Below are 144,179 nucleotides of genomic sequence, written 5' to 3'. Positions count from 1 at the left end.
AGGATGTGCTCAATTGGAAAAATCATAAAAAAATAAATACTCAACAAAAAATTACAAACAAATACACATCTTCTAATTCTCACTCTTAACTATCTTTCTGCCAAAGGATTTGTCAAAATACTAAATCTAACTATGACTTTTTTGATGTGCATGTCAGACACTATGTTATGTTTTTCAAAAAAAAATAGGGTTAGTTTTTTGTGCGCGAAGGATTTCACCCCCTTAATCTTATCCAATTTTGAAAAAGTTTACCAGTTTGGAAACTAGATTCAGAGTACTACAATATTTGTTCTATGATTATCTTCATATCTTGAGTGGATGACTTTCAAATTTTGCCTCTAAGTTCAGGTTCACCTGATTTCAGAAAAAAAGTGTCCACTTATACCCCCCTTTTTGACCACCATCTTTGTGCACTTACCCAAGTGTTCATGCTTAACCCTAACAAACATTGGGTTATTGATCCCCAAGAGCTAGATATGGATTATAAGAAAAATGAGCTTTTGTATAGAACAAGGTTGGCATCATTCAGGCATGTACACATAAAGGGAGATGATAGAAAGTTGACATCAAATCAGATTGCCCCTTACAACATAGACCTATTTATCAATTACTTTTTGGATACATACTATGCTTTATGTAAATTTTGTGTTGCAGATGCAAGGGACCTAATTCCAAACTGGATGTTGATGTTTGTATGCATATCCAAAGTAGGGATATCAATAGGCCTTTCGACTATGCTTATATGGTAGCTCAAGGTTTTCATAATGCCTTGTGTGATTTCAAAATGGGCAAATAAAAAAATTTCAGTTATTACTCTCTCCTGATGCATATACTTTTGTTCAAAGGTCTTAAGGTATGGCATCCTAATTTGCAGATTGTAACCACAACTAAAAGAGAGTCGCTTCCTATTCAAGAGTGGACCTATATTTGGGACTCGCATAAGAATGAGTCAAAATATTTGGTTTTTGAAAACTTCTTTGTGAGAAAGCTTTTGAGTCTTTTGCAAAAGGAAGTTAGGTGGTGTCTAAGCCTAAAGGCTAAGGAATTTCTTAGACCCAAAGGCCTTAAGCTTGAGTTAGGTATCACCCACAATTGGGGATCTTGGTTTTACTTTAAGGACCACACAATCATAAGGGTTTTTGGTAGTCCTGTTACTCCTAAGATTTTGCCTATTATTGTTCAGGATAGGGTGGCCTTTTTACAAATCATGCACCAATTAAATGAGGTTGATAAGTCTTTGATGGGAGGGTCACACAACAAAGGATCAATGATCCCATCACAAGTTGTGATTGGGATGTATCACTTTATAAATAGGAAAGCATATGATATCTTGGATTTTATGTTGAACAAGTATAGACTTCCCCGAGCTAGATATAAGTTTTATGACTCTAAATGGTTTGTCAAAAAGCTTGGGAAGGATAAAACACTAGAGCATCAATGAGATGAAGAAGATGATAAAGATCTCATAAGGAATGCAGAAAACTGTAAGGAAGTATTGAAAAGAAAGGAAAGGTGGTATAAAATCCAATATGAGGAAAATAGAAGAAAGAAGGAGGACAATTCTTACTCTCCAGCATGGGAGATGCAACTAATCCCAGAAGCAAGGATGGGAGAAATTTTTGCTACTTATATAGATGTTGATAGAATTCCCTTGCCTCGTGAGAGACCTCGCTTGGATGTTATACCCCCAGTGCAAGTAGTAGAGGAGGAAAGGCCATAATCTCCTTAGTCAATTGGCTCTCCCATTGGCCCTGCTTCCCCTCCCTCAAGCCCTCAAGAACCTCCATCCAAATCTACTCTTGATCCAAAATCATCACACCCTTTGGACCCCTCACAAGTATTGCTTGCAGAAGCTGCCATGAAGAGGCCCATGACTGCACCATCTTTGAGTGGTTATGTTTTTCAAGTCCCAGAGAGCCCTAGGGTTGTCACTTCCTTTCATATATTGTCTCTGGGAAGAGAAATCCCTTTCCAATCATATCAAGGTTTTGAATTTCAAGCGGATGAGGACTTACTCCCTCACAGATTTGATACAAGGATAGGGGTTACCATTCAAAATCCTCCTAAGGAGTGGGGCCTTGATTCTTTTAAACTTGGGGGAGATCTTAGTGAAGATGTGAGATTGAATGCTTGTGAACAATTCATGAGCGATGATGATTTCATAAATACTAGGGAATTCAAGCATTTTGTTATAAGAAATTTGACACATGAAATGGAAAAGAGCAGAGGTATTAACTTTGATAATTTGGAGAATGAAGAAAGATATAGAATGAAAGATGAGGTCCTAAGAGCTGCAAAGGAACAATTTGTTGCTATGACCCCAGAGATAGGAAGGCATATTGTAAAGAGGAGCGGGGTACTCTTTTTGGAAGGATGGGACATCTCTTCCGTTATTATTTTTGATGAATTAAGAAGGATTCATGACATAGATCTAGAATCAATGGATCCAATGCAGAGAGAGGAAGTACTTTCAGGAGCACTATTTGATGATCATCTTGATTAACTAGTTATTTGGTGTCTTCATAGAGTCACAAAAAGGCCTAGTATGAGCTATGAAGTTGATCAATTATTTAGGGTTCTATTAATCAAAAGAGTGGTTGACACTTCCATTACATAAGCAACAGGTTTCAATCTAAATGTGGCAAAATTTACTCATAAGGTGGCTTCGAAGACAAACGAAGAGATCACAATTTTGAGAGAGAAGGTGACTACTCTGGAAGAACAGTTCAGAGAAGGACCAACATACACACCTATGGGTAGGATTGAGCATACATCTAATGAAGATATGGGATTGAGGAATGATTTGGCTCAAGCTAGATTGGAGATAGTCAATTTGAGAAATGAAAGAGATGCACTAAAGATGGATGCTTTACAGATGGAGAGAAGAATAAAGATAGACATGGAAAAATCATTGTTGGAATCAAAGATCAATTAAATTTTGGACCATGCTAATGTAGCATGGGACGAGCACGTGGAGTTGCTGAGTTTTTCTCAAGACTATTTGATATGGCAATATTTCATGGCTTTCTCATTATCTCATATGAGCAAGACAATTGCAGTGTTGGAGATTTCATTGAATAAGCCTCTCCCAAGTTTCTTACATGACATGATTGAAAGTTTTAAAACCAAGTTTGAGATGTTAAAGCAGCTCTTTGTTATTCACATGATGTATACATAGAAAATTAATGGTGAACTCAAAGGATTTTAGTGTTTAGTCCCCAGCCTCATGACTACTTTGTTTGATAGAAAAAGAAGCACAACAAAAGGAGAAAGGGTCCTAAAATCCAAATCATATTGGAAAGCTGATATCAAAACAATTGAGGATCAAATGCTGCTAGATATAATGTCAGATGATACACAATTCATTAAGAATTTAGAATACTACATGGATGCACTCTCAAGGTTCAACAGTGATATGACCAGAATAAAGGTGATCAGGCCAGAAATTGAAGATGACAACTATCAGCAGCATCTCAAGTCTCTTCATGACCTCAAACAATATGGATTTGAAGACTTCTAAATATTTATTCTCTCTTTTCTATGTTTCTTCTACTTTTGATTTGATCACTTCTGATCCTTTTTCCTCTCTTTCCCTTAGTTTTCAAATTTTGATATTGTAAAAGGCCCGAAGCTTGTTGCATCCTCAATTTTTCTATAAGAGGATAATCAAGGCCTTGTTTTTCCCTCTCTTTCAACTTCGACTTCTACATATACTAAAAAAGTCTAATAGAAGCAGATATACTAATTCACCAAGGGTGAATAATATACAAAAAGACCATGGTTGTTATCCAGAATCTTATATGAATCAATGAAATTGAGGATTTTTTGGTTGAGGTTCATATGTCTACACTGTGTTGTTGAGTTTCAATGGGCTTCAGCTTCTTCTATAGTAGAAGACTAAAATTGCTTACTCTATTCAAAGGGATTCTATGTAGAGAACAAGTAGTAAGTTGTAATTGGGAAAATTCATCTCATGCTATGGTCAATATCAAATATTAATCATATTTTTTGATACCAATGCGATTAATTGTCTCCATGATCATGATGTAATTACTAATGCAACACTACACTTTTTTGATACTTGAATGTTGAATCAAAATTATCAAATAAATAAATACTAATGCAACCTTGTTCTTGAACACTGAAAAATAGTAGTACGTTAATTTATTAACTTGTGAATAGGAATTTGAAAAATGCAATTGCATGTCAAAATTAAATGAAATTGATAGAAACATAAAATATCATGAAGCACAATTAGGATTTTGTAATGTGACAGATGAAATACATTGTGCAATATGAAACCAAAAGTTTAATAAATACCTAGTAACTGCTAGCACTAAATTTGCCAAAACATCTCATCATCCTGATAATCAAATTGAGAGATTCCTTGATTATTGTCTTTGTTTTCTTCAATCTACATACCTTCACTTGAATGAATCTCAAAACTAGTAGTACATGTGTCACTACCGCAGGCATTCATTCTATCACTGTCAGTTGTCCCACCTTGGTTTGAAGTGTTCCACAACCCTCTTCTTTCAGTTTTGGACTTCTAGATTCCCAATGCCCTTTCATAAGGAAAACTTTGGACATTATACCTTGATGTATACAACCGCAAACAATTTTCCAAATTCTTGTCTAGTTTGTTCCTTAACTTTGATTTCAAGAACCCTAAAGAACTCAAAACTCTCTCATCCTCCATCGAACCCAATATCATGTTTTGACATAAATTAGCAAGTTTGAGATACTCTGATAATGAATCAACCAATTGTACGCTCTAACTTATCTTTGTCCAAATCTATTTTATTGATCTCTCCTCCATGGGGTTCTCTTCTTTTTTCGATTCATCAAAATGATGTCTCATAGTTAATGCAAAATGGGTTGATTGCTCTCTAAGAATTTTTTTTTTTTAAATTCCTTCTATAGTTTGTCAATTGATTTTTACAAATTTGCAAAAATGGTTAATCAAAGTCATTATCCTACGATGAAAATTAGTTGGATTGTTGAGTTCCCAATATTGATGAAACACAATAGACATGGCTTCAAGTAAATCATCATGAGGGAATCATTTTCTAATTTCTAAGGAAACAGAAGAGACGATTTTCTTCAAAACTAGTAGTCACAAAATCAACAATCTTGCTCACTTACTTCTTTCTTCTTAGACCACTTTCCTGGTTTTGTGATCATGGCAAGGTGGTGCATTGGTATCTCAAATCCACGTACACTAACACATAACTCCTCGTTTGCATTAAACTGAAAAAAATTGTTAGGATTGTTCAAATTTGTCAATGTATGTCAGCTAGCAAATTTTAAATCAACAAATGTTTGTTCTAATTGATAGAGATTATTGAGGGTCATGCATGTCATTTTATGTAGCTTAGCATATTCAGCAATATACATAGCTCTTTCTTGGGCTTTTTTCACAAGATGGTTCATTTCCTCTAGCATGGGGAGAAGACCTGCTAAAGTTGGGATTGTCTTTATATCACATAACCTACAAAGTAGGTCAAGAGCTTTGTCTAATGTGTGGCGATGTTCGTACATTACTCCAATCAAGGATCGATATTCTAAACAAACTCGATGTGTTGGACCACGCAAGGAGATCCATCTAGTATCAACATCCTTCAGAAGTTTGTTCCCATCGGTTATTCCATCGGTAAAAATTTAAAATTCCAAAAACCATTTGGGACTTCGACAGAAATATGAGTAGAGCTCTCTGATTAAATCTTCAACATTTGTTACTACAGGATACTTGCTCACAATTTTAAAAGCTAGACTACATGGCATTCATGTAGGGCGAACAAGAAGTTTGTAGCTTTATGCAAAGACCATTCTTATGACCTTGCATTACTGAAGCTCCATCCACTCCTACACATACCAACTTTTTTGCAATTGTCAAGTCATCCATACCTCCATATTCAATTAATAAATTCATAACTAGTTGAAACAGATTTTTCGTTGTCGCACTCTCCTTCAATTTAGAAACACATAGTAGATGAGGTTGGTGGACATGATTCTTTATGATATAAACATGCATACATACCCAAGACATTTATCTATTGTCGTAACTTCATCCAAAGACAATGCAATAAAGTTTGACTCTCTAATTATTTCCTTTATATCTTGTTTTTCAACCTCAGCAAGACAACTTGCCCAATCCCAACCACTGTTTATTGACCAGTGACTGTTAGGAAAGTTTGGAACTCCCAAAAAGGATAACAGAGTACTATTTTTTGGGTAGCCTGTCATAGGACACCCTCTGGTCAAAATATGAAAAACAACACTTAACTGAACAGTTTTTCCCAATTGTGTGACTACCATTGCCTTTCCAAAAACACCTTCAAGAGAACCTCCAGATTCAGCAATCTTTGCTTGTCTTTTCAAATGCGCATTATATTCCTTGGCACACTTAACATACTAACATTTCTCCTTTGTTTTCCATCTTATCACTGATTTTCCAATTCCATCTATGATTTTCTTTTCGTAAACTTTGCCGATATACTTTTCAATGGTGTAAAGATTTAGTTGCAACCTCTTATCCTTTTTATATTTCCAACTACAAATCTTACACCTGCATTCTATTGGAGGGTCACCTTTGTTTGGATTCTCCATTGGTTCAATGAATGGATAATTTGACACCCAATCAGTTTGAAAATACCTCACCATATCCCACTCCCGACCCATTTTTTATTTGGATTTTCTTTTCCCCTTGCCTACATCATCATTATCTACAGCATTGTCAACCAAGTTGATTATCACATTCCCGCTACCCTGGGTATCTACCAAATCTTCTTCTTCTTTGTCATCTGAGATATCACATTCGCTACCTTCTTCAATATTTGGTGTAAGTTGTGAATGTGGTAGTTGTGACGTTGTACCTTCATGATCATCTTTTTTACCACAAACATTGTTAAAGTATGAATTTAAGGTTCTATGTTTTATTGACCTCTCCCACATTCAGGAATCTTACCCTTCTTCCTATTTGACATCTCCGATGAAATAACGGTTGCAAGTGCAAAAAACTATTTACTTCTTTAAGAAGCAATAATAGACTATAAGATTCATTGCCCCTAGGGCCTAGAATCTAGATGTCTAAGGTCTCCCTACTCAATAAGAATGATCTAAAAGTTGCTAATAGATTGATATGAATAGTATTATAACACTTCAAAGAAACGATCACTTACCTTTAGATTCTCGGAGACTAGCACAGAGCAGTAGTAGACGGCAATGCAACAATGGTTGTTCATGTCTGTAACTTGGCTATTGATCTGAATTGAGAGCTCTGAACCGACCAAATTGTGTAAATAAAAATTTGATCTTTCATAGAATCTTATACCAATCCATATTTGGTGAATATTGCAGGAATTTTAAATGGTATACCAGAAATTTGGCGAATCCCACTTAATTCTAACACGTCTTATGGAAACATTGGACGAATGAAACATTGACAAAACATATACATTGTAATTTACTAGGCGAGTATGGACCATCCATTGGGATGGACTTATAATAAAATTGGTGAAATCAATCCTCTCCCAACATTAAATGATTAATGGTATTGGCGAATATTGGGGAGAATTAAGACACTCTTCCGAAAAATGTCGAGCGAATTGGGTCCTCATGCAAATTGAACTATTGATGGCTATTGGTGAATTACGTCGATGCATTGAGGCACACTTCTGAAAACTCAAGCGAAAATATTAAATAGACCATTTTGAGAATATTATCGGAATTTTATAAAGTCGGGGAAATCCGGCCACCTAGATTGTTCCAACTTATTCGTCATTTTTTAAATGCCTGAGACAAAATATTCGCCAATTGGCAAATATTTGCCACTATAGTTTTCTTTGGTTGAAAATGATGTATCTAAACAATTTTCTCAAGCATTAATCCTAGCTCCTAGTAATAGACAGCATGATCCATCATTAGAGCATGGTCCTTGTTTGGAACTTGTGATAGCTCCATCTACTGTGCTCAACGTCACTCCTCTTGCATATTATCCACCTTCCCAAAACAATGTTCAACAAGATAGGGAGGTAGATGACTTGCTTGATTAGCTTCATTTTTGTCATAAATTCTCTCTCTCTCTCTCTCTCTCTCTCTCTCTCTCTCTCTCTCTCTCTCTCTCTCTCTTTGGCTTGTTCATAACCTTCCTCTATTTGTTTCTCAATTCTTCTATTTGTTGTCCCTAGTGTTGTCTACTTGCTCAGACGATGCAAAGCATTGAGATCTCTTTTGGTCTCTCCCATGTTGACTCAAAATACACATGCCCTTCTTCCATATCGGTTCTAATTTCTTTGGGGATGAGGAAAATTCAATGAAAATACATACATGATATACATTATTTATCATAATAGCATATTAACCCCAGAGTTAAGTGGAACCCCTATGTGTTTTGTGTTTTGTGATCATTATCCTTTGATGTATCCATCTTGGGGGCATGTCATTGTAATATCTTTTGCATAAATGTGTACTACCTTAAAGAAATTGCTCCTGATTGGGTGTGTGCAATCGCTTTAATGTGGGGGCATACACTCCGCTCAATGTTTCTCTCTTTGTGCATCTTGATACTCAAGTTACTTAGCAAGCTTAGCAATTTGCTTTGTAATTTTGGTATTTTTCTTTTTATGACTCATGGTGAGTGATCCTTACTAGGCTTGAAATCATGGTTCTCTTTCTCTTTCTTATGATGTCTCTTTTATCTTGATCTTGAGGTCATAAGATGCCTAAAGTCCACTGGGGGGCTTGGCATGTCTTTTCTCCTTAGCATCTTGATGAAAGCCTTTCAATGTGAACCTTTGTACTTTACTGAGAGTATGCGTAGTCTCATACTCCCGCTAAAGTGGGGGGCTAAATGTAGAGTCCTAAATTGTACTCCCTTATAATTTTGTCTGCATTTGAGCCCTCACCTTGGCATTCATGCTCCGAAGCCTGAATAGGACCTAATTATGCTCTTACTATGCAAATCTATCATCATTTTCACTTTGTACATCATCTTGCCCCTTGATTTTGGTATCTGATTGGGCAAGACTAGGGCGTGGCACCTTAATCCTCCCAATTAGGACCCAAATTTGGCCCTCTTAACGGTCATGTGATTTGAGTGGGAATTAAGGCTTTGCGTGCGCTCATGTCAAAAAATTAATTAGTTTTTTTACAGGCAAGCATAAAAAGAGATCTACCCCTCTCATTGGATCATCCACACACATGAAATTCAATTTGACATCAAGCATTCAAGTTCAAGCAAGCAAGCAATCGGTCTTCCTTCAAGAATTAGAGCAAAGATAAAGTGTCAAGATTCAAGCATTGGAGTTGACATTCATGTTCTATGTTATTGAAGACTTCATAAAACCATAATTATGTGTGGAGACAAACAAAACTTCACAAGGAGGTATATTATTTGTGATTTCAGGTATAGATTGACAGTTTCTTAATCAAAATTCGAGCAACTAGTTTTTTGGGATTTTTTCTTGAGCACATGTTTTTCAAGGAAATATTTGTAGGTCATCAAAAAATATGAGCACTTTGAGGTGAAACAAATCTCTCCATTGCATCCACAACAAAAAAAACCCTAAGATTGCTTGTCATTTCGTCTAAATTCACATCGATGAAATATTCGACGTTTTTTGGGGGATATGAATTTGGGAAACGATTTTCACATTGATCTGTACATATATGTACGACCTATGAATTGTACATTCATCACTGACATCAACATCTAGTCATCATTAACATTAGTGTCTAGTCATTTTTCACATAAACATCTAGTCAATTGCCACATCAACAACACATCATCCACCACACCAATAGTTTGCTATGTTATTTGCCACATCATCTACCACATCAACAATTCTCTGCCATCTTCCATGTCAACATGATACCATGTTTGTGTCATTTGTTCAAATGCCACATCATTGCCCAAGTTTCCCTTCAAACCATTTTGACTTGCCTTTGGTTTTTTCGCCATAACTTGAGCATACAGACTCAAAATCATGCCAACAAGATATTTTTCTAGATTTTACTCCAATTTTTGTACTAGGCCTCCAAATTCAAATTTGCATTTTTGCACTTTCGAGACTGTATCTTCAATGTTCAAACTCCATTTTTTGCAAACTGGATATAGTTAGAAAGCTAGATGAGTTCTCTACCTAGATCTCATATCTGTTATTCTAGATTTACATTTTATTCAATTTTTTGTGTTTCCACTATTTGGTCAATTGCTTTGATATTTTGGCACCTACAATGGATTTGTTTGTTGGAGAGGGTTGTATTTGATCCATCTTACATGTGTTAAGATGTTTAGGATCTGATTATTTCATTTGAGGAGGTATTATGGGCTTTTTTGTTCATCTTTTTATCATCATCTTGACAAAGCACAATTATGAATCTTGGTGATATGACATCCTGACACATCTCAAGTGGCTAGATATTTTATCTTATTTGTATCAACTCATACTTGAACCAGTCACTCTAGGAGGTATATCATCTTAAGGTAATATGATAGACCATGTTGTAGAAGTGATTTGTTTTAGTGTTGATCATGACACTATGTGTGGTATATCAAACCTTGAGTGTCCTTCTATACCTTGGACTAGACTTTGGGAGATGTATGGAGACCCTCATATCTCTCCATTCCTAGAGAATCTTACAACCCCCCTTGCACATGTAGATTGTATGCCCTTGGATAATGACATAAAGGAGCTTGAGTACATCATTGGTCTTGCATGTTCAATGAATCAGAGGCATGTATTCATGTTCCTTCTCCTCACATTGAGATCCCATCTCAATCATCTTCATTTTCTATTATACCTTATGACCTTAGCATTTGCACATGCATGGCCCCCATTGATTCAATGCAACAAGATATTGTTCTTCCAAAGACAACTACTTGGGATTTGTATCTTACAAACATATCATCATTATTTGTGGAGTATCATATTGTAGATCTAGAGGATTGGATTGAGAACATTGATCTCTTATTTGTTGACATCCTCATTAGTGTTGTCAACCCATCTTCATCACCCATGGAGCTCAATCTTCTTCAGTTTTTGTAGAAATCTTGATTTGTTGTCTCCTGCATTGATTGGGCATGTACCTAATTGGTTTGTGGCATCATCATCTTTCATGGACAAAGCAACATTTGAGAAATTTTCAAAGGAATGTAGTATTTGTATTTGGATTCCTACTTCTTCCAATTTATGAAATTTGATTCTCATACCTCCAATGGACTTATTTCTTCCTAAGCGGAGAAATCTTTTTTGTAAGTAGTGGGTCATGTTTTGTCTTCAAACGTTTATCATTGGCACATGAAAAGGGAAGATGAAGAATTTGAGCAACTTGAAGCCATATTTGCTAAAAGAGTACCTAAAGAACCGATAGGAAGTAAGTATGAAGGAAAATCACCTTTTAAATGTTTTGCATGTAATAAGATAGGTCATTTTGCATCTAGATGTCCTGAAAAGAATTCAAGATTTGAAAGAAGAGCTAGAAGATATTTTAAGCCTAACCCTAGATATCAGAACAATTAAAAGTATAGGAAAAACAGAGATAAATCATGCTACTTTATGGATGAGGAAGGTGTGACTGATTCTTATGATGAATCAGCACAAGACACTTCTAGTGGTTCTAGCAATGGAAAGGAATGTGTGTTCCTGGCTATCAAGGAAGATGTTCCAGCACTAGAAGAGAATGTACCTAAAGAGAAGGCTCTTGCTACTAAAATTAAAGATAAGGATGAATGGGTAATTGACACTAGATGTTCAAATCATATGACTGGAGATAAAAGGAAGTTTCTATCTTTCCCAGAATTTGATGGCGGTCTGGTTAGATTTGGAGATGACAAAGCATGTATGATCAAAGGAAATGGAACTATATCATTAGATGGTAAGCACAATACTGATAATTTTTACTATGTTGAAGGTTTAAGGCATAATATTTTCAGTGTAGGACAATTGGTAGATAAGGGATTTCAATTACATTTCAAATATGAAAAATACAAGATCATTAATAGATCTGGATTGGAGATTGCAACCAATACTCAGACAAAAGGTAATATATTTCATTTGAATTTCGGTGAGAAGACATGTTTGACTGCACAAATTAATGAGAGTTGGCTATGGCATAAAAAGCTATGTCATGTGAATTTTGATAGCATGGTAAAGATCAATTCAACTAAGGTAGTTAGAGATATACCTAAGATTGTGAAGCCCTATAATCCAGTATGTAAAGAATGTCAAATGGGAAAACAAATCAAAACCTCTTTTAAGAGTATACAAGACAAATCTGATGATGTTCTTGATCTTATTCATACTAGTTTGTGTTGTCCTTCTAGAATTAAAAGTTTTTAAGGTGATAGATATTTTATGTTAATCATTGATGATTATTCTAGAATGATGTGGGTTACTTTTCTAAGGGAGAAATTTGAGGCTTTTGAGAATTTTAAAATCTTTAAAGCTAAGGTTGAAACTGAGACAAGATTGAAGATTAAGTGCTTAAGGTCAGATCATGGTGGAGAATTCACATCTGGTGAGTTTAATAACTTTTGTGAGAAGCATGGCATAAGGAGACAATTTTCTACTCCCCGGACACCTCAGCAGAATGGAGTTGTGGAAAGGAAGAATAAAACTATCTTGGATGTTGCTAGAACCATGATGATCGAAGCTAATCTACCTCATATCTACTGGAGATAAGCAGTGAGCATGGTAGTTTATACATTCAACAGAGTTCATATCAAAGGAGAAACTGATAAGACACCTTATGAATTATGGTTTGGCAATACACCTACAGTTAAGTATTTCATAATCTTTGGTAGTAAATGCTATATCAAGAGAGATGATGTCATTGGCAAGTTTGATCCTAGATGTGATGAAGAAATATTTCTTGGTTATTCTAATGAAATCAAAGCATATAGATGTTATAACAAGAGATTACAGAGAACTGTGCAGAGCGCTAATGTCAAGGTGGATGAGCAAAATAGAAGTCAAAAAAGAATTTATGAGCAAGAACCGGCAGTGGAAATGATCATAACTGAACCGGTAACACCTTTACCAGAACAGAATGTTGAACCAGTTACTGAAGATCAGGGAAGAGGAATAGAAAATCAAAAGACTCCTAGGTATGTAAGGTTGAATCATTCTGAAGACCAAATCATTGGGGATAAAAACAAAGGAGTGATGACAAGAAGAAGATTGGCAGCTAATGAGGTATGTTTAATTTCTCAAGTTGAACTGGTATCAGTAACCGAAGCATGTAAAGATGAATATTGGATGAAAGCTATGGAAGAAGAATCAGACAAATTGAAAAGAATAACACATGGATTTTAATTCTCCGACATAAAAATAAGAATGTTATTGGAACTAAATGGATTTTTAGGAATAAATTAAATGAAGATGGACAAGTTGTGAAAAATAAAACTAGATTGGTTTGTAAAGGATATCATCAGAAGGAAGGAATTGATTATGGTGAAACTTTTACACTCGTAGCTAGGACTAAAGTTTTAAGATTATGTCTTGCCTATGATGCACATAAAAACTACAAGGTTTATCATATGGATGTTAAGTGTGCTTTTCTGAATGGGGATCTTGATGAGGAAGTTTATATTAAGCAACCTGATGGTTTTTCACTTTCAGATGATAAAAACATGGTTTGCAGGTTAAAGAAAGCTTTATGTGGATAGCTTGGTATGCAAGGTTGGAAAAATATCTTTTAAAGCTTGGTTTCACTAAAGGTAATGCTGACAGTATTCTATATTATAAAGTCACTGATGATGATATACTGATTATTGAGGTCTTTTTGATGACATCATTTTTGGAGGTAAAGAAAGTTGTGCAAGGAATTTTCTAAAAATCTGGAGAAAGAATTTGAAATGTCTATGATTGGGGAAATAAAAAATTTCTTAGGTTTGCAAATTACTCAGACTGATAAAGGTATTTTCATCTATCAAACTAAGTATGTTAGGGAGATGTTGAAGAAATTTGGTATGGAAAATTCTAAACCGGTTAGTACTCCTATGGTTACAAGTGAAAATTTGACAAAGAAAGATGAATCAGCAAGAGTAAATCCTACAAGATACAAGTCTATGATTGGAGGTCTGCTTTATTTGACTCGGACTAGACCAGATATAATGAATGCAGTTTGCATTGCATCAAGATATCAAAGTGATCCTAGAGAAAATCATGAGAGTGAGTGAAAAGGATTTTTAGATACTTACAAGGAACATCTGAATATGGTTTGTGGTACCCTAAAGATGATGACTTTACTTTATGTGCATAGACAGATGCAGATTGGGCAAGTGATGTTGATGATCGTAAAAGTAATTCTGGTGGAGCTTTCTTTCTTGGAAAGAAACTTATTTCATGGATCAGCAAGAAACAATCATGTACTTCTTTATCTACTATTGAAGTTGAGTATGTTGTTGCTGCTACTAACTGTACACAAGTTCTATGGATGAAGAAATGTTGAAGGACATTAAAGTGCATTGCAATGGACCAGTAGTTATTCACTATGATAACTCTATTGCTATAGACATATCAAAGAATCTGGTATTTCACTCTAAGACAAAGCACATATCTATCAAGTATAACTTTTTGAAGGAGAAGCTGGAAGAAAATGAAGTAATATTGGTTTATATGAACACTAAAGAGCAGATTGCAGACATTTTCACTAAACCTTTGCCTAAAAATTCATTTGAGTACCTTAGAGACAGATTAGGGGTTTCTGCCCCTCCGACAGAAAATTGATTGATGCTTTTTGGCATCAGTTCGGTATGCATTATCAGAGCTATTATTCATTCTGGATTGATGTGGTGATGCTACTACTGAGAGGGAGTAGCTAGTATTGTGATTCAGTGGTTTATGATTTTGCTTTGATATTTATGTCAGATTTCTGGTATTGATGTCAAATGGGGAGAGATATTCATGTGAAAAACTTAAGGGTTATATACATTAGGGGGATAATTTTGTAGACCTTAATTGTGATATCATCTACAAAAAGAGTATGGATCAGAACTTCATTGTTATATTCTTATGTGGGAGATTTGTTTGGCATTTCTTGGCACTTGGATGTTTTTCACATCTAGTGTTGTCATCAATGCCAAAGGGGGAGATTGTTGGCCATTTGGAGGAATTGATTATGTGTTGCATTGATGTTTCATCATTGATGTCAACACTAGTTGCTTTGGCTGTTTTACCGATATCCTTTTGGTCCCAGTAGGTTGTTTGGTTTCTGGTTGGCTAGATTATTATGATCTGGTATACTTCGGTATGCTTTGGTTTATGGAATTGGCTTAGATATGCTATTCTTGCTACTCAGATATATGTTCAGTCAGTTGGTATTGATTTGGTGATCGGATGCTATCTTATGTGTTGGTAATCCGATGAGGGTTTCACCGGCAGAGCTTTGATGAAGATCTTTTGATGTTATGCATAAGTGGTGTTGGTGTGGCTTCTAGTATGGTTTCAGGATGTTGATGGTTATCATGTTCGTGTTCTAGTTGATCGGTGGTGTTGCATTTAGTACCAGACCTATTTTGTACTATCTAGGTTATGGACCGGCTTATTGTAACTATGGCCAACATGTTTTGTATTTATGTACTTGGTTTATTGTCTAGTGGTTGACCTTATTGTTTATGGTTTAGAGTTTCTATATATGTGTGTATGATCTCATTGTAGATCATGGTATGGTATGGGTATGCAAGTGAATAATGTAATAATATTCATGCAGAGGATTTGGTCGATCATTGGTGATTGAGTTGGGTTTATGTAAGAGGATTAATTCCTTCGGTATTGAGCTTAACTGGAACTGTACTCAGGCATAGGAGATGTTATTATTGTAGTCCATTCTTCCTTATGGATTGTAGTCTTGATTTTTATGTAGTCAGTGAGACTCCTTTTGTAATGAGCAGTGTGCTCTAGGCTGTTGGCCTTCCTGCAAGTGCAGACCCCTCAATTTGTAATCACATACTTACTGCAGAAGTATTGTCTAAGTGTGGGTAGGCTTCCCGTCGTGGTTTTTCCCTTTACCGGATTTTCCACGTACAAATCTTAGTGTCATGTAGATGGTATTTATTCTCTAATTGTTGCTTGTGGTTAATTGATATATCTGCTATTTCATTAATTGGTTTATGCATTCCGGTATTGATCTTATGTGTTCCGGTATTAAAGTTTTAATTTCTTAAGATTCTGATAATCTGGTGACAACTGATTCATCCCCCCCCCCTCTCAGTTGTCTTCTAGGGACCCATTCATGTTTGCATTCACGCATTCATAATTAGCTCTTTAGTGTATCCCTAAGTTAATCTTAAGGGGGGTGTTAGAGTAATTAGGACAATTATCTAATTATTTAATTAATTTGGTCTTTTGATTAATTTATTCACTTAAACTAAAATTAGGTGCTTTTTCTTGTTATTTAATTAGGCTAGTAATAGTTTAAGTTGTCTCATTCATTATGATTGTGACACTTGACATTAGCCAATTTAATATAGCTTTAGGGTTTTTCATCTAGGGTTTCATTCATCATTTTTTAAGTATTCATTCATCCATTTTAATCATATTCTTTTATACTTGATCAATACAAAATTCTCATGTTGTGTTGAGCTTATTGTTCTCTTTTGATCTCTCTTGTGTGATAAGTCTTTCACTTGTAGATGATTCTTGGCTCCTATGGTTGTATCATCAACTTCTACAACAAAGTGGTAGTTTGACTAGGGCAAACCCCTATACAACCACTCAATATATTTCGTTGGTCTTCTATGTGTAGGTGCAAGTGAAGGAGCTACTTAGAGGAAGTCTATGAGCTTTTCTGACATTTCTGGTGATATTTAAACTCTCCTTTTTCATTTCATTTCATTTTTTGTCACTTCAATTTTGTTTAGTCATATTTTATAGCTCTTCACATTATGAATGTTTTATAGATCATTTTGAGTTTCTTTGTGACAATTCATGTTCTTTGACTAGATAGGATGTTAGTGTGTTGTGTTATCATTTGTGTGTCATGTGTTCATCCTAGAAAAAGAGATTGTCAAGTTATCCATGAGACCTTTGTGGTCTGTGCTTCTAATTTCTAAAGTCCCAAGAACTTGAATGATTTTGTTCATAGTTAAAACATACATTTAGTTAATTAGAAGGTAAACCTGAAAGTCATATTTACTTGAGGCCTTATCTAAGTGGAGGGTTGGAACTTGAATAATTGAAGGGTTTTTTTATCCTTCATAGTGGTTCACTTTTAATACTCTATATTTTGGTGAACTTAATGTGAACTTGTCTTTACTCGAAAAAATTCAAAAAAAAACAGTTTCTTTAAACACTAAAACAAGAAGCGTTTTTCCTCAAATTATGTTATCATGATTTCTGATGTTTGCAATATTGCATATTGTGACAGTCTTCCATGAGATTCACAAACTAGTCTACAACTTCTAAAAATGTAATTAGAAGAAGCCTAAGAACTAACATACCTCAAACCAAACATTGTCCTACTAGACCCGGTCTAATGTTCTCTCTCCTAATTTTCATCTAGTCTTTGAAAATTCTTCAGAATAAAACTCTTAGACAAATTCTCCCCTAAGTCTCCTCCTCATGTGGACCATGAGTCTTCTCTTAAGGTCCCCTTTTGACGAGGTGCAATCCCTAGAGGAGAACTTAAGGGACTTTGAAAACTTTTTTAATCATACTAATGTGTTCACTCAAGCCACCCCTATTTTGATAATCTAAGAAACTTGTTCATCTTAGATTATAAGGTCCTTGAGTTTCTTTGTGCATTAACTAACATTGTTAAGACGTACATTATTATACCTTTGTTTTATCTCGCCCTCAAGATACTAATTTGGATATGATTGGTCCCCAATTGAATCTCCCAATGCCTAAGGTGTTGGTGCATATGGTTGACTCAAATCCTATCACAAGCCCTATAAACAAGCATTGTGTTTGTGAATCTGATTACACCTGGAATAATGTGTCTCAAATTCCTTTGGGGTATAACATCCTTCCTCCTATTAGCTCTATCAATCTCTGCTTCCACAATCAATTCTTCCATTTCTAATTTTTTTGCCACAATGGCTAATCCGCCTCCACCTCCCCCATCATCTAATCCCATTCTAAACACCTTGTTGCAAAAAATGGGCCAAATGTAGTCTCATTTTTCTAACCTAACCAATGTTGGTACACAATCCACACTGACACCTTAGTATCATCATGACCCTCTTGCTTTGACCATCCTAAATGCACCAATGCCTTAATGGATCAAGACTCTGAATTTTGAGAAGTGCAATGGTAAGGAGATCCATAGATACATGTTAATTCTTTCAATACACTTTGTAGTGATTTTTTGCATCAAGACCATTTGTTAGCTAAGTTATTCCCACATTCCCTTAAAGAGACCACATTAGAATGGTTTCTCTAATTTCTTGATAACTATATTTTTTTGTTTGATCAGCACATTAATCAATTCTTGCAACAGTTTTAGGCAAACATTGGCTCCAAGGTCACCATTGCTAATCTTGTCCACTATATGAAACAACCTAATGTGAAGCTAACTAATTTTATTTCTCATTATCAATCTATATCTGCCCTACCTAATCATGACATTCAAAGGATATTCATGGGAAGTTTGCAATTGGTGTCGAGGGAACAAGTGTATTTGATGAAATATCCTTCTTTTCCGCATTTGTGTACTGCATTGTGACATTATTAGCAGATGTTAACTTAGTATGGGTCTTTTGTCTCATCCTCTTGTCCTGATAATGTTGGAGTTGTGTCTTCCTTTGGAGGGTCAAAGAAGAATAAAGAAAAAACTAATGTAACTACAATTCCTCAAGCAATTAAGAAATGCAGACTTGAATCTCAATGAAATTAGATCTTTCAAAAGTTATTTAATTATTACTTGAATGTGCTCCAAAAATTGCTAAAGTACAATTTGATTACCCTCTCTGAGATTAGACCACTTTTGATAAAAAGCCAAACCTCAATTGGTATGATGTTTCTAAATTTTGTCAATATCATCGAGTGTCTAGGCATGACAGTGAACATTGCATGTGCCTAACACATGTAGTCCAATGCCACATAGATAGCTATACCATTTGGCTTGGTGATAAGAAATAGAATTTGTACAAATCTATTGCTAAATAAAATAGTCAACTACAGATATATATAAATCCTTTTCCATGGGTCATTCTTCTAGCTTCATCACCACTTCTACTTCTTCTCTTTCTAGTAGCTTTGAGTATGTGAACATGGTGAATATTACTCTGATCTCACCTTCAAGTTAGAAGGTTAAGATACCTAATATATCTTTCACACCTAGTGACTTGTCAGTCAATTGAGAGCCTGCTCCTCTATACATTCATGCTCAAGTTAATGCTAATATCACTACTAGCATTATGGTTGACCCACCTACCGAGTCAATGACATAACATAGGAAACCTTTTATTAATGGTCTACATAGGGCAAGGTATGACAAGTATAAGGCCACCATCCATACTCATGATGGTCTTTCTCTTCCTCCTTTGGGATTTATTTATTTGTCAATCTTTGAAGGACCTAAAGTTGTCTCTACAACATCTGTCATGATTCCATAATCTGAATTATTTAGCTCGTAGAACTAGGCATTCCCTAGTTGGTTTCCATGGATGTTGTCAATCATGTTGTCCAGAAATGTTTAAATTTTCCTCATGGTGGCACTATGCAAACTATCCAATACATTAGATATAAACCACTAGTGTTGTGTGGGGGCTTTTCTCTTGACTACTTTTGGCCTACTTTAGTGGGACCCATGTTGCCCCGTGACAATTTATTACATAAAGCATATTATAAGTATAATATCAAGGAAACAACATTTGAGTCAATCCTACCTCCTTCTGTAGCTTCTCATTTCCAATCTACTCCTTAACAACAACATGCCTCATCCTCTACCTCGTTTTCATCAATGACTAAGGACAAGACTACCCCCTCAAGTAAAACTCCTCATTCTTCTAAGAGCTCACAAACTCCAATGGTGCATAGGAGAAGTAAAGGCACCCATGTTGTCAAAGTCTAAATCATATATTTATGAGCTCCCCATTCTCCCTGATATTCGTCACCCTACTTTTTATGGAAGGGTAAGTGTGCTTCTTTTTTTGGTCCTTCACATGTGGCACCTACATCTTGAATTTCAAGGGAACGTCATGTTCCTCTACCTACTCCCAAAGAAAAAGGATGAAAATCGCACATGAATGAGGCTAAGGTCCCTATGTCTATAGCACCTCTTGTTTCATTTGTGGAGACTCCCCTTCTACTAGTGATAGCTGTAAATATGGCTTCACCAATGGAGCACAATGTTACAGATTCTTTTCAGGCTTCTATTCATGGACCCCATCTGCATCAAAGTATAAGAGGCATTGACATGCCATGACTAGGGAACATGATGTCATGCAAAAGGCCACAAATGAGTCTTCTATCCTTATTACAATTTATGCTTCTTGTCCTTTGGTCTATATTCTTGTTTTTGCTTCTACTTTTGCCTTGCTTTCAGCTTCTTCGAGAGACATTGATGAATCTCACCCCAAAAGGATGCAAGTATTCATTTCTCTCCCTTTGGAGCCACGTCTTATCACCTCTTTGCTTGATATTTCTCCATTTGTGTAACCCATAGACATGATTCATATGAAGGTTGTGTCTAGTATGAATCTATTTGCTCTTGCTTCTTAGCATCTCTATTCTAGCTTCCTCAAGGTCCTTCAACTTGCCACGATTAATGTGAAGATTTTATATCAACCGCCTAAGCATAAGTTTGAGTAGGGACCCATTCTTGAGATTCATCATAATAGTTTTTCTCTTTCAGCTCCCCTTTCTTCTATTTTGGTAGTTGAGAAGGCTTTTCTTTCTTCAAAGTTCATCACTACCCCTCTCTCGAGGGTTTGCATTGTGACTCTTGTTTCGCAACCTTTATTTGAGCCACCTCAGTCCTTTTCCAAGAAGTGTTTGTTTGACTCTCTGGAGGATATTCTAGCATTGTCAACCATATTCATAAGACTGTTGACATGACTCATAAGAACTAGTATGGAAATGTTGAGGCAAACTCATCCCCAGGTGTTGTTGTGGGTGAGAGACTTGGCATGCCACCTTAGTTATTGTCCCTTTGAGAGATTGTCCTCCTTCCCCCTATGATCAAGGTTGAGAGGAGGCCAATGTTTTTTTGGAGGTAATTGACTAGAGAAGTTCTTCTTCATGTCTTTAGATTAGAGTGTATTTGTTTGTGCCCCCTCATACTTGTTTGCATATATTTGTTCTTTCTCTTGGAGACTTGGATATAGGAGAGAAAATATGTCTTACTCTTCCTCTATTCATATCATCATTCTTCTCTGTCTTACTTTGATTTTTGACATTCGAAGATGATGGAAAGTGTGAAATGTATTGTGAGAGAATAAGGAAGTGTGATATGCATGTGTGTGTGTGCGCGCGCGCAAGAAGAGGCAAGAAGAGGCTAATATCATCATTCTACTTCTTGTTTGTGTGATTTATACCCTTAGATCCCAATAAAGGTGAGAAGAGACCACATGATGGTCAAGACCAAGTGATTCTAGCGATCTTTAAGGATTATAGAACAAAGAGAATGAAGAAGAAGATTATGAGAAATATTTGAGGAAAATCTAGTTGGACAATCAGACAGCCCATTCATACAACCAACGTCGAACAAGGAGTATGAAGAGGAAATATTAAACTCACAGACATTCTATTGACTATCCATCTTAGGAGAACCAAAAATTGGAGGATTTGAATCGCTAACCCTCAAACGGAAGGAGCACAAGGATGAGTCAGAGCCTGGAAGTACCCAGAGTGTTGGGGATGCTAAAGGTGGTCGCGTAGAGGACACACGTGTGGTCAAGAGTGAAAGGAAAGAACCAGAACATAGTGGTTGAAATAATCCACCTAGGTCGATGCACAAGCGAGTAAGAAGGTGAGAAAGATGGTGACTTCTCTAACAAGTCCCAATGTGCAGAAATTGTCTAAGTTCACAAGGGATGGATCAAAGGACTTCGTACACCATTGCAAGACTTGCATAAAATTATGGAAGGTGAATGGTCGTGATGACCATGATTACTAGTTGAAGGCATTTCCCACCACACTATGGGAAATTGCTATCGATTGGCATACAGAAATAGCGAATCAACACAAAGCATCATAAAATGAACTTAAGAAGGTATTCCACTAAGAGTTTAAACTATTGAGAGAGGACAATGAGATTGTTGCAGAGATCTACAACACTGGGCAAGTAAAGAATGAGATCATAAAAGCATACAATTGTAGTCTCAAATAATTGCTAAACAAGATGGAGAACGAACCGGCTGATGGGTTGAAGAAGTCATGATTTGTCAAGGGATTAATATTGGCCATTTGGAGGAATTGATTATGTGTTGCATTGATGTTTTTTCATTGATGTCAACACTAGTTGTTTTGGTTGCTTTATTGTTATCCTTCTAGTCCCGGTAGGCTGTTTGGTTTCTAGTTGGATTAGATCATGATGATCTGGTATGCTTCGGTATGTTTTGGCTTATGGAGTTGGCTTAGATATGCTATTCATACTACTTAGATTCATGTTCAGACAATTAGTTTTGATTTGGTGATCGAATGCTATTCTGTATGCTGGTAAGCTTGGTTGTTCATTCAATGAGGGTTTCACCAGCAGAGCTTTGATGAAGATATTTTGATATTATGCATAAGTGATGTTGGTGCGGCTTCTAGTGGAGTTTCAGGATGCTGATTGTGACCATGTTCGAGACTTGGTTGATTGGGATCATTGCATTTGGTACCGGACCCATTCGAGTTTGTCTAGGTTATGGATCGGCTTAATGTAACGTGTTGTTTGGACTTCTCAATGAATTTCCAAGATGTCTTATGGGATGGATATTATTTGTTTGGTCTCAAGCCGACATGTTTTGTAATTATGTAATTGTTTTATCATCTGGTGGCCGACCTTATTGTTTATGGTCGAGTGTTTGTATATATATGATGTAAGATCTCATTATAGATCATATGAAGGGATGTTTGGATATGTAAGGAGCAAATAATGTAATTATCATTCATGCAAAGGATTTGGTCGATCATTGGTGATCGAGTTGGGTTTATGTAAGAGGATTTAGTCCTCTGGTATTGAGCTTAACCGGAACTATACTCAAGCATAGGAAATGCTATCTTTGTAGTTCATTCTCTGTTCCGGATTGTAGTCTAGATTTCTATGTAGTCAGTGATACTCCTTTTGTAATGAGCAGTGTGCTTTAGGTTGTTGGTCTTCCTACAAGTGCAGGCCCCTCAATTTGTAATCACATACTTACTACAGAAGTATTATCTGATTGTGGGTAGGCTTCCCACCATGGTTTTCCCCTTTACCGGATTTTCCACGCACAAATCTTGGTGTCATGTGGATGGTATTTATTCTCTAATTATTTCTTGTGCTTAATTGGTATATCTTCTATTTCGGTAATTCGTTTATGCATTCCGGTATTGATCTTTTGGGTTTCGGTGTTAAAGTTTTAATTGCTTAAGGTTCTGGTAATCTGGTGACAACTGATTCACCCCCACCCCCCTCTCAGTTGTCTTCCAATTATTTGAACTGTCTAACAATTGGTATCAGAGCTCTGGTCCTCTCGATAGAAGCTTAACCGCTTAAGGAAGATCCTATGGTGACTAATAGTTCAAGTTCATCTGTTACTATCTTTCAGAGAGAAATTCCTAGGCTTGATGGAACAAGTTACAGAGTATGGAAGATTCGGATGGAGACTCATCTGACATGTCTCAGTAAGGAAATTTGGGAAATCGTAGAGAATGGTGTAACACCTTTTAATCTGGCATCTGGCAATCCTCCTCTGGCAAACTTGGATAAGGAGCTTGAAAATGATTGTAGAGTAAGAGAGGCCCTCTCTTGTGCACTTTCTAATCAGCAAATAATGGGATTAATTGACAAATCAACAACAAAAACTATATGGGACAAGCTGGAGACTCTTAGTGAAGGTGACCCTACTTTTAAGATTGCTAAACTTGATGGTTATCGGGTGAGATATGAAAACTTGAAGACGGAAGAAGATGAAAGGATTACTGCATTCATGGAAAGGCTAAATGAAATTGTTATGGGAATTCAATGTTGTGGTGGATCTTTGAGTGAAGATGATATAGTTTCTAAAATTCTGAGAGCTTTTCCACTGGCTTATAAGATGAAGGCTACTACAATTAATGAATTGAGAACAATGGATAATACTTCTATCAATAGAGATACCTTGGTTGGGAAATTATCTGCTTTTGAGCTTGAAGAATTTCGACCTTTTGGAGATGTGAAGTATGAACCTGCTTTTCATGCATTTACATCATCAACCCGCAAACAAGATTGGAAAGCTTTGTATGCAAAAGAATTGGATGATATGAAGAGAGAAGATGAAGAATTTAACAACTTGAAGCCCTATTTGCAAGAAGAGTACCTAAAGGACTGGTAGGAAGTAAGTATGAAGGAAAAGAACCTTTTAAATGTTTTGCATGTAATAAGATAGGTCATTTGGCATCTAGATGTCCTGAAAGGAATTCAAGATTTGAAGAAAGAGATAGAAGATCTTTTAAGCCAAACCTTGGAGATCAGAACAAGTATAAGTACAGGAAAAACATAGATGGATCATGCTACATCGCGGATGAGGAAGGTGTGACTAACTCTGATGATGAATCGGCAAAAGACTCTGCTAGTGGTTCCAGGAATGGAAAGGAATGGACGTTTCTGGCTATCAAGGAAGATGTTCTGGCACTAGAAGAGAATGTACCTGAAGAGAAGGCTCTTGTTGCTAAAATTGAAGATAAGGATGAATGGGCAATTGACAGTGTATGTTCACATCATATGACTGGAGACAAAAGGAAGTTTCTATCTTTGCAAGAATTTGATCAGAGTCTGGTTAGATTTGGAGATGACAAAGCATGTATGATCAAAGGAAAAGGAACTATATCATTGGATGGTAAGCACAGTACTGATAATGTTTATTATGTTGAAGGTTTAAGGAATAATCTTTTGAGTGCAGGACAATTAGTGGATAAGGGATTTCAATTACAATTCAAAGATGGAAAATGCAAAATCATTAATAGATCTGAATTGGAGATTGTAGTCGGTACTCAAACAAAAGGTAATATATTTCATTTGAATTCTGGTGAGAAGACATGTTTGATCGCACAAATAGATGAGAATTGGCTATGGCATAAAAGGCTATTTCATGTGAATTTTGATTGCATGGTAAAGATCAACTCAACTAAGGCAGTTAGAGATATACCTAAGATTGTGAAGCCCTATAATCTAGTATGTAAAGAATATCAAATGGGAAAACAGGTTAGAACCTCTTTTAAGAGTATACAAGACAAATCTGATGATGTTCTTGATCTTATTCATACTAGTTTGTGTTGTCCTTCTAGAATTAAAAGTTTTTAAGGTGATAGATATTTTATGTTAATCATTGATGATTATTCTAGAATGATGTGGGTTACTTTTCTAAGGGAGAAATCTGAGGCTTTTGAAAAGTTTAAAATCTTTAAAGCTAAGGTTGAAACTGAGACAAGATTGAAGATTAAGTGTTTAAAGTCATATCATGGTGGAGAATTCACATTTGGTGAGTTTAATAACTTTTGTGAGAAGCATCGCATAAGGAGACAATTTTCTACTCCCCAGACACCTCAGCAAAATGGAGTTGTGGAAAGGAAGAATAGAACTATCTTGGATGTTGCTAGAACCATGATGATGGAAGCTAATCTACCTCATATCTACTGGAGATAAGCAGTGAGCATGGTAGTTTATACATTCAACAGAGTTCGTATCAAAGGAGAAACTGATAAGACACCTTATGAATTATGGTTTGGCAATACACCTACAGTTAAGTATTTCAGAATCTTTGGTAGTAAATGCTATATCAAGAGAGATGATTTCATTGGCAAGTTTGATCCTAGATGTGATGAAGGAATATTTCTTGGTTATTCTAATGAAAGAAAAGCATATAGATGTTATAACAAGAGATTACAGAGAACTGTGCAGAGCGCTAATGTCAAGGTGGATGAGAAAAATAGAAATCAAAACAGAATTTATGAGCAAGAACCGGCAGTGGAAATGATCATAACTGAACCAGTAACACCTTTACTGGAACAGAATGTTGAACTAGTTACTGAAGATCAAGGAAGAGGAATAGAAAATCAAAAGACTCCTAGGTATGTAAGGTTGAATCATTCAGAAGATCAGATCATTGGGGATAAAAAAAAAGGAGTGATGACAAGAAGAAGATTGGCAGCTAATGAGGTATGTTTAATTTCTCAAGTTGAACCGGTATCAGTAACCAAAGCATGTAAAGATGAATATTGGATGAAAGTTATGGAAGAAGAATTAGATCAGATTGAAAAGAATAACAGATGGATTTTAATTCTCCGACATAAAAATAAGAATGTTATTGGAACTAAATGGATTTTTAGGAATAAATTAAATGAAGATGGACAAGTTGTGAGAAATAAAGCTAGATTGGTTTGTAAAGGATATCCTCAGAAGGAAGGAATTGATTATGGTGAAACTTTTGCACATGTAGCTAGGATTGAAGTTTTAAGATTATGTCTTGCCTATGATGCACATAAAAACAACAAGGTTCAATCAGTTGGTTTTGATTTGGTGATTGAATTCTATCTTGTATGCTAGTAAACTTGGTTGTTCATCAGGTGAGGGTTTCACCGACAGAGATTTGATGAAGACATTTTGATAGTATGCATAAGTGGTGTTGGTGCAGCTTCTAGTGGAGTTTCATGATGTTGATGGTGATCGTGTTCGAGACTTGGTTAATTGGGATCATTGCATTTGGTACTGGACCCATTCGGGTTTGTCTAGGTTATGGAGCAGCTTAATGTAACGTGTTGTTTGGACTTTTCGATGTGTTTCCAGGATGTCTTATGGGTTGGATATTATTTGTTTGGTCTCAAGCCAACATGTTTTGTAATTATGTAATTGTTTTATTGTTTGGTGTCCGACCTTATTGTTTGTGGTCGAGGCTTTGTATATATATGATGCAAGATCTCATTGTAGATCATATGAAGGGATGTATGGATATGTAAGGAGCGAATAATGTAGTTATCATTCATGCAGAGGATTTGGTCGAGCATTGGTGATTGAGTTGGGTTTATGTAAGAGGATTTAATCCTCCGGTATTGAGCTTAATCGGAACTGTACTCAGGCATAGGAGATGCTATCTTTGCAATTCATTCTCGCTTCCGGATTGTAGTCTGGATTTTTATGTAGTCAGTGAGACTCATTTTGTAATGAGTAGTGTGCTCTAGGCCATTGGCCTTCTTGCAAGTGCAACCCCTCAATTTCTAATCACATACTTACTGCAGAAGTATTATTTGATTGTGGGTAGGCTTTCCACCATGGTTTTTCCCTTTACCAGATTTTCCACGTACAAATCTTGGTGTCATGTGGATGGTGTTTATTCTCTAATTGTTGCTTATGCTTAGTTGGTATATCTGCTATTTCGGTAATTGGTTTATGTATTCCAGTATTGATCTTTTGGGTTCTGATATTAAAGTTTTAATTTCTTAAGGTTCCGGTAATCTAGTGACAACTAATTCCCCCCCACCTCTCTCAGTTGTCTTCCGGTTATTTGAACTGTTTAACAATTAATTCCCTCCTTGAGGAGAAAAATGAAGGTAGTGCCTTCATCCTCATACACCGATGCTTACAATTGGGAGATGGACATCGAGAGTGAAAACAAAACATCCTCCTAAGGGAAGAGGAAGACTAATGATGATGAAGCACCAACGACAACAGTGATGAAGAATCCATAACAGTTCAGGTCCTACAATGAGATATGATGAGAGAATTGAAGGCAGAGAAAGGAACCTATAAAGAAAGTAATGAACTATGGTGTACTAAATTCCAAAGTGAGGGGCACACGAAAGGTAATTGTTTTAGAAATATGTTTAGTGAGATTTGCCAAGTGTTGGGTCATTCAATCAAGGAGTGCCCATACAATTTGAAGATGAGAAGTACACAAGTACTCTTCACACAGGGAGAGTCCACTCCATCAAAACTACATAATGTTTCGCCAGATATTTATCAAAACCAATGAGAGCGAAATCAAATACAATATGACTCAAAGAATTCCTATCATACAGTGCAAACAATGTGGCGAATGGGGACATTTTGCAAGACTACCAAAATAAGAAAGACGACATACAATTATTGTCCAAATGGTGTGGACTAGGTGACCATGAAGACACCAATTGCCTAAAGAAAAAAGGTGTTAATATGTTGGATGTGGAGAAACAGGACGAGGCAATTCTGGCAATCACGAGAGCACAAACAAAGAAGACAGTGTACTCGGACCCATGAACAAAGAAGGAACAACTCTGAGAAGCCAATGTAGAAGTAGAACAAGTGCTAGCAAAGGAACAAACAACCTCCATCAGAATTACAAGTATGTCATTGTGATCGGAGTCAAAGAAGAACATAGTTTGAGAGGTGTTACTAAAAACCATACCTATCAAGGTGATAGACCTTCTTCAAACCATGTCACAACTGAGAATGGCAATTACCAGCACAGTTGGTGAGGACAACTCTAGTTATCAAAAACAAAACAAACCATAAGAGAAACGAATAGAGAAACTGTCATGTGAAGGGGAGGGGGCAAGTGACTAGATGTTGCTAACGATGAGCATTGGAAAGAAGCCATATGTCATGGAGATGGAAATTATGGGAATGAAATTAACAAACACCATTGTTGACTGAGGTTTAGGAGTCAATGTACTACCGGAGGAAACTTGGAAGAGCCTTGGAAAACCTACTATGCCTGCCACCCTTCAACTATGTGGGGACCAACTAGCATGGCATTGAGCCATTAGGGAATTTGATGGGACAAAAGATAACAATTGGCACACAACTCTTCATCTTGGATTTAGTCATCATCCCATTATAGAATAAAGTGTGTGATGCTCTCCTAGGGAGAGGGTGGTTAATCACTATGAAGGAAAGTCAAAATTGGAAGCAAAACACACTCTCCATCGAGAGTTAGGGAAGTAAGTACGTCATCGACCTGAGGACTCGGGTGGTGAGTGAAGAATTGGCATCTTCAAACTCAGAGTTCGAAAGAGAGTTAAGTACAAAGGAAGGAAAGAAGAGGATGGAACCAAATGACAAAGGGGTACTAGAATTGGAAGATTAATTAGAGGATGAACCTAGTTCTCTAAATGGACTATTCCACTGGCAAATAGAGGACGAGGAGGCATTTTTGCCAATGTGTAATATTCTTGAAGCTACAAATCTTGCTAAAGGGAAACCAAAACCGTGTAAAGTTATGGGCGATATATCTAACAGTACGAAGATGAAAAATGGATGAAAAAGAAAAAGATTGAAGAAAATTAATAACTTAAGAAGGCAAAATATGGAGTTGTACCAATAAGAAAAAATTTAAAATTGGAGGTATTGAATCAGAATGACACTCAACACTTGTACAGTGACAAAAACTTGGGAGTGTACCACATCGACCTTCTTGGCACACCATACGATGGGGCTCCATCTAGACGTCATGACGGAATTCCGTATGATGCCCTTGGCACCATGCATGACAACTTGTTATCACTTGTTAGGAAATAATGCTTTAAACCCACATTCTAATTATCCATTTCCTACATAACTCATGAGAGAAAAGCATGCATACAATCTGATGAAATCACCATTATGCAAAGATCGAAGTAGACAAACCATGAGATAATACAAGATATATCTTGGCAAAACCCTCATGAGGGAAAAACCCAACTCCAAAAGCATCCATACTCCATTCTATTAATCAATTATAAAGCAATATAGAGTTACAATGAATACCTTCGAACCATCAAGCCCTCCAATGCATTCCCATGTGTCCAAGCATGAATCCACACATCTCGTGCCATGCTTCACAAATGCAATCCTCCAAAAAATTCAATACAATGACAGCCCAAAACCACCAACCAACCTTAACCAATAAACATGTACTTGCTTTTATAAACCCAAGTTCACACAAAAACAACTAGTGGTAAAGTAAAATCATGTGCTAACTAACCCCTTGACCCCACATTTAATATTGGGCACTAAGTTTTCTCTTTTTAATATCTTTCCCCAATATTCAATAATTACAATATAATAATCCCAATGTTACAATACAACTCATCAGTGGCCTCGAGAATATTCTTGAGGAATCTCTACATGTTACACGTCCATGTGCAATATCAAATAAATATATATTGCATTACATGTCCATTGAAAACATAATAAATAATTATTACAATTGTAACATTATTATGCAAGGTGTACAACACCTATTTCCCAATATCACTCTCATACAACTTGCCACCACATCTGTACAACACCCTTGTTTTCTATTCGTACGACATCCTTATTTTTATCTTATGGCAATTTTCTTCTAATCCCATATGGTGGAATTTCATTACCTTTAAATGAAAATTTATTGCTACTTCCATACAAGGAGATCTTGGCACTCTCGTATGACTTCTTTAGCAACGTATGACATCAACCTCTGCTTGTGGCATGACATTTCACGCTCACACTGCTTGGCACATTTTTCAAGGTCCCACCACGTACAACCTAGCATCTACCATGTACGGAAATCTCTCATACGACATCCACTTCCTTATCTCGTACGACATCTCATTTCCATTCAGCATGTATGACGTCGTTGTCCTCTTCAAAAAGTACAGTGGTGTTGGCAATTCGAGTTCACCATACAACACTACTTGATCGTATGATAACCTTATTGTACCATATAGGTATGGGTCATAGGAAGGCTCTTCTACACCATACGGGTACATCTTCCTAGCTCATGGTTTGGCAATGTACGTTTTCTTGGTTCGTGGCATATTGTACGATGTCTTGAAAAGCAAGCCATACATTCTCATTTGCATCGTATGACTTCTTAGGTATTCAATACAACAACAACAGGTGGTAGGATTGATATGGCAATCTTATGCAAGTTTTGTACGTCAACTTTTAGTACAGCCATCAATTCTAAAGTGGAGAGTATGACTTGATCAAAAATTTAACATCATATGTTGGTTAAAAACTGTGAAATCTCCAGTTTTTGGCTTCATCAACATTGCTTCTAACGTCTTAAAAAATCAAAAAATTGAAGCACATCATGGAGTCCTATGTGATTTTGAAGGTCTAAATTTGGCATTGCCCCTCAGCCCCGCTATGTATCACGACTATAATAATGATTCAATGTTTTGTAAATATAAACATTGATCCCTCAAATCTATGCACTCTTTTCAAAACCTTTAGAAAAGTTGGAATCAAAAATCTCTCATATTATTGTGTTATATTCAATAGTACTAAATTCATTTTAGTGGCACCTAAACCAAAGTGGTGTTAACGAAAAGACCCACAAGAAAGGTTTTTAAGATACTTCAAGATATAATGAGTTTCATGTTATAATTATAAAATGTAAATATTGTTTATTATATGATATCAAATTTAGATGTTTTCATATACTGTAATCTTGACATCAAATGCATTTGCTCATGGTCAATTTTATTAAAGTTGTTTTACCATTTCATGTCTTTTAATTGAAATCTAGGATTTCTTAACAAATATCATGTTGTGCCATTTGAGTCAAAAATCACGATAATAGTAGAAGGCTTTGGCTATTAGGAATGAAAAATAGTTTTACGAAAATTAACCAATTTTGTTTTATTGCAAAGTCAATGATCTATTAACCATTTTCCATCAATTACCTCAATGCTTTGAGGGTAATAACTTCTATAAATAAAGGCATGAATTGGGAGTCTCCAACTTTTATGTTTTTAATATTGAAAGCAGCCAAAACTAGGGGTTTAACCCAAATATAGGCATAGTAACAGCAGAAGAACAAACTGTTAGCAGACTTGTACAACATAGACACGGCCTCCTAAAACTTTCCTCTATCAAAAACTTTAAACATACTAGCCATATTAACAAAGTTTAACAGAGTCATAATAAACAGTAAGATATGCCACGCAGGGCTAAAGATGACTGAGTCAGAGATGAACCAGCAAAGATTATAACTATGTTCATAACTAAAAATACTAAGGCCACAAAGCTCATCCAAAAAGCCAAAAAACCACCAAGTCGCAACCATCCTTATTTCTTTTTGCCATGACTGAGCTTGGGTAGGAGCCTCCTAGCCCATTCTTTGGTGAGAAATTTAAAGAGGTCTTTGTAGTCCTCTTCCTCCTTCCATTTTTCTTTATAGGTGTTCTCCTACAAAAGACAAAAGGTCGTCGCAGAGCTCTCAGCGCGAACCCAATGATCTCTTGGAGCCTCTTTTCAGTGATCTCTGCTCTGCTGACAATTTCTTACATTTTCTCATTCAGGGCGTCCACTTTCTTTTCCATTTCCAGCAGCTTGTCGTTCGCTTCCTCCTTGATACTGCTAGCTTCCTCCACAATAACCATTTTCTCAATCCTAAGGGTAGGGGACAAAGAATTGGCCCGAGAAATGGGGTCAACAGTCGGGTTCACAGAGTTGTTAGGGCTTTCAGAGACATGGGTAGAAGTTTCAGGATGGGGGGGTGAGGTGGAGTGAGACAGGGCCATTTTGCCAAGGGGGTTGGTATCATCTCTCGCATTCTTAGAATCACCTGTGTCATGGGATGAGGAGGGGTTCTTCAAGGATTTATCTTTTTCAGGGGCTTTGGACGCTAGTGTCACAGAGCGGCGAGGTGTGTTAGCTTCATCAGTAATCTCCACATCAGAGTCAATTTGTTGAATCTTCACTTTCTTGGGCTCAAAGGGTTTAGAGTCCTCTGAGTGGCAGGCATGTTTTCTTCTTTTCTTCTTAAGAGTAGAGACCTACAGAGGGTAGACATTGGAGGGGCCAGGTTCAAGCATAAGAGTAGGGTTTTTTTAAGGATTAGCAGTGGCCATGGGTGGGCACTAACTTTCAAGCACATTTTGAACAAATATCGTGCAGGGAGGGCAAAGAGCCAGGTGGAAATTATACAGGCGAAGGATGAGACTTTGATGGAGAATAGTATAATCCTTTTTTTTCTTCGCTTCAACAACATCTTTGAAATTAGCAACCATAAAATGTAGTAAAAAGAACAGAATAGAAATAAAAACCCTATTTCTAAGATGATTGAGGAATGGAAGATGGTAGTAATAGAAAACCCCATACCACCCTTCGAGGGTAAAATATTTCATGATGATGTAGCACACCTCATCCCACGATGGCGGAAGCTCCTCACGATTGAACCCACCAGTCCATTACACAGGGTTCTCACCATCGTGAAAGAATTGATTCAGACTAGTGGTGTTCGAGATACGGCTCTGCTTTTTCTATTTTCGGCCCTCCATGGAAAGGTTTGTCGCCTGTGCTATAACCTCCTCATTCACTTCAAATGAAATGCCACCCATAGTGACCCTTCTATCAACCCAAGAAGCCACAAACTGTTTAGAGAACCTCACATCATTGCCCTTCATATTCTCCATGAATTTATCTATCCCTCCTTCCGTGCACACAAACCAAACCATCGGCTTGGCTTTGAAATCATCTATCTTATCCGTTTCAAGTCTCAGTTTGTCACCCCCCATATCCACTTCCTCCAACTTAATGGTAGTAGTGAGAAGCAAGGAATTAGAAATACAGAGCCGCTCAAGAGCAAATGAAGAGTCCAAAAACAACCCCCCAAATTCTATAATAAGGCAGTGCAATAATCATCGTGATTATTGCAAATCGTGTTTAAAAAAACCCACAAAGCCTGAGATCTATTCCACTCGTGTGAACCTTCAATCTGCCCAGTGTTGCTTAAGCGAGACAGGTTGTTGCCTTCATCACCACTAATGTCATTCATTCGGATGATTAAAAAAATACTACCTTTCCCAATATCGGTACTCTGCAAGGAAATAAAATCATTATCCAACCACCTTGAGTAATTTTGGGAAAAATGACTAGGCCATATGCCGCCACGTGGGATGTCCATCCAACAATTGTTGGGCTCCAACTTTAAGTTCAAAAATTGAAAATTTATAATCATTATCAGATTACAAATGGTTAAGAGGTAAAGCAGAGGGAGATTAAACATTGTTAGCACTTATTCTTTCTCTCTCAAGGATCTCCTTGGTGGCCACTTGCAACGGATGAAAATTCCTCCAACACCATAAGCCATCTTGCAACATGTCGAAAGCAGCCATGGAGTCAGCAGCCGCATTCCCTTCTCTATAAATATGGCAGATACTGAAACTATCAAGGTTAGCTAAGAGCATTCTAACATCCCTCAATAGCACTTCCACTTTCCTTCCCAGCACACTTCCACTGACAGCCTCCACAATTATTTTTGAATCACCTTCAATTTCAAGTTGTTTGATACCTATAGCAATGGCGAACTTCATTCCCCATAAAAGGGCCATTCCCTCATCTTGGTTGACAATATGGTTCCACAAGCTTCCAGTGTAGGCGGCGATAAGATCTCCCCGATGGTCTCTTATGACACCACCTCTAGCTTGCTAATTATTGTGGGTCGCCCCATCAAAGTTTAATTTGTGCCATGAGGGACTTGGGGCTTTCCATTTGGTCTTTTTTCTATAGATCTTTTGAGTGTTGTTGAACAATTTAAACTCTGGGGGGAGTTTCCAATGTTCAGCAACCCTCCAGTCAGTCGGGTTAGGCGGATTGGAGGGGGTTTTCCATCTAGTCACCAAGATATTGTCCATGATCATCTTGAAGCAGCTATTAAAAACATTGTCAAGGGAGCTTTCAGCATCTCTCAAGATTCTATTATTTCTTTCTTTTCAAACACTCCAGCATATTTGAAGAGGAATTTGTTTCCACAGTTGTATAACCAGGGGGTGGTGAGAAGGTGATGACCATCCTTCCACAAACTGGTGTATGTCACCATGGAAAACCCATTGGAGGCCACATTTTTCAATGATAATGGTCCATAAGTGTCTAACGAAGGGGCAGTAAATAAAAAGATGGTTGATAGATTCCTCCTCAGATTTACAGAGGATACACCTGTTAGGCAATTGGAAGCCCCTTCTCCTTAAGTTATCCTAACTCGGCACTTTTCCATGCATGAGAATCCACCAGAAAAAATTAATCTTTGGTATAAGTTGCAAGTTCCAAAAAAAATTTCAACATTTTGTATACCCATTGAATCTCAAAAGTTGTTTGTAAGCAGACTTGACCAAGAAATCCCCAGACTGAGTCCCCTTCCAGATGAATTTATCCTCATAGAGAGATAGAGGTATCCTCGTCATGTGCATGAGGGCCTGAAGGTCCAGAGCTTTAGGCAAGAGGTTAGGCCAACCAATGAAGATCAAAGAGATATTTTTCCACTTTCCTCTTCTCGACACAATGTAATCAACAACATAATCACCAAATTGGTCCTTTAGGATGTTCATTAATTGGCATAAGTGGATTTCAGCCAAAGGTTTATCTTCCAGCCACGTATCCTCCCAAAATTTGTTCTTTCTTCCATTTCCAAGTTGCCACATCAGTGCCTCACTGATAATAGGTCTAAGCTTGAGTATGTTGTTCCATAATTTAGACCCAAGAGGTTAGCCAAAGGAATTCAAGTTAAAACAGAATTGTTCTCTTTCCAAGTACTTAGCCCTGATAATTTTACAACAATTTGCCTCCCCTTTAGCCAAGTTCCAACCCACTTTAGCAATTAAGACTTTGTTCAAGGTATTTATCTTTCTGATACCTAGACCACCCATAGTCTTAAGCAAGCTAACAGTATCCCAATTAACCAATGAGAGGTGTTTCTTTTCTTCCATACCAGTCCAGAGGAAGGTTCTTTGAATTTTCTCAAGCTTCTCCCCCATAGAGCTCGAGATTTTGAATAGGGAAAGGAAATAAACAGAGATACCCTGGAGAGAGGCAACAAGAAGTTGGAGCTTCCCCGCACTACTAAGGAATTTACCCTTCCAGCCCGCGAGATTCTTCTATATTTTTTCAAGGATAGTATTCTAGAAAGCCGAAGTCACCTCTTTGACTGTAAGAGGGAGACCCAAGTAAGTCCTAGGTAAATTCACAGATTGGCACCCAAGAATATTAGGAATTCTGGTCTACAAGTCAATAGGGGTGTTTTAAAAGTAAAGATTACTTTTATTATAGTTAATGCATTGATCTGAAGCAGGGGCATATTCCAGTAAGCAGGTTATTCCAGTGTTTAGCTTCTATCACAGAGGATTTACCAAACAAGGTGTCATCCACAAATTGTTGAATCACAGAAGGGGGAATAGTAGAAGCAACTATGATTCCCGATATTCTCCCATTGACCACCAGATTCAGAAAAATTTTGCCCAAAACCTCGGCAATCATAATAAAAAGATAGGGGGGAAGTGAGTCCCCTTGCCTGATACCTTTTTCAACTTTGAAGCAGCCCCAAGGAACCCCATTAACCAAGACAGAAAATTGAACCGTAGACACACACACTACCGGATCATATCAACAATTTTGGGATTAAAGCCAAGTTTTGAGAGAATTTTAAACAGGAAACACCAATTGACTTTATCATAGGCTTTTGAGATGTCTAGTTTAAAAGACATACCTGAGGTTCTGCTATTGTCCATGAAATGAATAATTTCATGAGTGGCAATGGTCGCATCCAAGATTTGACGACCCGGGACAAAGCCTTTTTGAGAAGGGCTGATAAACTTGGGAAGTAACAGTTTGATTCTGTTCACTAAGACCTTAGAGATGATCTTATAAATAGTATTGTAGAGACTTATAGGCCAAAAATTCATCATGCAATTAGGGTCCTGAGACTTGGGAACAAGAACAATGTAGGTTTTGTTCATCTTTTTCAATAATTTACCAGTCCTGAAGAAATCCTTCATAGCTCTAGTGACATCAAACCTGACAATGTCCCAAAATTCTTGGAAAAAGGCAAGGGTGAAACCATCCGAACCCGGGGTCTTGTAGGTGCCCATAGCAAAGAAAGCAACATGGACCTCCTCCATAGAAATAGGTGATAGAAGCTGGTTATTGTCCTCTTCACCAATTGTTGTAGGTAGTTTACTCAAAAGACTGCTTTGGAGTGCATCACTTCTTCCCCCAATCTCAATATACATACGGATGAAGAAGTAGCAGTTTGACCAATTTGGGTCTCGATCATGATCTCCTGTCCATTGTTATCCCTTAGACTTTTGATCGTGTTTCTCCTTTTGTGAATACTACTTGAGCGGTGGAAGAAGGCAGAATTTGTGTCTCCCTCCTTCAGCCATTGGATTCTAGATCTTTGCTTCCAATAGATCTCCTCCTTAGTTAGATTGTCCTTCCATTTCTTTATGCAGTCCTCTTCTTCATGAAGGAGGGAGTGGGGAGAATCACTAGTAGCCATAATGCTTTGAATTTGCTCCAATCTGAAGCACAGATCCTTCTTCTTCTTGAATATGTCACCAAAAGTTGCTTTATTCCAACCTTTCACTTCCCGACGGATGAGATTCAGCTTCTCAAATATCCTGAACATAGTCATCCCTTGGACAGGGGAGGCCCACCACCTCCCAACCAATTCTCTGAAATCCGGGTGGGAGGCCCACATAATCTCATATCGAAAAGGAGGAGGTTCCAAGGGGGGTTTGTCAGCCTAGTGGAGGAGAGGGCTATGGTCAAAGGCAGTTCTTGAGAGGGTCATTAGAGACGAGTTGTGACCAATATCCCATTTAGCAGAGACTAAAAATTTGTCTAGTCTAACCTGCATAAGGTGGTTCCCTTTCCTATTATTAGACCAAGTGAAGGAGATACCCTAAAGATCTAAATCAAAGAGACTAGTAACATTTATGAGATTGGCCAGATTCCCCATATTATCAGAATAATCCATAAGATTGTCACATTTCTCAAAAGGGTAGAGAGGCGTGTTGAAGTCGCCAGCCAACATGAAGTGAGTATTTTGGTCCTCAAGGATGCAATCAGCAATTTCCTCCCAAACCAGACACCTTCCCATCCTAGAATTGGGGGCATATATATTGAACATGTGCCAACAGAATTCACCAAGTTGGAAGGTCACTGCCAGATAGTTTTGTGAGAGCACATGTATAGTAGCTTGAAGCTTGCAGGGGTTCCAAAGGGTAGCAATTCCACCAGATGCCCCCAAAGCCTCCACATATAGAAACGTAGCACCCGACCAAAGTTTGTTAACAGTCATTGCAAAAGTTTGGTAAGACATTTTGACTTTTTGCAGTAAACAGATATCAATCTTCATATCTAAGATATATTGCTTTATAGCAAATTGCTTTTGGGGGTTGTTGAGTCCCCTTATGTTCTAGGAGAGAAACTTCATTTCTTAGTTTTGTTATTTCCATCCAAGGTCATTTGTCACCCCCTTGCAATATCCCTCGCCATAGCTTTCTACCTTAGCACTCTCAATTGCTCTTCCAACTTTGTTGTCAGTGCCCACATCCGCCTTCTTTGTCCTAGTTTTTTTCTTATGTGTCAGTCATTCTTCATTATCCATAGAAGAAACACAAGGGGGGAGGTATTTGCATTAGAGGTCAACAGGATCGACCTAGACAACTCCTCCAAGGTTAGAGGATTGCTAGGAGACTGAGGTGGAGATGTGAGAATTGGTTGTTTTGGTCTCCCCTGAGTAGATTTCTCATCACAGGTTTTTTTGGTGTTTTGGTGGTACATGGGGTTGGCTTCACCATTGGGAAGGAGGGTATGGTGATTTTTATCCTTACCCATTGAGGGGGCGGTAGAAGGATTGGGGGATAAATGCATATTGATCACCGGGGGGATTTCCCCATCTTCAAGAGTCTCAACTGGTCTCATTTTCTTCACAGAATCAACAGGGCTTTTGATTATTATTATTTCAAGGATCTTGTCTGTGTGGGGATAGTCTTCAGTCACCCCACAGGGGTCAGCATGTCCCTTAGGGCCTGAAGATGAAGGGGCACTTGGGCTTATAGGATCATCATTAACAATAATTTTCTCTTTAAGCTTGGGTTCACTAGCAGTCGGGGCTTTGCAGTCAGCAATAGTGTATCCTTGTTGGTGCAGAAGCACCCAAGACAAGATTGGACACCATGAGGCCATAATGAATATTTATGAGATATTAAGTCTATAAAGTTATAATTACCACTTGATATTTTAAACATAGATAATAATGCCATTTGGAGACATCAAACTCATGTAATGAGTCATTTTGTTATAAGTTGTCAAAATTGCCATGTTGGGCAAATAATGTCAAAATGAGTAATGTAATGGGGTTCAATGGGTAGAATAGGTTTTTAATGAGCATTTTAAGTTTCATAAGCTCTTGTGTGACCATATTAATGTAATAAAGTTGATTAGAAAGTGCCAAGATGCAAAAAGGTTAGAAACTTGTCAATTGACAACTAAAAGTGTCAATTTGACAATAAATTAAAATTGTAAACACCCAAAAGTGGTTGTATGGGTGATTAAGAGTTGGTTTTCAGTTTCCATGAAGGGAAGAGGTTTAAATATGTTTGTTTTGATCCAAAATGAAGAGGTAGAGAGTCAGATTTGCTAAGCATTGTAAGAGTTTGGAGTTTGGCAATAAAAATACAAGGTTTTCCTTGCAATTTTGGTCTAAAATTTACACTTTATTGGTCTGAAACTACTCTTCTTTGTTTCATTTTTTATTGAAAATGGATTTGGAAATGTAGAGGAGTGTTTTTAATATCATTTGATACTGTTATTGAAGGTGTTACATTCAAATCTGATACACTTCTATTTGCTATCCTAAAATCTGTTGTAGGTGATTGTTTTTGGGAAGTTTTGAAAGTCACAATGCAAATGTGACCCATTCCACTTTATGTGGTGGTTGTTTCTTGTGGAATGGGTCAAGGTTATTGTATTATATGTGTCTCTAATCTTACATGTGCAGGGAATAATGTGGAGATGAAGTGTTGATACCCTAGGCTAAGAGATTGAGTGAGAAAAAGCATGAAAATGGAGGCATGAGTATAGCAGCAGAAGATCTACCTTAAGGAGGTAGTGTTTTTATGTGAAACAGTTTTAGGGGATAATAAATTCATGGTAAATACCAAGTTTCAAGATCTGGAAGTGAGTTTTGGGGTTTGAACAAGGAGGTTCTAGTTTTCTAGGCTTAAAAAGGGGGGTTTAGTATTTAACCTATCAAATGATTGTGTATTTCCTTGAAACATGGAAAATCTATGGTTTTGGAACATTTGTTAAGACTATTTTTTGGTTTGGAGTTGTGGTCATACCATTTGTTGGTACTTGCTTTGGAAAAGAGGGCTAATTGGGCCTAGTTAGTGTGTAACAGGGTGTTGGCCTGAGTATTTTGTCCAAAATACCCATAGTTTATTTTCACATATGTTGTGTAACTTCCAAAAGGGTATCCAGATATGTAATTTATTTTTCAAGTGTTTTGGGATTCTTTTGAGTAAAGGTTAGATTACTCGCCGAGCAGGGCTACTAGGGAATTGGCCTATTTAGGGACTCGGGTAAGAGTTTGTGAGATAACCAGTTGATAGGGTGAGTGAATCCTATTGGATAAAGTGGAATAGGGTATGTAGAGGCCTTAGGAAGTGTTGGAACAAGTTGGTGAGGTTGAGAGTTCTATTTGGGCATCTTGGTGAAGCCTAGTGAAGGAAGGTGAAACAAGAAGAGTTGAGTTTTTTAAGAAGAAAGAATGATAAATTGCAATGTGATTGTGGGAGGGTCCATTATGCTCTGCATCATAGTGGTATCAGAGCAAGGCAGTAGGTCCTTGCAGATTGCACATTGAAGACTGAGAGATAAGAGAGGAAACCATCATGGAAGAAGATGAAGAAATGTGGGCAAGGTATGCTCAGGGGCAGTCTATATTCCGGACACAATGCAAATTCAGGGGTAAGGTATGCAAAGTTGTTGTTAGCAGTGGTTCTTTTAAAAATATAGTCTCAATAGAGATGGTTGAGAAGTTGAACTTGCCAAGGAAACCTCTTGAGTCACCTTACAGAGCATATGGGGTAAGCAATGATCAATGGGTTGATGTTAAAGAGAAAGCATATGTTTCTTTCAGTATTGGTTCATGTTATGATACTATTCTATGTGATATTATGCCTTTGAGTGATTGTCATATGATCTTGGGTAGAGTATGGCAATTTTTTGTTAAAGTCCTACATGATGGTAGAGAAAATTCATATGTTATTAGCAAGGATGGGAAAAAGTTTGTGATGACATCATTGCAGGATGACAAGGTAGCATGGGGAATGTCAAGGATAAGGTTGATTGAAAGAAGAGAGTTCCTAAGGCATGAGGAACATAAGGATGGAGAAAAGACAGAGATAGAAGACACTTCTAGGCTTGAAGAAGACAAGGTAGAGTTGAAGTTGCAAGAAGAAGATGCAAAGAGCAGGTATGAGGTGAAGGAGAACAAAGAGCAGCAAGTAGCATGTGAAGAGGAAGATGAACCTAATGGCAAAGAGGTTCAAAGAGTTGAGACAGAGGTAGATGATAAAGATGCTGGTGATGACGGCAAGGGTTCAAGTCTTGAAGGGCTTGAGTACGAAAAAGTGATTTTGATTGGGACAATGGAATGTCCTTTGGATGGAGTAAAGGGTATAGTGCAGCAAAGTACCCCTATGATAGTGAATTGTGAGGCTAATGATGTAGCCTTGAAGTTGGATAGAGAGTTGGTATGCCAAGAAGAATGGCATGAGATAAGGAATGAGTTGTTAAAGGAAGTTGAGTTGGTTGATAAGATGATGATGGGCCATGAGAAGGCTAGTGAAAGTGTGAGTTCTCTTAGCATGGAGATGAAATATGTTGATGATAAGACTATGAGTTGTCTTTGGGTGGTAAGTCTGATTGCTTTGCAAATGTATGTTGTTGTGACAGAGATTCCAAACATGGTGAAGATGATGGATGTTGGTAGAAGTCAGATGGTGGAAGGGGCATGCTATTGCTTCTTGATTTTGTTGATATTTATAATGAATAGAAAACCAAGAGTGAAGATGAAGGGAAAGAGTCAGAGTATCAAATGTTTTGACATGTGTGAAGATTCAAGTCAGATAGAGAGCAGATGGGAGCAGCCTAATCAGAGCATGGAGGAGAAGATTCAAGTAGAAAAAGCAACAATGAGGGTTACAAGAGACAAAGCATGGATGGGAAGTCAAGAGAATGGCAAATACAAACCCAAGGTGAAGATGAGAACACTAAAATGGATAGATGGTGCAGGTTTTATGTTTGTTTGTTTTTGCAGGAGCACCCAAGACAAGATTGGACACCATGAGGCCATAATGAAGATTTATGAGATATTAAGTCTATAAGGTTATAATTACCACTTGATATTTTAAACATGGATAATAATGTCATTTGGAGACATCAAACTCATGTAATGAGTCATTTTGTTATAAGTTGTCAAAATTGCCATGTTGGGCAAATAATGTTGAAATGAGTAATGTAATGGGGTTCGATGGGTAGAATAGGTTATTAATGGGCATTTTAAGTTTCATAAGGTCTTGTGTGACCATATTAATGTAATAAAGTTGATTAGAAAGTGTCAAGATGCAAAAAGGTTAGAAACTTGTCAATTGACAACTAAAAGTGTCAATTTGACAATAAATTAAAATTGTAAACACCCAAAAGTGGTTGTATGGGTGGTTAAGAGTTGGTTTTCAGTTTCCATGAAGGGAAGAGGTTTAAATATATTTGTTTTGATCCAAAATGAAGAGGTAGAGGGTCAGATTTGGTGGGCATTGTAAGAGTTTGGAGTTTGGCAATAAAAATACAAGGTTTTCCTTGCAATTTTGGTCTAAAATCTGCACTTTATTGGTCTGAAACTCTTCTTCTTTGTTTCATTTTTTATTGGAAATGGATTTGGAAATGTAGAGGAGTGTTTTTAATATCATTTGATACTATTATTGAAGGTGTTACATTCAAATCTGATACACTTCTATCTACTGTCCTAAAATCTGTTGTAGGTGATTGTTTTTGGGAAGTTTTGAAAGTCATAATGCAAATGTGACCCATTCCACTTTATGTGGTGGTTGTTTCTTGTGGAATGGGTCGGGAATATTGTATTATATGTGTCTCTAACCTTACATGTGCAGGGAATAATGTGGAGATGAAGTGTTGATACCCTAGGCTAAGAGATTGAGTGAGAAAAAGCATGAAAATGGAGGCATGAGTATAGCAGCAAAAGATCTACCTTAAGGAGGTAGTGTTTTTATGTGAAACAGTTTTAGGGGATGATAAATTCATGGTAAATACCAAGTTTCAAGATCTGGAAGTGAGTTTTGGGGTTTGAACAAGGAGGTTCTAGTTTTCTAGGCTTAAAAAGGGGGGTTTAGTATCTAACCTATCAAATGATTGTGTATTGCCTTGAAACATGGAAAATCTATGGTTTTGGAACATTTGTCAAGACTGTTTTTTGGTTTGGAGTTGTGGTCATACCGTTTGTTGGTACTTGCTTTGGAAAAGAGGGCTAATTGGGCCTAGTTGGTGTGTAGCAGGGTGCTGGTCTGAGTATTTCGTTCAAAATACCCATAGTTTGTTTTCACATATGTTGTGTAACTTCCCAAAGGGTATTCAGATATGTAATTTATTTTTCAAGTGTTTTGGGATTCTTTTGAGTAAAGGTTAGATTACCCGCTGAGTAGGGCTACTAGGGAATTGGCCTATTTAGGGACTCGGGTAAGGGTTTGTGAGATAACCAATTGATAGGGTGAGTGAATCCTATTGGATAAAGTGGAATAGGGTATGCAAAGGCCCTAGGAAGTGTTGGAACAAGTTGGTGAGGTTGAGAGTTCTATTTGAGCATCTTGGTGAAGCCTAATGAAGGAAGGTGAAACAAGAAGAGTTGAGTTTTTGAAGAAGAAAGAATGATAAGTTGCAATGTGATTTTGGGAGGGTCCATTATGCTCTGCATCATAGTGGTATCAGAGCAAAGCAGTAGGTCCTTGCAGATTGCACATTGAAGACAGAGGGGTCAAACCCAGGCTTCCATTTGGAGAGTGTTATAACATGCTTGCCATAAGCCCAAGAGCCCAAAAGGACAAAGATCAAGTCCTCATCCGCAATAAACTTGAAAAGGAAGAGACCTCCTGACATAGCGGAAATGTCGACACTCCCCTTTAACTTCCCTCTTGCCGCCATCGCCTAACCATATCAATAGACAGTCTGAAGGAAAAAAATCTTCCAAGTGCCAAATGCAGGGATGAAGCAATTTTATCCATGAGATTATCAGGTAGGCTAATCTCCGTTCCCTCCTCGGTTTGGATGAAGTTAGCCAACGCTGCCTCCAGAGTCATATTTGTCGAACCGACAAGGGCTCCTTTCCAATTGGATTTAGTCTCTTTTTTACCCTCTTCCACATCCTTCTGACCGGCAGCATTTTCCGACATGATAGAAGGAGATTTCTTATTGCCAGATTCATAGTTCTCCTTCCTTTTGTCTACATCCTTCTAACCAAGGGCAGATTTCGTCAATATAGAAGAGGCTGAACCACAAGAATCTCCGTTCTTGTCAATCTTTTCCACATTACCCGCAAGCAGTGGGGTCCCGGAAGTAGACACAGGGGCCTCATGTGAAGCATGTGAACTGACAACAGTATTGGGAGCGGGGTTTGGCTGCAGGGAGGAAGGATCCTCCCCAGGAACAGCGGTCATGCAGAGGGAACTCAAAATTCAAAAACGTAACAGGGATGGGAAAGTTGCAGGTCAAATTTGTAATGTTAAGAAACGACATAAAATCCAACTTTTATGTTACCCCAGCTTAACAAGCATTATTGCTTTGAATAAATAGCATTTTGTAAGTTAAGGGTCCTTGTTTTAGACTTAAGCTCCACGAAACTAATCCATAATCTTTCTTCATAAAATCAAATAACAGAAACAATTCATGCACTAAGCAAGTTTCTTGGCATTCAAATATTGCACTCAGAAAATTTGTATCAATTTCACGTAATACAAACTTGGAATCTCAAAAGCAGCAATTCTGTGTCAGGATTCTTAACACGCTTGTACCAAGGTTTACACTAACTCTTTTGGAAACTAAATGGAAAGTGGGGAAATATAGAGGATTCTGTTAAAAAGCATGATTGTGGCTCCTAAGTATGCTCTTGAATATTTTTATCCATAACAGCTTTCTTTTAATGTTACTGTTACAAGTTCATTAGATTGCCTCCACTTGAATTAAATAACAGACAACAAGTGAAAACAATTATTTACAGTTTACTTGGATGTGCTTAGATACAATGCAACTGATTCAATCACCCATGTCTAAAACATTACCATCGCCTATTTCCATTTCTTTGTAGGTTTCTATTGACATAGTAGCGCTTCAATCCTCTATTCCCTTGTGAGCCATTAGCACTATCGAAATTGCTGAATGTCATATGCAACCACTCAAAAAGTTGTTCCTGCATAATATATTCCTCTATGTTTGTGGCAGTGCTAGCATGGCCACTTCCTCTATGAGTTTGAATGCTTCTATATACAGTATTCTTCCCCATACCATTCATCTGAAAACTTGGGTTGTGAGTGTTTGGTAGACAATTCAAACCCTGTGGAAAAGGAAAAAGATTCAGGGAAGTTAACATATATGCTGCTGACATCATCTCTTATCCTACATGGTACAAATAACAATGAGGTGTTAACAATTATACTTGTTAAAACTCCATGGAACAAAGAGACACATTATGTTACTTCACACAAGTTTTCTATCAAACAATTTGAGTCATGCTTGCACTAAAATATAAAAAACATGCTTCAAATTCTAATCGATTGCATTAAAGGATTGACAAGGGAACTGGCAAAGAGAAAATCACTAGCCTGAATAGATCAATGTACAACAGAGAATACAAATTACTTGAGATTCACCTTTCTCACTCACAATGTTTACACACTTCAACAGAACCATCAACAAAGTAGACAGTAAGTTCCAAAATACACTATTCAATCATTATGAAAATGTATTACCCATCATACAATCACAGATATACAACAGCACAAAAATGTTCAGAATACTAGAAGGTTAAATGCAAAAAATACTAGAGCTTCAGAAATGCAGGCAGTGTGGTAAAACAAACAAAACGATGAGAGCATATACAACATCACAGAAATACTGGTAAGTTAAGCAAATCTTATTTAACAAGCTACTCCTAGTCTTGGTTAAGATTTTCAGTATAAAGTTTATTTGTCTAAACAGTTTTCTGAACTCTCACATAAGCACGCAAGAACTGTCATTTGTACTTCGTACTAGCTTTGATTTATTTTTAACCTTACAAGGCAACATGCCAAATTGAATTTTATTTTTTAAAATAAAACGAAGAAAACAAAGCCTTGCCATTAAATCATATAGCTCAAAATGTGTCTCTTAAAACTTCCTTATCAATTTCCAGATCACAGGCCATACTTAACTTCCATCCTCCTCTAATAAAATTGTCTCACATATGTTCCATCTATTGTCCTTAAACAAGAATGTCAAAAACGTTCACAAGAAAAAGGACCATCATTCTACATCAATAGCAATCCTCTCAGTGTGACACATGGTCTGAGATAGCCTAATTAGGGCTCTCTGCATTACTTTGGTACACTTCATGCTTATAACCAATCTAAGAGATATTAACTTTAAAGGCTTTTGTTTTGCCAGTAAACTTGTGCTTTTGTTAAATACCCTCTCAGGAATATATTTTGGCCCTATGTGTATTGCTAAGTTATAAGCAATTTTGCCAAGAATGATTCACTAATTCAATCCTGAATGGGAATTTTCCTGTTGTTCTTTTGTCAAGCTCCTGTTTTATGTTCATGGCGGCCTGACTTATTCAGACTCATGTGAAATGCCTAGTCTTAGCTTTAGCCTGCAAGTTTGCCTTTGTGCTTTTGCTCTAAATTTACATTGACTTGATATAGGCAGTTGCCCACAGCTTAAGTGATTTTATCATGTCTCTACAATGGCCAGTTACCAGTTGTGTAGTGGATTTGTGTTTGCAGTTGATTGGCCCAACTGATCTTCTCTCAATTTGTAGGAGGGCCACAATGGTGGACATTAGCAATTACATATGCATCCATAGTGAATTTAAGGTAGAAGCAGGCATGAGGTGTCTTGTTTCGATTTGCATGTGGCATGAGACCAGACAGGTCTTTAACTGCTCATGTTAGAACAGGCAGAGAATTGCATGGACTAAAATCTGCCACAAGATGTTGCTCAGTGAAATGGAAAAGGTAGTATCATTGCGAGTTGGGTTTGGCCATGTTGCCCCTGGCCATTGATCTTGTGTCGACCAATGTGTACCATCAGATCTAGCCACAGTTTAATAGTTGAACCAGAGACACAAAGGTAGATAAAAGGTTTCTTACATGGCACTTAGTCTCACAATCATTGGGTGGAGGATAGATACACAGATGATCCATATGGGCCCATGTCATAAGGAGCAAATGGATACTCACCACATGTTATCAAATGGAAATTGTTGGTGGACCTACCATGTCAGCTCAGCGAATATTCAAGTGCAGTTTACATTGTAGCTTTGGAGCTACATGTTTGATTCTCAATGGCATATGCAAAATGACAAAAGATTGCTGCATGCAAATTAGGGTTGTGCCATTTGCCCATGGTCATTGATCGTGTGTCAATCAATGTGGACAGTTTTTCTGCTAGCTAATTAATGAACCCAGTGGCAGAAAGAAAAGAAAGTGACTCATAGTCAATCATATGTAGGGTTCACAAAGGAAGTGACTCAGTTGGTTATGGGCTACTTTATAGTCATTAAAGTACCAGAAACCAATGGAGTTAGGTACCTGTAGGCATCTTGTGTTCATATTTGATTGAGACATCCCCTGTTCGGGGTTAATTTGATCTGGTTTACAAGAGAGGATGCTCTGTGTACTAGAGATGTGGCCATGACGATTGAAGCCTACCAAACATTGGAATACTTCTTAGTAGGTCTGATAAAACTGTTGTGTGACTTCAGTGTGAACTCAATGCCTAGTAGAGAGGTTGTTGCAATAAATTTAGTGAAAATATGTCCTGAAACAATCTAGATTGCAACAAGTGTTATCAGCATAGAAAACAAGTGTCGTCAACTAGGGCATGCTAACTGTTTATATAATATTTTAACCATATCTGTATGATGCTGCCTATAGCATATTCTAAGGTGATCAAATGACTTACATCAAAGATTGAGAGGGTTGTGGGAGGGATTTCTCTAAAATCTATTTAAGTTATTGTCTTGCAGAGATCCTCTCCATGATCTGGATCTCTCCATGTGTAACGTCCCCATCCTAGTCAGGGACTTGGGATTGAGGAGTTAGCTTATTTTTGGACCCTTGTAGGCTAACAGAGTATGGATAAAGGGGTCAGTAATGCAGTATCTTGAGGAGTGGTCTGTCTATTTGTTCTAGTTCAGTGTTGAGTTCAGTTCTGGACTTCGTTTCATCAGTTTCTGACACTTTATGAGGATTTCCTATTTTTTAGGGAAAAATTGCTAAAAATAGACATGGTCCTATTTTCATTGGCATGGCGAACTGTGACCCTAGCTTCTGACAGATTCAGTTTCCGAGCAATAATAAGAGAGATATGAATTTTTTAGTGGTTTCACAGGGAATTAATATTTTAATGAAATATTAATATAAAATCATAAAGTGCATCACTTAAATTTATTTAAGTGAAGATTTATTATCTCCTAAGCGAGGCGTGGCTTTTAGGGTTAAGTTGGGAACCCTAAAAGCAAGTTATTATTTTTTAATCCCTAATTGCCAAAAATCGCACCTTTTGGGTATTTAGGCAGCCAAGATGGAAATTAAACCTCATTCTTGATATTGAGCATTTGACATTTTCTCCTAAGCACTTGGCTATGGCGGCTAGGGTTTGGACCAATTTTGGAAAGCGTGCATTCTTCAGAATTCAGTAGCTTTGAGATTGTGAAAGATCAATCGAATTCTTGCAGCTTGGTTGGCTTCATTCAGAAGTCAAATTGAATTGAATTGAGGCAGATTTGGCTTCTTACAAGGCAGATTTGTTGTAGGGTTTTCCTATTTACTGTTTTGTTGTTGATTCTTTTGTGGTTTGGAGGCTTCTTTTCCCAAACACACAGCTTGCTCATTTATTGGCACCATCTTTCACTATTTGGGTGTCCTAGTATTTAAATAAGAGCAGATCTGAATTGTTCTAGAATAAAAATCAGAACTTTGTAAGTTGCTGATTTATTCTTTCTTTTCAATAAATTGGCTAAGGACCTACGGGTATGCTTCTAAATTCTCCAATTCATTGTTTCGGTTGATTAAATTCATGTATTATTCAATATGTGTTGCAAATTAAAGAAACCCTCTTCTACAACTTCTGTCTATTTCTGAAATACCATCTTAATCATTAAAAATTACAAAGAAGATCTACAAATTATAGCAGGTTGAAGAGTTGAACCAGCAAGGGTTCATCACAGTGGTATCAGAGCTTTGATCCTGCCTTCCTAGAGGGTTAGAATTTTTTTTTATGCATCAACAACAAACTGGGCCTCACAAGTGTTACACATGCAAGAGACCTGATTTACAGGGTGATTCTAATCAAACTGAAGAAATACCCTTGGAAATTATGGGGGACAGGAATGAAGATGAGCCACGCAGAGAGGCTGTGAACAATGAGGACCAAGATGCCGGAGTTATTATGAGGGGTTTAGTAACAGGGCAGCGACAAGTAGCAAATGTGTTGCAGCAGTTGACTACAGCCATACAACAGATCACTGTACCAAGGGGGCATAATCAGAACCAGGAGGAAAATGGTAGTGTTGCTGGTCGCCCAAGGGCAAGAGTGACTCCCACACACACCTATGATAGGCCTACACGCCCAACTTTTGTTAGAAATGAACCTGAAGAAGAGGACGTGGCTGAGGAGGAAGATGAGGTGGCCTTTACAGTTAACGTAACCACACTTCATGATGAATGGGATGCATTACCACTGAGAGTTAAGGAACATCTTAACTTTGACAGGTTTATGAGTCAAAAGAGGGAACACAACAAGACGTGGAATTGGAATGACAGGAAACCTTGGAACAAAACTAGTGATCTCAAATATGCAATCAACAAGCTCATACTTTCTACTTTTGATGGCAGCAGTAGTGTTACAGCCAGAGCCTGGATTAGCAAGTTGGATACCTTCCTGAATCTACGTCCTATGTCAGAAGAAGATGCTATTAAGTTTGCAGCTTTGCATTTGGATGGGGTAGCCCATGATTGGTGGCATCATGGGATGGTGACTTTGCATCATGACCTTATTACTACATACCAAGAATCCACTGATAGATTGGTTGAGAGTTTTGATAAAAGAGATCCAGAGTTGTATTTCAAGGATTTAGCTCAGCGAAAACAAATGGGCAGCTTGGAATCTTATATTAGTGAATTTCAGAAGCTTTCAGTTATGGTAACTAACATTTCAAAGAGAAGACCGGTCATTCTTTTTGTTGAAGGTCTTTATGAGCCTATGAAAGGTTGGATTAAGGCTTTTGATCCCCCTACCTTGCAAGAAGCCATGAGGAAGGCACGCAGCATGGAACTTACCGCTCCTCATAGTAAGTTCACTCCTAACAACTCAAAACCATCCTCATCATTTAATGACAGCAAGTATGATCAAAAGAAATCAGCAAATGTGGACCAAGGGAAGAAGTTCACAGCACCTTTAGATAGGCAAACACTCAATGATTTGTGTAGAAGGAGGCTAATGATTTGTGTAGAAGGAGGCTATGTTTTCATTGTAAGGGTCCTTATGATCAAAACCATGACTGCCCCTCAAGCCTAAGGGTCAAAATAGGAATATGGAGTGGTTTTATGAGGGAGAAAACATGACTGATAACACGGACCAGCAAGCTGATCAAAATGACTCCGAGACCGAAAATTCAGAAAAGGAGGTTGAAAATGAAGGAGAATTCGACCTACGGGAAGCTCATATGTCTAGCATGCAAGGAGAAGGTTCTTTTAGGTTGCATGGACTCTTGGCTGGTCAAAGAGTCATTTCTCTACTTGATATAGGTGCAACTCATAATTTCATAGATGCACGGTTGGTGGAGAAGCGTAGGATTCAAACTCAAGAGTTTGAAGGCATAAGGGTGAAAGTTGCTGATGGTAATGTGCTGACTTGTGATAGAATGATTTCAGACTTACCCATGAAACTCAATAATTATGAATTCAAAGTTGAATTTTATGTGGTTAACATGGGAAATACGGATGTGGTTTCTTGGCATGATGTGGCTTCATGCCATAGGTGAATTTACACTCAACCTCAGAGATCTCAACCTCAGAGATATGGAGATCAAATTCAAGGTTGATGGGACTAATCATGTTCTTAAAGCTATCAAAGCCAGCAACTTGAAATTAATCACTCTTAAAAGAATGGAGAGACTTGTCAAGCATGACATGGTGGATTGGGCAGCAAAGTGTAAACTCATGCCTACTTATGAGGAGCAGCAGAAAACACCTTATCATTCAAATATTCAGGAGCTTAGAGTTAAGCATACAAAGGTGTTTACTGACATACCTCCTGGTAGGTCTCCTGATAGAGGCATAGAACACATTATTGAGCTTGATGAGGGCACCAAACCCATTATGATTACACCTTACCGGCACCCCAAGCGGTTGAAAGATGAAATTGAGAAAACTATCAAAGAACTTCTAGCAATGGGACACATAAGGCCGAGTAAATCTCCTTTCCCTTCATCAGTTGTTTTGGTGAAGAAGAAAGATGGTACACTCAGAATGTGCATTGATTACCATATGTTGAATAAAAAGACTATAAAGAACAGGTATCCCATTCCTCGCATTGATGAGTTGTTAGATGAGCTTCATGGAGCTTGTTACTTCTCCAAGATTGATTTAAGAACAGGTTATCATCAGATCAGTGTCAGGGAGCAGGACATTGAGAAGACTGCATTTAGATGTCATTGTGGACGCTATGAGTTTTTGGTTATGCCTTTTGGGTTGACCAACGCACCAGCTACCTTTCAGTCCACTATGAGCAGGGTCTTCCAATCTCAGTTTAGGAGATTTGTTCTGGTTTTCTTTGATGACATTTTGGTTTACAATGTAACTTGGGAGGAGCACTTGGTTCACTTGGATACTGTTTTAGGCATACTTGACAGGGAGTCCTTCTACGCCAAAGAGTCCAAGTGTGCATTGGGAATGGCAGAACTTTTGTATTTGGGTCACATAATCAGCGAAGAGGGAGTTCGCATGGATCCTGATAAGGTTCGTGCCATCGTTGATTGGCCTACTCCTGAGACCCTGACTCAACTCAGGGGATTTGTTGGTTTATGTGCCTTCTACCATCGGTTTGTTAGTGGTTTTTCACGGCATGCTGCACCACTCATTGATTTAACCAAGAAGGGTGCATTTGTTTGTACACCTCTCGCACAGAAGTGTTTTGAGAAGTTCAAGCAATTGATGACTACATGTCCAGTTCTTGCTTTACCCGATTTCACCAAACCTTTTGAGCTTCATTGTGACGCATGTGGAGAGGGTATTGGTGCAGTAATTATGCAGGATCGTCATCCTATAGCTTATGAGAGCAGGAAGCTTCGGAGTCTGGAGAGGAGCTATAGTATTTATGATAAGGAAATGTTGGCCATCATGCATGCAATGGCCAAATTCAGGCAATATTTAGTTGGCAGCAAGTTTTTTGTGTCAAAACTGATCATAATAGTTTGAAGCATTTTCTTGGACAGCGGGATCTAAATGAGCGTCAACAGAAGTGGGTCGGCAAGTTACAGTCTTATGATTTTGACATCTCCTATGTCAAAGGGACTCAGAACGTTGCTGCTGATGCTTTATCTCGCCACCCCCAATTGAGCTCCATGGCAGTTGTGTACGAAGATTGGAAACACTTAATTATAGCAGAGTATGCCAAGAATCTATGGGCATCTAGTATTATTGATGGAACAGTACACGACATCAGGTACTCTCTTGTGGATGACCTCATCATTTACAAAGAGAGGATATTTTTAGTTCCAGGTTCTAAAGTAAAATGCATAGTATTGAGGGCTTTCCATGATTCACCTATGGCTGGACATCCTTGGTACTTTAAGACCTATAGGCAGGTACGTGAGAGATTCTCTTAAAAGGGTCTCAAGTCTGATGTTCTTCAGTACGTCAGAGAGTGTTCTGTTTGCCAGCAGAACAAGGAGGAGCACAACTTCCCTGCAGGGTTACTTCAGCCACTTCCTATTCCTGACAGGAAGTGGGAATGCGTATCTATGGACTTTATTACGGGCTTGCCAAAAGCCCAAGGGAGAGACAGCATATATGTGGCGGTTGATTGGTTGACTAAGTATGCACATTTTTTTCCGATCACGACTACTTATTCCGCTGGTCAGGTGGCTTATCTTTTCTTTCGTGAGGTATTTAAATTGCATGGTTTACCTCGAAGTATTGTCAATGATAGGGACAGCAGATTTCTGGGTCACTTTTGGTAAGAGTTATTCAAACTTTGAGGGACAGAGCTCACTCCGAGTACCAGTTACCACCCCCAGACTGATGGACAGACAGATATTGTCAACAAGTGGGTGGAGGGATACCTACGGAACTACATCTCAGGGCAGCAGAAGGCTTGGGTGAAGTAGTTACATTTGTGCGAGTATTGTTATAATTCCACTCACGACATGACTATTCAGATGACACCTTTCAGAGCTTTGTATGGATATGATGCTCCTAGTTTTCTGGATTTATTGATGAGCGATTGCCGAGTACCGAGTGTTGGGAATCTGCTACAGGAGAACTAGGATATTATGAGAGCACTTCATGATAATATTCAGAAGGCTCAGAATCAGCAAAAGCAATATGCTGATCAAAGGAGGGTTGAGGGATCTTTTGAGATTGGGGATATGGTGTATTTGATGCTACAGCCCTACAAACAGTCCTCTCTTAGAAAGAAGGGCTCAGAGAAACTCAAGCCACGTTACTATGGTCCTTTGAGGATATCCGGGCGAGTTGGCCGGGTGGCTTATGAGTTAGATTTACCGGCTGATATTAAAGTTCATAATGCGTTCCATGTGTCACGCCTTAAAAAGGCATTGGGACAACAGATAGTTCCTTCTGCAGTTCTACCACCCTTAGATGATGAGGGGAAGTTAGTGCTAGTACCTGAGGCCATTCTGGAGTTCAGAGAGCGTCATTTGCGGAGAAGTGTCATCAGGGAATTTTTGATTAAATGGAAGGATTTGTCGATAGAGGATGCTACTTGGGAGTGTGATAGCATTTTACAACATCCAGCATTGAGTTTTCTTGAGGACAAGCAAATTTTGGGAGGGTGGACTGTAATGTCCCCATCCTAGTCAAGGACTTGGGATTGAGGAGTTAGCTTATTTTTGGACCCTTCTAGGCTAACAGAGTATGGATAAAGGGGTCAATAATGCAGTATCTTGAGGAGTGGTTTGTCTATTTGTTCTAGTTCAGTGTTGAGTTCAGTTATGGTCTTCGTTTCACCAGTTTCTGACACTTTATGAGGATTTCCTATTTTTTAGGGAAAAATTGCTAAAAATAGACATGGTCCTATTTTCATTGGCATGGTAAACTGTGACCCTAGCTTCTGATAGATTCAGTTTCCGAGCAATAATGAGAGAGATATGAATTTTTTAGTGGTTCCACAGGCAATTAATATTTTAATGAAATATTAATATAAAATCATAAAGTGCATCACTTCAATTTATTTAAGTGAAGATCTATTATCTCCTAAGCTAGGCGTGGCTTTTAGGGTTAAGTTGGGAACCCTAAAAGCAAGTTATTATTTTTAAATCCCTAATTGTCAAAAATCGCACCTTTTGGGTATTTAGGCAGCCAAGATGGAAATTAAACCTCATTCTTGATATTGAACGTTTGACATTTTCTCCTGAGCACTTGGCTATGGCGGCTAGGGTTTGGACCAGTTTTGGAGAGCGTGCATTCTTCAGAATTCAGTAGCTTTGAGATTGTGAAAGATCAATCGAATTGTTGCAGCTTGGTTGGTTTCATTCAGAAGTCAAATTGAATTGAATTGGGGCAGATTTGGCTTCTTACAAGGCAGATTTGTTGTAGGGTTTTCCTATTTACTGTTTTGTTGTTGATTCTTTTGTGGTTTGGAGGCTTCTTTTCCCAAACACACAGCTTGCTCATTTATTGGCACCATCTTTCACTATTTGGGTGTCCTAGTATTTAAATAAGAGCAGATCTGAATTGTTCTAGAATAAAAATCAGAACTTTGTAAGTTGCTGATTTATTCTTTCTTTTCAATAAATTGGCTAAGGACCTACGGGTATGCTTCTAAATTCTCCAATTCATTGTTTCAGTTGATTAAATTCATGTATTATTCAATATGTGTTGCAAATTAAAGAAACCCTCTTCTGCAACTTCTGTCTATTTCTAAAAGACCATCTTAATAATTAAAAATTACAAAGAAGATCTACAAATTACAGCAGGTTGAAGAGTTGAACCAGCAAGGGTTCATCACACCATGATTGACTAAGAATTTTTTAGGATAATGAAATACATATTTAGGGCTACATTTACTAGCTTCTTGTTGTTTCTGATTAGTTGAATGTCACAGCTGTTGTAAAATTTTCTCAAAATCTTTGTACAGTGTTTTTCACAATAACATGTAAGATTTTTTCGAGAAATTAGTTATATGCCGTTAAAGAGTGTTGGGTTATCTGGAGTTTCTTGAGTCTTTGAATTGCATGTGGGTAAGATTGCCGTTAGGCTGATGGGATCCTATATGCATTTCTAGTTTTTGTTTCAAACTCACATCAATGTTCTTCTCCATTTTTAAGTTCTTGACCATGTTTCCCAATGTAGTAGGCATTGATCACAAATGGCTAAATGAACAATTTCTTTATTAAAATATCCTCCTCCTTGTTCCTTGGCAGATTAGTGTATGTTAGGTTCTACCAGTCTATTGGCATTGTGTTGTCATTGATGTCAACTAGCATAGCAGGTAGCCAATAAGGAAGAGAATGTCATCCAGCATAATGGCCATTGGAGTCACCGGTACACAAGTTACTATTGACTTGTGTTGAAGACATGTATTGGAGACCGGTATGGTATATCAACCGGTAAGTGATGTTGGCAGTGCATTGTCGCCAACCGGCAAATGAGCAAGCAGGGTGAGCTAATGAAGAAGTGGCAACCGGTATGTTGTTGGATGTTAGGATGTGAAACAGCAGGACTCCCACTGGATAAAGATGCAATCACCAGATGATGAGAAGACTCACAAAGAGTGTGCCCAACAGGATCATATGTGCCTGTTTGAAGATATGCCTACTCAAACAGGGATGCCCTATTGGTGCAATGCCGGATGTAGATGACAAGGATCCACTCCCGCCGGTAATTGGAGCTTATCTCCCATTATGCATGGAATGCATCATAGTCCTCCGAGATAAGACAAAAGAGTAGAAGGCAGGTGATTGAAGACTCACACCGGATGAACAAGTGAAACACAAAGATGCCTCGGGTGCATGAAATTAGAGATGTGCACCGGATCAGTCGGGTAGACATGATGAGTTGCCGGTACAGAGAAGAAAGGATAGGTTTGTCACCTTGACAAACCAGTTGATTGGAGAACCGGTCTATAGATGAAGAAGGCAAAGTTGAAGCAATTGCAGACAGAGAATGCAACCGGATTGAAGATGAAGACCATTGAAGTTTGATGACATGGTGTCATCAAGGTGTCCACCGGCAAAGCTGAAAAGGTGCAGAAGTGAAAGGCTCCCATCTGTTGAAGATGTGCATTAGGTGGCTTCGCAAGTGTGATGACTGGTAAGGGTGTTCCACCGGAAGAGCAACAAAGTGAAAGTTTGAAGGCAAACCGGTTAGGGTATAACCGGCAGGGTTAGAGAACCGATAGATGAACCCAGTTGTGTGGTTGGTTGGTGATCTTGTCTGAACCGACTCAGAAGACTCAGCAGAGGTGGATGCCGACAAAAATGACACGTAGGAGACAGGGGTCATGCATGTTGTGGTCGGTGAAGTGTTGTTGGTGAGGTAGGTGGCGACTGGTCGACATTAATGTTGATAGCGTGAATCACGGGTCGAGAGCAGAAGGGTGCGGCTCAAGACTGATCAGAGGACAGAGATCTGATTTAGTGGCTTCATGATCGAGGCCGAGTGTCCAAGTGCTAATCGGGGTAGGTGAAGCTATTTGCATGATTGCTTCCTAGGTATTTGACAAATGCAGGTGCCATGTTTGCCAAATATGGCAAATGTGTTCTGGACGCAGCGTGATTGGCGGTGATAGGTGATCAATTGTAGGTGGCCAATCTCTGGAAAGGAGATTTGATTTGATTTAGTTCGCCTCGAGTTTGATGAACCCTAGCGTGCCAGAAGTTTGAATGTCGTTTTGGCGGGAAGGCATAGTATAAATGTGCATATCGAAGACCAAATCTGCTACTGCTGCACGAGAGAGTAAAGCCGATGAGGGAAGTGAAACCAGAAAGATAATCAGTCAAGTGCCCATCGCAAATCAAAGAGGAGAGTGAGTGTGGGAGTGAGAACCGGTTAGAAGAGTTCAACAGGTAGATGGTCATTGAGCCGGACAGTGAAGTGCACCGGTGGTGATTGAACCGGCAGAGAGGAGGTAGAGAAGAGGAGAGCAGAGTGAGGATCTGTGAAGAACTGAAAGCAGAGAACCGGTAGTGATCAGAGAGTAGTGAGCAGAGAGCAAAGTACCGGCAGAGAAGCAGAGGCTGAACCGGTAAAGTTGCAGCAGAGAGAAGGTGAGCAGAGAACCGGCAGAGAATTGGATAGAGGTCAACCGATGGAGAGACATGTGTAAGAATTACAAAGTTCATTTGTAACAAGGATACTACTTTTGTTTTAATATATGATATTATAATCACTGACTTGGAGCTCAGTGCAGGGGTTGGTGCCCTAAGTTGGGTTTTCCTCGTACATCCGGTGTTATGTGATGTTCTTTTGTGTGTGATTGCATTTGTGTCATCCTCCTATATCACCGGTATGTTTGCTTTATGTTAGATCTACTAACCGGTACACACACCTTAGGTTGAAAAGGGTAAAGTTTGGAAACCACTAATTCACCCCCCCCTCCCCCTCTCAGTGGCATCTTGTGTTCAACACAGTCTGCATAAATCAGAAATAGATAAATGTTAAATATTTTGAGAAGTCGTGTGTGATATATTTTCAAATAGTTAGGCATGTTTGGCTTCTAGGTTGCACATGAAATAAGAAAAGCATAAAGGGATTAACCTTTGGGGATATATTTTCAAATAGTTAGGCATGTTTGGCTTCTAGGTCGCACATGAAATAAGAAAAACATAAAGGGATTAACCTTTGGGGATATAGATTGATGTATAGGAGAGAGAACCCACTCTTGGAGTTGACCTTAAACCTCAATTGTTCAGTTGATGAACCAATTGCACCCACTTGATAAAAACCCTGGCCTTGTGAGTGGGAATTCTGTTATAGGAATTGGAGCATTGTTTTAAGGACCCAACATAATGGCCTCATTACTGGTGAACAACTGTTAAGATAGCTAGACATTATTTGCAGAGTTCAAAAACATAGTGCTTTTACAATTGTTGTTTTGGGTTAAAACAGCAAATTTGTTCTCAAGAAAATTTCATCTCCCATTAGGGAGCAGTGACTATTGTAAGGATCCAGTTTTAAATACATTTTCATTGCCATGGATAGACAACACAACGTGCAGATCAGCTTGCACAAGGAGGCAATTTTGGTAAAGCAAAAAATCATTGTTATAAGAGGAAAACAAAGGACGGAGGAAGTCCTTAGAGATAAACAACCAATAGCAAGTACCTCAAGTAGAGGCAATGCCTTTGTTACCCTGAGGGATCGATACCAGTTATTTCTGATGACTCAACAGATCAGCTACTTAGGAGACAGATAAATGTTGATGAATATGATCTAAGAAGAAATAATGTTGCAAAAACAAATGATGAATCTGACAAAAACATTTTATATACATGAATATGACCTAAGAAGAAATAATGAATCTGACAAAAACATTTTCTATAAATGGCAACAAATATTTTGGTGTTAAATCTCAGACAAATCATGCTACTTGAAGGCTAAAGAAGTTAACAAATATATCTATGGCTAGCAAGAGCCTGAAGAACAAGATATTCACAGAAAGTAACCAATAACCATCTATAAGCTACTTCTAGTCATTTTTTGGAATGTCAAATTTGACTTGACCACAATACTACAGTTGGGTATGCCACAATTTCCACCAAGAAGCTGGTTGAAAAAAAGGCTGGAAATACTCCTCAAGGTTTTTAGATTATCACTCATTATCCATGTTTGCACTCTTATTTCAAATTTGTGTGTGTTAGAAATAAGAAGTCATATGGTACATGCAAGAACAGACCTGAATTGTTAAACTAGAACTACTCAAGTAGACAATAATTTAACTCTGAAGGGGTATGATCCAAAATGGATCACATGGGCATCAAGCTACTCGAAGGCTAAAGAAGATAGCAAATTCATGCATGGCTAGTGAGAGCCTTAGGAACAAGACATTTAGAGAAAGTAACCATAATCATCTATAAGCCACTTCTAGTCATCATTTGAGATGTCAAATCTTGAGTTAACCACGATACTGCAGTTAAGTGTGCCACAATGTCCAACACGAAGCTGGATAAAAAAGGTCTGAAAATACTGCTTTAGGCTTTTAGATTAGCACTCATTATCCATGTTTGCCCTCTTCTTACACTTGTGCGTGTGTTAGAAATAAGAAGTCCTATAGTACCGTACAAGAACAAACCTAAATTGATAAACTAGAAAAGGTAATGGACTACTCATATAGAAACTAATTTAACTCTAGAAGGGTGTGATCCAAAATGGATCATGTGGGCATGGGAGCAGGGGGTGGGGAGAACTAAGAAACAAAAAAGGGTGTCCAATGCAGACAGATGAAGTAGAGTTCATCCAAATGGTAGCTCAATGCAACCACCCATTCACATGCCCAGCCACAACCTAGAGTAATTGGCAATAAACATGGATTGAGGGAAAATTCAACCCAAAGTCTTATTTCATAAATTGTGCTCATTTATAGAATAGTCAATTCTTGTTAAGGGTGTGTTGTGTTAGTAAAGGTGTTTAGACCTTGCATCTTAATTTTGAGAAAACTAAAACACAATTTCTAGGCTATACAGATTCTCATTGGCTTTAAAAATTATTGAAACAGGCTTTAGCCAGCTAAAGCAGGTTGGTGTAATATGGATCTCTCTAAGATCTTCATTTTTTTAAGGAATGAATAAGCTTCCCAAATCAAAAAGCTAGGCCACCCATGTCATGTTCCCGATTTTTAAAGTGACAATTAGTTAAATTGATTTTTATTAAGTTGTCAAAAATAAATTAAATATCCTATGATGACTTAATATTAATTAATTTAATTAAATACACAATAAAATATTATATTGTCACTTTATTAAATAAAGATTTCCAATGTTCATGTCGGCCTTATATTCTAGAAAGTTCCTCGAGATCTTTATAAGGAGGATTGCTGGGAGTTGTAAGGCACGCTTTGATTTTATCAATGTTTTATGCTTTCTGGAGACAAAAACCTTCAGTCGTTCAACAGAAGGGCTGGACGAAAACCTAGCTCTTCCAAGGGGTAGATTCACGACGGAGTCTACATCAGTACCAAATTTGTGAAGTCTCCTATGGAAACAAATTTGCAGTGGTTAATACATGTTTCAGAAATAAAGAATCTTTGGAGCAGCGGTCTATTGGAAATAGACTGATGTTCATATTAGCGGCAGTCTGGTTGATCGAAAGATTTATTTAGAGACTTCAATGAAAGAGAAGTCTATTGTTCTAGCCAGATATTTCATCCAACTTCAGCATCGAAAATAATACAATGGTTGCAGTCTTTTAATATTCAAAAGAGCTCATATAAGGTGACTCTGTGTTTGCAGGCTGGGCACTTTAATATAGCTGGCTTAATATTTGATAGGACCGATGCTTGTAGTTAGTATTTAAAATCTCCTTGTTATGGTATCACCATTTATATGAAGGGGCGCTAATATTTGCTGAAGAATTCTTAAGTTGATGTTAATAATTTTGTCGGCTACAAGTCTTCAGCTGGCGATTACTTTGGTTGATGGTGCGGACGGAGAGTATTTCCCCTAAAGATTGACATCACAGCAAATTCCTATTTGAGCCAGAAATAGAGCTTGGAGTTGTGGAAGGGTGTGAGTATTGTGACCGAGCGATATCAATCTGTCTCATAGGCTACCGACTCTGTACACACTGGTGTAGATTGTTTCATGATTGATTAAGCCCTGCAACTTCTAATGTAGGCTTTATCAATTCATATCGGCCTCCTTGTATTCTGTTTCCCAATCACTGATTAAAGGTGCTAACTAACACTTGATCGCTGTTAATTTCTGATAATAACATTTGGTAATCTGTTAGTGAATGAATGCAATGGAGTTTCCAGTTTTGAGGTATATGGTATATTATCAGTGTTGTTTCAGTTCTTCATCTATGTGTGAAACATGCAAACTTGTGTCAATTATTTTGCAAACTGGAACTAAGCATAGAACTGGTTGAAAGCAACTACAACAATCTGGTATTTTTTAATCAACAGCTCATTAACCTTGAATTTGGAGTGTGAATGAAAAGATTGAAATTGCATAGGGTACATTTCACCCCACATCAGAAATGTAAAAGCATCTTTGATGCATACAAGAGCTATAAGAGGAAGTTACGCATGTTGACTAAGAACATTCACCAACCTATGACATGTTGTTCTGAATGTCAAAAAACATCTTTGAAGGCTCTAGATAAAACAAATTGAAGTGTCCGAGTCAGGAGGATAACTATGACATAATATGACAAATTTTTATCACAGATGTAAGGAATATGCTAAAATTTATCATAAGAGCTCTCCTTGATATTTGGATACCTCATACCACTATTGGGTGGTATTAGTTCATAGTTTTATGATTCCCCTTTGGTATGTATTGGTTTCTGCTTGGGATGGAGTATGCAAAGTGTATTTGTAAGTATTGTTATGCCGCCAATATCACCCCAAACCTGAGTGTTGGCATTTTGTCCTTTGAATGCTCCTTGCCTGGGTTGTATTGTAACTAATATTGTTGCTGATTAACACAATGGTTTGGAAATTGGAGGTTAGGCCTTTTTGGAAAATATGAATACGAGGAAAAGGTTACGAGAATATTTTTTTAGGGTTAGGGTTACTTTTGTTAACCGACTTTGTAGGTTGCCCTTAAATTACATGTTATAAGAGGCTGGAATGAAAAAAGGCAGTGTAATGGTGTTGTACTATTTTACTGGATAATAAGAAAAGATTGGACGGCTCTATTTTGTGGATGTAGCCCATTTTGGGTGAACCATGTTAAATCTGTGTTAATTGTATTGTTTATTTTTTCTTCATCTTTGTGTATTTGAATCTGCATATAACTGTTAATTTGTATTTGCTCCGGATCTACCAAAACCCTAATATTATTAATGATTATTCTAGAAGGATAGAAGTATATTTTCTCATAAGTAAATCTGAGGTCTATAGTCGGTTTAAGGAATTTAAGGCTTCTAAGAAAACCAAACTAGGAGAAAGATTTAGGTGTTGAGAACTAACGATGGTGGTAAATATTGTTCAAAGGAGTTTGACAAATTTCGTAAGGAAAATGACAAAGAAAACCATAAAACAACTTAATACAATCCTTAGCAAAATGGAGTTGCAAAACATATGAATAGGATATTGATGGAGAGATATGAGTGTGCTTAGTGGTTCTAGCCAGAACAAAAGTTTTAGGCAAAAAAAGTTGCTACTGCATATTCTTCATCAATAGGTTTTCTACATAACGTTTGTTGATAAAGCCCCCATGGAGATTTGGAAGGGCAAAAAGCCCTCAATTTGGCATCTTTGTGTATTTAATTGTGACGCATATGCTCATGTGCCTAGGGAAAAGTACTCAAAATTGGATAATAAGGATATAAATTGTATCTTCATTGGCAATGGTGGCTATGGTGCCAACATGAAAGGGCACAAGTTTTTGGATCTTGTGGCAAGGAAGGTTCTGTACAGTCAAAATATACTTCAAGGAGATCAGACCTTCTACAGTTAAGCAACCAAAGGAAGATGGGAAGTCAGTTGTGCAGCTATAGCCTAAGACCAAGAAGGCTACCCGCTACACCAAATGATGAACTAAACGTTCAAGTTGGACCAAATGAGGAGGGCAATAAAAAGAGCTCAAAAAGTTTGAAAGAAAAAGTAGAACCTCCTTAACATTTTAGCTCCATGTAATGTCCCCTTTTTGGCTTATGATATAATTAAATAATTAAAAGCATGTTTAATTATTTAATAAGCCATTAATGTAAATATTTAATATTATTCCTTTTAATAAGTACATCATAAGGATAATATTATATAATTACTTGAGTGACTTAATAAAGTGGGAAATCAAATAAAGTCACCTTTAATTCAAAAGTGAAATAAAAGAAAAGAAAATGAAAAGGCAAGAGGAAATGGAAGGCCAAGGGACATTCAGAAAGTTATAAAAGAGCATTGTGAGGATTGTTTGAGCATGTTTGGTTTATTCATTTCTTGGTTACAATGAGTTGGATGAATAAAAGTCCAAATCTCCAGAACCTCACAAGGTTACAATGAGTTGGATGAATAAAAGTCCAAATCTCCAAAACCTCACAAGGTTACAACCAAATAAATAGTGTTTCAATGAGTTGGATGAATAAACAAGTTATGGTAGTTTTATCCACAAGAGGCAAAGTACACAGCAGCTACTCCTGTCTATAAGAAAGCCATTTTCTTTTGAGTCTATGTTTGGATGTGAGAATAAGTGAAAGAGTTGTTAGAGTTTAATGCGACAAAACATCCCCTCTATTTGGCAAACAACATGCCTTTTCATGTATAGATAAAGCTTATTGATGTCCAATGCCATTTTGCTTGAAATGTGGTAGAGAATGGAAGGGTGATACTAGAAAAAGTTGACACTTTGAAGAATGTTGTAGATGATGTGGTCGATGAACACAAAGAAGTTCAAGTTGTGTTGCAAAAACTATGGCCCTCTCAAACCCTAGTAGTTAGTTGATATTGTTGTTATTCTTTTTGCACTTGCAAGGTGCTTAAAAGTAGGAGAATGTTATGAAAGGTGTCCAAAACATGTATCTTAATGTTGAGAACACTAAAATACAATTTGTGGACTATAGAAGTCATTTCTGGCTTCAAAATTAAAGACGCAAGTTACCATGAAGTGGAACTCTCTCATATCTTTAATCCCAAATCAAATGGTATGGCCTTTAAAAATTAACCTCCCACATCAAAAATGTAACAATATCTATGACACATAAGAAATTTGTAAGAGGGAGTTACACATATTGACAAAGAACGTTCACCAACCTATGATCTCACTATGACTATCATAAAGCATATTTTAAGGATTTGGATAAGACAAATTGGAGCACCTAGTTGGGAAGAAATTTTATGACGAGTGCAAGGAATATGCTATATTTAGCATGAGGACTCTTTTTTCGATTTGGGCACCACTTTTGTTTGGTATTAACTCATGTTTTGTGATTCGTCTTTGGTGGTTTCATGTATTCATTTATAAATTTATTGTGCTTAGCCTTAGATTGTATTGTTACCAATATTTTTGTCGATTATTACATCATTGTGTTATGGCAAAGAATTTTATTGTGTTGTTTCTTTTCTACAAATTATCTTAAATCATATTTTCTAATCATCTTCCCTCTTAGATTAGTTTACGAAGCATTTCCACACCTTAGCTTCCTTTCATGTTATACATGGAAGGGCAATGTATACCCATTAATAACTTGTCATGTGGCATAGACTCTTACCATGAATTCGCCATACAATCTTAGCACAAGGGACAAGTTGAGGCACAACATTAGCTAGAAACAATGGAGGGTCGTCAAAGAATGCGAGCATATATAAAGGAACGTATTAGCATGCTGTGACAAAATTAAAACATTAAGACTTTTGCAAGTGTCCAAAGCTTAATTGAAATAATGAGAAAGATTTTACAATACATATACGTGTTTGTGTGTGTTTGTGTGTTTATCATAGCTCATTGTGTTTGCTGCTAGAAAGTCTTTTCATCAATATGACAAGTACGTACTTTGTCTCCTACAATTCAAACAGAAGTGGAGAACCCTTGTTGGACCAGAAAACTCAAATCTCAAATGTGAAGCAATCATTATGTATATAAAAAACTAGCTTCCCTCACAATGGGTGAGATAGATAACTCAAAACATTGGTTATAAACAAAAACAGAGTGTAATCCAGAAAATTTCTAGAAACTGAGAAGTAACATACCGTACATTTTTTATTCTCAAAATAAATTTAGCTTCCTATTTCCATCCTAAGACATTATAACACTCTGGTACAGTATCTGACATCTGTCACCAATTCCTTTCAGAATTACCAGAATCGCATCTAAAATTCAAGTTTTGTGAACATACAGATTATTCACTGAAAATATACATAGTAAACAAAAACACCTAGGGTAGAAAAATTGAGGCACAAGACAATTGTAGATAGCCCTAACACTAAACCATAAACATTAAGGCATTTTTTACATGTTCAAGGATAAAACTGGACAACACATTGGTCAAGACTAAAGTTAAACTAGTGAGCCATAATGTCCCAACAGAAGTGATGAACAGCAAGGATCACTCATCTGCAGAGAAATTTGTTGATGATCAACCTCCATACTTAGCATCGATTTTGTCATTCTTGCAAGTATTGGGAAGGGATTGATCCAAAATAATAAGCACCTCTCCATGGTCTTATTAACCTATAAGCTGAGTGTATATGGTTTGTAGAACTTTTAAATGGTCCAATAGGTATGTAAGTTAAACACCAAGGATATCATGAGACCTTGGATTTGTCAAGTGAAACTTCGTAAAGGCCAAATTCTGGTACAACCAAAATATTGTTGTTCATATTTACTTGACAACAAGGATGTGAAGGCTTGCATTGTTCAAACATCACAACATATTCATTTTGTGGATGGGATCATATCTAATATGAAATACAAAGATCGTGCTCAGAAGAGGATGTACATAGTATGTTTTGTGAGCATACCCATTGGCTTGTGCAAATTTTCCTCACATCAGGTGGTCCAATAAAATAGTTTCTTATCTATCATGTTGAACACTAAAGTAAATCTTTATTAAGGTGAAACACTATATACTCTTACATAGTGCTCTCTACGAAAAGATATTTCAATTACCTGACATGCGGCCCACTCGCTTACATCATATATCATACTTTCTATACAAGCATATGCATGCTTCATTTCCACCTAAGAAACAGATGGAACAAAAAGAAATTGTTAGTATATTGCTCAAAGGCAAGGAGATATTTTCCACAAAAAGCATAATAGATTCCAGGTCAAATTCAAATTACAAAGTCTACTAATACAAATTGACCATGTTGTGTGTGTTGGATAAATATTTTGGCATCTAACAATGACTGAATTCATTTCGGATGGAAAAAGGCTTTAAGATTAGAAACTAATATAAATTTATAACAATTAAGATATCAAAACTTTTATAACAATATACAGATTTTATAGTGTCTCCCCAATTAAACGAATGTGCATTCATGTTATGTCTTTAAAAAGTAAGAAAGTAATAAAAATAAGATGAATTCAAAAAATAAGGGTGGTGCTGGAAATTTACTTGTCAGAGGCTTACTAGCTAGAGAAAACATTGAAGTTTATAAGCCATCTTGGCTGCCTTGTGGAGCCTTGTAGAACCTTTGATGATAGCCGATAGGTGCCCACATAGGATGAATGTTGCGATGAGGTTACCACCTTGAGCTATTACTGTTGATAGAATGATACTGGATTACCATATAATAATGAGCTAAGTTGCCGGTCCCAATTCGAATTCGGATTCTGGTTCCAGATTCGGGTTCGCAAATTCATTCAAATTTTTTGGGGGGTAGGTTAGGGTTCACTTTGGGTTCGTCCATACAAAAACATATAAAAATAAAAAATAAAAAATATATACATACATGCAGTAGCAAATAAATTCATAATACACCACTATCAAGTGTCAACTATGCTAATAGACTAATAGTAAAGTAACATAGCAAAATATGCCACTGTCAAGTTTAGCAATGGAGCCAAGAAGTTTTCCTTTTCATTCACAAATGCACAAATGAGATATGTTTTACCTTTTTAGCCTTTTTAGTATTAGTCTATGCTACTTTACTTCTTGGCTCCCAAATTCGGCCCAAGTTCTTGCTTATGCACCTCAAAAAAACTTTTAAAAAATTTAACAAACGTGTTTAGCGCCCAAATTCGGACCGGGTTCTGCCGCTGAATTTGAAATTCGCTGCAAATTCCCCAAAATTATCCCCAGGTCCTTCTCAGTGAACCCACAGGGCAAATTTGGGACCCTGGAATAATTTGCAGCGAATTTGTGAAGGACCAGAATTTCTGCAGAACCGAACCAGGACCCTAAGAATTCTGGAAGAATCTGGCAACTTAGATAATGAGGGATGTTAATTACTCATTCATAGGAGAAATGGCATGTCCCAATGATGATTATATCAGATATATCTATATCACTGTATTTTAATATTAATGCAATATATGAATTTTACAAAATAGCGCTGGGAGTGCACATCCTTAGATGGTCACGACCCAGGTAGATGTCTGTTTGAAGTAGATCAAACCACGAGAGAAAATACCGAATACTAAATATAATCAGATCAGAGATAAAGTATTAATATTTCAGTCCCATGTGCATCCGGGACCCACCAGCTTAAAACAATGCTTCAGATTGTTAGTAATTGCTCACCAACGAAATATATTATGGAGCATTAAAGGTAATTTCATTCCTTAAGTCCCCGCCTTCAGCAGACAACCCACAGAGGATGTCAAAATAGTATCAGATTTGGTCCCCTTTAAACTACATCAAACAATAAGATGTTACGTCAGGTTTAGGAAGACTTAGGGGCCTCACAAAACTATCGATGACGATCATAGAAGATATTTATAATAACTGAAGTAGTGGATACATTAAACATTTATCAGGATGAAATCATGTTATAATTAAAGTTAATCGAATGAAATGAATATGAAGGGTCCGCTCAAAGTGAGAATAAACATAAGTCAAATTATAATTAATAAACAATGCAAAGGAATAAATCCAAGTGGAGCGCTCAAGGTAAAGGACGTGGCTATTGGAGAAACCTGTCCTATGGAAGAAGCACAACCTTTGGTGTATACCCATTCGATGGATATTTAAAGGTACGTGGGAGGAAAAAGGGAAGGGAGGGAAGGAAAGAAAAGTATCGTCTGCAGTGCATTGGATTTGTAAAGGAGGAATTCGCTCCAGGTAAGTGCCTAACACCTCAGAAGATTTATGATCATTATCGTATAAATCGGTATAAGTAATACTCCAGCCTCAGCACAAATTACGTATTAATTATTGGTCACTCTGTTAATAAATCGGTTAATAATCTGCATTATAATATTTAGCATTTCTTCAATACATCAGCAAGTATGTATCCATACTCAGACCGATAAGGAGATTAGATTCTTCATAAGTATTGAACCTATAACTGTTGAATTATAAGAGTGGTGACTCATTTCATGACCTTGCCACTAATTAACAACTGTTTGTGATCACCTCTTATTAATGATTATTAGTAATGCTTGTCATTGTAAATATAATTTCTATCCTCCTTAATCCATTCTCTATCCTGCTGTTTTGTATTTGGATCACTGCCTCATTCCACTTAACCCCGTGCCCCTTCACTTAATGTAGCATTTTGGGAATTCATCTTGTTAAGCAGTTTGTTTATCTCACAAGGCCATTTACTGTGCATCGATATGTTAGCGTTTTGCTTCCTTTTTACATGTGATGTAGATACTAATCATTCGCTACCTTAGGAGTTCTTTCTTTATTCACAAACAGATCACTACCTTTTTATTTATACAGATTGATGTTGTGCATACACCCACTTGGGTTCGATTTAAATTAAGAAAATTGAGAAGTCTTAAAATAAGACAATTGCTGCTCATGACGGGGCATGACAGCATTTCTACTTGGAGGCTAGACACAGGAGTATAGAGATATTCTTCATCATTTTTTAAAGAATGTTGGGATGATTTAGCGAGCTGGCTGGAGTATACCAGCACTGAAATACTCATATCAGACCTGCCATATCAGTCACCAGAAAATTGGAAAGTGATTCCAGATCAATACCTGATCATCTTACTCATCAAATTCAAGGTATATCACTGTTATTTCAATTGGGTGTTGGGTTTATGAATTTTGGACATTGTAGGAAGTGTTTTTAATAGTATTATTCAGTATCAGCACTTTGTTACAGCAGTTATTCCATGTTTATTGCTTATGGAAAAATATACATTAGATTAGCATAGATACCTTTTGTGGCATTCCAAACATTAAAACATGGTCATAGCATTCCATCCATCCATCACCATCTTTTGCCTGATGATAATCTTCACAATCCTGATGAAATAATGTTACACTTTAGAGAAATATGGCTTCCACATACATACATATTAACAATTGCTTACACAGAAAACTAATGAAAAATCAAACCTGGCACCATCTTGCTTGGCATTTGCTTCTATTTGTAAAAATCCATTTATGTGATTTGTTGCACTTTCTGCAAGCTACTATGCTTGGTACTGCAGGATTATCCTTCCCCTCTTTCTCATAATTATGAGAATAATACTTCGAATTGTTGTGTTTTCCATTCTGGAGCAGTTGATTTTGTCAAGAGAATGAGAATCGTTAAAAACTTATCAATAGAGGAATGCAATCATTCTAACTTGAATTATATTACCTTCAAATTAAAAAGTGGACTTAAAATATGCAGAACAAAGTGTTCATATTGAAAACAATTTGGATCAAAGGACAGAAAGGACACTAACATAAGTGCAAATGATGAAAAAGACCTAAAAACTACAGAAGGTAACAGAAAGATCATATACATAATCAGCAGTATCAGTCAATTTGTAAGTGTGGGTCACTTGCCTTTGTACCATCCCAAGGTTGCTTACCAAATCAAAAAGTCTCCTACTATAAGTAGGACTTTGGATAAAGAAGTAATATGAACCAAGAAAAAATCTTTGGCAGCTTACACATAAGAAAGAACTATCATTCTTGCTAAACCAACTAGATAGAAGCCCTTGCCCATCGCTAGGTGCAGAATATCCCTAATCATATGCTCTAGCACCAAAAGGGAGTGGAATAAGCAATTTTTAAAATTGTAAATGGCAATATGCAGTGCAAGGGTAATACTTCAGTTCGAAGTCAAGCAATGAAAAACGAGGGGGATAACAGATCACAAAACCAAACCAAGTTGGTGACCTTAAGCGATGCAAATATCCAGTACCCCAAAAGTCAACACCCCCAAAAGTCAACACATCTGTTCAACCAGGCTCATTGACGGAGATGGAATAGAACCTTCAACCAGATTATGTGTGGCCTTTTCATTATCCAAAAGTCAAGTGACTTCTATTCATGTCAATAGGTCCCCTAGATGTTTTAGTGTTGATTGTCACCCTCCACTGATTTGTTGTGTGAAAGCCTGGATAAGTGCAAAGTAAGTGGACAGAATAACTGTTATTTTGTTTGTACTATACATATAATAACAGAAACCGATGAGTTGAGAGCTAGAATGCTTAAAACTGGCGTACAACACAGAATCCTATTATTCTTATCTGAAGATCAAGAAATTAAAGGAAGGTTCCAACAACACAATGATTGTCTTTAAAACACTTGTTAGTAAACACTGACCATACATTTTCTTTTCTCCTCTCTTCTGTATGGTCAGTGTTTACTAACAAGTGTTTTTTAAGACATGATCAATGTGTAGTGGTAACCTTCCTTTAAATTCTCGATCTTCAGATAAGAATAATAGGATTCTATATCAATTAATTTTGACCATTCTAGCCCTCAACTCGTTGGTTTCTGCTATTATCTGTATAATACAGACAAAATAATTCCACTATTTTTGCAAAAGAATTTGGCTTAAATGCCAGCAACAAATCTTTTCCATCAAAGTCAACTAGGACTTGCACCCAGCCATGTCGATTGGGGTATACTGCACCCACCATGTAGGATGCAGTATTTGATCCAATTTCAACATTTTATTACATCACTTAAGATTTAGACCTGGGGCTCCTCTTTGAAATCCCATACACTTTTACAACTTGCAGTCATCTCATTCAATCACTAGCCAAACCATTTCATCTATGAAGGTGAACCCAACTTTATTGCTCAGATCCACTCTTTGGATTTCACCCCAACCTTGAGGTGACCAGTAGATGTAAGTAAAGTTCCTTTCCAGATTATATATTCCAAGACAGGATTGTAACGCATACAAACTAACACAGATCACTTGCTCTTGGGAAAGGAATCTTATTACTAGATCAAAGGAGAAAACTTCGAACTTTACAATATCTCCAGCATTCAGAGACATTTTAACAGGTAATTCATATAGAAGAGTATTGAGCATTTGATGTACAACCAATAGAGGCCTTCCAATAAGTACTTGGCTCACATGAACCTCTTTCAGCACTTTTTCTCACAAAAGGAAATTCATCTTGTCAGACTTTTCCAGTTTATTATCAATGACTAAGCATCATTTCTTCCAAGCCACCACTTATTTCAAATAGGGAAACCATATTCTTTTACCATATTTAGCAATCCGTGATGGAGTTTGTGAATCCCACAGAAACATTCTTTCAGCATCCACCATCAAAAGATGAACTCTGCCTTAAATAGAATTTAGTATATATTGAATTTGTAATTTCTACAACTACGTGACATTAATAAGTTGTAACTGAGATATTCATTGTAGGTTGCACAAAGTTACATTCATCTATCCAATAAGTCCCTATATTCATCTGTTCTTTCAAGCTTACATATTTCTATCTATTCTTTGTGCATACATATTACAGAGGTGAAAACCATCTTGTTTTTTATAACTGGCAAGTTCTAAAGTTTTTGCTTGACACTTCAGTTTAAGACAAAATGTTTAGATAGTATGCCATGCAAATCTTATGACAAACATAATCAACTTTTAAAAATAATATACTTTTTGAGCACCACATTGAAGTTTTTGATGAGAACTCTTTGTCAGCTCATCCCTTCTCAATTCCTCATCATAAGCACATTTTTTATCCGAATTTGATAATACCTGAAAATGGCAACAGTGTATAGCTTTTGATTGGCAATTTTTTTTTAAAAAAGATACAGAAAATACATCAAATTTATTCACAATTTAGGAAGCAACAAAAAGAAAGATCTACCTCATATGCACTTTGGAGCTTCTTAAAAGATTCCTCTGCTTTTAAATTGCCCATATTTTTATCAGGATGAACTAACACTGCCTGCCCAAATGGTGCAGGAAAGGTCAATACTGAGAAAATGTTTATTAGCAAGTCAACAGACTTCATTTACCTCAATGTCTAATGGAAAAGCAAAGGCAAAGTAATTCTATCTCAATAAATTCAAACATTCCCTGGCTTAACAAGACACTACCTTCTTCCTGTAATCTCGTTTGAGGACTACCATATCTATTTCCTCATAGCGCGAGAGACCCAACGTTGCATAATGGTCTGAACTATGTAGTATATGCAACACTTCATCTGCAAGAGATGGATCTGCTTTAGCTGATCTGATGGTTGATGATTCTCCAAATGCTTGTGCAGACTGACCAGTTTGTGAGCTTTCCCCAGATGGTCTAGTCTCATGAGATTTGCTTGGTGTTCTGATAGTTGATGGTTCTCCAAATGTTTGTGCAGACTGACCAGTTTGCGAACTCTTACCAGACGATCTACTCTCATGAGATTTGCTTGGTGATCTGACGTTTGATGATTTTCTAATAGTTTGTGCAGACTGGCCAGTTTGTGAGCTTTCACCAGATGATCTACTCTCATGAGATTTGCTTGGTGATCTGACAGTTGATGATTCTCTAACTGTTTGTGCAGACTGAACAGATTGTGAGCTTTCACTAGATGGTCTAGTCTTATGAGATTTGCTTGATTGACAATTAGAGGTAGTGCTTTGGGGAGGATGATTGAACTTTTTGGCACTGCTTGTAGTTTCTTCAGCTTCTTGACTCGGACACTTGCTCTCATTTTCTTTTCCACTGGTTTTGAGTAAGTAATTCAAAATGTCATTTGATATAAAAGCCAAGTTTATGCAAAAAACTAAGCCAAACCATCCAGTACAAACTTTAGCACAATACATAGAATAAATGGTTGCGATTAGAACTATCAGCCGTGCATGATTCAAATCGAACAGACTTCCTGTGCATCCAAAAATGTCAAAATGTTGGATTTGTCTTGTTATTTAAAATAATCCATCCAGTAAATAATATGGAAAAAGATCAAGATAGAACTGTCAGAAGAAATGAGCATAAAAGTTGAAATTGATCACTTTCTCAGGTCAAGTACACATCTTGTGTAAAATAATCAAGCACAAAATCAAGAGATTTACAGTACCTCCTATTATAATCAATGCTCCAGTTATCCAAAAGCTGCCATACACCCATAGCATCGTAGCCCCTAAAGTAGCAAGTATTATAATTGTAGGTGCAAAGCCAAGCAAAGGTTCAGCTACATATGCTATGCCCTGAGTCATTTCATCCACACAGTATTTTTATCAATCAACTTAGGGAGATGGAATAATAAAAATCCACTAAAATTACTAAACCAGCCAATACTGCTAAAAACCAAAAATCTTGCAAGAATAAATTATATAGGAATATAGCAGGTTAGCATGCCAAGAGCACTGAAAGAATAGATCAAATTTAAATTAGCAGAGTTGTGACTAAGGAATAGATGGTGAGGAAATCACATTAAAAAATTCAAAATGAAAGTTAAAATGTCACCCTGTAGCCTAAAAGTAGAAAAACAAATACCAAATAGAAATGCTGCATACCACAGAACATCACTGATATACAAGACATAACACCTCAATGATAAGTATGATATTTTACAAGGAAATGTGGTATTTTGAAGCCTACTTCTGGTGTAGCAAACTCTACATTCAGGAAAATTTAGAAGTCAAACCCACGAAGCAGCAAGATTGGTTTTTAAGTAGCCACTTACCTATCTTTGGGACTATGACTTGTAAGAATACGTAACTCTCAGTACTGAGTTTGTTTTTGTTTTTAACAGTATCCAAACTTGCTTATGAATAATAGGTGTTGTGTCCAAGGTGAAAATGCATGCCAACTCATTTTTATCACAATGGAATAAAAAAAAGAAAATCATTGTATAAGGACTAGAAGGGCAAGGTAACTTAGGGGTGCCATCTATCCAAATACAATCCTAACAGGCAATAAACAGATTCTCAGTAAAATAAGAAATAAAGGGGGACGCATGAAAATCAAAGAATTTTAGAATAAGTTGAGACTTCATAAAACGAGCGGCTTCCTGCGTGTGCAAGGCAGCATAAATTCATTGATTTATCCTTCGTCATTGTATTCACCTATTTCAATTTCATATTCTCATGCCTGCCCATTTTCAAAATCCATCCAATGCACATTCAAATTAAAACATGCTTCTGTTCAACCTATTTCCAACAATTTTTCGGATAACTCTGTTATTAAAGGAAACACCAGGAGACCCACAGCTACTAAGGTGTTTTAGTTATTACAACTGTTTCACAATCAAACTAACTGATGAGAACAATTGCAAATAATGGAGGATGTTATAGTGATTATTTTTTTAGAAATTTTATTTTTGAGGTGATTTTCACTACTTGAGGGCACTTTTTAATGCTCAAGTCATCAACAAGATGACTGGTCATAACTATTTCCCAAAAGTGCTTATTTCTCTATGACCGAGCCATACTGTATTTGAATCACAAGGAAAGGAACCCCACAAAATAAGCACCACCTCTAGGCACTTGTTAGTATGGAGGAGGAATATTTTTTAAAAATCCAACGAATATAGGATTTTCATCCTCTTGGCAAAGCTTCTAGTGCATGCCATGCCTTACAGTATTTATCTAGTATTAATAAAAGATATTGGACTAAATTGGGTTAATCCCACATTGATAATAATAATGAGACAAAGATGAAAAGAGGCTAGAGGGTGAAAAGACCAAAGAAATAGATCTTCTATAAAAACACCATTCACATACAAACAAATGCTTAGATGTGTTTGTGTGCTTTGTGGGTCTCCTTGCTATGTGACTTAATCACATGACTTGGTCATAGAGAAATAAGTACTTGTCAAAAATAGTCATTGTGGTGATGAATTGTACTACCACAAATACAAAACATATATATAAAAATTCAATACAATATTCATTGTTTAGATCTTAGATTTTTACATGCCATTGACTTGTATTCAAAATATCTTCTATGGGTCCAGGGCATGCTCTCCCTGGTTAACTTTTTCCCAACCACCTGTGAACAATCCTTATAATTGAGTGTTTTAAGCTGCATTTTGGAAAGAATCAAAGAACTTTTGGAAGTTGTTTTAGACTCCAACAGCCAGTCTGAAAGAATTGGCTCACAAAACTATTTTGGAGTTGCGAGCCACTTGTAAAAGTGACAAATCAGCATGGAACACCTCCCTTACCTCAAGTTGGACTAATGGGATTAACACTGCAGCAATTATCAAGAGAAGGCCAAAAACCTTGACTCTTTCTTCAATGTCAACTCACAAACAAGTGTAAAATGGTCTTCTATGAACACTTTCTACTGCGCTATCCATGCACAAAAGATCCCAAATGAGGTTGCAAATGTGAAATATCCTTTTTTAAATTTTCCAACTCCATTAATTTTTTTTTTCTCCAACAATTCTGTTTTTTTTTGTTTTCTCCTTGCAAAATTTAAATAAATACATGCTGATTGACTGGAATTACTTCCACAATACTTTCACATGAAATTCAATATACATATTATGAAATCATATTCCAGTTCCGAAACTTGCAAAATTTCATCATTATGACAGCTGGTAGCTATTTATCTTTATACATACTATCCTCAAAAACATATAAATATAATTTCTGACATGGAAAATAGTTGACAGCTGATTAAATATCCCTTTTCTACATCTAAAACTGATGCCCAAGCAATGTCCATTAGGTGGCATCCAATCAGCAGGGAAGCAATGTGTTTCCTGTTTCAACATCACAAACTTGACTTTCAGAGACTTCCCAAGCACAGCATTTTCCTTTTTGACAATTTGAATGACATTTAAATTGGTGCAGCTAGCATTTGGAGGGACCCACGATTCCTCATAAGAGATTCAAATACCTTCTACAAACTTCCATGCCCCTTCCAAAAGATACAGTGGCCTCAGGAAAATCGGACATAATAATTTTAAAGTCTTCTAGAACTACAATGTAGCCTTCTTCATGGATTTGGACTTGTTTGGAAGTGGCAGCCAGCTTCTTTATTTTCACATCCCCACCTTTATGGACATGGTATGGCAACTTATAGTAAGGCTGATGTCAGCTTATTTAGCCAGCAATAAAATTAGAGTAAATACCAGTCACAAATATGGAAAATTTTATTGCATAGAGATCCTATAACTTACAACTAGAATCTAAAATAACCTATAATCAACTGTGAGCACCAAATTGACCCCTTATGAATGCAATAAAGAAAACCAGAAGGTTTCCATCCTCCAATTCTTGGATAAAATGTGAGGGTTTTCGTCGTCAAGGTAAGAGCTGCCCCAAAGCTCAATGTTCTCCAAAATGAGGGTTTCTGAAATTTAATAATGAATAGAATGAAACTCTTTACCAATAATTATGTTTTTAATCGTTCTTCCATCCAACCCTAAAAGTAGTTAAACTTTCTTTTAATTGAATATTCACCCTTTTTTCCAACTTAAAATTTTTATTTGCCCTTTTGACCATGTATCTAATATTTACTTTTGGCCCCATTTAGCAATAATAAATCAAAACTCCTTTCTGCAAAGTTATAACTTAAATACCTTTTTCGACAACTCAATAAATTATTATTATATTATTCGCCTGTTAAATCCCCCCTTTAGCCCACAAGGAATAAAAAATGGCTTCAGGTCCTCTAACTTGATTTATTTCGATAAACACATTACAAAATGCAAGATGTAATGCAATATGCTTAACCTCTTCTGCCACTTTTGAATTTCTAGCTCTACCCTTCTATTCTAGAACATAAATCTGCATAATCCTTCTACGCTACTTTACCTATACCCTTTAGCATACCATAATCCTTCAAGGTTATTTCTTCATTGACAGCTAAGTAGCAACAATATAAAAACCTTCATAAGGAGCACAAATGAGGTTAAAAATTCAAATAAAGCAATAAATTATACCCAAAAGGCCAACTCTCAAGTAACTAAAGGAAGATCATCTTTGTTCTAAAAATCTGATCAGTTCATTTAATTTTACTCTGTCTTCACCTAAATGGACAACTAAAAAGTTCACCTCTTTCTCCACTCAACAAATATGACAAGCACCCACTTTACATTGAATTGATGTTCGAAATCAAGAATCCGTCTATCTTAGAAAATATACCACTTGTGATACTAAGTGTCAATTTCTTGCAGGCTTAATTTCCACGCTTTTATAACAAGATGAAAAATACAAGGATTACATGTCCATGTTCCTTTTATTTGAGCACCAATTATAGCCCGACAACTCGTAGAACATGTAGGTGCATGATTACTTAAGGAAGAACATGAGAACTATGAAATTTGACCTCAATGATGTCAATGTTGTGTTTGGTGGGGAATCTCAAAAAGCACATAAGCCAAAATCAATCGTCATGCTCTTTAATTCCAATAAATAGAATGCCAATCACTGCAAAGATCGAGATGGTGAGAAATTGATGTCTAACGAAAGGAAGGTGCTTCGGTTTAGTAATCCTAAAAATCATCATTGTCAAGTTGACTAGGATTATCAATTCTACTTCTTTGTGATGTAAAACTCAAATAAACAATTTTTTCCAGAAGTTTTATCTCTCACATCAAGGACTGTGAAAACATTATTTTCTTAACTATCACATTTTTAATCTATGGCAAAAGCAAAAAGGTAAATATGCTGCGTTGAAACTAGAAAGCAGAACACATGTACAGATGCATTGCAGCTTAACAATCTACACTTTCAAAAGTCCGAAGTGACGAGTTTGATTCATGATAAAGTTGTGCAGCAGGTTCAGCTCTTGACAAAACTATACAGCAGATTCAACTAATAACAAAACAATACACCACAGAAGCAGGTACCAAGACAAATTTTGTAGTGTCCCAGCCAAAATATTTATGCAAATATTACTTAAACCTTCTGCAGATATGAATTATTTTGAACCATTAAAATTTCCCAGCACATATTTCTCAGATTTAAATACTTAACCAGATTTGGTAAAACCCAAATTCCTGTTGAAATGTGGCGACTGATCAGCAAAGTACTGTACACTCAGCACGTATCCTTGCCGGGGTCCGGGGCCGGGCCGGGCCCCGGGCAGGGGTTCGGGGGCGGCAGCCCCCGAGAAAATTTTTTTTGCCGTTTTTGTTGATGAAAACCGACATTGTAATAAAACCCTAAAAAGGCCGACTTTGTTTGTTGCCCTAAAAACGCATGTTATAAGTGGCTGGGATGCTTAAGGCATTGTAAGGTTGATGTACTATTTTTGCTGGATAATAAGAAAGATTGGACGGCTGTGTATGGTGGACGTAACCCATTCTGGGTGAACCACGTTAAATCTCTGTGTTATCTGTGTCCTGTTTTATTTCTTTATCTTTTGTATTTAAATCTGCATATAATTGTTAGTTCATATTTGCTTCGGATCTGCTTGAAACCCTAACAATTGGTATCAGAGCGAGGTTTTCTGTAAATTGGCAGGACTTTCAGATTTGAGTGGGAGCAATGGAGGATTCCAAATTCAAGGTCGAAAAGTTTAACGGCCAGAATTATCAGTTATGGAAAATGCAGATGGAGGATTACCTGTATCAAAAGGATTTGTGGCGGCCATTGGAAGGAAAGGCAAAGAAACCAACCACAATATCAGATGAAGAGTGGGACATTTTAGATAGAAAGGCACTGGGATCCATTCGATTGTGCCTTGCGGCGTCTGTAGCATTCAATATAACAGAAGCAAAAACGACTGTAGATTTGATGGCAACATTGGCTAAGCTGTATGAGAAACCCTCGGCTTCGAATAAGGTATTTCTTATGAAGCGTTTGTTTAATTTGAAAATGAGTGAGGGAGGATCTGTAGCGGAGCACTTAAATGAATTTAATACAATTACCAGTCAATTGTCTTCGGTAAAAATTACCTTTGCAGAAAAGGTTAGGGCTCTCTTGATTTTATGTTCTTTGCCAGAAAGCTGGAATAGCTTGGTTATGGCTGTAAGTAACTCTGTCTCTGGTAAAAATACTTTGGTATTTGATGATATTGTTGGTGTTATCCTAAGCGAGGAAATGCGAAGGAAAAGCACAGGTGAGACTCCAACATCATCGGGTAGTGTTTTGAATGTGGAGAACAGAGGAAGATCAAAGGAAAGAGGAAAAGGCCCTGGCAATGAGAAGTCACGAGGGAAGTCAAAGAAAGGACGCTCTCAATCTAGAGGAAAGAAAGATTGCTGGTACTGCGGAAAGCCTGGTCATCTAAAGAAAGACTGTTGGTCTCGGAAAAACAAAGAAGGAGACAAAAATGAAAATGACAGTAAGGAAGCTAATATTGCAAGTAATACTCTACAAGATGCTTTAATCTTATGTTTGGATAATGTTAATGATTCCTGGGTAATAGATTCTGGGGCTTCATTTCATGCTACACCCCATAGAAAATATTTTCTAGATTATGTTCAAGGTGATTTTGGACAGGTATATTTGGGTGATGATGAGCCCTGTCAAATTGTTGGAAAAGGAAAGATAAAGATCAAGTTGCAGAATGGTAATGACTGGTTTCTGCAGGAGGTAAGACATGTTCCTAATTTAAGAAGAAATTTAATTTCTGCAGGGCAACTAAGTAGTGAAGGTTGCATAGTTACCTTCTCAGACAATATGTGGAAGGTCACTAAAGGATCGTTAGTAGTAGCTAAAGGTGCGAAGGTAGGCACATTATATCTGTGTACTGGTAACACTTACTCTACCTTAGCTGCTACAGATAAAGTTACTGCAGGGACAACAACAATAAATGTTGCAAGAACAGATTCGATAATGTGGCACCATAGGCTTGGGCACATGAGTGAGAAAGGGATGAAAATCCTTCACTCCAAAAATCTACTGCCAGGACTAAAGAAGATTGATTTAGAGTTCTGTGAAAACTGTGTTTATGGTAAACAAAAAAGAGTCAGATTTCTCAAGGTTGGGAAAGAGAAGAAGAGTGAGAAGTTAGAGCTTGTACATTCAGATGTATGGGGACCGGCTCAGGTATCATCTGTTGGTGGCTCTTGTTATTATGTTATTTTTATTGATGACTCAACTAGAAAAACATGGGTATATTTCCTAAAACAAAAATCAGATGTTTTTGAAACTTTTAAGAAATGGAAAGCTCTGGTTGAGAATGAGACAGGAAAAAAGTTGAAGTGTCTCAGATCGGATAATGGAGGTGAGTATTGCAGCAAAGCATTTGAAGATTACTGTTCCTTAAATGGGATTCGAAAGCAGAAGACAGTTCCAGGAACTCCACAGGAAAATGGTGTGTCAGAGAGAATGAATAGGACCATCATGGAACGTGCGAGGAGCATGAGATTGCATGCTGGATTGCCCTTACATTTTTGGGCAGATGCTGTACATACTGCTGTCTATTTGATAAATAGAGGACCTTCAACCCCTTTGGATGGTGGTATTCCAGAGGAGGCATGGACTGGTAAAAAGGTAAATTATTCTTTTCTAAAAACTTTTGGTTGCGAAGCTTTTGTCCATGTTGATAAAGAAAACAGAACCAAGCTTGATGCTAAATCTCAGAAATGTACCTTCATTGGATATGGGATAGATGAATATGGCTATCGGTTATGGGATTTTGAAAATAAGAAAATAATTAGAAGTAGAGATGTTATATTCAATGAGAAGGTTATGTATAAAGAACAGATGCAGGAAAAGAAGCATGAACAAGACAAACAAGAATATGTGGTGTTGGATGAGATTCCTAAAAATGAAATGCCACAGGTACCTGATGCTCAGCAACAACAGATTGTCCCACAAACTCCTGCAAGTGTTAGACGTTCTACGAGGACAAGTAGACCCCCTGAAAGATTTTCTCCTTCTTTGTATTCTATTTTATTAACAGATTCTGGTGAACCAGAAGAATATGAAGAAGCAATGCAGGTGGATGCCAAACAACAGTGGCAACTAGGCATGAAAGAGGAGATGGACTCCTTGATGAAAAATAAGACTTGGGACTTAGTCCCTTTACCTGCAGAAAAAAGAGCCTTGCCTAACAAATGGGTTTATCGGCTGAAGGAGGAGGAAGGAGGTCAGAAAAGATATAAGGCCAGACTTGTGGTAAAAGGTTTTGCACAGAAAAAGGGTATAGATTATGATGAAATATTTTCTCCAGTTGTAAAAATGACTTCAATTAGAACTGTACTTAGTCTTGTGGCTGCAGATGATTTACATCTTGAACAATTAGATGTCAAAACAGCTTTTCTCCATGGAGATTTGGAGGAGGAAATTTACATGTTGCAACCACAGGGATATGAGGTCAAAGGTAAGGAGAACTTGGTGTGCAGGTTGAAGAAAAGTCTGTATGGCCTAAAGCAAGCACCCCGACAATGGTATTTAAAATTTGATAGTTTCATGGCTGAACACGGTTATCATAGATGTCATTCTGATCATTGTGTATATTTTAAGAGATTTGATAATGGCAGTTATATTATCCTATTGCTTTATGTTGATGACATGCTTGTTGCTGGGTCTAACATGCAACATATAAATGATCTTAAACAAAAATTAGCCAGGTCATTTGCTATGAAGGATTTGGGTGCAGCTAAGCAAATTCTCGGTATGAGGATTACACGGGACAAGAAAAATAGAACCTTGAATTTGTCCCAAAGTGAGTATATAAAGAAGGTGTTGAAAAGATTTAACATGCAGGATGCAAAAGCAGTTAGTACACCTTTGGCTAGTCATTTCAAATTGACTAAGGAGATGTGTCCAAAGGCACAGGAAGAGGTTAATAAAATGTCTAACATCCCGTATTCATCAGCTGTTGGCAGTCTGATGTATGCAATGGTATGCACAAGGCCAGATATTGCACATGCAGTGGGAGTTGTGAGCAGGTTTATGAGTAATCCGGGTATGGAACATTGGAATGCTGTGAAATGGATTCTTCGGTATTTGAAAGGAACTACTACGAAGGCATTATGTTTCAAAGGATCTAATGCTGCTCTAAGTGGATTTGTTGACTCTGATCTGGCAGGTGATATTGATTCACGGAGGAGTACTACAGGGTATGTTTTTACTATAGGGGGAACTGCAGTCAGTTGGATTTCTAGGCTGCAAAAGGTTGTTGCACTTTCAACCACTGAAGCTGAGTATGTTGCTGCTACAGAAGCCAGCAAAGAGATGATTTGGTTGCAATGTTTTCTGAAGGAATTGGGTCAGACACAAGAGGATAGCCCATTGTATACTGATAGCCAGAGTGCCATTCATCTTGCGAAGAACTCTGCTTTTCATTCAAGGACAAAGCACATTCAGCTCAGGTACCACTTCATCCGGACTATTTTGGAGGAGGGTCAGTTACGGCTTGAGAAGATTCACACAAGTGAGAATCCTGCCGATATGTTCACAAAGGCAGTTCCACAAGAGAAGCTGATTTCTTCATCAGTTTCTGTTGGTCTTCTTGATTAATAATTGTGGAATTTATACCAGTCAAGTCCTAGTGTTTTATCCAGCGGATGTTGCATGTACAGTGGTGTCGTGTAGTATCAGTCTCCAAGTGGGAGATTGTTCGGTGTGGAGCCTGATCAGTCTCCAAGTGGGAGATTGTTGAAATGTGGCAACTGATCAGCAAAGTACTGTACACTCAGCACGTATCCTCGCCGGGGTCCGGGGCCGGGCAGGGGTTCGGGGGCGGCAGCCCCCGAGAAAAATTTTTTTGCCGTTTTTGTTGATGAAAACCGACATTGTAATAAAACCCTAAAAAGGCCGACTTTGTTTGTTGCCCTAAAAACGCATGTTATAAGTGGCTGGGATGCTTAAGGCATTGTAAGGTTGATGTACTATTTTTGCTGGATAATAAGAAAGATTGGACGGCTGTGTATGGTGGACGTAACCCATTCTGGGTGAACCACGTTAAATCTCTGTGTTATCTGTGTCCTGTTTTATTTCTTTATCTTTTGTATTTAAATCTGCATATAATTGTTAGTTCATATTTGCTTCGGATCTGCTTGAAACCCTAACAATTCCATCCATGTTTACATAGCAAAATTAATGTTTTCCTTCAGCAAGAAAGTAAATAACAAGTAACTCTCGAATCCCTAACCTTAACAGCTATTTCAAGCAAAGAAATTTAAGGTCTTAATAATTTTAATCAATCTGGCAAAACCCAAAATTTATTTCAAGATTTACACAAACCCTTGATCACCCAAATTATAAATTGGTCCCGCAAATGAGAAAAAAACTACGACCTTTACTTATATTCAATAATATTGAAATGCATTACAATATGCTACTACCATAGCAACTATAACCAAAAAATACAATGCTTAACCTTATATTAAATGGGTTGGGAATATATTACAATACTCTGCAATAACAGCAGAAATAACACATGAAAGTACACTCAAAGAATTGCAACTACCAAAGGTACAGTAGCATAAAACTCATGTGCTCAAACCCACAACAACAACAACAAATCATATGAAGTCAATGCAATAGACGTTCATGACCGTGAAGCTCCTTTGCAACCTCTCGGTAAGATTGTGCTACTAGGTCAAAGGGGTTTCATCCTTTGGTCCATGAAAACTATGAGTTTCCATTCTCTAGCTTGTTGCATAATTCGAGGGTTTTCATCCTTAGATCTGACAACTCGAACACGTGCTCAAAGTGATTTCTCCATTAGGGTTTTTAAGTGTAGAGTGAATCATGTACAATAAGAGCGCATCCCACCTTTTATAACCTTCCAATTGATGGCTGATATGAGATACCACCTAGAATGAGAGCTTAGATCTATGCATGGATCAGGGGTCGCCAAGGATGCAACCACTGTAGTAATGGTGCCCAAGGAGCAAGTAACTAGTCGTGCAAGCAATCAAAACAATTATCTTTTTGCCACTTCATTTGAATTGGTTGAATTAATTGGCCTTCTTCATTCTTTGCATATAGTCATGTGTGAATCTAAGCAATGAGTGTAAAACTTGAAAGAGGATGATGGAGACGAGCCAAAGCTTCACTCTAGTGGAGTTTTTCCACATTATCTACCTAAGGGTAAATCCTTGTTTTAATCTCTCTTTTCATGTGTGTCTGATTTATTTGCTAGCCTACTTTTATTCCATGCAACAACTTCATCGTATTACATTCAGAAATAATCTTGAGCGTAATACTTGTGCATAGCTGAAAAATTAAGAAAAAATCAAGTTTGCATGCAAAGTTAAAGAAACGACATACTCCCTCTTACACTATGGGCATTGGTGGGTACATCAACAGATTTTCATGAAGGATAAATGATGTAGATAACATCAACAAAGCTTTAGTAACACCATTTTGCAGCCTTAGAATGTTGTTTTCAGAAGTATAGAACACAAACAAGACAAACCGAAAACTAAGTCAGTGTTAGTGAATTGTTTGTGGACTATCAAAGTCAAATGCTTGATTAAAGTCTCATCCATTGTCAAGAAAGGAACCCAATCAAGCAATCCACCAACAAATCCACGCTCTAAACCTATAGTGGCTGACACAAATCCATTTTTAGTGACCATCTCTAGAAGAAAACAATGCTCCCCTTGCTTGTAAGGGAAGAAAAGATGAAAGCCCATTGACAAAAGCATTCCACAATAAGATGATAGATAATGCTAATGAGCTCACCAGGTAATGGATTTACACCAATGGGGTTCTATTTGACCTAATAAGGCCACCATACGAGTGGGAAATGGTGAGAGGAATCAATGAGTCCTCTAAGGGATAGCCAAGTTCTATCTGTGAAAAAGTTGCATCACCTTATCAATTTATAGGCCAAAAGAAGAAATTTGTAGATACTTCATTGCAGCCCATTAAGGTTTCCTAGGCTGAAACAAATATGTTCATGTAATGTCCTGTTGTGATCATTTCACACATCACCCCATCGCAAATGGGGACCCCCTCTTTTTGCTTGTTTTTTTGTTCGTTTTCGCTTTCGTTTTTAGGGTTTTGTTAGTTAGTTGGTTGTCTGGATTTAGGGCCAAGCCTTAGGGTTTTAAATTTTGCCTTTTCAAGCCAAAATCCAGTCATTTTTTGAGAGCTTTTTGAGCTTCTTTTCTAGAATGCAAATTTTGAATGCAATGAATTCGCCAAAATGGTCTAATTTTCAATTGGAATGTTCATGCAGAGCTTAAACTTGTCTAAGTGTTGACCGTCAATATGAATTTTTGTCTGACTGAATATTTTGACGAAATTTTGACTTTTTTGAAGTTTGATCCTGGGCATTGGAATTGATTTGTTTTCGCCTCGTGAAGTGTTAAAATGTGAAAAAATCTTGTTATTTTGGCCTGTAGGAGCAAAATCGCTCCTGTCCCTCAGTGAAGGACGGGAGCTCAATTTCAAATATCTCATCATCCTTGCAGAGTCCAGACAAATTTTACGTTTGAAGTGATAGAGAACGACAAGATCTTTCCATTGAATATAAATTGAAGATTTTCATGAGCACAGAAAGGCCTCCAGGAAGAAAATCGCTCCTGTCCCTCAGTAAAGGACCGGAGCTACGATTCGAATTTCGTTTTGTCCTTGCAAGATTTTGATAACTTAACAATTTGAGGACGCCCGAAGGAAGATGCTTTGCCAAATGAATATAATTTGAGATGCAAAAACGAAGGAAAATGACCTATATTGACTAAATCGCTCCTGTCCCTCTCCAAGGGACCAGGGCGAGGTACCTTGTAGCTCTCGTCCCTCTCCCAGGGACTAGAGCGATTTCCTCCATTTTGCAAAATCCAGACAAGGGTCAAGGCAAGTTTACGTTCAAAAACGAAGGAGAACATGAGATGAATGCGTTGAATATAAATTGAAGATTTTTGGGACGTCCATAACAGTGTTAAATGCCTAGTTCGCTCCTGTCCCTCAGGAAGGGACCAGAGCGATTTTTGATATAATTGCTTTTCTTGCAAAGTTACAAACAATGTAAAGGCATGGGCGGATAGAGTGAAGAAGGACGACTCCGTTGAATATAAACTTGGAACCTGGCAAAGTAAGATGAAGGCCACAAAGGGAGGATCGCTCCTGTCCCTCTCCAAGGGACCAGGGCGATACAATGGTGATGATACGTCCCTCCAAAGTTCAAGGTCGTCCCTCCAAAGTTCAAGGCCGATCCAAGTCAAGACGAAGGGTGGCGAAGACATCTCAAGGCATTTCCATCAAGCGCAACGTTGCAAAGGTCATCACATGGAAGGATTTGCACTCTATAACCCAGATCGCTCCTGTCCTTTGGGAAGGGACCAGAGCGATACCTACATAATGGCGTAGATTTCAAAAGACAAAAAAGTTTCGAGTTACCAAGAGGGTCGAAAGGACATCATTCCACGCAATGAAGATAATTGCAAGTTGGTAAAAACAAGAACAAGCACCTAATAATGAACTTCGCTCCTGTCCTTCAGGAAGGGACCAGAGCGATATTAGATGTATTGATCATTTCATGCAAAATTCACATAAGGACAATATATTGCAATGTTCTGGAGGGTCCATGGTATGATAACAAGGTGATAGACAAGAGTTTTGAACGTCCAAACATCGCCAAATGGTGTAAAGGCCTCACATCGCTCCTGTCCTTTGGACAAGGACTAGGGCGATCCTATCAAAAGCGCTCATATTCCTCCAAAATCGAACCAAGGCGAGGTTAAGCAAGACAAGGGACGGCGTTTGGAAAACATCACAATGAAGGATCGAAGGTCAAAATGCATATTGAACGTAAAAAAATCAAGATCGCTCCTGTCCTTTGGACAAGGACCAAGGCGATCCTATCAAAACACTCACGTTCCTTCAAAGATCAAGGCGAAATGAGGATAGGAAATGCGAAGGACATCGTCGGGGAGACATTGCAAAGGAGATCGAAGTTTAAAAGTCGCCAAGATCAAGCAAAAAACTTAGGATCGCTCCTGTCCCTCTCCAAGGGACCAGGGCGATAATGATCATAAGATGCATTTGCTCGCACAAGAGAGGCATTCAAATTCGAAGGACCACCAGATGATCGATTTGGGAGGTGAAAATGAAGGAGTTGAACGTTAAAAACGCAAGAATCTAGACCAAAATCATGGATCGCTCTTGTCCCTCCCCAAGGGACCAGAAGCGATGAGGTACGTCCTTTTATTTTCATATCTTTGGCGCCAAATTTAAACAATTCGAATTTCCTTAAATGCTAAATCGATTTAAAAATTGAAAATCTTATTTAAATTGGCATTTAATATGGCGTTAGACACTTATTAATTATTTTGCCTTTATTTAAGATCGAAATCCTCAATTAAAAAACGCAAGGCATTAAATAATTAATTAATTAATTAATAAAAAATCGATTTGAGCGCTCATATGTGGAGGTCGGCCTTGTTATTTCATTGCAAATCATTTAAAAATCGTTTAAAATGGTTTTATTTTTGTTAAGTCGGCCTAAGGGGTAAAGGATGCAAGCGCTATATAAGGGGGGTAAAAGTTATCATTTCTACATTATTATTTTACCTTCTCTACATGCGAATTAAGGGAGGCGAATATAGTGCGAAGTGTGTTCAAGGGTGGTGCGAGTTTCATTCATCCAAGGGTGGCGCGCTTAGACATTCAAAGGTGGTGCGAATTTGAAGATCCATCCAAGACCACGCCTAAGGCGAATTTGCTAAAGACTTGGAGATTTATTTGTGCGAACTTGAAGATCCATTTGAGACCACGTCCAAGGCGATAAGTGAAGATCACATTCTATCCAGAGGTGGCGAAGTCAATTTTGAGGAGATCATATTGAAGACTATCTTTATACCTCAATTTTGCCTAGGCAAATTTTGTTTTTTGCATTCTAGAGTTAGCTCTCTATCGAGGTATGGCGATTTAATTGTTATTGTTTTATTCCTTTATCGTCATATTTCAAATTTTGAAATTTTGAATCTTGAATTTCTCTTGGCTCAGTCGTTGTATTTTAGGAAAGGATAACTCTAGAGACTTATCATAAGGTTTCCTAAAATTTATCTCTTTTATCTACGTTATTTATTGCAAAAATCTATTTCTCATAATGAAATGTTGTGTAGGCATGGCGACCCCAAAGGCGGGAGCATCCACCAGTCGCTCGGCTCTCATGAAAGAAGATCAGAAGACTGAAGAAGTGGAGACCAAGATCGTGTCCAAGTGGAGCAACATTGGAGATACAAACTTGGGGAACTTTAGTACGAAGAAGTTCCGAGAGGTCCCTTACATCGGCAAGCCATCACCTGTCGCCCGGAGAATAATAGAAAGTGGCATCATTAAGGCGGCCGGTTTTCCTCCAGCCATTCAGTGTCACGAGTTGATGATCGAGTGTGCCCGTCATTACAATCCACAGTCCAGGACAATTGTGTCCAATGAGGGAAACATTTTGGCGTACCTTTCAGAGGAAGCCATAAGTGAAGCCTTCCATCTTCCAGAGCACAGGGACATGATATACAAGAGCATTGAAGGAGCCAGATCAGTGTACGATGATGATCCGGATGCTTGCCTAAGCATAATCAACAAGAACTGGCTACTTAAGAGTCGTCCCCGTCTGAGCAAAGTACCGAACACACCACACAGGATCGATTTCCAAGAGGAGTACAGAGATTTGATCACCATGCTCAACAGAGTTACAGGAGCACCTCATGCCTTCTATTTTGAGAAATGGATGTTTTACTTCATCCAGGTGATTGTTCAAGGAAAGGGTACAATACATTGGGCTAGGATAATTAGCCATTGCTTAGACGTACAGTTGAGAAGACTCAGGGCTACTAAGTCCTTCCACATGAGTTCATACGTCATCTATGCCTTAATCAGGAGCGTTGAGTACGCAGGACTACCTCACAGAGGAGTGATTGGAAGAGGACCCGGCGAGGTCAGAGTTTGTGAATCCTATACCTACTTGCATCATCCACCAGGGAAGAACTACAAGTTAATCAATGATACTTTCACGATGAACATCACAAGGACGTTGCAAGGAGGGATTCACAACAGATTATCTCAGGATGCCCAGGAGTTAATCAAGAGGTACGGTGCTTGGTTCATTCAGTTTCCCAAGTTCACTTACATTAGAGTGTATGGATGTCCTTTACCTCCATACATGTTGCCGAGATACCCGACAGACAGGATTGTGTTACTTGAAGTAACAAGGCAGTTGGCAGCATATGTGAAGGCATTCAGACACAGACATCAGAATGGAGTTCAGGTACCTATTATTTTGGGTAATTCAATTGAGGTATGTCCCAATGTCTCAGCCATGGATGACGCAGAGAGGGAGTTAGCCTTGTATCCTTTTTCATCTTTTGCTTGGAGGAATAGTTTTGATCCACATGGACATTTAGAGGAGACAGTCGGTAGAAGATTTAGACATGAGTACCAGATTGAAGATTTTATGATGAATCTCCTAGATGATCTCGAAGTGAAACGAAAGATACATTCTAGATTGCCTTTGGATTTCATCAGGAAATGTAAGATTTACAGAGTGGCCGACCAAGCTCAGGACAACGGCAGGCACATCCAATCTTCATATGATAGAGAAAGCAAAACAATAAGTTTGAATTGGAATGAGCCCGAGGCCGTGGATTTAGATGAATTGATGGCACCAGTCTTGTCTTGTACTCGCAGATGGGTAGACGTTCAACATCAGAAGTTGAGAGAACAAGGCATAGCTATGTCTTTTACTTTGGAAGAAAAGCCAGCCGAAGGTGGAGCCAGTGTTAGTGAAGGCAATCCTAATCCTAGGAATTCAGGTGAAGGTAACCTTCGATGTGCCAGTGAGGGCAATCTCCATTCGAGAGGTTCAAAGAGAAAGGAAAGATCAGAAAAGAAAGAGCCTTCCAAGAAAAAGCAAGGTGCTAACAAAGATCAAACGCCAGGTACTTCTTCCAGGCCAGAGGATAGAACAGTTTGAGTGGAAGAATCCATGGAATCGATGGTACAGAATGATAGACAGGAAGAGGAACAGGCATAGCATGTTTCATCCGATGGATCTCTCCAAGACTATGATTTAGATAATGATAACGAAGTAACATCTCCTCCCAGACAAGAAGAAATAGTACATAAAGAAATTCAAGTTCAAGAGACAAGATCAAATATCCCAGATTGGTTGAAGGAAAGATTGACTAAGGTGATCGTAATTGAGGATGAAGACAGTGCAATTGATTTAGAGAGCCTCGTGGGACGTTCACATATGACAACAGAGAAGAAGAAGGCTATAAAGATGTCCAAGATGATTCGAGATGAGACTGGATCTAGAAAACTGCAGATAGCTACACCGGCAGCAGACAAATATGAGGGTGAGATCCTAGCAGAGGACTATCATATACACACTATTGAGTTAGGACCATCCACAGCAGAGCAGACTTTAGATGATGCCACCGACACATTTGAGGCATTGAAGGATAAGTTTAGAGAAGAAGTAGAAAAGAATAGAAAGCTTGAGAAAGAGGTCGGTGCATGGAGGACATATTTCAGTCACATCAATGAACCTTTGGGACGTCAGGATCCAGTTAGATCACCATTGCAGGCATTGCCCCTTCAATCAATCAATGAAGCAGAAAGATTCAGGAATATGGTCCAGCGTACATGTAGTTGGATGGATAGATCTCACACGGTGGCCATTGAGTTTGTTACAAGGATGTCGAAGATCACCCATCAGGCTATCCAAGTTCTTGAGATAATCCACAGATTGATGGCAACAGTAGCTGCATTTGCCCATACCAAGGACGTTGTCATCCCTGTCTTGAAAGTTATAAGACATACATCCAGAAGAATTTTAGCACAAGAGAAGATCTTGGAAGGTGATTCTCACAGTTTGTTTCAGTGGTCAACCTTACTTCATATAAAGAGTGTTCTCTTTGAGGATATCAGTGTTAGATGTGGTCAAGTTGAGGAGGTGATCAATCCGATCCAGGATAGAGTATTTGAGGTACTTCGTACCATTCTTGGCAGAAGGATCGAGGTCGAGACAGATGTGGATTTACAAGAATTTGAAGATAGAATCAAGATCATCTTTCGCAAAGACGCAGATGTTACAGATGAGCAATATGATCAGATGTATGCTACCATGCTCCTGATTGATAGAACGAAGGAACTTGAACCTACTTGGGACACAGCTCTTCTAGATGCATTTGATCAGGTTATCCACTTAGAAGAGAGTATCAAGAATCTTCCCGAGATTCCAAGCACAGAAATCGAAGGGATCGTGACAAAATTCATTGCATATGCTAAGAAAGAGAATTGGAAAGGGAATAAGATTCTAGATGAAAGGTTGTTACAGATGACATGACATCTTATTTCTCATTGGTTGATACCTCCTAGATTTTTGTGCCAAATTTAATATTTGGCTATGTATTTAATATTGTTCAGTAAAAAGGAGGTCATTTGTAACAAACCCTAATTAGGGTTTAGGTGTCATGATCTTGTCCATTGATTTACTTTCAATCTGGACCTTTCATTGTAACTGGGGATGCTATTTATACCCCCATTTTCCATTTCATTTGTAATAGAATAGTCAATAGAAAAATAGAGAATAGAGTTGAGAGTGAAATAGAGAGATTAGAGTTGTAAGCAATTTTTATTTTGTAGCAAGATTGAGTCTTGAAGAGAGAAATTCAAGCAATTGTTGTATATGATGACTTGGAAATCAATAAAATATTGAAGTTATGGTGTTTTGTTGCAAATTTCATAAGTTATCTTCATGGTTGTTGGATGTACTTGAATCATGCTCAATCAAAGTAGTTTGTTAATTTGAAAGGCTAAGTGTGAGGTTTGATATTTGGTAGGATTCGCTATCCAAACCACTAGCTTCTTGCTGATTGTAGGAACGCCTTGCGTGGTCGACTGGAAAACATTTTGATGTCCTTAACCTTCAAGCATTTTCGCATCTAGGATATGTACCTTCGTAGTAGTGTCCTTGGTCTTTGATGCATTGAATACCATTATTACCTTAGAAGATCGCACTAATTTCAATTGAGTTGTTATCTTATGGCAAAATTGAAGTTAGTTGAGTCTTGCCAAATCTCATTCATGCTAAGTCGTTCATAGGGTTAGGTTAGATTAGACTTCCTTAAACCCTGTCCTTTTTCCATTTTTTGAAAGTTCCTTTTAGATTAGTAAAATCTTCGAGCTTTTGAATCCGTAAGACGCCTTGAAGGAAACAGCAAATCACATCATACCACTAAAAAAAGCTTGTCCACATGTGGAGACCCCACTAAAAGAACCTTGGAGTCCATCTAACTGATCCTTTTTGCAGATCTTCAGCAGTTAGAGACTATTTTCTCAAGAGAGGATAAGATGCCTGTCGGTATTTTATTCTGTGTATGATTGTGTACAAAATACACGTCAACATGTCCCCTCTTTGAATAGGATTTAATTATAAATAATAATAATTATGTGAGCAAATTTCTTGAATAGATTGTGTGCGAGTTTTTGGATCAACGTTTCGGATCACTCCACTCTTTTTATTTTTCCTCCTAGTCTGCATCACTCAATCTTATGCTCTTATATTGCTCTCATTCATCCTGATGATGGATCACGAAGTGTGATCCAAAACATTGATCCAAAAACTCGGACACAATCGATTCCAGAAATTTGCTCACATAATTCTATGGATTGTGGAAATCTCATATCATCAATAATAATAATAAAACTAAAATACAAAAGAATATAAATAAGATTAAAATATAAAATGTAAAAGAATAAAATTTAATTAAGTTTAATGAATGGTCAAAAGCCATGAAATGAAAAGTTGTAACTCCCTCAAACATGACATATAAAAGGGAGAAGAGAACCTCATTTGAAAGGGATATGGAAAGGAAGAAGAAAGAAGGGAACATAGGAATTAAGGAGGGATTAATGGAAGAAGAAAGGAATGAGGAGAAAATAGGAAGTGACTCTTTCAAAGGGAGACTTGTGAATGGTTATGACTCTTTGAAGGGTGGTAATTGTGAAAGGTAGTGACTATTGCAAAGGGCCGACATGGTGAAGAGGTGTGACTCTTCCTCACATTGGGAGATATATAAAGGAGAAGGTTTCATTTGAGGAGGACATCCAAGGGAGATCAATTTGGAATAAATTATTGTTCTCAAAGGGCAGAAATGAAGAGTGAAGACTCATTTCTTATGAAGAGGTGTGACTTCTCACGATTGACGATATAAAGAAGAGATCAACTCAATTGAGAAGGGGAAGTTGGAGGAATCATCTATAAGATAGAAAAAGAATAAGAAAAACAATGGATCAAGAAAACACACAAGTACAATCACACCAAAGAAGACATTCAGCAGATCAAAAAAGAAATAATTCTGATTAAGGAAATAAAGAAATTTCAGATCGAACCTCTAGTCATTTAACAGCAAATACATCAAAGGAATTAATGTTCAGATCGGGCTTAAAACAGCAGTCTGATATTGTTTTCAGATCTGCCCTTCTCAGCACTCTATACTCTCACAACTGCTTGTGGTATATATATACATGTTGCTTATGCATAATAGATAATGCTTAAGTGTATGATTATATGATAGAATATATGATATACCTGATTGTCTGAAATCCATCTTGTAGGGAGGGCTTGGGGGATAAGCAAAAGTGGTTTAAGAGGGCTAAGTAACTAGGACATCCTAGAATTGACCATAACGAATCATAGGACTAGAGGGCACTTACGTAGAAGAGCCAAAGAACCCACTTACGACCTCTACCCAACTCCACAAGATGGCACTTGTCTTTGGGGGGATGAAACGTAGATAGGGAAACCATATACAAGCAACCCACTAACTAGGTCACCTCAGTGGATGTCCATATAGACTGCCCACCGAGGCCAAGAGGACTCTAGCATTCACTCCACTCATAGGCTTAGTGTAGAAATGGATATGGGCAAAACTATCATGTCTCTTCCTCCAAAAACTAATATGCATGTAAAATAATATTAGGGATAGTAGTTGAATGTAATGTGATCTTGTCTAACCCTGGTAATTAAATATACATATATTGTATATGTTTCTTATGTTATGATTGCAGGATTCAAATTCAGAATCGCATTTATTTAAAAAGATATTTTACTTGGTAAGATCGCAACCCTAACCCTAATTTGCTGCAATTGTGATTCTAGGGCAAATTAGGAAGGGGACATTACAGTTCATCATTTCTGATCCAAGTTACTAATTTCGATTTGGGTTTGGGTTCAGCCTAAAATAGGAAATAAGTTCAAAATACAATGTAGCATTAAAAAAATATACTAGTTCAATGTCAATTTGTCAAACTTTAATGTCATAATAGATATTCTTTGTTCAATATTAATGCAACAAAATCACCAATAAAATTCATATGGGTCTTCCTAAAGATCAGCGTCATCATTGAAATTCAATGATGTAGGTAGATTAGAAGAACCACAAGGAGTGCTACTAGTATATACACTACAAGTATGATGCTCGCTATCTAACTCCTCCACATATGAAGAATGTTGGGTAGCTAAAACATCCAACTCAACATGCTCTAGCTTTGCATCTTACAACTTCATTGTCCCTTCCTTGTACTCATTTTGTTTGTCTGAGAGAAAGCACAAGTTGGAATACATGTAAACTAACTCCTCTACCTTTTATATTGATTGATAACACTTTGCAAAGTGGATGAAGGAGTTGCGTGCCAATTATACTTGGATGAAAAGGAACTAGCAACCTATTAAGGTAAAGTTAGAGAATTAAGAGAGATAAAATTATAGATGAAACTTCCAGCTTCAAAAAAACTATTTCAGAAAAAAAAAAAATCAAGTTTAGAGAGTTTTAGATAAAAAATTAAAAAATTACCTGCAATAATACTTTGAACACAAGAGGTTGTTGGTGTTAGAATGTTTGGCCATGGAGGTACCAACAATTGTGAGCATCCTGCTTATACTTGTCCCAAAGAGAAAAAACACTTTGACCATTGGAGTGTACAAAATAAGCAGACTCATTTGTTACTACATCCTCCAAAGCAAAATCAAGGAAAAGCCTAGTAAATGCTAGATTGTATCCTTCACCAACTCCTGAATGTCTCTATGGTGCAATCCTGGTTGGCAAAGAAAGGATCTCAACATTAAAACATTTTACAGTCAATGCAAAGCCAAGAAGATGTGGTGGGATGGTGATTCTATTCCATCACTCAATGAGAGTTGTTTGCACCTATTGGAAGAAAGTTACTTCAAGATCTTCTTCAACTTCTTAATTATTGAGTAGATGCTATCATATACCTCTAGAGGACATGTCTTATCCATATCAATATAATGGATCATACTCTAAATGAACTCGACGAAACTAAGAGGAATCATTTGCTTAACATTTGTTGCCCTTTCAATTTTGGATTGCCTCCATACAAACCAAAGTTGGCTAATAAGCAAGCTAAAAATGCCTCTCGTACCTTCACAAGTTGTCTCAAGTTGATTTTGTTTTGAGGCAAATCAGGTCTTAGCAACCTAATCAAAAAAAAAATTAAAAAGATTAAAGACAAAGAAGAAAGTATACTGAAGTTTTAAAGTATATATTACTAAAGTGAAACATAAAATTGTATTTTTTGACTTACCTTCAACAAATACAATTTCAAGGCTGATTTGAATATGCCCTACAACATGTGATGGTTGGTGATGAACATTTGAATCTCTCCAGCCTCAACATACACCTTTGAGATCCAAACAATTTTTTTGTGCAGATTTTGTAGCATTAGGTTGAGCAAGCAGCCAACACAAGGTTGTGTGAATAATGTGCCTCAACCAATGTTATAACCACTCTTCAATTTTTTGTTTCTGTTATGACTTGGGCAACATTACTCAGATCTGTTATCTTAGTAGCCCCTTTGAGGATAACATCAATGAGTTGTGCCTCCTTTACTTGCCCCTCACAGTCCATGGCCTTCAAAAACAATGCTACTTTAAGGGATACTACATCATATTGATCAAGGAACAATTTTCACATCTTTCCATCCATCAGAAATGACATATACCCATCTCAATCGACAAATCCCTAATGGACTTCAATGAATCTTCTACAAATTCCACCTCCTTTGCCAATAAGGTGCCATGCACCTTTATCGTAAACCAAATCTGTGTACCTTTTTGGAGCCTAATTGATTTTGGTCACCATTTCTTGCCAATATAACAAGCAAGCAACATTGAAAGAGAAACCATTTTCATAAATGCATCTTGCAATGTGTTGATAAGCTATCTCTCAAGATTCATTTTGAAATGTCTTTTCCCATGGTCTCTCTAATCTCTAATGGGAAGAAACTCTTCTTGATGCATAGCCATAAATGGGTGGCTTCCTACCACAACTTCAAGAATAGATGGGAAGGGGGGGACCTCCTTGCTCAAGATTCTTTTCATGCCAAAGGATAACCTATTCTATGGGCAATTGCTTCATATATTGTACCCTTCTCTCTAATATATTTCACTACTTTAGACACTGGCATGGATGCACCGTTCTTGCCCAAGCAAGCTTGATGCCCATTCAAAGAAAACTATGCAAATGGACTTTCACTTGACTATATGCAATTGTATACTTCACATCACATCCTCTACAAACCCAAACATATCCCCCACCACTTAGAACGAAGTTGTATTGTGTCAATATACTACCATAACAGTGAATTTGGGTTTATTTTGAAGTAGGGTTGTAGCCCAAGGAGCTAAAACTAGTTGGCATTGTAATCCCTGTTAAGACAACACATACTAAACAAATGAAAACTCTCTCTCTCTCTCTCTCTCTCTCTCTCTCTCTCTCTCTCTCTCTCTCTATCTATCATATATAGATAGAGAGAGAGAGAGAGAGAGAGAGAGAGAGAGAGAGAGAGAGAGAGCAAAACAAGAAAGTTCACTTGTAAGAGAAAAAAAATCTCTTCCTCTATGATCTCCTTAGCAATGAACAGGCTTTTGCACATGCATAGGAATAGCAATCCAATTGCTTTGGAACCTTCAATAATCAATCTTTGACTCTATTTGTGTAGTAACAAGCAAGAATGAAATTTCAACAAGTGTATTTGGTTTTTGTCTTTTTGCCTTGTGCATTCAAAATGAGGTAAAAGGAGTTTGTTTTAGTGTTCAAATGGTCTATATAGCACTTATAGGGGTAGGATTCGCATTTTTTCTATTTTTTTAGTCAACCTTTAAGTCAAAGAAAGAAAAAAATATTAGATTTTAGAAGGCATTATTTTCATACTTCAGCTGCATTTTGTCTGCTTCCAACAAAACAGACCCAAATTACAACAAATTCACCCTACAGCAAACCTGGTTGAGTCTACGGCCATTCGGACAACCCCACAAAGGCCCACATCAAGACCTGAACTATGTTAAAAACAGACCCAGATCCAAGGGTTTATTAGAAAAAATTGGTAACATAGTTTCTAATGGAAGGAAAAATAGTAAAATCAGGCCCGTAATTATTCTCATTGTAATGTGCCTGAAAGGGCTAATATGTTTTAGGGCAATTGATTGTGAGGGGTAGGTGAATGATGTCAAATTCAATGGACAGATTGAGTAAGTAGGGTCTTAAAACATTGTTCAAGTCATAAGGAAAAATAGTAACATTAGTCAATGTGAGATACAAACACATTTTTAATAACCTGTGTCATTCACTGTAATGTCCCAACTCTGATAATAGAATTTAATAATAAATACTAATAATAAAATTAAAATACAGAAGAACAAAAAATAAAATTTAAATTTAAATATAATAGAATATAACTAAATATAATTAAAGTTTAATTCAATTATTGAATGGTCAAAAGGCATGAAATGATAAGTTGTAACTCTCTTGGTCTGGAGAATTGAATTAATTAAATACGAAAATATTTAATTAATATGACCTTTATTCCTCTACTATATAAATTAATATGGTTCATTTATTCTAATTCTTCCCACTTTAATCACCTTCTTCCATTTTCCAATTAAATATGCAAATTAATTAATTTGTGTATTTAAATTCCCCCTTCCATTAAATTTGAATTTAAAATTTGAATTTGAGCACATGGCTCTGTTGTGACGTATTCACACATTGCCCCATTGCAAATGGGGACCCCTGCTTTTTGCTTTCTAGGGTTTGTTTTCTAGGTCTTTTAGGGTTTTGTCTGTTAGCCTTTGCAGGATGAGTGTTGTCGAGGGGATTGTTGGATTGCAAGCTTTGCTTGAGCCAGGGTGAGTCCACAGGGCCCCAGAATTAGAGTTTCTTTGAGAGTCTTCTTTAGGGCCTGGTTTTGCTCTTGTTGCTAATTGTGTCTTGCTTGGTGAGTGAGTATCATCCTTGAAGGTTTGAGTTAGGTCGAGTTGGTGAGTGATGAAGTCTAGAATGTCATCCTGATCTTCAAATGCCCTGAAATTTGGCTAAGTCTGGAATGTCCTGATCCTGAAATTTGACTAAGCCTGGAAAACTGAAGAATCCTCCAAAAACGAGATTTTGCAATATAACTCCTGGAGGTCCGAAACCACTCTCAAACATCCTGGAAGTATATATGGAATATAAATTAAAGTATAAGTGACACTTATACTTAAATGTTATATTCCATAAAATAATCTTGACGAAGAGGCTAAAATGTCAAAATTCGCTCCTGACCCTTCCAAAGGGTCCAGAGCGAATTTCAATTTTCGCTCCTAACCCTTCCAAAGGGTCCAGAGCAAAAAATTCACCAAAGACTCAAGATCTCGCCTAAGTCAAAGAGTGGTCGAGCAAGTTTGCAAGGATATGGAAGGAAATGGATCTAGGATCGAGTCTAAGACAAAGTCAAGTCAGTTTGAAGGTGAATTGAACCTAGAATAGAAATTTCGCTCTTGACCCTTCCAAAGGGTCCAGAGCGAAATTCTTGAAAACACTCATTTTCCCCTTTGCTAGAGTCAAGACCAAGATGGAGATGAAAGGAGAGTAGTCTATGTTTGCCTCCCAAAGAAAATTAGAGTTGAAAAAAGCAAGAATCAAGGTCAAATCATGATTTTCACTCCTGACCCTTCCAAAGAGTCCAGAGCGAAAATTCTTGTAGCTCTTATTTCCTTCTTTGTTTTGGCTAGGTGTTGGCGTGATGTAGGATAAATTGGTATGTTCTTGCCTTGGGAGGGAGTTGGACACTTTGAAAGATGAAGGATTTTAGTCAAGAAGATGAATTTCGCTCCTGACCCTTCCAGAGGGTCCAGAGCAAAATTCTTGAAAACACTCATTTTTCCTTTAGCAAGAGTCAAGACCAAGGTGGAGATGCACGAGGAAGGATCTATGTTTGCCTCCCAAAGAGGATGAAAATAGGAAAAGTCAAGGATCCAACCCAAAACATGATTTTCATTCCTGACCCTTCCAAAGGGTCCAAAGCGAAAATCTTTGTAGCCCACATTTCCTTCCCAATTTTGGCTAAGTGTTGGTTTCTAGGGCATATTTGAGGATGAATTGGTATGTTCTTGCCTTGAGATGGAATTGGTTGATTTTGAAGAGCAAGATTTTGGCCTAAAGGAGAATTTCGCTCCTGACCCTTCCAAAGGGTCCAGAGCGAAATTCATCATAAACTTCATCTGCTACCTTGTTTGACCTTGAAACCTTCTTCCTCAGGTGGAAAATGATCTAAGTTTGCTTCTTGAAGTAGTTTGAAGTTTGAAAAGTGAGTAATCTAGCCTAGAATGAGATTTTCGCTCCTGACCCTTCCAAAGGGTCTAGAGCGAAAAATCTTAAAATCACCTTTTCTCCTTGCAAAATCAAGTCAAACTTGGGTTGGATGAGAGAAGAGAGGTGTTTCCTTGCCTTGTGAGGTGAATTCAAGATGAAATGATGGATGAAAATGCTAGAAAACTTGAAAATCGCTCCTGACCCTTCCAAAGGGTCCAGAGCGAATTTTCTCTAAATCACCTTTTTTCCCAATTTTGTGCCAAGCCAAGTGCTGACTAGGGCGAGTTTTGATGGGAGAGGTCCTCAGGAATGACTTTGACTTAGCAATGATTATCAAACTTGAAGGAATTGAGCCAAAAAGTGATTTTCGCTCCTGACCCTTCCAAAGGGTCCAGAGCGAAAATCTTAAAACCACCTATTTTCCTTGCAAGTCTAGTCAAACGTTAGGTTTTCATGGCTTGGATGGGTGCGAGGAGACATGTTCTTGCCTTTTGAAGTTAATTGGTGTTGAAAAATGATCGAAATTAGCCCAAACCAAGGATTTCGCTCCTGACCCTTCCAAAGGGTCCAGAGCGAAAATCCTAGGATCACCTACTTTCTTTGCAAGACAAATTAAAATTTTGATTTTTATGGCCTAGTTAGGAGTGAGGCAATGTGTCCTTAGTCTTGGAGGTGAATTCAAGTTGAAATGATGGAGGAATGAGCCTAAAACAAGATTTTCACTCCTGACCCTTCCAAAGAGTCCAGAGCGAAAATCGTAAAACCCATCATTTTCTCTAAAATTTGTGTCAGGCCAAGCTTAGACCTAGGTAAGATAAGCCCTTAAGATTGCCTTTGAATGGATTTTGGCCACCAAAAATGTAGATTTTGAGCTAAGACAAGGATTTCTCTCCTGACCCTTCCAAAGGGTCCTGAGCGAAATCCTAGATAGGTCATGTTCCTGGCTAAGTTTTTGAGCGAATTCTCCTTTTTGGGCCTTATGAAGATCAAACCAATGTTGCCAAGTTGAGGAGTGGATTCGATATGAGGGAGTCCAGATGAAGTGAAGTGGAGGAAGTGAAATTGAGTGTGAATAAGCAAGCAAAAATTGAATTTCGCTCCTGACCCTTCCAAAGGGTCCAGAGCGAAATTCTTCATCTACCTATTTCCTCCTTGTGTCAAGTCAAGACTTGGAGTCCTAAGGCGTAGTTGAGGTTGAAATGATGTTTCTTTGCCCTGTAGGATGAATTGAAGTGAAGGAGATGAGGAATTAAGACTTAAAGCTTGAATTTCGCTCCTAACCCTTCCAAAGGGTCCAGAGCGAAATTCTTAAAACCTCCATTTTTGCCCCAAATTTTCATCAAGCTTGGTGTTCGTTGAGAATAAGGGCGTCCTTGGGCATGTATCTAAGCAAGTATGATCACAAGGTGAGAAGAATTTGAGCCAAGGATGCAAAATTCACTCCTGACCCTTCCAGAGGGTCCAGGGCGAAATTCTTATAGGGCCTGTCCCTGGAAAGACTCTTGAAAAAACTTAATTTTGATGTCTTCTTGTTGATGATTTAAGGTATAAAATGCTATGTTGAAATGAATTTATTATGTGTCCTTAATCATCTTTTTGTTTGTCTTGCAGTTAAAAGGCGACCTTCTCCAGTCTGGCATCAACAAGGACGACCTTCTCCAGCCCAACATCATCAAGAACGGCCTTCTCCGGTCCAGCATCATCAGGGACGACCTCTTCCAGTCCAGCATTCGAAGGAAAGGTACATCATCCATCCTGCACATCAAAGACAAAGGAAGATAAAGCAAGGGTTTGTTGAAGAAGCGAATAGTTTAAGAAGAGTTAATTAAAGATAGCTTTGCAACATCATCAAATTGAACATCAGCCAGGTTCCGAGTGTCAGGCAAGGTGGCGTCTCAGTCATCACTCCTCCATGTTGGGTTGATCCACCTCAGCGTGTCCGGGTTCAATGTACCGGACTCATCAAAGATGACACAAACTTCAATGTACCTACCCCGGCTATCCATTGGTCGAATATTCCAGAGAAGACATGTGTCCAAATAATGCAATTATTTCATTGGCCAAAATTGAGTTTGTTGTAACAAACCCTAATTAGGGTTTTCATTGTAAAATCTCTGCCATTGATCTCAAGTTGATCTGAGCCATCGAATTGTATTGAGGGCACTATATAAGCCCTGGCTCCTCATTTGTAAAGGCTAATAGTTAGTCAGTAGTTAGAAGGTGAATAGTTAGAAATAGTGAATAGTCAGTTGATAGAATAGCAATTAAAGTAGAATAGAAAGAGAAGGCAAAGATTGTTGCCAAGATGTTGTAAAAGACTTGTAAACTTCATTGAAGAAATGGTGAAATCTATGGGTCAATTCAACAATTTGCATGGTATTAGATGAGTGGAAGAAATGTGTTTGATTGATGGTGAAATTTGTATATCCATACTACTAGCAATTTGTTGATTGCAGACTTGCCTTGTGTAGTCAACTGGAATCATTCAGCTTAAGCTTAACTTCAATTGTCGCTTCTTCATTGACATGCATCAGCCTGATGGTGTCTATGCCTGTAGCGATGGTCTGAACATCATAAAGCTTTCCTCCGAAGATCGCACTAACCTTGTGGAGATGGTCCCGGGATGTCAAAACAAGACTTAGTTAGAATTTCATCAAAGATCAATCATTGCTCCTACATTCTTAGTGTCAGAATTAGATCCTTCCCTCGCCCTCATCCTTTTTTCCTTTTTTTCAAAAATCTAGGCTAGTGAAATCCTGTGATTCCAGCAAATCAGACGTTTAGGTCATCAAGTGTAAGTCCCCTTGTGATTCCAGCAAAATCACATCATACCACAAAGAGCTTATCAACGAGTAGAGAACCTACATACAAGAACCTTGGAGTTGCCTCGACTGATCCTTCGGCAAGATCTTCAGCAGTCGGGAAACTTTGCTCAAGAGAGGATAAGGTACCTTTAGGTATTTTATTCTGTGTTTGGTCATGTACAAAATACACGTCAACAAGCTCCTACTCCTAACCACATGCTAACCTAACCCACCCAATCCAACTAAGGGTTTAACAAATCCTATCCCCTCCAACCTCTTCTAACCATCTCTTGAGTGTCTCCCCTTTCTTAGAGACACATGGCATTTATGCCACATGTCTCTCATCTCCATGCCACTTGCCCCTTTGTTGGCATATGGTTGGAGATTCTTTGCCACTTGTCTCCTTAGGAATGACAAGTGTCCACCTCCTCAACTTCTTTCCAACTTCTTCAATCTCAACCGTCGATTTCTCCAGACTGAATCTATACCGTCGATTCTTGCCACCTCACCTCTAAACATGGAAATCATATAAATACCCCCTCTTTTGGCTATGAGAGGGACCCTTAGCATCTTATCATTATTAGCATTCTATCAGCATTTTCAATCATTTCCAGCAATCATAGCATCATAGTGTAGCATTTGCATCATTTTTGGCTTTCATGGTAGCTTAATCATAATGTAGATTTGCATAAAGATAGATATTGCATTAGCTTTTTAGATCATAATTGCATATCAATTCCCATCTCTTGAGTTGTCACTTTATTAAAATCATGCATCTGAGAGCCATCAAATTGAACAGGCAAAGTCCTCAAGACTAGGGAGCGATGAGACGACATTGGGGAGTGTTTTGATTGTTTTATTTTGTTTCGTCAATATAATGTTTCATTGAGTATGTGTGATTTATATGTTTTTTAATGGATTAAACACAATATTTTTGCACACATCTCCCAAATATGAGGTATAAAAGGGAGAAGAGAACTCATTTGAATGGGGAGAATTTGAAAATGAAAATGCAGATCTGATTGTGAAAGGTTGCGTCCCTTTCAAAGGACAGAAATAATGAAGAGTTGCACTCTTTCAAAAGGTGCTAATGGTGAAACGGTGTGTCTCTTGCCAAAGGGCATGCATGATGAAGAGGTGTGACCTCTCCTTCACATTGAAAGATATAAAGGAAAGGAATCAAAAGCATCTAGGGAGATCACCATCGATCAGATCAGATCAGAACTGTTCTTAAGTTACAGGCACAAAAAGACCTGAAGAAATAAGAATCAAAGGATTCAGATTGGATTTTATAAGATATTAAATATTCAGCAGTCCGTCCGATTATCACAGTTTGTTAATTAATTATATGTAGAATGATTTCCTTCATATGTTCTAAATATACCCAATCGTGGTAAGAGAAGGAAGAAGAACATCGAAGAAAGCAGATTGAACTCACCGAAAGTAAGGAACTCTGTCATATCCATGTTTTAAGACATTAAGAAATTCTGGTACGTGATCCCGCCCACCATATTTCTACAGCATTCTTTGCATATTAATGTCTGATAACAGTCCACTGTTATGTACATTTACACGGCATACTTTAGAGTCTTTTATGGTTATATATTCTGGAAAAAATGATGAAATATGATGCTTTGCATATATATATATATTCTGGTTTGTTTATTATCAGACATGGTAGAAGAAGAATGATTGCAATAGGGGGAACGGCATTAAGGGTCACCTCTAAGCACGCCACCTCATATGTATGGCAGAGTCCACATGAGGCCAAAGGGGGGCGAAGGTGCTCTGCCTTTGGGCTTAGGAGGGTTAGACTTAGGACACCCTATTGAGGCAATCTCCATCCTCTCTATCATGATGATGATGATGATGATTCATATGAGTAGGAGAAGGTGACTCGATTGAGGGAGAAAAGCGTTAAGGACACCCTAGCAAGTATGACTTAATTGAGGGAGAATGGCGATTAGGACACCCTATCAAGTATGGTTAAGGGAGAACGGTTGTTGAGGACAGCCTATTGAGTCATCCCTCCTAACTCACTTTGTTTGGGATACTTCTACTTATGATCCATGTTGCTTTGCATTTATATTTATCTAGCTTTCCTTTACCTTATTAATCATAGTTAGCTCTCTTTAATTTATGAATCATAGTTAGTCTTCTTGTAATACATAGTTAGCCAGCCTTCATTTTATCATTGATCAGTTCATTCTTTACTTAGTATGTTTATAATTAATCACTTATATGTTATAATTGGTAGACTATTTCCTAACTTGTTGCAGGGTTTTACTATTAAGAGTTAAAGGTACTCCCTCTTGTAACCCTCCTTTAATAACTAAGAATTATAATCTAGGGTAAACTAGGGTAATTATTGTAAAGGGCTAATATGTTTTAGGGCAATTGATTGTGAAGGGGAGGTGAATGATGTCAAATTCAATGGACAGATTCAGTAAGTGGGGTCTTAAAACATTGTTCAAGTCATAAGAAAAAACAGTAACATTAGTCAATGTGAGATACAGATGTTAAGTTTTATGATCAGATTAGATAGACAGTAAATCAAATACAACTACACAAAGTTTATCCTGGGAAAACCTTCCTCTTGAAGGTGAAAAACCCAGCAACAATATTTCTTATATCATTTATCAATTACAATATGTCTTTACAATAAACTTGTATCACTCCTAGCATCAAAAAATTTATTGAACACTTTTGTTCAATGTATACAATCTGCTGTAAGCATACAATTGCTATAGATGTTTATTAGACTGCAGGAGATGAATGTCGAACTGCTGTAGATAAATATCACAAACTGCTGTCAATAAATACCACGAACTGCTGTAATGAATATCACGAACTGCTGTAATGAACGATACGATCTGCTTGATGATCACCACGAGATGCCAAAGGAGATGTAATGCACTAGTCTATATATCCATTCTCAACATGATGAAGCAACACGACTTTTGGTAAAAGTCGGCCTTAACCAACACGTCTTATTCATTAGACATCGGTTAGCATGACTCTTCATAATCACGTCTTATGCCAAGGGTGATCGGTGTATTTATTAATAAGTCCTTTTAATACAACTAGTGGAAATAATAATAAATCGGGCATATAAAATGTGTAAGGCCAATTCGGCCCTTCACACATTTGAAAATACGATCGGCCTTGAGAAGCCCAACCGACGCTAAACATCAACAACGGACACTTTTTTAATAACATGTGTCATTCACCCACTGAGTTTGATGATGCAAAAGTTGGGTAGCTAGATTCAACAAAATAAACGAGTTTATACAAAGGCTAATAACAAGCTTTCAATAACATGTGCCATTCACTCACTGAATTTGATGATGCAAAAGTTGGGCAGCTAGATTCAAAAGATTAAACAAGTTCACCAACTAGATTCAATAGATTAAACAAGTTTATACAAAGGCTAATGAGACTCATATGTTTATGACTAATCATCGTATTAACAAATTGTCATATTCCCATGTAGACAGCAGGCAATGATTAGAAACATTAAACAATACATGTACATAAATATATATATATATATATATAATGAGACTCATATGTTTATGACTAATCATCGTATTAACAAATTGTCATATTCCCATGTAGACAGCAGGCAATGATTAGAAACATTAAACAATACATGTACATAAATATATATATATATATATATATATATATATATATATATATTCAATACATAAATTATTTTTACCACTTAAAATACGTTTTATCTTAACTAGTAATGAAAGGATGCGTCCATTCCCAAGCCACCTCTGGAATAGACACCATGTTTTAAAGGGAATCGCGTGGTTTCAAAGAGGTATAAAACCGCACCCCAAGGAAACACAAGAGAGGGGGTGACAAGGAGAGAAGGACAAGGAGAAGCATCCAATAGGTAACTTCGTTACTCAGTAATAATATTTATTTCAGTTTTCATAATTTATGATGCCTAGACTGTTGTTTGTAATTAGGGCTGGCGGATTCCAATTGCCTTGGGCAACATTGGAATCCGCCTCCATCATATAGGGCCAGGCCCAATACCTCTCGGCTCCACCTAAAAGGCTTCCACACTACATCCAAACCCAACTCGCCTCCATGATAGGGCCGACCCTATCCAATTCACTTAAAAGGAATTAAAATAATTAAAATGTTTATTTGCAAAGAAGGCCGACATGATTGAGAAGTATTATGACTCCTATAAATATAGCATATACTTCTCATTATCATTCATTAAGTTTTCAAGCAGATGCAAAAATATATTCCGAGGAAGCGAAATTCATATTAAGGCAGTTGGCAAACAGCGAACTTCATTAGAGGGCAGCAGATCACTAATAGGAGACAGCGAACTTCATTAAAGGGCAGCAGATCATTAATTGGAGGCAGTGAACTTCATAAAAGGCAGCAGACCATCTCCAAAAGATAGAGAACTCCATTGAAGGACTGTGAACTACTTGAAAGGTACTGCTACCCTTGTAACACAGAAAATCTGATGAGGAGGACTGCAAATCATAATCTTCATTAGCAAACTAATTGTGAAGACTTCTATCTCATCTTCCTTGTGACTGCAACCTCTATACTCCAGATAAGTGTGTAATGTTCAGTTGAATTCAAAATCATAATCAGATCTGAGGATCTTTTGGCTGGGTTTTTCCTCCTAGGAGGTTTTCCCAGGGTAACTGTGCTTTGTCCCTTTTGCATTTCATTTCCTTTACTATGCTTAAATCTGGAAAACAATGAATTAATTAACCTAGTTTAAACTAATTCTGATTTTCTGAGTTTTATTCAATCTGAAAGTACTAAAATTAACATAGACAACCATGAGGATTGCCCTGGGAATGCATCAGTTAGCAGACGAAGTAAAAGGGCTAGTCGCTGGTTCTTCCCAGCAATGAAGAACCATCGCCTAGTAAGCATTCCTTCCCATCACCAGTAGGCTGGTACGTCCCCAGGCCAATCCGCTTAAATGTCGAAATGTTGAAGTATGTTTTGTGCAAGTTGTGTTAAATCTGTTTTCATTCCTCATATAACAGTAATTAATATAATTTAACTAGTGACCCAGATTAATTGCTAAATAGGTTCCATGCCTAAAAATGTCTTACCAAATGAACTAAGCACATCTGTAATGTACAAAAGGGTAAAATGAACTTAATCTTCACGCTAGATAGGTAACCTGAAATATCAGGTTTAGAATGCTGCATTAAAATACACTTTAGTGATAGATAAAAGAATAAAAATAATTCATTCATTCTCAGACACAACTAATATGTAGAGAAAAGGAATACTAATTAATGATAGTCATGTTTTTGCAACTAGGCACAAATATAATGAATTAATCCCTACAAATTTATATATAATGGATAAATGTTAACCAACTAATATAGTCATGAATCTATGTTTTATGTATGCATTTGTTATCTCCCTGATATCCTTTGTTTGTTAGTACATTCAAGATAATGAGTGCAAGCCAGGGGTATGCTTAGCCCATCCTCGGGTGGCCCTATTAGCCCTAAGAGACGGGATGGGTTTGGATGGGTAGCCCAGCCAACCTGGAAAATCCTCAAAATCTAGAATGGGTCGTGTATGTATTTTGTGCTGCTATAATTATGCCACCGATCTAATATTACTGCTGACATATAAAATAAAATATCTAAATGTTGCAGGAAACCATAATTTCCTTTTGTGGCCCTAAATCTAACCTTCGGTGGATAGATCAGGCCCTAATTAGCAGAAAGGCAAGGCAGGTACAGCAAAGGTTCATTACACAAATCATCTTTAGGTCCTTCTAGAATTTGAAGTTGTTAAGGATAACTTACTAAAATAATTTTTTTGAATTTAATTCTACTTTTTTATTTTATTTTTTTCCATTTAAAACAAAGATTATGATGTTGTAAATTTGGAGATTTTTAAGCATTTAAAAAAAAAATTATTTGTTTTAAGTTTTTTAATATTCCATTAAGTAGCTAAGACATGGTTTTCATCACACATAGCATCTTGGCACAACTTGTAGAGGTGTGGAAGGCATATCACACTGTGCTTATCAACAAACTATAATCAGTAGGGAGGTACTCAGATACAGAGAAGCTGAAAATTCAAAGCACTGATCCTAAATAATGATTAGTTGGCTCATGTTGATTACTTGATAAGTTCCAATCAGCTCATTGTGTATCATCAGATTTACTGATACGGACCAGCCATGTTTGGGTGAAGCATATGACAATATTGATTTCATGATCAAGAAAATAATGGACATTATAGAAACAAAATAACAAAACCATGCTAAAACATTTTTCATGGGAGCTTTTTCTTTGGAGAACGATATAAATCTTCAAAAGAGTATAATGAAGTGAATTTTGAAGACAATGGAGAAATCACAGAAAATGTGAGGAACCTCCAGCTGCAGATCCATAGAAAGGGGAATGATCCTCATTTGGCTAAGGATTGCATGCTTAAGGATAAGTGGCTGTCCTCAAAGAAAGAATGAATCAAATGTAGGCTGGCAACAAGACCCTGAAGGAGAACTTGGAGAAAGCTGTCCAGCAAAGTACAAAAGTCATCAAGAACTGTGCTACAAGTATAAACATGCTAAAGGAAGGGTCCAAGGCTAAAAAGGACAAATTACATGGAAACCAAAGCCATCAAAAAGAAAACAAAAAACTGAAGAGAAGAGGAAGATGATGGAGGAAAAAGATACTGAACTGGAATTAAAAGAAGACTATATAAACTTCATGGCAAAGGAACAGGAGGCAATCAAAGCCATGAGTATTTTGGGTTCTCCCTAGCTTGGAATGTTGCTATAATTTTGCTGCGGGCTGTTGAGCTGCCCTTTCTTGCTGTGTGTTTGGGGCGGTGTTGGTTAAGGCCTAATGCCAATTGTTATTTCTCCATTTTAGTTTTTTTTATTTTACTGCTTTTAACTAGATTTTGGCTTTTAATCAAATAACAAATTCACATAAGTTGAAAATATTCTTATTGAACAGTTGAACAAAATGATCATCAAGTTGCATCTCGTTGCCTCTGTTTTGACACCAAAATATTATAGCACAAAGATAGTTTCTTTCCCAAAGAGGGTGTCATCATACAAGTATGATGAAGTTAGCGATGGGCATAAAGCAGCATTCACTAGGCTCTTCGTTGATCCAAATATACAGGGCATTCATGCAAGGTAATACCTCGGAAACCAAGGATCCGATTATCTCCAACCTTGCCATCAAAACTATATCATAAATATGTTTAAAAAAAAATCTTGTACTTCTCTAAATCCTTCAGCCACCTTTACTTTAATAAAAAAAATTGTCTCTTTAAATAAATTATTAATTTTGTACTAACTTTGCCTCAGTAGGTTTTTTCAATCAAGAACTAGATTACATAATCCTTAATCCACTAAGTTAAACACAAGTAATTAGCAGCCAAAAGCAGAGGAGTTGGTGTATATGCATAGAATTGGCACCTCATATCGCACAAGCAAGCTAAGTAAAAGGAGGCAGCAACGAGCCATTTGGATGTAACTACTAACTACAGAGCACCCTGACTTGATACTTCCATTCCACAAAATTCCTTACTCAATAACGGAGGGCATGAGACTGCTATGACAAGCCTGCATGGTTTAGTTAATAGGAGCAGGCTACTTGTAGTTCTACTTCTAATGAACCAGTTGATGATGTTGAAGCTTTCGATTAAGAGTGATATGATGATTTACCTTAAGTTTCTATGTGCATATGTAGTTTGATCACTAACTATCACTGTATTTGAATATCTGCTATATTGTCATAATATAAACCATTGCTATTTATCATTTAACATTTGCCATTAAATTATCAATTATCAGTAGCATTTTAAGGTTGATTTTGTGGCCATCTCCAACTATATACGGACTAGAATTCCTAATGGCTTTATCCCTATAGTTCTCACCCACTGCCATTAATCAGCCTGCTAGAATAAGGTGGGAAGCAATAGAATTAAATTAACCCACCCTGCATGCTTTCTATACATATTATGAATGTCTGTTTACTTTTTATTATCTTATATTGTTTTTCTATGTATACAAAACCACCATATCCAGACCTCTTACACGTACCTGAATCCATTTGACCTATGCCAGTGACTTAGCTTATTACTTTGATGCTGGTAAAGTTATAATCAAAATTAAAGAATGTATTCCAATCAGACTAGCGGGACTTTTCAACCCTTTGGAAAACTTGCAGAGTTCAAGTCCATTATAACCACAAACAAGGCGAGCTATAAAAAAATATCTTGGCCAACATCTGAACATAAACAGAAAAGCTTTAATTTGGATAAAACTTGTTTTTCTCCCTCATTTCACTCCTGTAGGTCAACGTTGGGGTAGACAGATAGTGTAGAGTGAACAAATCAGATTTATTAGTGATTGACAAAATGTAAGCAAAGATTTTTAGAATTGCTAATTTGAGTTCGAACTAACTTTCTAGAATTTTTGCTGGTAAGCAGGCACAAGAGGAAGCAGAGGCACAGACAGAGAAAATGTCCTGTGTACTTACAAGAACTAGGGGGGTGAATTCCAGGTCTAAAAGTAGGAGGTCTGGTGATTGAACTTTTGATATTTACTTATTTAGCACATAAGTTAGCACGAACCTTTTTTCTTTGGATGACTTCAAAGTTGAATTCTTATAGAATGAAAAAGCAAATTATGGTATTTTCTAACATTTATGATCTTTCATTTTGAGTCTTTTGACCAGTCATGGTCCTGACTATGATCGGAGTCCAAATTAATTAAATATATTGATCTTGCCGAATCCAAGAATATGATTCAATTTAGTCTGCTCAAATTAAAGCATCATTGCAAAATGGGACACCTGATTGATTAATTCTCACCATAAATAGACACAGTAAAGCAGACATAAATTTCCATAGAAATATCTGAAACGACACAACAATGAAATGGAGTTTGGTACAACCACTGTATAAAGAAACCATTTACACTAACTTACAAGCATGCGCAAAAAAAACCCTAATGCTAATGAAGACAATAACCTGTCGATTCTGAATTGCTAGATTATAGACGTAAAAAAATTAAGACGAACGACATAGACATGCCCAAATACCCCGATTGAGTAAACCAAACTCGAAAAAAAATTTAACTTACCAAACTTATAAGCACAAATAAAAGGCCTGACATGGATGTGGTGCTCAGAACAGTACACCATAGCAGCATATAATAAGCTGCGGAACTCACATGAAGCAGAGAGCCCATGCCTCTGAGACTGCAGTTTAACCACCGTTTAGCCATCACCAAAAACAGCCTTCCAAAATATACTGACCAACTACATATTATAGGCCAATTTTGAACCACCATGAACCTCACATAATCAGTTGCCTTCAAAGAGGCTGTCTTCGTTGCCATATAAAGATGCTTATGTTGCTGAATCCATTCTAAAAGTTGCTCAATCAAGCTAGTATCCGACATAGCCTATGTTACCGTCCAATTCAAATTCAAAACAAGTTGGGTATCTTGCACTGAAATTTTGCTAGACTATGGAGAAAATTGCATTAGTTTCCGCGATTACAGATAATTCACAGATGATTCCTACTGTCAACTTTTGTTTTTGGGATTGCTGTCGTGAAAAGAAAAAGGTATTTGACAATCTTCCCTACGAGAAACTAAAGTAGACTGCAGGGTTGGTCTACATGTTTTGATAAAAGGATGTGAAACAGTACATTTTTGGGTATGCCCAAGAGCCCTTCATAGGTACGCGTGTTGATGTGAGGTTGGGATCTGCAATTTTTTAAGGAAATGGAAGGAAAGCTCAAAATGACATCATTAAAATAATTGTTAGGTGGTCCGAAAGATTCTCCGTCCTGAATCCATCCATTATCTTTGGCCCCATGAGTATTTACAGTATTGATTGTACATTTTCCTGGATTTTTCAGGAGTCGGAAATATTTCACATCAGAGAGTGATTTTGGATCCTTTCCAAGAAAAAGTGGATGAGGATATCCGGGATTTTCTCGCACGGTAAAGAAATATTTCACAATTTCTCCGAGGTAGCAAAGAAATAATAGATTTTAGAAATTTCCGCGTTTTTATTGCGTAAACAAGACGTATGTGTGAGCTGTTGGTTGCTGTTCCTCTTTAGGGTAATTTTTTTTGTCTTCAATTAATCAGATTTCTTTTTTAATAAAAGTTTTAAAAATATATATTTAGATTTCTTTCTTTAATTTTTGTCTTCAATTAATCAGATTTATTTCTTAGGAAAAGATTTAAAAATATAAGACTTTGATTTCTTTCTTTAATTTTTGTCTTTAATTAATCAGATTTATTTCTTAAGAAAAGATTTTAAAATATAAGACTTTGATTTCTTTCTTTAATTTTTGTCTTTCAATTAATCAGATTTCTTTCTTTACAAGTGTCACATAGTGGCAAGTACTTGCTATTATAGTATTGTAATAAAAATATTTGTTCTAATTTTTAATTATTATAATTTTGAATTGTAATAAAAATATTTAAATTTTTAATTATTATAATTTTGAATCATTATTATTTTAAAATTATATTAAAATAATTATATTTATGTAATATTAACTACAACTCTTATTTTAATAAAATAATATAAACTAGCAATTGCACTTTGGTCTAGTTTTTGGATAAATTTATGTAGTGCATGAGGTCAATTTGTAGCCATGAGGTTGTTTGTACAACAAAGGATTTAATTGAGAGGTGATAGCTTAAAATCAACTATGCATCCACTTACAAGTATTCGATCATAACTGAAATGAAACCTTTGAATTGAGAAGATAATCAAATTTTATTAGTAATAGGCTCATATTATGTTTGCAATAGGGTGAGCGTAAGGGTGAAGTTGAGATAGCCCGCTAGAAAGAGGGATATATAGAGGGGTAATAGTGAGAGAGAGATTGGTAAAGAGATAGATATAGAGATAGAGAAGAAGATGAAGATATAGTTGGAATCAAAGATGGAGATGGAGAATGGGGAGAGGAAGATGGAGAGGAGAGAGATATGAGAGAGACAAAGAGAGAATGGAGAGGAATATATAGATATGAAAGAGAAAAATAAATAGTTTGAGAGAGATGAAGATATATAAAGATAAAGATAGAGATAGGAAGTGATATAGAGAGAGGGAGAGATATGGTGATACAGAGAGATAGGGATAAAGGGATAGATGAAAGAAGTGATAGGGAGAGATAGATATAGAGAGGAAAAGAGATATGGATATAGAGGTCCAAAAAGAGGGAGAATGAGAGAGAGACATATGAATAGAAGGAGGTGTGTCTAGAGATTAGGGGGAGAGATGAAGATAGAGCAAAAGAGGAGGGAAAAAAAGATAGATCAAGGGAGAGGGGGAGATAAAGATAGAAAGAGAGGAGATAGAGAGGGAGAGACAAAGAGGAAGAGATAGAGAGAGATATAAAGGAAGAGGGAGAGATTATATATATATATATATATATATATATATATACAATGTGAGATAGAACTAAAGAGTTAGAGATATATAGAGAGGAAGAGGGAGAGAGGGTGAGAGAAATACAGGACATAGATATATATTGCAAGAGAAAGGGAGAGATATAGAGATATACAGGAAGAAAAAGGGAGAGAGGTAGAGATAAAGAGATAAATAGGGGGTGGGGAGGGAATGGGGGAGGGAGAGATGGGCAGAAATAGAGAGGAGGGTAAGATAAATAGAGGGATGGATTAGAGAGAGAGTGTGGGGGGAGATTGATATAGATAGAGGAAAATATAGATAGATATAGAGGGATAGAGAGAGATAGATATATATATATATATATATATGTATAGAAAGAGATAGATAGGCGAGTTGGAAAGAGATGGAGAGAAATATAAAAAAAGAGATATGGAGCAAATGAGAGAGGGGGGGGAGAGTGAGAGAAAGGAGCTAACAAAGAAAAGTAATAGAGAGAGAGAGGTTTAGACTTTAGAGAGAGGGAGAGAGATAAAGAGGGGGGAAGAGAGAGAGAGAGAGAGAGAGAGAGAGAAAGAGAGAGAGAGAGAGCAGAAGTAGATACATATAAAAAGAGGGAGTGATGAGGAGATAGAGAGAGATAAGATAGAAAGAGGGAGAGAAGTGATGTATAAGGATATAAAGAGAGATATAGGGATAGAAAGGATCTAGAGAGTAAATATAACTTGTAAAATATAGAGGGGGTGAGCAAGAGGGAAATATAGGAGAGAAAAAAGGGGAGAGATAAAGATAGAAAGATGGTGAGAATGTGTGTGTGTGTGTGTGTGTGTGTGAGAGAGAGAGAGAGAGAGATGAAGGAAGAGGAGTGTATAATATCTAGAGATAGTGAGATAGAATAGAGATAGGGAGGGAGAGATAGGATGGAGTGTGTGTTTGTGTGAGTGATAGAGATATAGATATAAAGACAAGGAGGGAGTAAGACAAAATGTGTGTGAGTAAAAGATATATAGAAATATATATAAAGAGGAAGAAAGATATACAAAAAAATGGAGAGGGGGGAGAGGGAGAGAGATGATATAGAAGTATAGAGATACAAAAAGAGGGAGAGAGAGAGAGGGAGAGAGAGGGGGGGGGGATATAGATAAAAGAGAGAGATGGAGATAGAGATAATAATCAAATAACATGCTACCGTCAGCATAACTCCCCAAACACATGATATCCTTAAATTATTGGCATGAAATGAGTAATCGAAAGTTAGTTACTCTTTCTTTCTCTCTCGCTCTAAACATTTGATTTAGGTGTTAATTTGAAATTTATTTTATTATATAAATTTTAAAAAATTCAAATATAATTATTCTTTAATAAATAAATTTTAAATAAGACAAAATGTATAAATTCTAATATCTTTTAATTATAATTTGTAATTTCATTAAAAAACTCAAATAATTAGAATACAATTTTAACTTAATTAAAAATCAACCCTTAAAAGAAGAAGTGGAAGAATTAGAATAAATAAATAAATAATAGAATTAGCATTTCACCATTAAATACTTTAAAGTAAATGTTAGGGTCAACATCATTCTTATAAAATCCTAGACTGCCTAAGTACTTATCAATTCTTTCATACCAAGCTCTAGGAGCTTGCTTGAGGTCGTGGAGAGCTTTCTTCAATCTGCACACATGAGATTCTCTATTATGAATCTCATAACCTTCAGGTTGTTCAATATAGACTTCTTCCTTAATAACACCAATAAGGAAGACAGTCTTTACATCCATCTGATGTAATTTCCAACCTTTGGCTGCAGCAATAGCTATAATAGTCCTAATAGAAGTATATCTAGCAACAGGAGCAGATGTTTCTTCATAATCTATGCCTTCCTTTTGAGAAAAACCACAAGCTACAAATCTAGCTTTATATTTCTCTATACTACCATCAGCAACATGTTTAATTTTAAACAACCATTTGGAAGAAACAATGGACTTACCTTTAGGTCTAGGCACAATATCCGAGACATCATTCTTGATGATGGATTGATACTCTTCGTCCATAGCTAACTTTCATGCTTGTTGGTTCATAGCTTCTTCTATGCTGGATGGTTCAGCCTCAATGATGTTGCACATCATTGCAGCATAGTTGGAGAGCTTCTGAGGTCTCTTACTCTCTTTGAAAGTGCCACTAGGAGCTGCAAACTTTTCTGCATCTTGAATTGTGCTTCTAACGCAAAGTGGTCTTTTCTTGCTAACTGCAATGTCTCTAGGTCCATCAATTAGAACCAGAGGCTCGGAAGGATCAATCATGCTCAATAGGTTCAAGAGGTTCAATAGACTCCCTCTGAATCTTAGGGTTAGTATCAATATCCATATCATTGACTTCTTTATCAATATCAATAAGAGAACCTTTAGATTTCTTGAAAGCAATATTTTCTTCAAAGGTGACATCCCTACTTACCTCAATGTACCTTTGACCAGGAATGTAGATGCAAAATGCCTTGGAAGATTCACTATATCCAACAAGGATACCCTTCTTCCCGAAAGGCTCTAACTCAGTCCTCTTTTCCTTTGGCACATGAACATAGACAAGACTCCCAAAGATCCTTAGGTGGCTGATATCTGGTTTGACTCCTGTTAAGGCTTCCACTGGAGTTATGTTCTTCAGGGCACTATGAGGACATCTATTATGAATGTACACAACAGTCTTGGATGCTTCAGCCCATAAGAAGGACTGCAAGTCCTGATCGTGAATCATAGCTTTGGGAGCTTCAACAATGGCTCTATTCTTTCATTCAGCTATACCATTTTGCTGAGGATTATAGGGAATGTAGAACTCCCTCTTAATTATTGTTTCTACACAAAAGTCATTGAAGCTACTTGAGGTGTATTCACCTCCATTGTCAGATCTTAACACTTTAATCCTTTTACCAGACATATTTTTAGTTAGAGCTTTAAATTCTTTAAACCTACTTAACACCTCATCAGATTCTTTAGATTTTAGAAAATAAATCCAAGTCTTTCTAGAAAAATCATTTATAAATGTAACATAGTATAGAAATCCGCTAGGTGAAGGAACAAACATGGGTCCACATAGATCACAATGAACAAGTGCTAATTTTTCCTTAGCTCTACTTTCACTTTTATGAAATGAACTTTTAGTGTTCTTACCTAATGCACAACCTTTGCAAGCATCATAATGAGATTGATTGAGTTTAGGCATACCTTTAACCATCTTTTCAAGTGAAGGAAGTGTCTGATAGTGAAGATGACCGAGACTTCTATGCCATAACTCACTAGATTCAGGAGCTTCATGAATGAGTGCTCAAATGGGGTTAGTTGAAAGCTTATACAAACTATCATATTTATTTCCAATAGCACGAGCAAATTTAATACTAGATTTCTTAGGCCATGCAAGTACTTTACCCTCAGAAAATGCTATTTGATAACCTTTATCTTCTAGAGCAGAAATAGAAATTAAATTCCTCTTAATTCCAGGGACAAATAAGATATCACTAAGATGCAAGGACATGCCAGATTCTAAATTTAAAGAAGTGCTACCAAAACCTCTTACCGAATACTGAGCATCATCACCAATTACCACATGAAGGTTGGACTCTTTCTCCATCAAGTCTGAGAGATGCTCTCTATATCCCATGATGTGTCTAGATGCACCATTGTCAATCAACCAAGTGTTGCTATCGGTTAGCACATTGCTGGACAAGGCAGAAATGAAGAGGTAGTCTTCATTGTCTTCTAAGTTTGTAACTTCATTCAGGTTGGCCTCTCCTTACATGGGCGGGTTCTGAAATTTTTTAGCATAATGTCCAAACTTGTTGCATCTGAAGCAACAGACGCATGAAAGATCCCTTAGCTTCTTCCTTGAATCATAAGCAAGAGGTTTAAAGTCTCTATCTCTTTTGAAGTTGTTCTTCTTCCAATGGCCTCCCTTTCTTCTAACATGTTGAGATGCAAGCACATATTGATCTCATCCATGAGAGCCTTTATGCATTTCTCTGGCAGCAAGGCATGACTCCTCTTGAATGCAATCTGACCGGAGGCGATCAAAGGAAGGGAATTCAGCTCTTCCACTTATGCTTTGAATAAAAGGATCCCAAGAGTCGGGAAGACCATTCAAAGCAATCATGACAATATCCTTGTCCACAACCTCACTTCCAATGGCGTTGAGTTGGTCCTTCAATTCTGAAATCTTCATGAAGAAGGACATGACTAAATCTCCTTTGCTCATTTTGACTTGAAGAAGTTGTTGCCTCAATGTAAGTGTCTGGCTAATGTTGTTGATCTCATATATCCCTTCTAGATGTTTAAACATCTCTCGAGTTGTCTTCAATTTGGAGATGACTGGAACAAGATGATCTTTTATAGAATCAATAAGAAGCTTCTTTGCTTTAAGAGCATTCTTCTTGAATTGCTTTAGCTCTTCCGAATCCGAAGGTTCAGTCAGATCCATATCTTCCACAAATTGTAACAGCTCTAATTCTTCAAGAGAAAGGAGGACACGAACCTTCCATGATGTAAAATTGAGAGCACCTTCAAGTCTATCCTCTACTTTCCGACATGTAACCATCTTGCAAAACTAAAACAACAAACTGAAAGTGAAGGGCAACTAATAATCTGATTATTTGAATGAACCTAAAGCTCTTATACCATGTTGAGACATGGAGCAGCTAGGACTCGAACCTAGGACCTTCCATAACGTTGTTGGAGTGCTCCACCACTGAGCTATTGGCCCCTCTTAGACCAGTCCATCGTCAATCCGGGTGTGGCTTATTTCCAACACCAACACTAATAACAGCTTTACAAAGATATAGACTTAGATTTATTTCTTAATAAAATTTTAACAAGAGTTCAAATTATATCAAGTTGAATCTTTTACATTAATTAGTTTCTTAATGTAAAAGTTTTGGATTAATTTCACGTATTAGAGTCTATAGTTTGAGGATTTGATTTTTCAAATCCTTCCATATCATACTATTTTTTCAAGATTTTTAGATATTTATGTATTCATTTCATCCTTAGTTTTATCTTTTGGACGGTTTGAATTTTATAAATGATTAATATTGTGACTTTACGATTCAATGAGGATAATTTTTAAGTATGTATTGAAGTTTTTCTTGCATGCTTGTGATGAGGTTATTCCTTGTAAAGATGCGGATATCTATAAAAATAAAAAATTTGAAATTTCTCATATTTTTCCATAAATATTATATAAGAAATACAATACATGAAAGTTTTAATTAAAATAACCTTCTCATCAAGAGGAAAAGTACAAAAATAAGACCATGTAGGTTGATTGCATCAAATAATGTGACGATAAGGTCTATTTCATGAGATAACATTTACAATGATACTATAAATAATGTTGTCCTTTCCATCTGCTTACGTGAGACAAAAATGTGGTTTAGGTGCTTTTTCCACCCAACCACAAAGCGAATGTCAGTGCTCTTCATGTACAAAGAGCTCCCAACCCTCACACAAGGTACCTAACAATCCAAAACTGACAGGCGAGATGTAATCCTTGTGCAGCATGATGCATCTAACTAATATAAACATATGAACATGCAGTCCTACCATCATGATATGGCAAGGAGTAAAGTAAAACAATCATCTAGTTCAAATGATAAAAAACAACTCTGGCCAAAGCATTTTATGCTAACTATCGGCAAGCGAATCAATAATTGAGATCTACCCTTCCCTATTTTCCCATATTCGACACTTGTCCATTTCACAAACTTAATTCTACTAGAATTAAATGAAAAACTACCCTCCCCAAGAAGCAACCTTATAGTAATAATTAAAATATTTTTTAACAATCCAAATACTAGTACAACTTTTAACAATCAATGGTAAGTAAATACAAGTACACACCCATTAAGAGTAAGTTTGTATTTTAGCTAAATACAATCATGGGTGGAAAATACCCTAATACATTAAGTATATCTTCTAAGATCATACTAAAGCATTTCTTATGCACAATAGTTCCATTTAATAAAAGAACCACTCTCATTATAATATCAACTCATCTCAAAAGGCAACTTTTTTTTTGTATATTAAATATAAGAGAGTAAAACAAGAGAAAAGATAGCCAAAATACAGAGAGATTGAGAAGTATCAAGAGTCATGAAGGGGATGCAACCCCAATAGTATCAAAACATATTACATAACAAAAATGGAGATGATAAATCTATGTCATAGCCTAATCAAAGAGCAGATTCTAATTCTCCTCCTCCATCCAAGCAACCCAGCTAAGCTAGCCATCCATCCAGATCTATCTCACTCTCGCAAACTCTACCAACAGGATAGCTTCAGGTACGTAGTCCAGTGTGCCTAGGACATCAACTGAAACAAGTGTTACTGGTATAGTGCATCCTGTCTCCTTTTGAGCTCCAGGTCTACCATGAAGTTGGCAAGTCCGGTCTCAAAAGCACTCCTTTCTTCTAAGGTTCTATGCCAAGTGTGCCCATGGGGTATCTCATTTGTGTACATTCTTACTTGGCCATCTTCGAGCAGTTGCTCAAAATTTTTCCTAGATATCCTCATGACCACCGTGACTTGTGAGGAAACATTATAAAAGATGAGTCTCTTGAGAGACTTAGTATGGATTCTTTCAATGCCATTAAAAAACTCATTATTCCTAGATTTACAGAGTGACCACAATATAGGAGAAGAGAGCACCGACCAAAAGACATTACTACTCTTTGACAGCCCAGACACATAACCAATAACACATTCCCAGTTCATGATACAAGCATTGATTGAAATACCAAACATTTTCTAGATTTCCTTTGCAAATAAACAAACAAAAAACATGTGATTCGCAGTCTTTGGAACCCTGCAGCAAGAGCAAATATTAGGACCACCATTTGAGGCATAAATAGGTAATATGTGCAGAAGAAGGGCCCAAGTGAAGTACTTTTGCTTAGGTTCAATAGACTTGGCCCAAAGATGGCCAAGAAGTTTTCTCCATATAGAGCTCTACATGTTAACATTCCATATTTTATTAATGTGGTTCAAAATATCATCCATGTCCACAAGTTGGGTGTACATATCATTGGTTTTCATCTTATGAAGAGGGGTACCATTATTCCACTCAAATTGTGTGCATTTATTATCTTTAGAGCAACATCTAGGGAGGGAGAGAGAGAAGCATGCTTCTCTCAACATACAGTAGGTTCTCCATTGAGTAGGGGGTATATCAAACTTATTGTAGAGGTCTGACCAAGAAATCAGATGCCCATTTCTAAGGATGTCATTGAAGCATTTAATACCTTTACAAGCTCAGTTCTTAGCCGAGCATCCCTAGGTGAGAGCAAGTGGTTTATCCTTATGATGCAGATTCCACCAAATAAAATGACTACCACAAACTAATAAATCTACATCAATAATGCCCATGTTAGAGATGAGGTGTCTCACTCCTTCCCAAGCTCTCCAGAGTGCCTTGAAAACAATTGATCCTATTGGTTTGACAACAAAGTACCCTACCACCAGATCATCCGAGGGTAAAGATTTCCAAGTATTACCTTGTTTAGGAACTAAGTGTGCAATGTTATACCTGATTAAAACCTTACATGGCTTTTTTCCCTCAAGAGCCTTAAATATCCATTTAGAGGCTAGGGCCATACCTTGTAGCCATGGATCTTTCAGACAAAGCCCTCCTTTAGCTTTGCTCATGGTACACCAATCCCACTTAACAACATGGATCTTCTTCTTACCCCTGCCATGTAACTAAAGAAATTGCCTAATATACTTCTGAATATGGTTCCATTGATAGTTATTGAACAGCCAAGCAAATGCATAGTACATGTTGTATGAAGAGAGAATTTTCTGACAACTTGGACCCTGCTAGCTAAGGATAGAAAATGATTGTTCCACTTACTAATCTTAGTGTCTATTTTCCCTTTGACCCACTACCACATAGCTCTGAGATTGGGATTAATTGAAAAATGAATCCCCAAGTACTTGACATGATGGTCGAGAACCCCCCCATGGGATAGAGTGTTTGCCAAACCACGGGGGGGGTGAAGAATCCTAGCTTAGTATAACTGATTTAGCTAGAGAAATATTACTTCTTGAAGCATTACAAAAAATGTCCAATTTATCCATTAGGACTGTATAGTTGATTTCAAAAAGATGGAGAATGATAGTTGTTTCATCATCTGTAAATTGTACATTGGATAGTTCCTCATGGTTAGGCAGGGATAAGCCCTTTATCCTTGGAGATAACTTATTGTCTCTCAATAAATAATGCATTGCATCAGCAACAATAATAAAAAGGGCAGGGGCTAAAGGAAATCCTTGTCAGATGGATCTGGAAAGCCCAAAACTTTCTTATTAGAGCCCATTCACTTCCACACATGCACATGCATTAGTCATTAGTGTTTAAACCATACTACAAAAACCTTTTGGGAATCCCAAACCTTCCATCACCATAAAGAAAAACCTCCACTCAATTATATCATAGGCCTTTTCAAATTCTAGTAGGAGCATAGCAACAAGTTTCCCAGAGTCTTTGGCCCAATTCATTGCCTCCTAGCAAGTAACTAGGTTTTCCAGAATGTATCTTCCCTTAACGAACCCACTTTGGGTGTGGTTTACAATTCTGGGAAGTACATCTTCCAGTCTCCTAGCAAGAAGATTTGCTAAGATTTTATAGGACACATTCAAGAGAGTAATGGGTCTCCAATTATTAAGAAAGGATCTATTCCCTTCCTTAGGAAGGAGTTATATAAGGCATGTGTTAATCTCCTTGCCCAAAGAACTAGATGAGAAAGCCTCATTATATACTTTTAAAAGAGAGCCACTAATCCACTCAACATTGACCTTATAGAATTCGTCATTGAGACCCTCTGGCCCAAGGGACTTATCATTGCTAAGGGAAGAGATGGAATTTTGTATTTCCTCCATTGATATTCCTTTGTCCATCTTATTACTATCCTCCTTGTTCATTTTGTTGGGAATGATGGATCTGATGTTATCTCTGAAAATCTCCTTCTTGGGGTCATTGTCTTCAGAACTGAGGAATAAAATTGCTTAAATGCATTGAGAATACCAAAAGGATCTGAAGTAGATTGGCCTTCAACCCATATGTCTCCAATTTTCTCTTTAGCTTCTTTACTCTTGAGCAAATGGAAGAAGTATCTAGAGCCTTTATCCCCTTGCTCCCCCCAATTGATCCTAAGCCTAGTTCTGATGCCTTGAATCTTATTGTGTTGCGGCCTTCTAAGGGCATCTCTGGACTACCAAATAGCCTCGACTAAGTCTGAATTACAAGGATTATTCTAACAATTACCTTCAGCTACCTTTAATGAATCATGAAGCTTTGTTTCTAACCTCATGGAGTCTTTGTCTTTTTTCCTTCCAACGGTCTGAAAGAGCTTTTTCTAGCTATTAACATTTTGATTCCACCTGACAATATTAGAACCCAAGGAGGGGTTATTCTCATTGAATAATCTTATCAAAATTACCACTTGATTGATATCATCATCTTGGAGAAGAGAGAGGTTTAGAATAAAATTATCTCTTTTACAATCAACCTCTCTAGCAGAATTTCCTAGAGAGACCACAGTAAGGAAGGGGTGGTGGTCTGAAAGGGAGTAAGGCACTACCCTAACTCCAAGACCTGAGACATCTCAAATAAATTGGAAAACTTCTTTATTAGCATAAAATTTGTCCAACTGGGAATAAATTCTCTTGCATCCTTTTTGGAAGTTACACCATGTATACCAGATATCCTTACAATCACTCTTCTTATTTTCCAAGGGGTCAAAAAGTTTTAACTTGTTGGTGAGTCTATTCCAATAAAATCTTTCATCACCTTTCCATTCAAATTTACTACCTCCCAACTTATCAAAGGGTCTCTCCATCATATTAATATCATCCCCAAATAGCCAAGGAACCTCTTCCATCTAAGAGGCCCATCTCCAAAGCTCCACCCTATCTCTGACATCATTAGGAGCATATATTGAACCGATACCAAACTCAACCTCCTTGATCCTAAGAATCACCCACACTAATCTTTTACAGGGGGAGCACCCCCATCTTGCAATAGCATTCTTCCACTTGTGACTGACCATAATTACTATACCACCCTTTCCCTTCTGATGTTTAGTGGTAAAATATTTTGCATCCCTCCAGATACATTTTAGGTTGATATCTAGAGAGAATTGCATAGCTTTAGTCTCTTGAAGTAGTAAGAAATCAATATTCTTGTAGAGTTTAAGAAATCTTTTGACCACATATTTCCTGTTAGGGGATTCCAATCCCCTAACATTCCAAGAAACACAATTAAAATTTAGCATCAACGATTAAGACGAGGTGTCCATGGGTTCCCTAAAGTTTTTAAAGCACTTAGGAAACTGGTTAGCATCACCTCTCTTACTAGGCAAGGAGGCAATGGAGGTGTTTGGTCTGCCCCTCTTCCTTTTGAATTCAAGCATCTGCTCAGCACCTAGATCTTGGGAAACATTCTTTTGTTGTTTGTCTTTCTTCTTTTTGACCTTCTTATTAATGGCCTTTTGAATGTCGTAGGCTTTCATAGCTTCAGTCAATATCTCTTAGTTGGGATCTTTGATGTAAGGGACAATGGCCCAAGAGGGCTTCATATCATTATCAGATATACTGTCATCCATGTCCTACACAAGAGAGCTTTTTCATTCAAAAACTTCCATACAATCTCCCAAGTCTTCCCCAGCACCTTGGGCACCACATCCCCTAAGGCCACTCAATGCTTGCCTAGCAGGGGTACTAGTGAGACGGAAATCATTTGAGACCCCAATATTCGTATCTGAGGGATCTTTAAAAGTTACAACACCAGGTATATGCCCTAAGACAGAATATGAGGTTTTCTAAGAGATGCCATTGTTACTAGGCATTCCATTTGCCTCACTAGCATCCTTGCACTATTCAATAGTCAGATTAGGGGAAGGTTTTTCTAATGAACTGTCCACGAGCTTGGCAAGTATGACAAAAAGATCAAAATTGTTAATTTGGTCCTCTATCCTTTTCTTGGTGTCTATTATTTTTCTGAACATATCCATCACAATTTGTTGAGCATTCAAGGCTCTAGACCCAGACAGAGAAGTCCAGGGCACTTTGGCATTATTCAGATCACCGACACCCTCCAGAGAGGGTAAGGGTGTTGGCTTAACCATTGTCTTGAATGAAACATGCAGAGCATCAAGTTTAGAGAGAACATTATCATTGCATATGGTGGAAGGGATTTTGAGATTGACTTTGCTAGCCATTTTCTTTTCAGTTTGGGACCCTTCCTTACATTGAAAGGTAGGGGGAGGAACAAAATTTGAGGTTTTCTTATGTTGCCTAGAATCAAACCTATTATCCCCTATCTCACTCCAATTAGGGGCATTCTGTTTAGACAGAAGAGGAGTCTTCTTAGCATTTTGGGACACATTTCGAGGGTTTTTCAAGATAGCGCATTTTTTTTTTCTGATATGACCCTCTCTTTTACACAAGAAACAAGCATTGATACTGCCAAGGTATTCAATCCGGTAGATAGACACCTCTTCTTCCAACTCAAATCAAATTTCACTTGGTTTGTCGACTATGAGTTTGACAGAGATAAGCAATCTAGCATCCATGTGGGGGAAGAGAGATGAGGAGTTATCCATCCTAACCACATTGCCTACAGATGCAAGGGCCTTAGGGAGCCATTTCTAGAGAGCTAGTGGGACATTTTTCACAATGACCCATCTAGGGCACAAAAGGGCAAGAATCTCATCATGGTTGGCCATAGGAGTCCATCCTATAGCATGAAAGCATCCATTTCTAACAGACCAAAATTCCTTTTTGATAACCTCTTTCTGACTCTTTGGGTTTTTTTAAAATATAATATACAATCCCTTCTATATCATATGACAAAAACTAAAGTGAAACCCTAACTTATTAATCCACACGTTATGCAACAATTCATTAGTGAAATGTCTAGATGGAACCTCATTGTGATCTAAAACAACCAAAAAGATAGCCACATCAATAAGCCTAGTGCTCTCATTCTGTAATAAAGCATTCATCTAGGAATTAGGCATAATAATTAGACCGTTGTTAGAAAAAACCCTACCGCTTTCTCTATCTCCTTCTTGCTCTCCATCTGAAGTCGATTGCACAGCCAAGAACTAGGCACTATCTGAGTTAGGAGGACCAATGAGCACCTACAAGAAATTGTTCACATGCCCTTCCACCGTCTTCAAGGAAATACCAAAACTATCATTATTAATCCCATCTCCCATACACCACACTCACATGCACAAAGAGGGAGGGAGTAAATGCAAAAGTACGAGCCAACAAGGGCTAGCTTTGTCCAAGCTTCAACCCGTGCGAAGTCGACCAAAAGTTGCAGAGTGCTTGGGCTATTTTTCTTACTCACTCAAAGACAACTTATTCCATTTTAATGTCGATGTATATATAAAATAAATCAATAAAAATTTTATAAGAAAAAAATGATAATCAAGTATTATTTTTTTTACCATCCATACTCTAGGAATTTCACTCACTAGTAAAATTATACTAGATCAATTAACCCAATTTCCTTGACTATCACTCAATTATTTTACTAATATGCAAGGATAACTTACTCTTCCATAACACATCCCACGTCTTTGTCTAAATATCCAATCATTCTCTTAAACAATTAACACCTCTTGCATATTGAACCTAAACTAGAGTTTATCGCATTCACAAAATCTAAAAGAAAATTTAATAACTTTTAAATTAATTCAACTTTCAATACTTTGAAAAGCACCAAGTTCAAATTTCCTATTGACCTTTTTCTATCAACTTAGTTGCGGATCCATTCTGAGAAATTCAAGCAGTTTTGCATAAGTTTCGTGTTGTGCATACCAAATTGTCTTGCATAACCTTTGTGTTATGCGCCTTTGCTGCAGACAGCAGTCTTTTGCCTTAGCATCTTTTCTAGGCTCTTCCTTTTCTATTTTTTAGTTGACCTCTTCAACCGGTCAAAGTCACTTAGGGTAACCGCTCAAAAGATCCCTCATCGTTGGCAGGTCAGTCTCTTTGTTTGCTTCTACCGGTTGGTGGGTGGTGGTGACATGTCACCTACTCGGACTTGATAAGATGATCTTCCTTCTCATGTCGAGTGTCAATTTCCCTTGTTTATCCCCAGTGGACGGTCCCTATATCTAAAGTGGCAGTCGCTCGGGACTCAACGAGGTGAGGTTTTTGATCTGCCCGAGTGCCAAGCTCCCTAAGCTCTCTCTATTTGGCACCAACGTGGATACGGTGGGGCTCGAGTGATGTGGAGGTCTTTGGCCTTTAACTCGGGCCTCAGTGGAGTGATCTTTTGTACCTAGGCGAGTGTCGAATTCCTCCAAGTGGATTTGCAATCTTTTGTGGTGGTTACTCGAGACTTGGTGAGGGCCCTTTTCCCACTTGCTTGATTGTCGAGTCTTTTGATGGTCGTGTGTTTGATGACTTGGGTCCTCACCTGTGCTCATGGGGCCCACTTTCTCATACGATGGTTTCCGTGGCGTGATCTTGATCGCCTATTTTCACTAAAACCCTCGTCAGACGGTTGCATTTTAAACTGTTGTTATGCCCAATGAACGACTTTGTGGAGAGATCTCGCATGCCCATCTTCAAGTGAATATCTTAGATCAACGACTAGAATTCAAATCTTGTGGTGGGCATTAGCATTTAAATCTTCCCTGCAGTGGTGGTTGTCAACTCAGTGGTCGAGACGTTCTCTCTGCTCAGTCGGTGCCCGATCTTTGATCTCTTTTGCTTCCAATCACCAAGATTTTTTCCATTACTTCGGATGCAACTTGTGTAGGCCTATTTTAGGCACCACCATGCCCATTCAATGCATTTTGAAGACTTCCTTGCTTATGCCATGCCGCCATGCTATGCTTGCACACCAAGATATCTTCTTTGCAGGGAGATTTTGTTTTTTTCTGAGGCAGAGGACGCCTTCAGAGGAGTTTTTCACATGCCATCAGATCAGCCAATCTAATCTTCCCCTCCTCTTTGATTTTTTGTAACCTAACCCTAGGAGGATTAGGGTTTCTAGTTGTAGTTCATTTTGAGTTATGCCTCATCTATAAAGGCATTTTTTGTATCTTTCCTCAGGATCTTCCCCTCTTTTTCTCTTGTAGAATTGTTGTTTTCTTGCAACTATAAAAGTCACCTTGCCTTCACATGAATAAAATTGGCTTATCTTGCCTTACTCGGTTTTCACAATTTGTGTAATTTTTACCTTCTTGTGTGAATGTGCCCCTTTTGGTTGTCTTAGGTTACATGTGACTATGTTATTCTCCTCTTTGGATGTCATTTGTGAACAATCTTGCCCAAGAACAAAATTGGTGTGTCCCATGCAATCAACGACATAATCAGGCCGCATGCCAGAATGGTGAGTTTTCTCAAGCCCTAGTAGCACAAGAGGAGCCAACAACATCAGAGCAACAACAATTTGTTGATTTTTCAAGTCATCCACATGGAGATACAACTTTTATGAATTGGTATGAGGCTTATTTTTGTGGAATAAATTAGACGAGTGGGGAAAATGTGGCCAACAATACAAGGTCAAAAAAGAGGGCCATAGACCCTAGTGCTTCTTCTACCACAAAAACTCAAATTCTATAGGCTACAATGAAGACTTCGGTGCCAAAGACCCCTAATAAGGTGGCTACTCCAAATAAAGAGCAGGATTTGACTCAAAGGGTCATGCAAGGGGAGTTACCTAAGGCTCCTTTAATATCAAAACCGGACCTTGTTGCTACAAATGTCCCTACTAAGGCTCCCATCCCCTTTAATATTGTTGAACAAATTAAAAGGGCCAACATCAATGTATCTATTTGGGATTATCTTGCTATCCTATCTCAGAGAGACATACTTTAAGAGGCAATAAAGGGTATGGATGTCATAGAGGGTACCAGTCAAGGTTGTAGTTGTTCAGTTTCTACAAGCTTGGTGCAACCTTTGGAGACAGAGAATCCAAAGGAAATTAGTAATCCTCCCCTCTTTTATCTATCATTAATCATAGGAGATAAACTTGTTCATAATTGTATGATAGATAGTGGGGCTAGTAGTTCAATTATGCCTAAGGGAATAGCTGACCACCTAGGTATCAAGTATAAACCTATCACAAGAGGAGTGGTACAACTTGATGGAACATCAATTCAGATTTTAGGGGTCATTAAAGATTTGAACCTAACCTTCCATGCCTGTTCGAGTTGTAGTGTGTTGCAAGACATCTCAATGATTGACTTCCCTGCTTATTTTGTCATTTGTCTATCTAGGAAATTCAGTGCTAAGATAGGTGGCTGCCTATCTTCAGATTGGTCTCACATGTTGTTTAAGACAAGATATGGTACCAAAGTAACCATTAGGGATGAGCCTATTGCCAATGATCATATAGATCCCTATACCCCAACTCCTATCAACATGAATTGTACCCTCCATGAGGAGAAGAAGAAATTTCAGTAAGAGCCTACAACTCAGTTGAAGGAGATTCCTAATTTCCTACTAGATCAATGGGCAAACGCTTTTCAGTTTGATCTCATTGATGAGATCAAAAACACGGGTCTAGGTACCTATTGCATCCATGAGGATGATGCTCCTATCCCCACTCTCTCAAAAGAAGACAATGACATGCATGGACTGTGGGATATGTTATTTGATGGATCAAGGAACAAGAGTGGTGTAGGGGCCGATGTGCTACGAATTTCTCCTAAAGGGGAGAAATATTACTTTTCATTCATACTTCATTTATGTTGTACTAATAATGTAGCCGAGTATGAAGCCCTAATTTTGGGTCTCCAAATAGAACAAAAAGAGGGATTAAATCCTTAAGGGTGCATGGAGATAGTGAGTTGGTTGTAAATCAAGTCAGAGCTTAGAGTACCACCAAGAACAACCTTCTCAAGTCCTACAAGCATAGAGAATGGGACCTAATTGAAGGTTTTCAATCCTTCAATATTTCTAGTATCCCTAGAAATCATAATAAACATGTTGATAGATTAGCAACAATTGGTGCTCAATGTGACATGCCATCTCATCCTGCAGTAGAGAAAGAACAATGTACCAGACTTGTGGTGAGACCTACAGTCCCTGATAAGATTAGACTTGCGCTGAGACCTACAGTGCTTGATAACCAAGTGAATTGGCAAGTTTATGACTCTGATTAGTAGATCGTGAGCTTCCTAAAAGATGAAGCAAAGTTCTCACATAAAAAGTAGAGCATGTTGCAAGACCAATATGGAGATCAAATTATGCAATTGAGCTCAAACGAGCTTCCCAATGGGTTGATCAACTTGGAGGGGATCTTCAACACTGATCATCAGATGAAAGGGAGAGCAATGAACCTGACTGCAAGGAAAGGAGACTACAAATAAATTCCTATAGCTAATGGAAGAGCTCTCAACTTGGGAAAGATATGTTCCCAAAGTGATCAAGGTACTTTTGTCAATCTTTGTCAAGAGTATAATGATATTTTTTCTTTTACATATGAGGATCTAAAAGGGTTTGACCCTAGTTTAGCCCAGCATACCATAGAATTAGATCCTAATGCAAAGCTAGTTAGACAAGAGAAAATACTTATAAACCCCAAAATTGAGCCTTTGATGAGGAAGGAGATATCCAAGCTTATAGAATCTAGCATTATTTTTCCAATCAAGCATTCTTTTTAGGTAGCAAATCTTGTTCCAGTTAGGAAAAAGAATGGGAAAATTAAATTGTTTGTAGACTTTAGGGATCTCAATAGAGCCTCCCTAAAAGATCATTATCCCCTTCCTTATATGGAACAAATCTTAGCCAAAGTTAGTGGCTCAAAAATATTTTCATTCTTGGATGGATACTCAGGCTATAATAAAATCCTAGTCCAAGAATTAGACCAATTGAAGACTGCATTTACTACTAAGTGGGGCACTTATGCCTATTGTAAAATACCCTTTGGACTAGCAAATTCAGGTGCAAGTTTTCAAAGAGCCATGGATATTGCCTTTAAGGGAGTACTAACAAAATTTATACTAGTATATCTTGATGATATCATTGTATACTCCAAGCATGTAGCAGACCACTTTGCTCACCTTGAGCAAGTATTCAAAAAGTGCAGAGAGTATGGTGTGTCTTTGAACCCCAATAAGTGTGTATTTGCCACTGATGAAGGCAAAATACTAGGACACATTGTATCCAAAGATGGCCTTACCATAGACCCAAAGAGAGTGGAAGCTATTATGTCTCTTCCACTTCCACATCACAAGAAAGGCATTCAAAGCTTTCTGGGATGAATCAACTTTGTTAGAAGGTTTATTCCAAACCTTACAACCTTGGTCAAGCCTCTCACCACCATGCTCAAGAAGGAACTACCTTTCAAATGGACCAATGAAGGGAAGGAGGGTTTTGATTAGATCAAACAAGCCATTATAGAGGCTCCTACCTTAGTGAATCCGAGCTATGAGAAGGATTTCATCCTTTATACATTTGGAGGAGATGCAAGTATATATGTTGTCCCAACATAGTTAAATCAAGAAGGATTGGAGCAACCCATAGCTTTTTTCAATGAAGGCCTAAAGGACTATGAACTTAGATACAACTATGTGGAAAAGCAAGTCATCACGGTGGTGAGAGCATTAAAAAAATTTAGGAACATGCTCTCAAACAACAAGATTCAACTCCTAGTTCCACATGCCAATGTTAAGGATTTCCTTCTCAATAAGGACATAGGTGAGAAAAGAGATGGATGGATCACTAAGGTCATGGAGTATGACCTTGAAATCAAAATTACCAGGTTGGTGAGGGGAAGAGGACTCTGTGAATAGTTCAATTCCTTTTGGAAAATATTCAGAGGTCTCCCTCTTGTTGCAATAGGAAGAACAAATTGAAAACCAGGAAAATATGCAACTTGACTGGTTCTAGAATATGATTGCCTTCTTAAGGGATGACAACTATCTTCCTCACTTTGATAGAACTAAGAGGAGACATCTCAGGTTGTAGTCCATCCCCTATGCTTTGGTGGATGGAATTTTGTTCAAAAGGGACCTAAATGGTGTTCTTCTAAGGTGCATCCATGGGGATCAAACCGATAGGCTGCTAAAAGAATTTCATAATGGACCCTCAAGGGTTCATTTCTCAGCAAGGACGACGACCATGAAAATAAAATGGCAGGCTATTATTGGCCCTATTTATTTGGCGATGCCCACAAGTGGGTCAGAAAGTGTAATGAGTGTGCACTCTTTGTAGGCAAATAAAGATTAGCAGCTCTGCCCCTTCATCTCATCTCTACTGATAAGTCTTTTGTACATTGGGGGCTTGATTTTATTGGCCCCATCAATCTAGTATCAAGTGCAGGCTACAAGTGGATTTTGGCTACCACAAACTATTTCACAAGGTGGACAGAGGTTGTTGCTTTGAAGGATGCAACATATAATTCAGTTCTTCAATTCCTTGAGGGGATTGCAACCAAATTTGGAGCCCCTTCCACCATTATATCAAACAATGCTAAGGCCTTTGTTGGATCCTAGATCATTATATGGGAAGTCCAACATGATGTATTTTTTAAAACATTATCCAATTATTATTCTCAAGGCAATGACATAGGTGAGTCCTCTAACAAAAATCTCATTAAAATCATCAAGACGAATCTTGAAGACAATCAGAGGTCATGACACCTCAAATTGGGAACAACCCTGTGGGCTGATACAATCACTCCCAAAAGAGATTTGGGCAACTCACCTTTCATGCTAGTATATGGAAGGGAAGAAAGGCTTCCCTTATCCCTTGAGTTGTCATCTCTGGACCTAGCACATCAGTTAGAGCTCCTAGAAAATGATGCCTTATCAGTAAGGTACATTGAACTTACAGAGCTAGAGGAGGTCAGAGAGAGCCAAACAGACCTTAAATGTCTATCAGTGACAAGTAAAGAAATATTTTGACAAAGAAACCATTTTTAGGGCCTTCCAAGTTGGAGATTTTGTCTTAAAATGGGATGCTGACAGAGCGAAGCCAGGGAGGCACTCAAAGTTTGATACCATATGGAGTGGCCCCTATGTGATCACAAGCTGTAAATAAGAAAATTCCTTCAACCTAGCTAGGTTAGATGGTGAAGGTCTCCCCATTGCAGTTAATGGAATACATCTCAAAGCATGTGCTTAGAAGATTTGCAACCCTATTGGTAAATGTTATGAATATTTATAATTTATGTTCTTCTGCTTTCCATAAGTGCTCGTGCACAGGTCAGTCCCTTCAGATTGGCCAAATTTTGGTCTTTTACGGATGCAGGGAGGGTTTCCTTTTTTGTTCTCCATGTTTTGACTCATGCCTAATGGATACTCTTTAAACATCTGGTGTTTCCCTAAGCAGGCTTGGGCCCCCCTCTGAGTCGCCAAAATGTTGACCTTTTTCTGTTAAATTAGCTATAGATCCATTTTGAGAAATTCAAGTAGTTTTGCATAACCTTCGTGTTATGCGTACCAAATTGTCTTACATAACTTTCATGTTATGTGCATTTGTTGCAGACATTAGTTTTTTGCATTAGCAACTTTTTGGGGCTCTTCGTTTTTTATTTTTTATTTGACCTCTTCAATCGGTCAAAGTCACTTAGGGTGACCGGCCGAAGGATCCCTCATCGTTGGCGGGTTGGTCTCTTTGTTTTCTTCTACCTGCTGGCAAATGATGGCGATGTGTCGAATACTCAAGACTCAGCAAGATGAGCTTCCCTCTCCCACCAAGTGTTGATTTCCCTTGTTTAGCCTCGGTGGATGGTCCCTATATCTAGCATGGTAGTCTCTCGGGACTCGACAGGGTGAGGTTTTTGATCTGCCTGAGTGCCAAGCTCCTTGAGCTCCCTCTATTTGGCACCAATGTGGATGTGGTGGGTTCAGGTGATGTGGAGGTCTTCGGCCTTTTACTCAGGCCTCGGTGGAGTGATCTTTTGTACCTGGGTGAGTGTCATGTTCGTTCAGGTGGATTTGCAATCTTTCGTGGTGGTTTCGTGGTAGTTACTCAAGACTCAGTGAGGGCCCTTTTCCTGCTTGCCTGAGTGCCAAGTTCCTTTCATGGCCATATGTTTGCTAACTTGGGTGCTCGTGGGGTCTGCTTTCTCATCTGACAGTTTGCGTGGTGTGATCTTGAACGCCCATTTTCACTAAAACCCTCATCAGACAGCTACATTTTAAACTGTTATTTTGCCCAAGGAACGACTTTGTGGAGAGATCTTGCACATCCATCTTTTCATGAATCTCAGATCGATGACCAAAATTCAAATCTTGTGGTACCTGTTAACATTTAAATCTTCCCTACAGTGGTAGTTGTCGACCCGGTGGTCGAGACATTCTCTCAGCTCAGTCGGTGCCCGATCTTTGATCCCTTTTTCCTCCAACCACCAGGATTTTTGCCATTACTATGGATGGATTGTGTAGGCCTATCTTGGACACCACCATGCCCATTCAATGCATTTTGAAGACTTCCTTGCTTCTGCCATGCCACCATGCTATGCTTGCACACAAAGTTATCTTCCTTGCAGGGAGATTTTGTTTCTTCAGACGTAGAGGATGCCTTCAAAGGATTTTTTCACATGCCATCAAATCAGTTGATATGATCTTCCCCTCCTCTCTGATTTTTTGTAACCTAACCCTAGGAGGGTTATGGTTTCCAGCTGTAGTTCATTTTGAGTTATGCCTCAGCTATAAAGGCAATTTTTGTATCTTTCCTCAGGATCTTCTCCTCTTTTTCTCTTGAAGATCTCTTGTTTTCTTACAACTGTAAATGTTGCCTCGCCTTCACATGAATAAAATTGGCTTATCTTGTCTTATTCAGTTTTCACAATCTATGTATTTTTTACCTTCTTGTGTGAATGTGTCCCTTTTGGTTGTCTTAGGTTACATGTGACCGTGTTATTCTCCTCTTTAGATGTCATCTGTGAACTAAGTGCAGTTCCTCTTTCTATTCATAAGAATCCTAACCTTCACATCCCTATGCTGACAGATTTGGATAGAATTTGTGCATACCCAGAGCGATTTTATTAATGTTTTGTGCAGTTGCAGGCAAGAAGATCACATTCCATCTAGGTGCAAATCTTTTCTCCTCTTTCTCCCTTTTTCCCTCTCAGAATCACTAGATTAGGCCCTATTGCACTCAAGATTGAAGAGGAAGCCGACCTTCTCCCGAGACTCAACCTCACTTGTGCAAGTCCCACACTTGGGAGGTTTTTTCCATGTTTCATAGGGTTGATCATCACAGGGTGTAACTTTTGTGACAACAGTTCCATTATACAAGTCAAAATATTTCATACTCATTGAATTTATTTAAGAAAACTTTTAATTTTGGAGTATCTTCATAATCTATAAGCACAATTTAGAAGTAATAGATTTCACATAGATATATAAAGATAAAGTCACATGTAGAAATGATATCTAATTTAGCAATCTCAACATATACCATCAAACGTATTGCAAATTAAATCAACTATCAAACTAATCAATCTAATAGATTTGTTTAATTTATCACAGTAAACCCGAGGAAACAAAATAAGGTTGGGGCAATTAGAGTATTCATAGTAAGGATTGGTGAAATATCGGCTTAGGGTTTCGACACGGTAGTTTATAAAAATATTAGAAATCAAATCAAACTTCTAAAATAAAACTAATTTATTTTCTAGTGACAAGCAGTTTCTATAATTATAACCATATGTCCTCATGCGACTGATTATGAGTATTTTTTGCTTAAATTTAAATAGTTGGAGTGTTCCCATGCAAAAGTTTAACTAGGAGAAAAGGATAAAAAGAATCTTTCCCTATTTTAGTGGAGCGACAGCTGCTTAAAAATTGAAAATAAGCTTTGAATGTGGCTTCACCATTTTTTTTTCATGTCCTTTTTTTTTGCCCACAATTTTGGATGCAAATTTTATTTGTAAGAAATATTCCTAATAATTTCATTTACAAAATTATTTACGATGATTGCATAAAAATAAGCAGCCATTTTACCATCCATGGGACCACCTACTCCACAAATTGCTCCTCAAAAATTTGAGCAGCAGCTGCTAGCAAAAATAAGCTAAGCAACAGCATGGGGACATGCTCTAACAACATTCCAATAACTGCAATGCACTCAGAGTAGAAGAGAGAATCAATTTGTGTAGGCATTGGTAGCTAAGTGAATGATTGTGTAAGACATAGACAAACACCAAAAATGCGGCTAACACCAGTAGGAAAGGCTTGAAATCATGAGTTGATTTTTATATTGGCTATGATGATAAGGGTTTTTCTAGATTACCAAAGTAGGGATGCATAATACATATATACACATATGCATATACATATGTGTATACATATGTATGTATATATGTATGTACATATATACATATACACATATATACATATACATATATGTATATGTATATATGTGTATATGTATATATGTACATACATATATACATACATATATACATATATGTATATACATATGTATATATGTATATATATTGATGCTCTACAAAAAGGAGATTGTTAGGATGACAAACACAAACAACAAGCATTAGTGTTAGCAAATCAGAAATTAAACAATAGCCTAATCAAGCTTATCAAGAGAGATACTAAATAAGAAATGGAAAGCATGCAAAGACACAAGAAGTAAACTAAACTCCTCCAAATGCTGACCAAAACATTCATAGTGGCTCCTCCCTTGTTCCTCTCCTCTCCAAGTTCCCAAATGAGTGTAGCTCTCAGTAGTTTTTTACACTATTTTTAGATGTCTTATGGAGGTTCAAGATTGTGAATAAAAAGCTCATGAAAATGCAAACATAAACAAACTAAAAATGATATTATTATATAATCTAGTGTTGATTTTAGTCCAAAAGAGTAAATGTAAATGCTTATGCTAAATGCTCTCTAAAATTCACTAAAAGTTAGATGCATACAAGTTTTTTTAGGATCTGGATTATGAAGTGATGCCCTCCTAAATGGCACAAGGTTAGCAAATGATAAACAACACCAAAGACACAAAAACCGTTAGTGTTAGTCAATCAAAAACTAATCTATGAAGGCATACCAAGAGAGACACTAAAAGCATGCTAATGTATCTAATAAACGAAACAAAGATTATGAGGCATCTCCAACTGCCTCTTAGCATGGCCTTAGCTCCTTCTCCCTTGTTCCTCTCCTCTCCAAGTTCCAAAATAGTGTAGCTCTCAGCAGCTTTTTGCACTATGGATGCTTATGGAGGATTGAGATTGTAGTATAGCTCTAAATGTGAAATGAAAAGCTAATACTAATCTATTGATGCTAAAATGATAGATTTTAACCAAAATAACAAGATATGAGTTAATTATGCTAAAATGCTCTCTAAAAATGTCTATAGCCTAAATGCATACAAGTTTTCAGGATCTGGATTATGAAGGAATAGGCTCTATTTATAGGAAAAATGGAGCAATGGATGGCTAGGATTGAAGGGTTTAATCAAGGGTCAAGCTTGAAAGTTGGGGATCCATGTGCACAATTTGTACCAATGAAATGATGACAAGTGTCAACATAGGGTTGGGTTGAAAGAAGGGGTTGGAGGCATTGAATGCTTGAGAAGACTTCATGGTTATCTAAAGGCTAAGGGTCAAGTCTAAATTAAGATTACCCATTGGATTAAGAGTTAATCCAAGGATAAACCTTTGTGCAAATGATTAAGAGATAATCATGGTCAAAGCATTAAAGCCCTGATGAGACCCTTGGGTTGGGTAGAGGTTGAGTCAAAACAAATGTTTTAACCATGTAGGAGGGTTTGGGTTAACCATTAATGGTTTTTGAAGACTTTGTGGATTAAGTGGTTGAAGGTTGGAAGCTTTCAAAGGTTATCCAAGACTTTGAGACATTTAGTGGTTGAAGGTTGAAAGCCTTTAATGGTTATCAAAGACTTTTAGGCTTTGAGAAGTGACTCCATTTTGCTTAGGAATGTGACAATAATTAGGGGATGGATTAGGCTAATTAGGAAGGGGTTAGAAGAATCTAGAAGGGGATTAGATTTTGCAAGTGGATTTGGTGGGTGAGGGAAAATAAGATTTTATTAAAAATAAAAATTCATTTATTTCAATAAATGTGTGCAAGTTGCATTTGTAGGAAAATGCAAGTGGGGTGGGGATAATGATTTAAATAAATGTTTTATTTAATTTATTTAAAAGAGGAAAAGGGGATTTTAATTAAATAAATAGATTTTATTTATTTAATTGAATGGAATTTGATTTAATGAATTAATTAAAATAAATTGAATAATTTATTTAATTAATAGAAGAATGTTTGGGGATGAATTAATTAAATATTAATTTAATTAACTGATGGCTAGTGGATTTTTAACCAAATAAATACGAAATATTCATTTAATTAAAATGGGCAGATTTGTGTGACTACATTTGCCCCTCTTTGAGACGGTGCGGTTTTATCGCATCGTTTCAAAGAAAGAAAAACTGGTGTGAAGGAATGCCCCATAAAATGTAAATTTAATGGGTGGTATGCCCCCTCGAGAGATGGGCCGAAAAATTTCGAAAAATCGGGCGATCTCTCGAAAAAGAATGAAAATTGACAGGGTGATAGAAGAGAAGAAGTTAGGTATACGGGTGAAAAATAGAAGAAATCGGGGGAAACATGGAGAAATGGGGGGCTCGGGAAGTTCACGGGGACCACGGCGATGAGCGGGGCGAAGTTACGATGACGGCGAGGGGTATAAATGGGGTGAAAGGGGGGAAAATAGGATCATTTGTGACCGCGACCAATTGAAAACGAGAGCTCTGATAGTGACATTTGGAGGAGCAAGGAGTAGCTACGATGCTGATTCCGATCACCGAGCACAGATTCGAGCGAGTCCGACGGTTCCAGCGCCCAGAGGACTACGGACCAGCAGTACGCAAATTCGAAAACTTAATTTTCATGCATTTTTTATAGGTGTTTAGCTGAGTCCAAGTCAAGTCAGAGCAAGAGCGCTTGAAATCTGGTTTTGGCGTTTTTGCTCCATAAACTAGCGCTATTGTGCCGCAATGGCGCTATTGCGCTCTTGTTTGAGCGCTTTTGTGTTTAATTAGCGCTACTGTATGCAAGTTTTAGCGCTATTGACTAAGTAGCGCTATTGTAAGGTTAATTGAGCGCTGTTGATGTTAAAGAGCGCTATTGTATAGCTGGTTTAGCGCGTTTGTAGTTGTAGCGCTTTTGTATAGCGTTTTGAGCGCTTTTGCTAGGGTTGTAGCGCTATTGTGTAAAATAGTGCTTTTGTGGGTAAAATAGCACTTTTGCCTTAGGATAAAGAGATGTCCCAGTGTTGGACAAAACAAATCTCCTGATGCCAATGATTGATGGATGGCGAGATGAAATGGGAGTTGTTTTGAACCATAGCAGCCTGATGAGACTTAGGTCATTTGTTAGGATAAATGTCTGTTGAAGTCTAGGTGCCCATGATTGCTTACCTGTTGAGACCCGAAGATACTTGATCAAAGTATCTGATGATAGTCTAGGTTTAAACTTAAGAAAGTTTGAAAACAAAACAACTAATGGTGAGTGATGAATGTCTATGTGCAGGAGGATCTGCGCGTGTTGCAGTTACGCGAGCGTCATCCTGCGACACAGGGGTTGCGGGACCGATTGACTCTGACTGAGATAGACTGCATTGCTGCGACTGGTTTGTACGAGGTGATGCACATGCCCGTGATTCGTATGAATCACGGTTTGATTATAGCATTGGCAGAGCGGTGGCACAGTGAGACGTGCACCTTTCATTTGGCATAAGGAGAGATGACTGTGACCTTGGAGGACGTGTGGTGTATCCTTCAGATTTCGATTCAAGGGGAGTTGGTTACATACGACAGATCTTGGGGGACGGTTTCATGTCAGAGGATTTTTGATGATGATGTATATATTGACGATGGCTCGATCGCATGGGAGGATATAGCGGCACTATATGAGCCCCTTCCAGCAGTGTTGTCAGGGATTGTGGGAGGACTTCTGTGTCCAGACAGGTGGTCTCATGGATTAGCAGTGGGATGGGGACAGGTGATAGTGATGATGATGACCGAGGGGACCCGATTTGCATGGGGGTCATGCGTGCTAGCGCACATGTATCAGGAGCTCCACGAGGTAGTGTACCGAGGGAGGGGTTCTCTAGCAGTGGGCATGACGCTGCTACATGTTTGGGCATGGGAGCACCTACTAGTGACCCGACCAGTGAGTCTCAGATTCCGAGCCGTGGACCAGCCATACATGTTTATGTACAGTGGCATGATGAGTCAGCCCCACTTGGGGAAGGTAGAGTGGTGGCGGCGGGCATTGGATGACTTAGATGTAGTGATATGGCGGCCATACTTAGAGTGTGAGCCATGGGAGGATGACGCAGAGGCATTACCGTATGTGTTCATGATTCGATTCCTCATTGGGAGGACCTCATATCATGTGGAGAGACAAGTGCCTGGACGAGTGATGAGGCAGTTTGGACGGCAGCAGGGACTGCCTAGTGGATCTGGAGAGTATGCACGGGTTATTCAGGAGTGGTATGCATGGGGTCTAGTGCTACCGTATGATCAGGCACTGGCAGAGTTTTGGACACTGCAGGCGAGGCCATGGGACCTACGACCAAGGGTCGTTGATGTAGGAGTGACAGCAGAGTATACACAGTACCGAGCGACACACCCGATCCGACGGATATCAGACCCGGCAGAGCTGATCTCAGCTTTTGAGGATGAGAGGGGACAGGGACGAGGACGGAGAGCAGGAGGTCGAGGAGGAGGAGGAGGAGGAGGTGCGGGAGGAGGAGGAGGAGATGGAGGTGGCGGAGGAGGAGGGGGTGGGTTGGGGATGCCGAGGCAGCGGAGAGGGAGAGGTGGACTACCTCTGCAGATATCACAGGGACCTTTGATGCAGGGAGGAGTGCAGTTGAGTGGGAGGGGCATGGAAAGAGAGATCTCGATGGATAGAGGAGAGGGGATTGCTGGAGAGGGTGGTGCAGGGGAGGGACCTATTGGAGAGGGTGATACAGGTGAGGCAGCGATGGACACGGGAGAGGGAGCTACTGGAGATCTGTGGGATCATATGATAGGTTATTTGCAGACCCGGATAGAGAGATTAGAGGAGGAGGTAGCAGCTAGGGATGTGCAGCTATTTGCACGTGAGTCAGAGCTGACGGTGGTGCTGCGGGAGAGAGATACTACGGTGGAGAGATTGGTCGAGCTGCAGGAGAGGGTTCGGATTGGAGTAGGAGCACAGGGTCCTACAGGGGAGGTGATGAGGGAGATTCGACGAGCGCAGGCGGAGATAGAGTACTGGCGGGGCTTATATGAGCAGGTTGTACCAGTTAGCCAGCGGGCTCTCAGCTATTCACAGATGCGGCAGGCCAGATCCGAGCGATCACAGAGGATGCAGAGCAGTGGGGGTGTGATGGGTCCTCTACGGAAGGAGAGATCAAGGGATGCAGGAGGGAGTGGGGGTTCGATGAGGCCTCCACGGAGAGATGGATCAGGTGGTGCAGGCCCCAGTGGTGGAGCAGGTAGAGGTGGTGGTGGTGGTACAACATCTGGCCAGAGCGGCATTTGAGAGAGCATTTTTGCATACATATATTGTATCATTGTTTATTTATGGACTGTATCTTGGATGGCTCTTGATAGCCAATTTTGTAGACTTCATTGTACTCTGATATATGAGATAATATATATGAGGAGATCCCATATTGTGATGATATGCATTTGATTATGTATGGATGCTTATGCATGATGATGATTTATTGCTTAGATGGATATGTGTACATGTATGCATTTGATGAGATGTTTCCTATATGTATGTTTTTATGATGATTTATGATGTGGGATACTGACATATGAAATGCAGGTTTATATGTGATTGATTTGGTTTTTGATTTTTGGATGCAATGCTTTATGTATGGAATGCTATGATGATGATATATGTTTATGATGATTTTATGAACAGGATTTTGATGTTTCCTATTGCAATATAATGATGAGATGATGTATGTGATGATGTTAACGCAATGGTTGAATGAATGATTTTATGTATGGATATGCATCTAGATGTGTTTTTAGATGAATGTAATATGGATAAACCAAAATGTTAAGTACAAATGTTTATTTGATAATGGGTAAAATGAATGTATATGTGAAAATGGATATAGGAAATGGTATGAACCAATGATTTGTAAACAAATGGACTTATGAATCTAAATGCTTAAATATGAGAGTGTTATGATACTATACCTAATATTTTTAATAACTGCACCTTAATGCAATTAAAAAGAGGATAATGAATGCGATGTGAAATGAATCCTAAAATGAGCATAAGAAAATACTTTAATAACTGGATGAATGAATGCAATGTTTTAATTATGAATGTATGCGATGATAAATGATAAGGGATAATGAAATGATGATGGAAAATTGACCCTAAATGAATGCCTAGTAAAGGACTAAATATAATCAAAGACAATTTAATCCTATGAATAAATCGACCTATTTATGATTAATGTAATGATGCAAAATGATTCATGAAAACTAATGTCAAGAAAACAAACTATAGTTTAAAATGACATGAATGTTTAATACAAGATACAACTAAATGTTTAATGCAAGATGCAACTAAATGTTTAATGCAAGATGCAACTAAATGTGAGTATGATATGATCATGAGGAATGCAAGGTTTGTAAGACTTTGCGCGATGCATTGATGATGTATTAGAGTACTCGATCGTGATTGTATCCAAGACTAGCTTTATTGGTCATTTTTGCATGTAGATCCTACATATATGAATGAATGAATGGATGGGTGATATGCAACGGAATGCAAGATATAAACAGATGAGGCGAAATGAGGATCCATAGTGCTCTATTTTCATCATTGAGCTTTAAAATGTTGGAAGAGAATACAAGCATCTTGACACAATGATTCAAGATGACCTAAGTATTTCTTTCATGGATTTTAATATAGCAAGGTAATACAAATGACTTGATATAAGGGTCAAGTCGACCAGAGTATTGCTTGCCGAACAGACAAGGATTATTTCCTTTCGTGCATGACTTGGATCGTCCTCCTTGATCTTAGGCTGATCAGATCCTGAGACAAGTGCATATCGTACTAAGAAAATAAAACCTTTATCCAAATTGGATGAGGAGGAAGCAAAGAATGAGCATTTGTACCTGTAAACAAACGGTATATACATAAAGAGTAAAGAATATGGATCCTTGGTAATGGTTCATGTCCACATGGTCGAGGTATACACTGTAGTCAGCAAGCCGTAATGATCTAGGATTGCATTTTTGCCTATGATCACGTAGCTTGGTGAACTTCCCACGTAGACACCATTAGTACATGCCCCAGAACTTCATCGGAAGTAATGCGCAAATGATACAAAACAATGCTGAAAGATCCTGATACAGATAAACAAATGAATTACTCACAAATCAACAAAGTATTTGATAGCCTAACAAAATTTTCTTGTCAAAGAAAACGTCATCTTGTCTTTGTTTTGGTAAGGAAGGATGCATCCTTGTTTTAAAGACAGTTTGGATTGTTGATGTTGATTGTTTTGGTCGAGTGATAAGTGGTCAGTTGTGTGAGTATTTTGTCAATGTTTGTTTTGGATCTGATCGGATGAATATGTACAAGGTGTTGCCATGGTTTTGTGTGATTTTCGATGGTTTTTCGCTGTTTTTGGATTTTGTGTAATAGTTTTTTGAATGTTTTTGGTATTTTGTGAGACATTTTCCAATGTTTTTGATATTTTTGATGATTGCTTGAATGAAGAACGTAATGACGCATAAGACAATGTAGAATCCACTTCCATCAATAGGTTAAGGACATTGCCCCCAAGTGTAGACATGACTATGAAAAAGTGGGATGCAAGACGCATGAAGTACTTTCGTTGATTACAGATCAAATAACAAGCCATGGTTAGATAGATCGATGCGTGTATGAAGTAGGTGTGATCGCAACAAGTCTGAAAGATACTGGAGCCATTGCCTTTACGAGTGGCGCCTGTTTGCCAGGTTTTCACCATCGCACTTACCCAAGGTGCCACCAGAGTGGTTGTTCACCGTTTGGATGCATGATTTTTCTTTACTTTTTTGAATGTTTTTGTATTTCCTTCAGGACATTTTCTGAATGTTTTTGGTATTTTCTGATATGCAGGGGAGCCTGATGCCTTATACACCTTAAGTATAAAACCGTTTGAGGTGCA

The 144,179-nt window shown here is 37.6% G+C and overlaps 1 protein-coding gene across 3 annotated transcripts; it reads right to left on the bottom strand.

The window, feature by feature from the left end:
• Positions 1–44,748: 44,748 nt before the first annotated feature.
• On the bottom strand, positions 44,749–112,616 carry LOC131041053 (uncharacterized). 3 transcript variants are annotated; one of them, XM_057974026.2, is made up of 9 exons: positions 111,710–112,616; positions 73,388–73,517; positions 72,423–73,192; positions 72,191–72,271; positions 71,977–72,078; positions 69,471–69,629; positions 69,291–69,377; positions 66,116–66,187; positions 44,749–45,457 (listed from the first exon to the last, which is right to left on the bottom strand). In XM_057974026.2, exons 1-9 carry the CDS (start codon positions 112,028–112,030, stop codon positions 45,182–45,184), a joined length of 1,998 nt encoding a protein of 665 aa, XP_057830009.2. In that variant the 5' UTR covers positions 112,031–112,616; the 3' UTR covers positions 44,749–45,181. The 3 variants fall into 3 exon arrangements, with proteins under 3 accessions (XP_057830009.2, XP_057830010.2, XP_057830011.2); XM_057974027.2 differs by lacking the exon at positions 66,116–66,187; XM_057974028.2 differs by lacking the exon at positions 71,977–72,078.
• Positions 112,617–144,179: the final 31,563 nt, after the last annotated feature.

The sequence above is a fragment of the Cryptomeria japonica genome, chromosome 11, assembly GCF_030272615.1.
Source record: "Cryptomeria japonica chromosome 11, Sugi_1.0, whole genome shotgun sequence".
In the NCBI taxonomy this organism is placed as follows: Eukaryota; Viridiplantae; Streptophyta; class Pinopsida; order Cupressales; family Cupressaceae; genus Cryptomeria; species Cryptomeria japonica.
This window is presented reverse-complemented; position numbering and strand designations above follow the sequence as displayed.

Excerpts from the sequence above, each read along its gene's own strand:
- LOC131041053 (XM_057974026.2), bottom strand. The coding sequence starts at position 112,030 with ATGTCGGATACTAGCTTGATTGAGCAACTTTTAGAATGGATTCAGCAA. Across the intron at positions 73,518-111,709 it reads TATTTGTGCTTATAAGTTTG|GGCATAGCATATGTAGCTGA; the intron begins GTAAGTTAAATT and ends GAAATGACTCAG. Across the intron at positions 73,193-73,387 it reads AGCATTGATTATAATAGGAG|GAAGTCTGTTCGATTTGAAT; the intron begins GTACTGTAAATC and ends TTGGATGCACAG.